The sequence below is a fragment of the Bombina bombina genome, chromosome 6, assembly GCF_027579735.1.
Source record: "Bombina bombina isolate aBomBom1 chromosome 6, aBomBom1.pri, whole genome shotgun sequence".
Taxonomy (NCBI): domain Eukaryota; kingdom Metazoa; phylum Chordata; class Amphibia; order Anura; family Bombinatoridae; genus Bombina; species Bombina bombina.
Genome location: NC_069504.1, coordinates 449,708,613 through 449,852,791, shown reverse-complemented (window position 1 = coordinate 449,852,791; position 144,179 = coordinate 449,708,613). Strand labels below are relative to the sequence as shown.

Below are 144,179 nucleotides of genomic sequence, written 5' to 3'. Positions count from 1 at the left end.
TGTAATTATTTTAACTAGGTAGCTATTAAATAGTTATTAACTATTTAATAGCTATTGTACCTAGTTAAAATAAATACAAAGCTGCCTGTTAAATGAATATAAATACTAAAATAGCTACAATGTAACTATTAGTTATATTTTCGCTATATTAGGGTTTATTTTATAGGAAAGTATTTAATTTTAAATAGGAATAATTTATTTAATTATAGTAAATTTAGTTGGTTTTATTTAAATAATATTTAAGTTAGGGGGGTGTTAGGGTTAGGCTTAGACTTAGGTTTAGGGGTTAATAACTTTATTATAGTAGCCACGAAGTTGGGGGCGGGAGATTAGAGGTTAATAATTGTAGGTAGGTGGCGGCGATGTTAGGGACAGCAGATTAGGGGTTCATAGCTATAATGTGGGTTGCGGCGGTGTCCGGAGTGGCAGATTAGGGGTTAATAATATACTGTAGGTGTCAGCGATAGTGGGGGGGTGGCAGATTAGGGGTTAATAAGTGCAAGGTTAGGGGTGTTTATACTTGGGGTTCATGTTAGGGTGTTAGGTGTTAGGTGTAGACTTAGAGAGTGTTTCCCCATAGGAAACAATGGGGCTGCGTTAGGAGCTGAACGCTGCTTTTTTGCAGGTGTTAGGTTTTTTGCACTTACCGCTACCGTAAGCAACGCTGGTATTGAGGGTTGAAGTGGAGCTAAATTTGCTCAACGCTCATGTCACAAATATCTCAGGATTCAGCTCCTAAGGAGTTAACTTTGTGCAGCTTGCACTCAAAACAGTTATTTGTTTTCAAGAAGAATTGTGTTTGTATTTTCTTTGAAGTGCCAGAACCCTCTAACTAGCCACCAAATGCTAGTGTGTATGCATTGAGTCATAAAATCACTGAAGCTCTTAGTCACAGAGATACACAGGATAAAGTTTATGGCTTAAGCTGTCAATAAAATGCATGATGCAAAACAGGCCCTTCATTACAAAAACTGACCAGGTCACTGACAGGACATTGGTATATTATGTACATATGTGGGTTAAAAGTGTTATAACCTTAACGGCAGGTAAATATTACAACCTTACGCATATTTGATATCAAACTGGTTCTCCCAATAAAACTAAGAGGTTCTAAATATGTAAATATAGAAATTTCTTACCTAGCAGGAATGATAATGGATTGTATAAATTCAGGCAAGAAATTTAGTCTATTGAAGTTTGTAAAGACAGTGGGGTTTCTTAGCCCGCCCAGGAGGGTGTGGTTAAGCAACATGATCTCTGAGAAGTAGGTTTAAGAATCTTATTTTTTAACAATAAGATTGTCATTCTTACAAGGGGAGCTGCTGTACAGAAGTAAGGAGCCATCATTTTCTTGCCATTCCCCTGGCGCAGATCTTGAAGCTAGTAAAGTATTCAATTCTGTTTTTCTCCTTTTTATTTTAAAACACTGTTTGCGTGTGTAATTTTATTTGTAACAACTTTTTATTATTAATGCATTGTGCATAATATTTTTGGCATAATAAATAATTCCTTTATTAAGTTTGGCCTTTGTCTAATAATTGAACCACTTTACTGAAAGAGACTGGAATATTAGAACTGTATAATTTTAGGTTATTTTCTGCTAAATTGTATTTCTAGAGTTAATGTGTAAAGTCTGGGGTTTTCCTTAAGATTTTCCCTTTAATAAATTTTAAGTGGTGGCAGCATTTGAGCTATAGGTGACAGAAAAGGGGACTGAAAACCCTTTCTGTGCCAAATAAGTGACTAATGTAGGGTTGGATAACCTTGGTTCGTCACAAATTGGTGGGCAGCGGTGTAGATAATTTTTTTCATTATTAGATTTTAGTGCTTGTGGATTTGCTAGTGTGGAAATCCCGGTACTAAAAGAGATTGTTTCTTACAATTTCCAAAGGCTAAAACTCAGTGCATTATATAGTGACACATTGCAAACAGTCCCCTTCCCTATTCTCTGTTGTTCTTTTCTATTTTATTTTTGCTATGGAGGCATACGAGCAGCGATCTAAAGAGGCACTTATACTCCTATGCCAGGAGCGGGGTATTCCAACACGTTTAAAGAACAAAGATTTACTAATACAAGCTCTTGTTGAATATGATAACAGCCAAATCACACCAGTTGAGGTCTCAGGAGAGATGTCTGCAGCTGGGGGCAGAGATTCATCAGAATCTGGGGATCCCTTGGACTGTTATTTGCAAACTGTTCTTAAACATATGGGCTCAGTGGATGCAAGTTTGCGCATGGAACTGATTACAAAGTTTTATGAAAGACAGGCTGCTGAACGACAAGCTGCTGTGGCTGAGAGACAGGCGTCTCTGGCAGCTGAGAGAGAGGCTCTGGCAGCTGAGAGAGAGGCTCTGGCAGCTGAAAGAGAGGCTGCTGAACGACAGGCAGAGAGAGAGTATCAGCTACAGCTTGCACGGTTGGAGAGAGGGATGGTCTCACCTGTTGTTAGTGAACCTAGAGACCCCCCTGCTCCCAGAGTGCGTGCAGAGAACTTTCCCACCCTGGAGAAAGATGGAGATGTGGATGTATTCCTGCGTAGCTTTGAGAAAGTTTGCAGACAGTTCCGGTTGCCAAGGGAGCAGTGGGCCAAGTACCTTGCCCCTGGCCTGAAGGGTCCTGCACTGGAGGCGTTTGCTGAACTACCCCCAGAGTTTGATCAGGACTATGATTCCATTAAAGCTGCCATGCAGAGGAGATACAATCTTACTCCTGAAGTTTACCGAAATAAATTCCGTTCCCTGCAGAAAGATGTGTCAGAGAGCTATATTACAGCTGTTGGAAACTTGAGGACAGCCTTTAAACAGTGGGTCAGAGGATTAAAAGTTGCCACTATGGAGGAGCTGGAAGATTTGATTGTGAAGGAGCAATTTATGCAGCTGTGCCCAGCCGGAGTTCAAGAATGGGTTTTAGATCGGAAGCCCATAACAGCATTGGAAGCTGGCGAGCTGGCTGATTTTTACACAGCTAACAGGTCTCCAGAGAATGGGAGGAAATCCTTTTCTAAGGGGGGATCCACCTGTAAAGGAGCTGCTGCATGACCCCCCTTCACAAAGCCTGCTGTGCCTTTATCCAGTGTGTCTGCTCCCTCTGGGAAAGGAGGGGCGAGTGCTGCATCTGGGCAGGGGGATACCCGCAGATGTTTTATTTGCAACAAAGTGGGTCACATCAGCTCCACTTGCCCAGAGAGGATTAACTTGGGGCAATCAGATGGAGGGAGTAATCCCTCAGAAGTACCAGCATCTGTTTTGTTTGTTACCTGTCCAGAGGAAAACAACCATGAGAACCTGCAACCTGTGACTGTTGGAGATAAGGTAACCCTAGGGCTAAGGGACACAGGTGCAGAAGTGACTATGGTGCATCCAAAGCTAGTGAACTCTGAGAACATTATCCCTGGAAAGACTCTAGCAGTTAAAGGGATTGCGGGAATGAAACTTGCAGTGCCTATGGCACGTATATATCTTGATTGGGGAGTGGGGAGAGGTTTAAGAAATGTGGGGGTATCTGAAAATATTCCTAATGATGTTTTACTGGGTACTGATTTGGGTAGATTGTTATCTCTTTATGTGCCTGACAATGCTACATGTGACCTAGTGACATTAGTTGCAGACCCTTATGTGAAAAGGGCTGTGTGTAAAAATGCTCAGAGACATTATGACCAGGAGGGAGGACAGAGTGCATGTGTGCGCAGGGCTGTGCCTGAACTGGGGGTGTCTGTGCTGAGAGGTGAATCTGTGAGAGAAGAGACTGACTGGGGAGAACGACAGACAGACGGTGTGTGTCTCCCTGTACTTAAACCAGCAGTATCGGCAGAATTACCGTTAGCTGTTGGGGGAGAAAGGCAGATAGACTGTGTGGGTCTGTCTGTGCCGGAACCAAGTTTAGCTGTACGGGAAGAGCTTGTCTGTGAGAGAAGGCAGATGAGGGGTGCGTGTCTGTCTGTGATTGAATCAGTGTATTCTATAGAAGGAGGTGAGATTGACGGGGGAGAGAATGACTGGGTGACTGGGCCGCTGGATGATGTGTGCCAGTCTCTGCCAGGGACAATTCTGTACCCTGTGAAAAGACACAATAGTTGGGATAAATGGCAGAAGGAAGATGTGTGCTTGTCTGCACCAGTGTCAAAAGGATACCAGATTCTGTGTGATTATGCAAAGTGGCAGACTGACTGTGAGAGAGAGCAGGGGGGCAAACTAGCCCACTCTAGGACAGAAGCAGCAAAGCCACAGATTTCAGACTGTGTGGGGGAGGAGGGTACAGGATACTCTTTGAGGGACCCCCAGAGTGAGTGTGAAAGATTGTGGGTGACAGAGACCCCAGTAACCTCAGCTGTGACCTATAAACAGACTGCACAGGCTAGGGGACAGAGACTGACACAGACTTCAGGCACAGGGGGGAGGAGTACAGAGAAGTGTATTTACACAGCCCCACTGTCAGAATACTTTTGAGATTAGCCTCTGAATTTAGAATATAGCAGTTAGATAGAATATTATACATATGGGTATGTAATACAAAGTTGGTAACTGGGTCGCCTAAGTGACCAACTGTGTGTGTTAATATTGCCCAAGTAACTTATATCACATATATATATTTGGTTTGTATGTGATGAGAGTTTAGCAGGCATTCATAGGAGTTACAGCACATATGATGTATAATTGTAGCGTGGAGAGCGGTACAGCTATTTGACAAAATGTAGTATGGCTTATAATAGCAAACACCACTAATAACAGAGTTAGCGTTATTTACCTAAGAAGGCATAAACTTGTACAGTTCACTCTCATACAACCTGATCCCAGAGTGTAGCATGGAGAAGTTACTGCAGTCGGCAATAGCTGATGACGTCAGCCGAATACACCGTGTGATGCGGGTGAGACAAGGTAGGAGCTGCGTCGCACACAGTGTAGATGTGACAGGCAGCAGATGCGGCAGAGATTAGGAAGTTCGTTAGTGAGACGTAACTCGACCTCCGGTATAAGCTTGCTGAGGAACAGCAAGTAGGCAAGGGAATTTCTGAGCTAGTATGGATTTTACTAGCAGACAGGAAAAATTAACCAAGCAATGATGAGTGGAAGAGGATGTGCTTAAATACCACTGGTGAAGAGTGGAAGATGAATCCTTAAAGGGACAGAGGAAGTAAATCCTGACAGAGCCCCCCCCCAAGGAAACCACTGCGAGGTTTCATGGCACTGGTCTATCTGGGTTACGACGATGGAACAGGGAGACCAGACGTGGAGCCATGACATTAGTCGCAGGCTCCCAAGAATCTTCAGAGGCATCATAACCCTGCCAGTGAACCAAATATTCAAGTCGTCCATTCCTCATACGAGAGTCAACTATGCTCTGCACCTCATACTCTGGATCATCTAATAGGTCGTAAGAGGCTAGAACATCAGACGTGGAGCTGGTAGAAGAATCACAAGGCTTGATGAGTGACACATGAAAAGTCGGGTGGATTCTATAGGAGTCCGGTAATTTCAAAGTGACCGTGACAGGATTGGGCATGGCCAATATCTGAAATGGACCAACAAAAAGTCTAGCAAGTTTCTTTGATGGAACACAAAGCTTGAGGTTTTTTGTAGATAACCAAACCATTTGTCCAATGCGATAGGTGGGCTGTTGTCGATGGCGGAGATCGTACTGTCTCTTGTGAGATGCCTGGGCATGCTTTATGTTGTCTTTTATGATCGTAAAAGCTTTCGAAATGTCATTAATAGTGTCATTCACTAAGGGGCAGGCCGATTCAACTCTGGGTAGCATATGACTTCTGGGATGCAATCCGTTATTAATGTAAAATGGACTATACTTAGTAGAAGCATTGGGGGTGTTATTGTACGTGAACTCTGCGAGAGGTAAGAAAGTGCACCAAGACTCTTGTTGTTGTGAACAATAACACCTGAGATATTGTTCCAACCACTGGTTGGTTCTTTCCGTTTGCCCATTACATTGGGGGTGATATGAGGTAGTTAATTTTCGGTCTATACGTAAAGCAATACAGAGTTCTTTCCAAAATCTTGAGGTAAACTGTGTACCCCTGTCGGAGAGTACACTGGTAGGTATGCCATGTAGTCGGATTATCTCTCTGATGAATAACTGAGCTGTAGTCAATGCAGTGGGTACAGAGGGGGTCGGAATGAAATGTGCCATTTTAGAGAACATATCAACTACGACCATGATACATGTATGAGACGATGATTTGGGGAGATCTACTATGAAGTCGAGACTTACATCAGTCCAAGGGATATTTGGAACTGGATAAGGTTGTAGTAGACCCACGGGTTTCAAATGGGAAGGTTTGGAACTGGAACAAATGTCACATTTGGAGATGTAATTTCTTACATAGGAACCCATGGAGGGCCACCAGTAAGATCGTTTGAGAATTGAATACGTCTTATGGAACCCAAGATGTCCAGCTAGTGGAGAATCATGTACTGTTTCAAGGAAGCGGGTTCTGAGATCTGTAGGTATATATAGTAATTGGTTGTGATAAAACAAACCATCAGGAGCCAGATAGAGGGATGTGGTTGGTTTAGAAGAGTCATTAGCTTGTGAAGTCCTGAGATCTACAGGTATAGTTGTGAGAGAGGCCAATACATTCTCCTTTGGAATGATGGTAGAAGGAGTATTATCAATGTCTGGTCGTTGATATAGACGGGAAAGGGCATCAGCTTTGCCATTCTTGGATCCCGGCCTGTATGTTATGATGTATTGGAAGCGTGAGAAATAGAGGCTCCATCTGAGTTGCCTTGCTGACAGAGTCCTGTTGGTTTGGAGATATTGTAAGTTCTTATGATCTGTCAGGATGACGATAGGGAAAACTGATCCCTCGAGGAGATGACGCCAATGGTCAAAAGAAGCTTTTATAGCGAGCAACTCCTTCTCTCCTACTGGATAATTGAGTTCTGCTGTTGTTAATACCCTTGAAAAAAATGCTACAGGGTGTATGGGTTCTGTAAAAGACTTCCTCTGTGAAAGAATTGCCCCCAAGGCAAAATCAGAAGCATCGACCTCTAAAATAAATTGTGAATTAGTATCAGGGAACTGAAGGATAGGTGCAGTGGTAAAACGATCCTTTAAGGTATCAAATGCCTGTTGAGTAAGTGGGGTCCAATCAAATTTATTTTGTAACTTTGTTAAATCAGATAAAGGTTTCGACAATGAGGCGAATTTATGGATAAATTTGCGGTAAAAATTGGCGAACCCGAGAAATCTTTGTATGTCCTTCCTATTTTTTGGGATAGGCCATTGCTTAATGCAAGAAACCTTGGTTTCTTCCATCTTAATACCTGTGGGGGTGATGAGGTATCCCAGGAATGATACTTGGGTAACATGAAACAAACACTTTTCAAGTTTAGCATACAAACTATGTGTACGTAAGCGGGTGAGGACAGTTGTAACATGTTGTATATGTTCTTCGAGATTTTGTGAGAATATGAGTATATCATCTAAATACACCACGATGTATACATCTAATATGTCACGGAAAATATCGTTAATGAAATTTTGAAATGTAGCCGGTGCGTTACACAAACCGAAAGGCATAACAGTATACTCAAACAACCCGTAACGGGTTCTAAATGCTGTTAGCCATTCGTCACCGGCACGGATTCTAATGAGGTTATAGGCCCCTCTTAGGTCCAATTTGGTGAAGACCTGAGCACCACGTAACCTCTCAATTAATTCGGGGATTAAAGGTAATGGGTACCTATTCTTATTTGTTTTCTTATTGAGTTCCCTATAGTCTATGATAGGCCTGAGTGATCCATCCTTATTCTTTACAAAGAAAATACCAGCACCTGCTGGCGAAGTGGAGGGTCTAATAAAACCCTTATCCAGATTTTCCTGTAAATAAGTTTTTAGATGATCTAACTCTGGTTTGGATAAGGGGTATATGTGGCCATATGGTATACTGGAGCCTGGGAGTAGATCTATAGGGCAATCGTATGCTCTGTGTGGAGGTAATGATAATGAGTCTTTCTTACTGAACACATCTCTGAAATTATCATAACATAAAAGGAGTTTAGGATCTGTAAGCACTGCGATGTGTTGTGGTGAAAAACAGTTGTTAGTACAATAAATGGAATTAAGAGCGACAGAAAAATCTTTCCAATGGAGTGTAGGTTGGTGGGTCTTTAGCCAAGACATACCTAAAATGATAGGGAAAATAGGTGAGGTAATCACATTAAATGTTATGATTTCTGTATGACCTGTATCAGTAACCATAAGTAAAGGTGTCGTTTGTTGTCTCACAGGACCTGAGGAGAGAGGTGAACCATCAACAACGTTAAAAGAAAGTGGAACAGGTTTTAATTCAACTGGAATTTTATTGGCTCTCACATACTCTAAATCGACAAAATTACCACATGCACCAGTATCGATTAAGGCTTCAGTTTTGACTGAGTGTCGATGCCACTGTAACGAGAGAGGTAGAAAAAAATAAGTGTTGGTTTTTTCTTTTACATTATGATTATATATATTTCTTCTAAATGTACCAGTCTTTTGTTTTAACAGTAATGGGCATGCCTTGACATCATGATCTCTGGCTGCGCAATAGCTACAGAGACCCAGAAGGCGTCTTCTGTTTTTTTCTTGCTGAGTCAAAGGTCCCTTGATCGCTCCTATCTCCATTGGGACCTCGTGATCCTGTTGTTTTAGCATGGTGGTAGGTGGCGGTCTTTTTAAGGTACCTGAGTAGCCAGTTCTCTCGTGGCGGCGTTCCCTGATCCGTCTATCGATGGTAATGCTTAAGGTGTATAATTCCTCCAGTGTAGGAGGTATGCCAATCCTAGACAACTCATCCTTTATGTCATCTGACAACCCAATTCGGAAATGGTTCTTGAGGGACGGCTCATTCCATTGAGAGTCCCTAGCATGTATCTTGAACTGTGCTATATAGTCCACTACAGGTTGCTTATTTTGTTTTAGGGCTCTAATGGACGCTTCAGCTGAGCTTTGCTTGAAAGGATCGTCATACAGGGATGACATCTCTTTTAAAAAATCATCTAATGAGTTAAGGATTGGATCTTGTGTTTCATAATATGTGTCAGCCCATGCACGGGGCTCAGCCCTGAGAAACGATATAATAGTCAAGACCTTTAATCTATCTGTTCTGTAAGTGGTTGGTTTAAGTTCAAAAAGCAGAAGGCATGAGTTTTTGAACTCCCTGAACTGGGTTCTGTTTCCTGAGAATTTCTCAGGGAGGCTGATCTGTGGTTCAGGCAGCTGCATATTAGAATTAGGTTTACTGTTGTATAAATCTCTGAGACATGTTTTTACTGTCTCATTATCACTCTGCAAATCTCTGATACTTTGTGTGAGACTATCAATGCGCTGTGAAATATTAGTGAACTGATCTGCTATTTCCTCAGAAGACATTTTTATGGCTTGGTTAATATGTCAGAATACTTTTGAGATTAGCCTCTGAATTTAGAATATAGCAGTTAGATAGAATATTATACATATGGGTATGTAACACAAAGTTGGTAACTGGGTCGCCTAAGTGACCAACTGTGTGTGTTAATATTGCCCAAGTAACTTATATCACATATATATATTTGGTTTGTATGTGATGAGAGTTTAGCGGGCATTCATAGGAGTTACAGCACATATGATGTATAATTGTAGCGTGGAGAGCGGTACAGCTATTTGACAAAATGTAGTATGGCTTATAATAGCAAACACCACTAATAACAGAGTTAGCGTTATTTACCTAAGAAGGCATAAACTTGTACAGTTCACTCTCATACAACCTGATCCCAGAGTGTAGCGTGGAGAAGTTACTGCAGTCGGCAATAGCTGATGACGTCAGCCGAATACACCGTGTGATGCGGGTGAGACAAGGTAGGAGCTGCGTCGCACACAGTGTAGATGTGACAGGCAGCAGATGCGGCAGAGATTAGGAAGTTCGTTAGTGAGACGTAACTCGACCTCCGGTATAAGCTTGCTGAGGAACAGCAAGTAGGCAAGGGAATTTCTGAGCTAGTATGGATTTTACTAGCAGACAGGAAAAATTAACCAAGCAATGATGAGTGGAAGAGGAGGTGCTTAAATACCACTGGTGAAGAGTGGAAGATGAATCCTTAAAGGGACAGAGGAAGTAAATCCTGACACCCACAGTGCCATTCAGCAAATACACTGATAGATGTGCAGCATCAGTGTCCCCAGCAGTTAGAACCCACAGTGAGGAGAAGGGGGGCAGTTAGTCAACCCCCTACCAACCATAACAGAGTGCAGGAGTACAGGAATTCTACTCCAGTGGGAGGGCAAGAGCCTATGGTAGTTAAGCAGCAACTGACAGCACACAATATGCTTAGAGAGCACACCATAGGTAGCAAGACACTAGGTTTCACAGGCACCTCTGTAACAGGGGATGATGTGTTGTTCAGGGATAAGATGCCAACCTTATTGGGGGAGGTACCTGCAAAACCCAGAGATGCCATATTCACACAAAAACAGTTTCAGGAGTTTACTGCCAGAGAGGGAGTGTGTGAGATGGTCCATAATGTTCTTGTACTCACGCCCATGAGACAGAACAAACTAGAGGCTGCATGGGAGGGGCCCTGCAATATATTCAATCGGTTGGGTAGAGCAACTAGTGTGCCACTTTTAAAAGGAGGGCATCCTGCTGCCAAAACTGCTAGGTGCAATCTGACTGGCAATGGTGTTCTCACCGCAAGGGGAAGCTCCTTTTGATACGCATCGGGAGTGGCTCGTAGCCACCCCCTTTTGCGTCTCTTATTGGGGGAGGTGTCACAAATATCTCAGGATTCAGCTCCTAAGGAGTTAACTTTGTGCAGCTTGCACTCAAAACAGTTATTTGTTTTCAAGAAGAATTGTGTTTGTATTTTCTTTGAAGTGCCAGAACCCTCTAACTAGCCACCAAATGCTAGTGTGTATGCATTGAGTCATAAAATCACTGAAGCTCTTAGTCACAGAGATACACAGGATAAAGTTTATGGCTTAAGCTGTCAATAAAATGCATGATGAAAAACAGGCCCTTCATTACAAAAACTGACCAGGTCACTGACAGGACATTGGTATATTATGTACATATGTGGGTTAAAAGTGTTATAACCTTAACGGCAGGTAAATATGACAACCTATGGCATATTTGATATCAAACTGGTTCTCCCAATAAAACTAAGAGGTTCTAAATATGTAAATATAGAAATTTCTTACCTAGCAGGAATGATAATGGATTGTATAAATTCAGGCAAGAAATTTAGTCTATTGAAGTTTGTAAAGACAGTGGGGTTTCTTAGCCCGCCCAGGAGGGTGTGGTTAAGCAACATGATCTCTGAGAAGTAGGTTTAAGAATCTTATTTTTTAACAATAAGATTGTCATTCTTACAAGGGGAGCTGCTGTACAGAAGTAAGAAGCCATCATTTTCTTGCCATTCCCCTGGCGCAGATCTTGAAGCTAGTAAAGTATTCAATTCTGTTTTTCTCCTTTTTATTTTAAAACACTGTTTGCGTGTGTAATTTTATTTGTAACAACTTTTTATTATTAATGCATTGTGCATAATATTTTTGGCATAATAAATAATTCCTTTATTAAGTTTGGCCTTTGTCTAATAATTGAACCACTTTACTGAAAGAGACTGGAATATTAGAACTGTATAATTTTAGGTTATTTTCTGCTAAATTGTATTTCTAGAGTTAATGTGTAAAGTCTGGGGTTTTCCTTAAGATTTTCCCTTTAATAAATTTTAAGTGGTGGCAGCATTTGAGCTATAGGTGACAGAAAAGGTGACTGAAAACCCTTTCTGTGCCAAATAAGTGACTGGTGCAGGGTTGGATAACCTTGGTTCGTCACAGCTCACTTTTCTGAGGCTAACGCAGCCATTCAGACAACTCGTAAAACCAGCGTTGGCGTAAGGGTGCACTGGAAAAAAAAGCCTTGTCTTTACCGACAAAACTCTAAATCTAGCTGAATGTACAGGGAGTGCAGAATTATTAGGCAAATGAGTATTTTGACCACATCATCCTCTTTATGCATGTTGTCTTACTCCAAGCTGTATAGGCTCGAAAGCCTACTACCAATTAAGCATATTAGGTAATGTGCATCTCTGTAATGAGAAGGGGTGTGGTCTAATGACATCAATACCCTATATCAGGTGTGCATAATTATTAGGCAACTTCCTTTCCTTTGGCAAAATGGGTCAAAAGAAGGACTTGACAGGCTCAGAAAAGTCAAAAATAGTGAGATATCTTGCAGAGGGATGCAGCACTCTTAAAATTGCAAAGCTTCTGAAGCGTGATCATCGAACAATCAAGCGTTTCATTCAAAATAGTCAACAGGGTCGCAAGAAGCGTGTGGAAAAACCAAGGCGCAAAATAACTGCCCATGAACTGAGAAAAGTCAAGCGTGCAGCTGCCAAGATGCCACTTGCCACCAGTTTGGCCATATTTCAGAGCTGCAACATCACTGGAGTGCCCAAAAGCACAAGGTGTGCAATACTCAGAGACATGGCCAAGGTAAGAAAGGCTGAAAGACGACCACCACTGAACAAGACACACAAGCTGAAACGTCAAGACTGGGCCAAGAAATATCTGAAGACTGATTTTTCTAAGTTTTTATGGACTGATGAAATGAGAGTTAGTCTTGATGGGCCAGATGGATGGGCCCGTGGCTGGATTGGTAAAGGGCAGAGAGCTCCAGTCCGACTCAGACGCCAGCAAGGTGGAGGTGGAGTACTGGTTTGGGCTGGTATCATCAAAGATGAGCTTGTGGGGCCTTTTCGGGTTGAGGATGGAGTCAAGCTCAACTCCCAGTCCTACTGCCAGTTTCTGGAAGACACCTTCTTCAAGCAGTGGTACAGGAAGAAGTCTGCATCCTTCAAGAAAAACATGATTTTCATGCAGGACAATGCTCCATCACACGCGTCCAAGTACTCCACAGCGTGGCTGGCAAGAAAGGGTATAAAAGAAGAAAATCTAATGACATGGCCTCCTTGTTCACCTGATCTGAACCCCATTGAGAACCTGTGGTCCATCATCAAATGTGAGATTTACAAGGAGGGAAAACGGTACACCTCTCTGAACAGTGTCTGGGAGGCTGTGGTTGCTGCTGCACGCAATGTTGATGGTGAACAGATCAAAACACTGACAGAATCCATGGATGGCAGGCTTTTGAGTGTCCTTGCAAAGAAAGGTGGCTATATTGGTCACTGATTTGTTTTTGTTTTGTTTTTGAATGTCAGAAATGTATATTTGTGAATGTTGAGATGTTATATTGGTTTCACTGGTAAAAATAAATAATTGAAATGGGTATATATTTGTTTTTTGTTAAGTTGCCTAATAATTATGCACAGTAATAGTCACCTGCACACACAGATATCCCCCTAAAATAGCTATAACTAAAAACAAACTAAAAACTACTTCCAAAACTATTCAGCTTTGATATTAATGAGTTTTTTGGGTTCATTGAGAACATGGTTGTTGTTCAATAATAAAATTAATCCTCAAAAATACAACTTGCCTAATAATTCTGCACTCCCTGTATAATAATTGATACTAACATAGACAACGATCAGGATATTACTAGATTTTTCCTCAAATGGTCAGAGTTTATAAAAACACTCCCCTCTAATGAAACTGAATTTTTAATATATCCTTTTCGAAATTCTGATCTAGTCTTGCTTGGGATATGGTAAATTGATTTCCTTTTCTCTCTTTTCTTCCTTTTCTTTCTCTTCCCTCTCTCCCTCCCACCCCACCCCCCTTTTTTTTTTCTTTTTTTCTTTTTTTTTTTTCTTTCTCTGTTTCTTTCTTTCTTTCTTTTTTTTTTTTTCTTGATAAAATATAAAATCCTAACAATGTGTTCTTGCTAAAGTTAACAATGGGGAAAAGTATATATTTGACTCCTTGCTATATGAAGTATCTTTTTTTTTTTTGTACCCCATACAGAGAATAAATTTGTTTTGCATATTCTGGTATGCATTGTTAGCTGTAAATAAACAATTTTTTTTTATACAATTTAAAAAAAAAAATGGCATGCTCTATCTGAATAATGAAAGTTTAATTTTGATTGAGTGTCCCTTTAACTACATCAAGTGATATCTGTTGTTTGTTATGGTTAAACACACATCAAAGTATTCTTACTTTTCCAGCAATGTATTTTTGGTCATTGGGTTTGTTGAGTGGTTAGAAAGCTTGCACAGTCTCCAGGTGTCATTTTTTTTATAGCATCTAATTTTCAATTCGGACACTAACTTACAGTTTCATTCTATGACAGTAGCAATGATCACTGTTAAATATAAACTTCAATGTAGGTGTATTAAGAGATAAATCTGTTAGACTAGATGTTTGATCATATAAGCATAGAGTTTAATTTGTTTAATTGTTTATATTTTTGCTAATTTAAGAATAAAATATGGCTTAGAGATATTGGGCTCCATTTTTCAAGCAGCAGATGCTATTTCAGAGGTCCATTGTTTCAGGTTCGCTTGAAACGAAATTTAAGAAACAATAGTCGTAAAATACAATCGGGATGATTGGCAGCCCCTGTTAGCGGCAAATTTGCTGCCAGTAAGCAGAGAGCAGCATTGCACAAGCATTTCTGGTGAAATGCTTGTGCAATGATAAATGCGATGTCCAGCGGGCATGATTCGCTATAGTAAATCCTGTCCTCTTGTCGTTAGATGAATCAAACCCATCGTCTCATCTAAAATATAAAATTACTGTGTAGTAAGTGTTCACTTTACAATCAAATAGCACAAATCTCTGTACATATTACACAAACCATGTATGGCTATAATAGCATTAGAGAAAGTAGTTTGATGCCAGTTTTCTCTTAATCTTTCAGTTTTCAGTTTCGTTTCATTTTAACTACATTTTATTTCATGTGGGTTGAAAAATCAAGCCAAACTAATTTGTTTTCATTGTCTAACCCCGCATAGCAGACAGTTGACATTTACGATATATCTTGGAAACATAAAGGTTATAAGTAGCTATATTATGATAACTGTTGTGTAATATTTGCAAGTCTGATATGTTACTTTTAACAAACAAAATTATAGAGCATATATATATATATATATATATATATATATTTATACGTTGATTGGAGTAGCCGTGTTAGTGTAGAGATTTAGATATCAAAATAACAAGAGTACTGCATTGAGCAATGATACTTTTTTATTGGACTAACTATACATTTATAAGTAATACTGACCAATTTGATGGAATTTACAGATTATATCTTAAAACATAGGATGGCTAAAAAGACAAAAAGTGTTACAGAGGTCTGAATGCAGGGGGAGGAGGGGGTGGCGTAAAAATCGTGATGGGGGTTTAGAAGACAGAGGCAGACAGTGTCAGTAAAGGATAACAGACAGGGGAAATATATGGTTATATAGAAAGCATATACTGACATAAAGTTATATATCAACAGAGAATCAATATGTATAAAGATGTGAAATTAGCTATACAGGGGAATATAAGATAGTCAAAAAAGGAGAAAGGAAATAAAGGAAAAAGGGGAATAATAATAATGACAAAAGTGTGGACATAGGCTTACCTGCGTACCTATGCATAGAGAGTGTGGAATATACAGTGTAATTGACTACAGTATATGAAAGTACATTACAAAAAAAATGATAATGAGTTAAGAAACCAGAGCCCACATTTAGCCCAGAATTTAGCAAGTTGAAGAGCATTATGAATTTCATTTCAAAGGTTTTTCTTTCCATGGTGTTTTTAAAATTGCCTCTGAGAATCTTGATTTTGAGGTTTTGGATGGAGTGCTCAGTTTGGGTGAAATGGGGACCAACAGGGGTACAGTATTTTGTTTCACAGTGGTGTTTAAATAAGTGTCTGAGGTCTATTTATGAAGCAGCGGATGCTGCTTCCAGCCCTCTACGCTTCAGTTCCGATTGAAGCGGAAGTTAGGAAGCAGCGGTCCTAAGACCGCTGCTCCTTAAAGGGACACTGAACCCAAATTTTTTCTTTTGTAATTCAGAAAGAGTATGCCATTTTAAGCAACTTTCTAATTTACTCCTATTATCAATTTTTCTTCGTTCTCTTGCTATCATTATTTGAAAAAGAAGGCATCTAAGCTTTTTTAGGGTTTCAGTACTCTGGACAGCACTTTTTTATTGGTGGATGAATTTATCCACCAATCAGCAAGGACAACCCAGGTTGTTCACCAAAAATGGGCCGGCATCTAAACTTACATTCTTGCATTTCAAATAAAGATACCAAGAGAATGAAGAAAATTTGATAATAGGAGTAAATTAGAAAGTTGCTTAAAACTTCATGCTCAATCTGAATCACGAAAGAAAAATTTCGGGTACAGTGTCCCTTTAACTCGTCCGCCACCTCTGAGGTGGCGGACAGCAATCAGCCCGATCGAATACAATTGGGTGGATTGACACGCCCTGCTAGCGGCTGGTGCAATGATAAATGCCGACAGCATATGCTATCGGCATTTATCGATGTGTGGCGGACATGATTCGCTGTCCGCACCTACATAAATAGACCCCTCTGTGTAAGTTCATCTGAAGGAGCAGTTTTTGACTTGTTTATCCAATATAACATCCCACATCACATGCAGTGCAATGTATCATGTATACCACATTTGCAGATATACATGAATATGCCCCTTTAATGTTATAGGATTTACTCTTGTGATTGGCTGTGCTGCTTTCACAAATGAGTTGACATAGTTTGCAGAGAGCTTTGTTGCAGTGCTTGGTTCCATTCTCAGTATTATTTTTTTATCAAGGGCTAGCTTTCTGTGGACCAGTCTCTGTTTAGGTTGGGTGATTGTCTGAGTGCCAGGATAGGGGGTTTTGGAAAGATTTTTTTGAGTGTGGGATCCTCTAAGAGTAGTGGCTGTAAGTCTTTTATGATTTTTCGTATTCCTTCTACAGCAGGGTTATATTTGACTACTAGTGGGATACACAATATGTTTTTCTTCTCCCTGTATTGTAGCAAGTGTTCACATGGGGTATTGTGGGCAGAGTTAATTTGTTTGTTTATAACCCTTGTTTTGTAACCTTTTTCTCTGAATGATTGGGACAGTGTGATGAGGTGTTTGTCACAGTCCTTGGTGTTTGAGCAAATTCTGTGATATCTGGTGGCCTGACTGTAGATTATGGATTTTTTATGTGATTGGGATGGGAGCTGGAGTTGTGGAGGTAGCTGCATCTATATGTTGGTTTCCTGTATACAGATGAGTGTAAATTTCCATTTGTGATGGAGATTGTTGTATCTAGGAAGCTGACACAGTCTCTAGAAAAGTCAATTTTAAGCTTGATTGATGCATGAAATAGATTAAATGATTTATGAAAATGTTCTATGTTTTTTCTCCTGTTCATATGATGAATATAACATCTATGTAGCGAAAGTATTTGAAGGGTTTGTGAGGGTGAGTAGCTAGGAATCTCTGTTCTAAGTCAGCCATGAAGAGGTTTGCATACTGTGGTGCCATTTTGGTGCCCATGGCTGTTCCCATGGTTTGTAAATAGATGGAGTTATTTAAGATGAAATAATTGTGGGTGAGTATAAGTTCTGTAAGTTTACTGACTGTAGAAGCAGTATATGTCTGGTTAGAGCTGTCTGAGGAAATAAAATTTAAGCAGCCATCAATACCACTCAGACAACCACCCAACCTAAAACAGAAACTGGTCCATAGAAAACTACCCCTTGATAAAAAAAATGGAATCAAGCACTGCAACAAAGCTCTCTGCAGACTATGTCAATACATGTGAAAGCAACACAATAAACTGCACAATAGTAAATCCTATAACATTAAAGGGGCATATTCATGTATATCTGCAAATGTGGTATACATGATACATTGTACTGCATGTGAAGTGGGATGTTATATTGGAGAAACAAGCCAAAAACTGCACCTGGACTCAATGTGGACTCTGGTTTCTTAACCCATTATCAATTTTTTTTGTAATATACTTTCATGTACTGTAGTCAATTACATTGTATATTCCATACTCTCTATGCATAGGTACGCAGGTAAGCCTATGTCCACACTTTTGTCATTATTATTATTCCCCTTTTTTTCTTTCTTTCCTTTCTCTTTTTTTGACTATCTTATATACCCCTGTATACTTAATTTCCCATCTTTATACATATTGATTCTATGTTGATATATAACTTTATGACAGTATATGCTTTGTGTATAACCATATACTGTATTTCCGCTGTATGTTATCCTTTACTGGCACTGTCTTCCTCTGTCTCCTTAACCCCAACATGATTTTTACGACACCCCCTCCTCCCCCTGCATTCAGACCTCTGTAACAATTTCTGTCTTTTTAGCCATCCTATGTTTTAAGATATAATCTGTAAATGCCATCAAATTGGTCAGTATTGCTTCAGACTTGAAAAAGGAAGACATTCTTCCGAAATCTTGATATTTTTTTAAATGTATAGTTAGTCCAATAAAAAAGTATCATTGCTCAATGCAATACTCTTGTTATTTTGATATACAGTATATACAGATACGGGGTAAAGAAAATGCTTGTTTCTGGGGTGTCCTACAGGGTGTTTGAGGGTCCCTTATACTTGCATTAAACAGAGTGCACCTCTTATCTGCAAATAGCTATCCTCTTGTTTATATGTCCTTGGGAGTGTGTTTCTTGGTTTTAGTATATATCTTACAAAATGATTAACTGATTATTTATTTGATATTTGTTTAATATGTATTTATTGTTTGTTTATCTCATTGCTTTAAAAATCTTTGACAAAGTATTTTGTTTTATATGAAAACATTGAAATTAAAATAAAATGATAAAAAAATATTTAGATAGTTTAAAACATTCTCACGGAATTGACAAGGGAAAGAGAACTGAAAGTATGAGCAGAGGGATGAATATAGCAATTGCAGGGTCATTGTTAATAGGTTAGTACTCAGGGCAAGTGGATAGCCACTGTGGTACATACAACTGGTGTTCCAAAGTGATATCCCAAAGTATTACTTTATATCTGAAATAATCTTAGAGGCAAACTGCTGCCTGTCTTTAAGGATTCATTTTACCTTCAATGTTATCTGTGGAACAGTTTAAATCAGGTAAGTATGTTAAAATATATTTAATTAAAAAGTTGTTAAACCTCTTACAATTGATAATTGAAGTTAACCCTACGTGAAAATATTAATATTTTACATTCCAATGTTCTTCACATATCAGAATATGTACAGTTTATTCATAAATACATATTTCTACATACAGTATATCTGATGGTATTTTAGTACAATATATACCTATTATACACACACACACATATATATATATATACAGGTGGCCCTCGTTTTACAACGGTTCAATTTACACCGTTTCAGAATAACAACCTTTTTTTCCAGTCATGTGACTGCTATTGAAAAGCATTGAGAAGCAGTGCATTTATTAAAATAGCCAGTAGGCGTAGCTTTCCGCTTGTGTTGCAGCAAAGCCAAGCAAGCTGAAATTAATCAGTTTAACCAGACCTGAGCTATCGAGCAGATTTCAAAGGAACAAGATCTTCCTGTTTATAAATCAGTCCAGATTGGAATGCATAGAAAGAACTATTTGCAGAAAAATGCAAGTGAAGTCTGTGTTGTGTGATTATTTTATTAGGTTTATAATGCTGTTTAGCATTTAAAGTCTTCATTTTAAAGCTTTAAAATGAATGTATTAGGTGTTACTTATGACAATTTTGAGAGGGGCCTGGAACCTATCTCCCTCACTTCCCATTGACTTAAATTATAAACTGGGTTTCGATTTACAACCATTCCTTCTGGAACCTAACCCCGGCGTAAACTGAGGGCTACCTGTATATATATATATATATATATATATATATATATATACTGTATATATATATATACTGTATATATATATATATATATATATATATATATATACTGTATATATATATATATATACGTATATATACATGATTATATATAGGTATAGATATAGACAGATATATACAGGAATATCTATAAATACTTAGAACATATTCTGCTATGTGCAGAACATTGGAATTTGCAAGATTTATAGTAAATACGCAGTATAACACTTTACTAAATATAAATATTGCATAAATATATTTTTACATGTTTTCATCTACTTAACTGCAAAGTATCTTCTAGGTTTAGTAAGTTAGAACCTGTTGCTCTAGATTTTCTTTCATAACATTTTTTTCTTAATCTCCTACGCAGTTGTTTTGTGCTTTCCCAGAGTCTTATCTAGACGCAGATGTTTTGTTGTCATTGCTGACAACAAACTGACAACTTGTGGGGTAACTGAAACAATGTCTATTGGTTGTTTTTTGTTTTTTTATTTCTTAAAAGAGTAAATCAACAGAGGCCTTACTGTTTTGTTTATTTTAAGTGTCACATAAATGTCCTCAAAATAAAATGCATGCCTTTGTTTAAATGAATTCCATAAATCAATTATGAAAATGATCAGAATCTCACCTGTGTGTTAGGTACCTGATCTTTACATTTAAACCCAACCAAAAATATTCTTATTAGTCTGGGTGGGGGGAGAGGACTTTTCTCTTGTCATTTTTCAGTTTCTAATTCAAGACATTTCAAGACCTTTTTTTTAAAACACATTTTGGCCATTTTTTGCTCAACATAATTTGGCTATTTGTGTTTTTTATTTAAAAAAAAAAAAATCTGTTACCTTTTTGCAAGCTTAGTACACAGAGATAATTTATTATTGTAATTCTGCAGTGTCTAGCAACAGTTCTACCTCTAATTTACCATCTGAGCATGTTACAGTGACCTATCATTAAGCTCTGATGGCCAACTACCAAATTTCCCAGCACTCCTTATACATTGCCTCATGTGTACTAGACATAAAGGCACAGGGACACATGGTGTCCCCTATATAATGCAAGGACTGCCAGACTGCTTCATTCTGAATAAGTACTGTAGATTCCTAGATGCTCATGAGGTTGACAAGGGGCCTTGTGAAGATGAGATCATTTTTAAAATGCATTGCTCTTCGCTTAACCTCTATTTTCCACAGATTTGTTAGTGGGTGTTCTTGCCATTAACATCTATTGTTACGTGAAGTGCCCAATAAATAAAATCTCACACATGGAGCAAGAACGTCTTGCTTAGTGGAAAAAAAAATTACAAGACTCTTACATGTATTATTTGCATGTCTGTTTTACCATGAAAAAGTAGTCTTGCTGTACGGAAGGTGTCTCTGAGGCCTCTGAGTCATGAACAAGGGGCTGATATGATATGATATGGGAGTTCTGGGCTGCTCTGGGGATGTGGACCTACACTAACTCTAAACATGGAATTCATAAAGTCTCTTTTGCCTTTGAAAAGTATGTTGAATTGCTGTCATGTTTTGCTATTACAAAGCTGTAAAAATTATACAGAGAATCAGTAAAGAACTGACGAAAGGGTACAAATATAGCACTCATGAACGTGTAGGGATTGGGTGAAAGATTATGTATTAAAAAGTAACCTTTATTAGATCATGTAAAAACAGGGGTTTAACACACATTTTAAAATCCACTTTTGTCTACTACCATGCAGCCAGAAGATATAAGTACTGGCCTTAAGGAACAATACAACCTTGTTAGGATTAGTATTGAGTCTATTATGATGATGACTAGCTACGATTACCTATGTGGGTACTTGTGATACAACTCGAGTAATTATACATAATCTAAGTCATCTGATATACGATATTAACCAGGTGACTCAAAGTACACGATGTATAGAATTGTATAAATTGAATATGGTACAAAAAAGGAGAGTCGTGCTTTCACTTATAGTTTGAAGTAAGTAGATGTCAGGAAAAGCCTGACTGATTACCTTGTTAGTACCGAATATGATAATCTATTGGTGGTTTGGGAAAAGCCCAAATCCGATACGTTATTATTACCGTTGGTGGGTTGAAATATTGTGGTCAGCCAATATCAAAGTAGGAAAAACCTATCTTCATTACCTTGTTATTACCGTAATAATTGAAATAAGTATGAATTAGGAAAAAACCTAACTTCTATACCTTGTTATTACCATAAATTGATTGGGATAGTGAGTAATCTTGAGCAAGACCAATATTATAGTTAGGAAATACCTAACTGTTTTACCTATTAATACCGTTGTGAGTACCCAGTGTTAAGGTTAGGAAAAGCCTAACCACTATACCTCATTAATACCGTTATGAATACCCAGTATCAAGGTTAGGAAAAGCCTGACCACTGCACCTCATTAATACCGTTATAAGTATCTTAACATATATTAAGAAATAGTAAAGAGCCCAGCTGGTCAGACTTATTCTATAGCGTAGCGTCACTAAAATAATTTGGATGATGCGCGGACATGCACATCAACGAAAGCATAAGATTGACAGCATTCTCAACCAATAGCAACAAGCTAACAAAAAGGAAAGTTAACAACGGAACCCGAATGATGGACAGAGCCTTAAACCAATGAGAGCACAATGACAACATAATATTGACAGCACTTAGAGCCAATCATAACGATAAGATATCGAACAATGTTTATAATCATAATATGAATATATTTGAGGATAATGATTATACTGAGGTAAAATAGGATTATCCCATAAATATACACATAAGACAGGTAACGATATAATAAATATATTTAATACTTTAACATCGCAATTCATTACGGCAAATAGACCAATCAGAGTCTATCATCAGCATACACCCACCTTCTCCACCAATCAATGATGCAGAAAAAACCAAGCCTTTCATCAGCAGCCAATCGGTTTACAAACAAGGGTATTTAAACCTCACGAAGACAGAGTGAGACTGCCCTTTGATACAGCCACCAAGGCGAAACGCGCCAGTGGCATTCCCCCCTTCCCTTCTTGTTGTTTTTATTAATTTTTGCTCTACTACCTAATATAGAATGACTACCTAACATCGCTAAATAGATTAACTGCTTTGGCGGTCCGAAATTATTTTAGTGACGCTACGCTATAGATTAAGACTGACCAGCTGGGCTCTTTACTATTTCTTAATATATGTTAAGATACTTATAACGGTATTAATGAGGTGCAGTGGTCAGGCTTTTCCTAACCTTGATACTGGGTATTCATAACGGTATTAATGAGGTATAGTGGTTAGGCTTTTCCTAACCTTAACACTGGGTACTCACAACGGTATTAATAGGTAAAACAGGTATTTCCTAACTATAATATTGGTCTTGCTCAAGATTACTCACTATCCTAATCACTTTATGGTAATAACAAGGTATAGAAGTTAGGTTTTTTCCTAATTCATACTTATTTCAATTATTACGGTAATAACAAGGTAATGAAGATAGGTTTTTCCTACTTTGATATTGGCTGACCACAATATTTCAGCCCACCAACGGTAATAATAAGGTATCGGATTTGGGCTTTTCCCAAACCACCAATAGATTATCATATTCGGTACTAACAAGGTAATCAGTCAGGCTTTTCCTGACATCTACTTACTTCACACCATAAGTGAAAGCACCACTCTCCTTTTTTGTACCATATTCAATTTATACAATTCTATACATTGTGTACTTTGAGTCACCTGGTTAATATCGTATATCAGATGACTTAGATTATGTATAATTACTCGAGTTGTATCACAAGTACCCACATAGGTAATCGTAGCTAGTCATCATCATAATAGACTCAATACTAATCCTAACAAGGTTGTATTGTTCCTTAAGGCCAGTACTTATATCTTCTGACTGCATGGTAGTAGACAAAAGTGGATTTTAAAATGTGTGTTAAACCCCTGTTTTTACATGATCTAATAAAGGTTACTTTTTAATACATAATCTTTCATCCAATCCCTACACGTTCATGAGTTCTATATTTGTACCCTTTCGTCAGTTCTTTACTGATTCTCTGTATAGTTTACAAGTAGGTACAAGCACCAACCCCTAATAGATTGTTACTATTTGAATATATCAAAACTTAACATACCCATTACTTTGGGTTAAAGGGGAACGTTCAGTATACTTTATTAATTTCTGAGTAGTGCCATTGTTTCTTCTATATAAACAAAATACATTATATCTAGTCCATACTAGATTTCCTCAATTGAGCACACTCCTCTTTCTTCTATTCTACTTTGAAGAAAGCAGTAAATATTTAAAAACGTATCATGACTACATTAGATCAGGATTTGGCTGCCAGACAGCAAAAAAGAATGAAAGACTTAAATGCAGTATTTAATACACCTACGGGAATTTGTAATGAAACACCTGATATGAACAATATATTAAGGGAATTACATAAATCACTGTACAAGCAGTCCAAAGTATGGTGGAATCACCATTTCTTTAAACGCTATATTGCAAATAATCTGATTCCACGTGGACTACGTGTTCAATTGTTTCCAGCTTTTCAGTTTAAAGATAAAAATTTAATCACTGAATGGGAAGAGTGCTCACAAAAATTGATGTCTATTTTAGTTAAACATGATAAATCAGAGGTAGCAAGGTTCCAAACTGAGATAGATGAATATAAATCTAAATTAACAGAATTTGAGCACCTGGAAGTTTTTCAGAAATTATATCAACAATATCAAAAAGAACTTGATAAATTAGAGGAAGAGATAACCAAAACCAAAGGCCAAAAATTACATAGGGATAAAACTGACTTTGCCAATCACAAAGTATACAGATGGAGACAAAAGGGTTTCTTCAAAAACAACAAAACATCTAATAATATTATACAAACTGACATATCTGACACAGATGGGGAGGAATCTGATGTAATAACCTCTGACAACAATGATACTCCAGTTTTAAACCCAAGTACAAACATTCCACCACGTACCCACTCTAGTTTTTTAGGTCCCAGTTCAGGATCAGAAACAGACACACCAAGGGCAAAAAGGAAACCCCAGGAACACAACAGAAGGGAAACCAGGGGTGCCAAACAGAGGAAAAGAACAGTGAGCCCGTTCTCCCATATCAGATTGAACAACTAAATACAATCAATCTTTCTGATCATGTTTTATCTGAACACCATTCGTCTGTTTTAGTCAAGGGATTATCTTTTTGTCCTAACAATAAATTAGATAAATTCTCACTAACAAAAGACATTCATCTGTTTTTCAGAAAATTAATGCTCAAAAATATTCACTGTATGAGAAATAACCCTGACAACACAGAATGGTCCAGTGATGAAGTACAAAGCCTAAAGGACTTAGAAGAACTTTTAAAAGAAAGTGATGATACACAAACCAATGCAAAGTGGCGTGATTTAATCAAGAACAAATCACAATACATACCCAATATCTCACAATTTCATAATATACAAACCTTTAACCAAATAGTCTGTAATGAGATTAACTCACTCACTATTCGAAATATAGGTACAAATTTTTCATTACAAGAACATCAAGCACTTAAGGAAATCGAAAGTTGGGATGATGTATTAATAAAAGGTTCTGACAAGGGTGGAAACATTGTCATTTGGCCGGTAGAACAATATCTATATGAGGCTAATAAACAATTGAATGACGTTAATTGTTACAAGAAACTAATATTCAATCCATCAGCATCATATAAAAGACAATACGATACTATAATTGAAATAGCTAAAGACAATCCTATCATAAATAATAAAGAATTTAAATTCTTACAAGTCAAAAATCCAAGAATCTCTACACTATACCTAATCCCCAAAATACACAAGGATATCAAGAATCCCCCAGGCCGACCCATCATCTCGGGCAATGGGTGTCTGACAGAAAAAGCAAGTATATACGTTGACAAAAGATTGAGATGTTTTGTAGAAGAATTACCCACTTATGTCAGATACACAACAGAGGTGCTTGAACGCCTAGAAGGTATTCAAGTAGCCAGAGAAACGTGGCTAATTACTGCCAACGTTGAATCCCTATATACAAGCATTAAACACGATTTTGGCATAAAAGCAGTGAAGCATTTTCTGGATCTGGACTCCTCTGAATCTCATGAACATAAGCTCTTCATTCTGGAGTTAGTAAAATTTATATTAAATCATACCTTCTTCGTATTCAATGACCGTTACTATTTACAAACACGCGGAACCGATATGGGCACGGCTTGTGCACCAACATATGCTAACTTAATTTTAAGGATAGTGGGAGAAGGAGATCGTTTTCTCAGATGATAACGCCATCTACATGGAACAAATACCGTTATGGATTCGCTACATTGACGATATTCTTTTTATTTGGGAAGGATCCAAATTAGATCTGGATAAATTCCTAGATATACTCAACCATAATAACATAAATGTCAAGTTAACATATGTGTGTAGCCAATCAGAAGTAAACTTTCTTGATTTAACCCTTTAAGGACACAGCTTTCAGTTTGCTCAATTGTTTTACGACGGAAAAATTCCGTCATATGTCCTTAAGAGGTTAAAAATAATAAAAGAAGGAAACGGTAATATAACAACTGATCTCTTTTGTAAACAAACTGCTACCAATTCCATTCTACATCACAGCAGTGCTCATACCAAAAGTACCCTTAGATCTCTACCAATAGGTGAATTTCTCAGAATACGAAGAAACTGCTCGTCTGAATCAATCTTCAAAATAAGAGCAAAAGAACTGGAAAATAGATTGAAGGCAAGAGGGTACAGTAATAGGAGCCTGAAAAAAGCAAAATACAGAGCCCTGCATACTCCTAGGCAAGATCTCCTGTTTCCTAAACCCAAGAGAATGGACAATCAAACACAATTAATAACAACTTTTAACTCCTTTAACAACATATCTTGTGATCCTATGCCTCTCTCAGTTGGAGTACCGCAAGGCTCTGTCTTGGGTCCCTTGCTTTTCTCTCTTTATACATCCTGCCTTGGAAAACTTATAGCCTCCTTTGGATTCCAGTACCACCTATATGCTGATGATACCCAAATCTATCTTTCCTCTCCTGATATCTCTCTCTCTTTACTCAACCAGATTTCTGACTGCCTCTCTGCAATTTTCTCTTGGATGTCTTCACACTACCTCCAACTCAATCTGTCCAAAACTGAGCTGCTTCTTATTCCCCCCTCTTCGAGACATCCGACACCTGACATTTCTCTGATGGTTGGAGACTCTATTCTCAACACCTCACCCCAGGTCCGCTGCCTTGGGGTCACACTAGACTCAGAACTCACATTCAACCCACATATACAAATGCTTACCAAATCCTGCCGTTCACACCTACGCAACATTTCCAGAATTCGTCCCTTCCTTACTCAAAATACTACAAAAATACTTATTCATTCCCTCATCCTGTCACACATTGATTATTGCAATCTACTCTTAAATGGCCTTCCAAAACACCGCCTCTCCTCCCTCCAATCTATTATGAATGCTTCTGCTAGACTCATCCACCTAAGTCGACGATCTACATCAGCTGCTCCGCTCTGCCACTCTCTACACTGGCTCCCCATACACTCCAGAATACAATTTAAAGTATTAGCCCTAACCTACAAAGCACTCAACAGTCTAACTCCCAACTATATTTCCTCTCTCATCGTGAAATACTCCCCATCCCGTCCTCTTCGATCAACCTCTGACCTACGTCTCTACACTCCTGTTATCTCTACATCCCACTCCCGCCTCCAAGACTTCGCACGTGCTGCTCCTGTCCTCTGGAACTCTCTACCCCGCTCCATCAGACTGTCTCCAACCTTGTATAGCTTCAGAAGATCCTTGAAAACCCACCTATTCAGAGAGGCTTACCATCTCTCCTCCATCCCGCATCTGAACCAAGCTAATACATGTACATGAACTGCCTAACTCACTGCTGCAAATACAACCGATGTAACAAGCTACCCCAACCTTATGTCTCTGCACCCTAAACCTATAGACTGTGAGCTCTCCGGAGCAGGGCCCTCTTCCTCCTGTGCTAGATTTGTTTAGTCTTGTTATGTTTTGTATTGTATCACAAATCTTTGTCATTGTATACCCCTATCATTGTACCCAGCGCTACGGAATTTGGCGGCGCTATACAAATAAATGATAATAATAATAATAATAACTCACAAATTAAGGATGTAACACACATCATACAAAAATCATGGCACATCCTCAAAAATGATCCTGATCTAAATGAGAGTCTTGGAGACAGAATATCTATATGTTATCGTAGGTATAGGAACTTGAAGGATAGATTAGTACAAAGTCACTTTGTAAAAAAGAAAGCAAAAATTACTTATCCTGGTAATTACCCATGCCGAAATTGTACTTATTGTCCCAATACTTTTCAGATTAATCAAATTCAAGACAAATTCGGAAAGACACTGTGATATACCTTTAAGGTATATCCCGCCTTTAACAGGTAACTCCCTATTTATAGCACATTTGGGTCAGGCATTCCTTGTCTGGAAATTGCTGTTACTAGAGTGATTTTGTTTTCTCTAGTTAAATATTGCTACTTGACTTTTTACTCTCGTAATATATTCTCATTATTGGACTGTTACTTTCTCCTTGGTTTTCGTTATCAATTATCATTAGTTGTAACAAACTTTTCAGCTTTCACAACCTGTCTGTTCTTACGGACTTAACTTGCTTTTTGGATCACGAAGCCGCCGGAACTACTTACCGCAATCCGGAAGCCGCACTCACACTGAAGACGCCGACCGGACCGGTCGTCAGGTACAAGTTCTCTCTGTTAAAAAACGCTGCATATAACTTTATCCTGATTCTATGTTACTTACCTCAGGAATCTAATATCATCATCTCAACGTTTGCCTAAATACCTGACGAAAGGATATGTGAATGGACTTGTATATATTTTAAGGTTGTATGTGTGAGTGCGTGAAGAGGATACATATTTAACAGAAGTTATATCTCGTCTGAAGTTAATTCATTAATCACCTGTGTGATCATATCTCATCTGATCTGTACTTTATCATTACTTGTCTTATTAATTATTGATGCACTTATATTATCTAATCTGGAAAGACAATTCAGATTAAGACTCTGCGCTTATATCTATAACAGTAACTCTCACTACTGACTAGTCAGGTTATCAAGACCATATTGCTTGACTATATTCAGGAAAAGAGGTACAAACTTAATATTTTCACTGCAACAATATCTGCTACAGCAGATCATCACAGACACATTTAATAAAACATCATATTGCATGCAGTACAACAAGCGTAATATATGTACTACAATGCAGCTGTAAGCTGAACTATGTAGGAATTACTTCACGCCCGCTCAAGAAAAGAGTGGGTGAACATATGTGCAACATCAGAAATGCCGAATCTGATCTGAGAAAAGGCAAGAAAATCACACAAATAGCTAACCACTTCCTTTTAAAACACAGTTCAAATACTGATGTTTTGTCTTTTTTTGGCCTAGAAAAAGTATCATTAGGCATCAGAGGTGGAGACTTGGAAGATGCATTACTTCAGGCAGAATGCAAATGGATCTATTTGCTAAATTCTGTTAATCCACATGGTTTAAATGAAAACAACAAATACTACGTATTTTTACCCAAATAATTGACAAATACGTACATCTAAATGATATGAAAATCATGTGATAACATCCCTTATAAACACCCTATAGGTTAAAGTTTATAACCTATATATATATTTATAACTATACCAAATATATTCAATGATTATTAATATTTATTATTCTATCTCAGCTTAGGCTGTAACAGATACTTGCGAAAAATAAACCCTCTCTCGATTCCACTCGTATGCCTCCTGGCATACCCATCAATAGAGCATATTCAAATATTTATAGTAACGTCAAAACCATCAAATCTAGGGAATATAGACATCAACATAAATTCCATCTCTATTTATTGTCATCAAAATTATTTTACTAAATTACCACTATCATCGCAATCACTTTCAATCACACTTTCACATCCACAAACACTTATCACTCCTTATCTTATCACAATTGGTACCTACACCCTGAAGAATAGTTATCACCTTCTATATTGCTTCATTAGTCACACTATTATCCAGTCCGCTCCAATTATATCCTATATATTCCAGATTTCAACATTTAGCACATTTAATGTCACACCCAATTCAGTTCACCATATCACACTATACAGATATTCACACACAAGCACATTATAATTCATTTATTTTATTTTATTTCATTTTATTTTACACCCCCAAAGTTGATTTAGTTTGAACCTCACCATCACTTATAAATGTTATTTATTTAAATCAATCGTTATATTTCATTCACTATAAGGTATATTATACACTAGATTGATATATGCACAAATCATCAGCCACATCTGATTTATATGTAATAAATATTTAATAAATTCATAATCCCTAAAGGTTTAATTCAGTCACACATCTCCTTGTTTTAGTTAATATTCATAATTATAAAAGAAAATAATATTGGCATATAATATCCGTTCCAATGTAGATTGAACAGGCGAGCTGTCACAACAAATAATTGAATGCAAAAGACATGATAGCCTATAATAAAATAACATGTAACAACTTGGTTCCCATTCATCATAACAAATTGAGGATAATGCAGGGAACCAATTACAAAATAAGTTCACTAATCCCCAGTGACGGACAGCCTCAAGAGCCAGTAGTTACGATCGCATATCAAGAACCTAGCAACCAAAATGAGGATGACGCGCGGACATGCACATCAACGAAAGCATAAGATTGACACTATTCTCAACCAATAGCAACAAGCTAACAAAAAGGAAAGTTAACAACGGAACCCAAATGATGGACAGAGCCTTAAACCAATGAGAGCATAACCTTGATACTGGGTATTCATAACGGTATTAATGAGGTATAGTGGTTAGGCTTTTCCTAACCTTAACACTGGGTACTCACAACGGTATTAATAGGTAAAACAGTTAGGTATTTCCTAACTATAATATTGGTCTTGCTCAAGATTACTCACTATCCTAATCACTTTATGGTAATAACAAGGTATAGAAGTTAGGTTTTTTCCTAATTCATACTTATTTCAATTATTACGGTAATAACAAGGTAATGAAGATAGGTTTTTCCTACTTTGATATTGGCTGACCACAATATTTCAACTCACCAACGGTAATAATAAGGTATCGGATTTGGGCTTTTCCCAAACCACCAATAGATTATCATATTCGGTACTAACAAGGTAATCAGTCAGGCTTTTCCTGACATCTACTTACTTCAAACTATAAGTGAAAGCACCACTCTCCTTTTTTGTACCATATTCAGTACGTATATCTTCTGGCTGCATGGTAGTAGACAAAAGTGGATTTTAAAATGTGTGTTAAACCCCTGTTTTTTACATGATCTAATAAAGGTTACTTTTTAATACATAATCTTTCATCCAATCCCTACACGTTCATGAGTGCTATATTTGTACCCTTTAGTCAGTTCTTTACTGATTCTCTGTATAGTTTACAAGTAGGTATAAGCACCAACCCCTAATAGATTGTTACTATTTGAATATATCAAAACTTAACAAACCCATTACTTTGGGTTAAAGGGGAACGTTCAGTATACTTTATTAATTTCTGAGTAGTGCCATTATTTCTTCTCTATAAACAAAGCTGTAAAAATTGTCATTTGTTTTTCTTTTGCTTTAAGTTTCCATTTTTGCATATTTTACTGTGAACTGTTTTATCAAGCAAGGGTTTTTCCATTTTGATTTGTTTGTTTTGTGCTGTTTTGAACATGTTTTTGTGATGTCGCTGTCCTTCACAGTGGAGCTTGTTCTATTAACTGTTAAGATACATGATGTTTCATTAATTATAATGAAGAGTCACTCACAACTCATGGATGCGACAAGGGGCAGGTACAAATATCTTTACATTTTGCAATTTTCCAGGTGCGATACTGCACCCATGTTTTTCTGAAGGATTTTAGCTTCATATATGAATTTTAATGAATCTGGACCAATGTCTACAGATGATAACAGAGTGTTTGCCAGGTCCTGTCCTGCTTCCAAGTTGCTGTTCCCTTCCTTTCTGACTAAGCGATTATCCCCTCCTGCTTCCAAGTTGCTGAGACAGCCCATCCTGATTAAAAGCATGTCCTGTTTTCAAGTTTCTGACTCTGACTTTGAGATTTCTGCATCCACTTTGTTAGGGCAGTCTTTTCCAGCATGTGAGATTAATACATTTTGATCAGCTTCCAAATTGCTGTCCTGGTGCATTCCTGATTAAGAAATTAAGTCAGTCCAAATCTCCTAAAGGATATATACACACACACACACACACTCACCTCATCTGTATTTCACCTATAGAACAGTTTATTGAAAACCTGTCTAAAGGGCTCATTCCCCTATCATCAATTCCTGCTTCATTTGGTTACTTTTTTTGGAAACATAAAGGATGGCTGTCTGAGGCCCTACATCACCTAAAGGGGCTTGATAACTAGGGTTACCATATTGCCGCTTTAAAAAGGGACACATATGGAAAATACTTATGTCAGGACTGTTTGAAGAAATGTTTTGAGTAATGTTCCATTATAAGAACGCTGACAAGGGCGAAACTAAAGGGGGTGCAGGGGTCGCGACTGCTACTGGGCCCATCCTCTTAGAGGGCCCGCAGCCACTGTTACCTAAGCTGTGTTCTTACTACCATCATTCTATTCAGACCAGCTATATGCAAAATGATGCATAATATATTTGAACTTATTTATAATATGAATATGACACATGCTATATACTTGTAAATTATACAGGATCATTATGCAACTCAAAAGCAGTTCTCTTTTGAGTATTTGTGTATAAATAGTCAGAATCATTATAAACAGCAGTGTGACCATTCCCAGGATATAGGTGCTCAGTGTTTTATAATGATTTAAACAAAAAAAGTAAATTTTTAATTTTTTTTGGGGGGGGGGGGCCTTGATGTATTCTTGCACCGGGGCCCTGGAATTCCTAGTTACGCCTCTGAACGCTGACATGTGTATTTTTCATACCACTTTAAGAAAATATTATGATAATCTATAACAATACAGAAGAGAGCTTTGGCCATCAATTAGTGTCCTGCTCCGTCCTCTTAACCTGATGGCCCTGCCTTTCTATGACACTTTGTCATGATCCTTATAAGTTTGCTATTTTGGATTCTATAATGGACAAAAATATTAAAACGCAGTGGTTAAAAATATTAAGTAAAATCAAACAGTTTGTCAACACATGTTACTGAGTTTGAAACTTATATGGATTAGACATAAGCAATCAATTAAGGAGCAGATCAGGTACAACTAATCTGTTATGGAATATTGATAAACACTTGAGCTTGCTAAAGTGCCTCATTCTAAAGGCAAGTTCATGCTCAAAATTCATTGACCATTGCTTCACCTATATTTTCCACAGTTTCTGTAGTGTTTCTCTCTTTATCACCAGATAAGAAATAAGAAACAGTCAACATAGAGTCATTCATATGTATGGTGCATCAGGAACACTGTAATTAGTCCATATATAAAGATAGACATTATTTGCATGAGAACCACTATTAGTATCATATACTTCACAGAGGTACTGCAGCAGCTTCAAAATCGAAACAGTCTCTCTTAGGCCCTGATATTCAAAACCTCTCTACTCAGGTGAGATATTCTAAAATGATCCTCCGGCACTGTGATATCCCTAGTGAAATTTTCAAAAGGCAGATTTTGCTTTACTTCTCCAAGGGGCATTTGCTGCATTTCTGTATGTGAAGGAGAGACAAGCCCAGTGCAATATAACACTGCATGACATGATAGTTCTACTGCATTTACATTTTGTGCTTTCTATTTTATATCACTTACTTTACACTTCAGATTAAATTTTATTACATTTAAACTTTCTATTTTGTATTTTATTAGAGAGATGAGAGGTGCCTTCCATAGAAAGTAATTGGAGGTAGGCATTTTTCAAGTCAATCTTTGTGAATTGCCAAAGGTGCAAAGATATCCTTCTCTTTAACACCACTTCTCTGTCCTTAAAGTGAAAGTCAAACCTAGGGTTTTTTAAATGCTAGGATTGACTATTGAAACAAATAAAGGGGACTTTCATTTATGAAGTATAAGATACTTCATGTAGAAAGCTCCTTTATTTGTTTCAACCGATCACCGGCCTGAGCTGCTAAGGAAGCCCACGTCAAATCGCTCTTTTCGTTGAGAGGTGACTTTTTTTACCTCTTAGCCAATAGCCATTCGGTAAATCTTGCTTGGCGCCCTTGGGAGTCAGATTTACTGCACGGCTATTTGCTAAGAGGTTAAAATGTCACCTCTTAGCAAAAAAATGTTTTGCTGTGGGCTTCATTATCAGCTAAGAACGGCAATCGGTTGAAACAAATAAAGGAGCTTTCTACATGAAGTATCTTATACTTCATGAATGAAAGTCCCCTTTATTTGTTTCAATAGTCAATCCTAGCATTTCAAAAACGCTAGGATTGACTTTCACTTTAACTGTGCCCAATTGACAATCAAACACTGATGCAAATTTGTGTTTCAGCTCTCTTACCCAGTTAGAGTGACAAGAAACTGCCTGTACAACATGACATGGTCTGCTGAGTACTTTTGGCATTCCTAGGTGGACCCCCAACTAGCAAGTCATTAAGGGGTAAAATAGCTGAGTACTGTTGTAACTGTGCATGAACAAATGCTCAACCTATTGGCTTTATTAATTCAGTTGATTAGGTCTGTAATCACATCTTAATAGTGGTAATAGGTACAAACAGGTGTAGTTTCTTCCAGTTATGCCAGCTAATAATGGACACAGCAGCTCCTGTGTCTAGGTCCATCATAATTTATTTTCCTTGTACTTTAACGGCCACAGTAAAAGCAGCTTGAATTTACTTTTGTGATATTTTTTTTTTAAATAGACATAAAACACTATGAAATGGTAATATGAAATGATAAATCTTATATATATAAAAAAAAGTTTGCAATATACTTTGATTATTTTTTTGTCCCCTTTTCCTGTAATTCTATTCTGAAATTGTGAGCTTTTCAGTTCCTGCAGAACAGTGTTATATTTCACACAGCCAATGGCTGCACAATTAATTGGCTGACCTATTTATTTCTGTCCCTAATTGGCCACAGCAAAGAAGGTAACCTAAGTTACAACATGACAGCTTCCATTGTTTTATATAAACTAAAACTTTGCACATATTTTGTCATTATTTAAACAGCTAATAAAAATTTAAAAAATACATCTGCATGTTTTTCTCAAAGTAATCTTTTCTTCAAAATGTCTCATGCTATCTAGCATTTATTTGGTGCTAGATTACAAGTGGTACGATAATTTATCGAGCACCTGCAAACGGGCAAACTTACCCCCTGCGTTGTCTGACGACATAAGAACAAGGCTCACATTGGAGCATATGGAAGCACACTTTCGTGAATGGAATTCTTCCTAGCAATGTGAAAGCAAGGTCACATTCGCATTGGGCTCAACTTGTAATATCAGCACACATTAGCGTGCGCTGGTATTACTCAGAGGAGCGCTAATATTGCTTTCTCAAAAGCGATATTTAGTGCTCCACTTGTAATCTGGCCCTTAGTGTTCAATGTCCCTTAAAGATTGTGAATCGAAATATGAACATCAGAGTCCCTGAAGACTCTTGTACTTGAACTCGGTAATTCTTTTTCTCTTGCCCTTTCCTAGCTTCTTAGGATTGTCTTGGATTCCTCTACAAACATTTTGCAAATTACCTTATTTACCACATGAATAACATTTTGCCTCCCTGAATCTGCAAGTTGTGATGTATGGTGATGTAGTGCCACAGCGATGGCAATGTATTACATTGTTCCCCCTTAATTTTAAGTTTACATGACTGCGGCCATTGGTGAGTACCTTTTTCAAATTACATGCTTCAGTGTGAAATCTATTTATAGTGCAGCAAATCAGCATGCTTTGAGTGCTGTGGGAAGATAGTACTTGACAATTTGCTAAGAGCAATAACAGGCAGAAATGGATTCTCCTTGTTTTTGATGTCTTTTTAAAAACTTAAACCTTTAAGCAATTCTAAGAGGTTGCAGTTGATAATGTGCAGTAATTAATGTAACTAACTGTGGCCTAGATTTGGAGTTTGGCGTTAGCCGTGAAAACCAGCGTTAGAGGCTCCTAACGCTGGTTTTAGGCTAACTCCGGTATTTGGAGTCACTCAAAATAGGGTCTAACGCTCACTTTTCAGCCGCGACTTTTCCATACCGCAGATCCCCTTACGTCAATTGCGTATCCTATCTTTTCAATGGGATCTTTCTAACTCCGGTATTTAGAGTCGTGTCTGAAGTGAGCGTTAGACATCTAACGACAAAACTCCAGCCGCAGGAAAAAAGTCAGTAGTTAAGAGCTTTCTGGGCTAACGCCGGTTCATAAAGCTCTTAACTACTGTACTGTAAAGTACACTAACACCCATAAACTACCTATGTACCCCTAAACTGAGGCCCCCCCACATCGCCGCCACTCGATTAAATTTTTTTAACCCCTAATCTGCCAACCGCCACCTACGTTATACTTATGTACCCCTAATCTGCTGCCCCTAACACCGCCGACCCCTATATTATATTTATTAACCCCTAATCTGCCCCCCACAACGTCGCCTCCACCTGCCTACACTTATTAACCCCAAATCTGCCGAGCGGACCTGAGCGCTACTATAATAAAGTTATTAACCCCTAATCCGCCTCACTAACCCTATAATAAATAGTATTAACCCCTAATCTGCCCTCCCTAACATCGCCAACACCTAACTTCAATTATTAACCCCTAATCTGCCGACCGGAGCTCACCGCTATTCTAATAAATGTATTACCCCCTAAAGCTAAGTCTAACCCTAACACTAACACCCCCCTAAGTTAAATATAATTTTAATCTAACGAAATTAATTAACTCTTATTAAATAAATTATTCCTATTTAAAGCTAAATACTTACCTGTAAAATAAACCCTAATATAGCTACAATATAACGAATAATTACATTGTAGCTATTTTAGGATTAATATTTATTTTACAGGCAACTTTGTAATTATTTTAACCAGGTACAATAGCTATTTAATAGTTAAGAACTATTTAATAGCTAAAATAGTTAAAATAATTACAAATTTACCTGTAAAATAAATCCTAACCTAAGTTACAATTAAACCTAACACTACACTATCAATAAATTAATTAAATAAAATACCTATAATTATCTACAATTAAACCTACCACTACACTATCAATAAATAAATTAAATACAATACCTACAAATAACTACAATGAAATAAACTATCTAAAGTACAAAAAATAAAAAAGAACTAAGTTACAAAAAATAAAAAAATATTTACAAACATAAGAAAAATATTACAACAATTTTAAACTAATTACACCTACTCTAAGCCCCCTAATAAAATAACAAAGACCCCCAAAATAACAAAATGCCCTACCCTATTCTAAATTACTACATTTCAAAGCTCTTTTACCTTACCAGCCCTGAACAGGGCCCTTTGCGGGGCATGCCCCAAGAAATTCAGCTCTTTTGCCTGTAAAAAAAACATACAATACCCCCCCAACATTACAACCCACCACCCACATACCCCTAATCTAACCCAAACCCCCCTTAAATAAACCTAACACTAAGCCCCTGAAGATCTTCCTACCTTGTCTTCACCCTACCAGGTTCACCGATCCGTCCTGAAGAGCTCCTCCGATGTCCTGATCCAAGCCCAAGCGGGGGGCTGAAGAGGTCCATGATCCGGCTGAAGTCTTCATCCAAGCGGGAGCTGAAGAGGTCCATGATCCGGATGAAGTCTTCATCCAAGCGGGAGCTGAAGAGGTCCATGATCCGGATGAAGTCTTCTATCAACGGCATCTTCAATCTTCTTTCTTCCGGATCCATCTTGCAGACCTCCGACGCGGAACATCCTCTTCTCCCGACGCCTACTAGCCGAATGACGGTTCCTTTAAGGGATGTCATCCAAGATGGCGTCCCTCGAATTCCTATTGGCTGATAGGATTCTATCAGCCAATCGGAATTAAGGTAGGAATATTCTGATTGGCTGATGGAATCAGCCAATCAGAATCAAGATCAATCCGAATCAGAATCAAGATCAATCAATGCAAGCTCAATCTGATTGGCTGATCGAATCAGCCAATCGGATTGAACTTGATTCTGATTGGCTGATTCCATCAGCCAATCAGAATATTCCTACCTTAATTCCGATTGGCTGATAGAATCCTATCGAATTCGAGGGACGCCATCTTGGATGACGTCCCTTAAAGGAACCGTCATTCGGCTAGTAGGCGTCGGGAGAAGAGGATGTTCCGCGTCGGAGGTCTGCAAGATGGATCCGGAAGAAAGAAGATTGAAGATGCCGTTGATAGAAGACTTCATCCGGATCATGGACCTCTTCAGCTCCCGCTTGGATGAAGACTTCATCCGGATCATGGACCTCTTCAGCTCCCGCTTGGATGAAGACTTCAGCCGGATCATGGACCTCTTCAGCCCCCCGCTTGGGCTTGGATCAGGACATCGGAGGAGCTCTTCAGGACGGATCGGTGAACCTGGTAGGGTGAAGGCAAGGTAGGAAGATCTTCAGGGGCTTAGTGTTAGGTTTATTTAAGGGGGGTTTGGGTTAGATTAGGGGTATGTGGGTGGTGGGTTGTAATGTTGGGGGGGGGGATTGTATGTTTTTTTTTTTACAGGCAAAAGAGCTGAATTTCTTGGGGCATGCCCCGCAAAGGGCCCTGTTCAGGGCTGGTAAGGTAAAAGAGCTTTGAAATGTAGTAATTTAGAATAGGGTAGGGCATTTTGTTATTTTGGGGGTCTTTGTTATTTTATTAGGGGGCTTAGAGTAGGTGTAATTAGTTTAAAATTGTTGTAATATTTTTCTTATGTTTGTAAATATTTTTTTATTTTTTGTAACTTAGTTCTTTTTTATTTTTTGTACTTTAGATAGTTTATTTCATTGTAGTTATTTGTAGGTATTGTATTTAATTTATTTATTGATAGTGTAGTGGTAGGTTTAATTGTAGATAATTATAGGTATTTTATTTAATTAATTTATTGATAGTGTAGTGTTAGGTTTAATTGTAACTTAGGTTAGGATTTATTTTTCAGGTAATTTTGTTATTATTTTAACTAGGTAACTATTAAATAGTTAGGGTTAGGGTTAGGGTTAACTATTTAATAGCTATTGTACCTGGTTAAAATAATTACAAAGTTGCCTGTAAAATAAATATTAATCCTAAAATAGCTACAATGTAATTATAATTTATATTGTAGCTATATTAGGATTTATTTTACAGGTAAGTATTTAGCTTTAAATAGGAATAATTTATTTAATAAGAGTTAATTAATTTCGTTAGATTAAAATTATATTTAATTTAGGGGGGTGTTAGTGTTAGGGTTAGACTTAGCTTTAGGGGTTAATACATTTATTATAGTAGCGGTGAGCTCCGGTCGGCAGATTAGGGGTTAATAATTGAAGATAGGTGTCGGCGATGTTAGGGAGGGCAGATTAGGGGTTAATACTATTTATTATAGGGTTAGTGATGCGGATTAGGGGTTAATAACTTTATTATAGTAGTGCTCAGGTCCGCTCGGCAGATTAGGGGTTAATAAGTGTAGGCAGGTGGAGGCGACGTTGAGGGGGGCAGATTAGGGGTTAATAAATATAATATAGGGGTCGGCGGTGTTAGGGGCAGCAGATTAGGGGTACATAAGGATAATGTAAGTAGCGGCGGTTTACGGAGCGGCAGATTAGGGGTTAAAAATAATATGCAGGGGTCAGCGATAGCGGGGGCGGCAGATTAGGGGTTAATAAGTGTAAGGCTAGGGGTGTTTAGACTCGGGGTACATGTTAGGGTGTTAGGTGCAGACGTAGGAAGTATTTCCCCATAGCAAACAATGGGGCTGCGTTAGGAGCTGAACGCGGCTTTTTTGCAGGTGTTAGGTTTTTTTTCAGCACAAACAGCCCCATTGTTTCCTATGGGGGAATCGTGCACGAGCACGTTTTTGAGGCTGGCCGCTTGCGTAAGCAACTCTGGTATCGAGAGTTGAAGCTGCGTTAAAAATGCTCTACGCTCCTTTTTTGGAGCCTAACGCAGCCTTTTTGTGGACTCTCAATACAAGAGTTATTTTTATGGTGCGGCCAGAAAAAAGCCAGCGTTAGCTACGCGGGTCGTTACCGACAAAACTCTAAATCTAGGCCTGTGAGCGCTATAGGGAAATTAATGAACGCAACAAAAGTTGCGTTATTTAATTCCCTATAGCGCTGCCATTACAAGTTTTGAAAAACACGGCTTGCGCGTGCGATATGGAGATTTTAAGCTCCATACCGCACCCAAAACAAGCGGTGTTTTGACGTGCTCGTGCACACTTTCCCCATAGACATTAATCGGGAGTGCTGGCAAAAAAAAGTCTAACACCTGCGATCGCGGAAACAAAAGCTCCGTAACACAGCCCCATTGATGTCTATGTGGAAAAAGAAAATACAGTTTAAACCTAACACCCTATAACATAAACCCTGAGTCTAAACACCCCTATTCTGCTGCCCCTGACATCACCGACGCCTGCCTACAGTTATCAACCCCTAATCTACCGCTTCTGATATTGCCGCCACCTAAATAAAAATTTTAACCCCTAATCTGCCGCTCCCGATATCGCCACCACTATACTAAAGTTATTAACCCCTATTCAGCCGCACCCCAACATCGCCGCAACTATATTAAAGGGACAGTCTACACCAGAATTTTTATTGTTTTAAAAGATAGATAATCCATTTATTAACCATTCCCCAGTTTTGCATAACCAACACAGTTATAATAATATACTTTTAACCTCTGTGATTATCTTGTATCTAAGCCTCTGCAAACTGCCCCTTTATTTCAGTTCTTTTGACAGACTTACAGTTTAGCCAATCACTGCCTGCTCCCAGATAACTTCACGTGCACGAGCACAGTGTTATCTATATGAAATACGTGAACTAACACCCTCTAGTGGTGAAAAACCGTTCAACTGCATTCTGAAAAGAGGTGGCCTTCAAGGTCTAAGAAATTAGCATATGAACCTCCTAGATTAAGCTTTCAACTAAGAATACCAAGAGAACAAAGCAAAATTTGTGCTAACAGTAAATTGGAAAATTGTTTAAAATTACATGCTCTATCTGAATCATGAAAGTTTATTTTGGGCTAGACTGTCCCTTTAAAGTTATTAACCCCTATTCCGCCAGTCCCCTACATCGCCACAACTAAATAAAGTTATTAACCCCTAAACCTCTGGCCTCCCACATCACTACCACTAAATAAAGCTATAAACCCCTAAACCGCCAGCCCCCCACATCGCAACAACCTAAATTAAACTATATTAACCCCTAAACCTAACCCTAACGTAACCCTATCCCTAATCCTAACCCTAACCCTAAACCTAACCTTAACACCCCCTAACTTTAACATAATGAAATTAGATATAAATTAAATTTACAATTATTAACTAAATAATTCCTATTTAAAACTAAATTCTTACCTGTGAACTAAAACCTAAGGTAGCTACAATATAACTAATAGTTACATTGTAGCTAGCTTAGGTTTTATTTTTATTTCACAAGTAGACTAGTTAGTATATAGTTATTAACTATTTACTAACTACCTAGTTAAAATAAATACAAACTTACCTGTGAAATAAAACCTAACCTGCCTTACACTAAAACCTAACATTACAAAAATTAAAAAACTTACCATTACAAAAAAAAACAAACGAAATTATCTCAAAAAATAAAGATTATTCCTATTCTAATACCATTTAAAAAAAACACCCCAAAATAAAAAAGCCTAATCTAGAATAAACTACCAAGGTACCTTAAAAAAACACCCCCTAACACTATACAAACCCCCACCCCCCAAACTACCAAGGGCCCTTAAAAGGGCCTTTTGGGTGGCCCTTAAAAGGGCCTTTTGTAGGGCATTGTTAAACAGCTCTTTTGCTAAAAAAAAATAATACAAACCCCACCTAACACTATACAAACTAGGTATGCACCGAAATGAAAATTCTGGACCGAAACCGATTCCGAAAATTCAGGATGCCCCTGGCCGAAAACCGAAAACGAAAATGTTTTTTTTTTCTTTTTTTAACTACAGTGTGTGTGTGTAACTGAGAGAGCTTGTAGGCGGAAAAGCTCCAACAAATGGGCGTGGTCACTTGTAACGTAGGGTGTGATCTGTAGTAAAACTGGTGGAGCTCTACAAGGGAGAGCGTGGTTATAGCCAGACAACAATACGAGGTAGACATGTGTTTTGTTTTTGGGTGTAGTTATCCGTGCGATGGGCATGGCTGCACCTGATCGTCTCATCTTATCTCCGCCTAGTTCCTGCTTAGGGTCTCACACTGACCCTTCAGATTATATGTCCGGAGCCCCAAATGGAGTCTGCCTATCACCAGGACCACCGGACTTAGCTACGACCTTACGTGCAAGGTGGTTATAGAAAGTTACTGTGCTTTTTTGTATACACTGTCCGGTGGGTGCTAATTTGTACCAACTGTGTGCGAGCTTTGGGCTTATGCATTTATAGTGTGCACGCATATTTGCTTCAGGCGAATAGAATGTCTCCGCACAAGAGGCTGATGTATGGGCACTGTATATAAGATTATACATATTCACTGTGTGTGCTTAGGGCTGTGTCTGATAATATCAAGTGTTTATAAACATGTTACTTATCCTCCATTGAATACTGTATTCAGAACTTTGGTTTACTTCTAAAAAAAAAAAAAGGGCACTGCTGGTTTCAAATATCATCATGTCATGGTACTTATGTTTGTGCTCTGTGTATAATGCCAGTGCTGTGCTGCTCACCTTATGCTAAGGATAGACATGTAACTCAATAGAACAGGGGAGGGCTGTACATTTTTAGCCATTTTGGTCCTCTTTGGGCCGTAATTGGAGTTGCACATTTTTGGCGGCCCAAATTTTGGTGCATCGCTAGTATTATTCTTTATTTAGTTCTGTGTAACAGAATCAGATTTAACCGTTTTTTGGGGGTTTTTTTACCAATTATCCAAATAAAGTATAGTCCTAGAAAAGTATTATTATATGCAAAACAGTAAGTCAAGTAATGAACTCAAACAGCAGCACTAGGCTGGCATCAAATTTGAAATATGCTACACAATAATTTTACAGAAAATAAAAGGCAAAAAACCCGAAAACCGAAATAACAAAGAATGCCATTTTCGGTCGAAACTTTCTGCGGCCGAAATTTCGGTGCATCCCTAATACAAACCCCCACCCCCCAAACTACCAAGGGCCCTTAAAAGGGCTTTTTGGGGGCCCTTAAAAGCGCCTTTTGTAGGGCATTGCCCTGAGTTGAACAGCTCTTTTGCTAAATAAAATAATACAAATACCCCCTAACACTATACAAACCCCCTCCCCCCAAACTAACAAGGGCCCTTAAAAGGGCCTTTTGTAGGGCTTAGCCCTAAGTTAACCCCTTAATGACCGGACCATTTTTCAATTTTCTTACCCTTAATGACAATGGCTATTTTTACATTTCTGCAGTGTTTGCGTTTAGCTGTAATTTTCCTCTTACTCGTTTACTGTACCCACACATATTATATACCGTTTTTCTCGCCATTCAATGGACTTTCTAAAGATACCATTATTTTCATCATATCTTATAATTTACTAAAAAAAATGATAAAATATGAGGAAAAAATGGAAAAAAACACACTTTTTCTAACTTTGACCCCCAAAATCTGTTACACATCTACAATCACCAAAAAACACTCATGCTAAATAGTTTATAAATTTTGTCCTGAGTTTAGAAATACCCAATGTTTGCACGTTCTTTGCTTTTTTTGCAATTTATGGGGCAATAAATACAAGTAGCACTTTACTATTTCCAAACCACTTTTTTTCAAAATTAGCGCTAGTTACTTTGGAACCCTGATATCTGTCAGGAATCCCTGAATATCCCTTGACATGTATATATTTTGTTTTAGAAGACATCCCAAAGTATTGATCTAGGCCCATTTTGGTATATTTCATGCCACCATTTCACCGCCAAATGCGATAAAAAAAAAAAAAAGTTAACTTTTTCACAAATTTTGTCACAAACTTTAGGTTTCCCACTGAAATTATTTATAAACAGCTTCTGCAATTATGGCACAAATGGTTGTAAATTCTTCTCTGGGATCCCCTTTTTCAGAAATAACAGACTTATATGGCTTTGTGGTTGTGTTTTGGTAATTAGAAGGCCGCTAAATGCCGCTGCGCACCACACGTGTTTTATGTCCAGGAGTGAAGGGGTTAATTAGGGAGCTTGTAGGGAGCTTGTAGTGTTAATTTTAGCTTTAGTGTAGTGTAGTAGACAACCCCAAGTATTGATCTAGGCCCATTTTGGTATATTTTATGCCACCATTTCACCGCCAAATGCGAGCAAATAAAAAAAAAACTTTACATTTTTCACAATTTTAGGTTTCTCACTGAAATTATTTACAAACAGCTTGTGTTATTATGGCAGAAATTGTTGTAAAAGCTTCTCTGGGATCCCCTTTGTTCAGAAATAGCAGACTTATATGGCTTTGGCGTTGCTTTTTGGTAATTAGAAGGCCGCTAAATGCTGCTGCGCACCACACGTGAATTATGCCCAGCAGTGAAGGGGTTAAATTAGGTAGCTTGTAAGGAGCTTGCAGGGTTAATTTTAGAGATCAGCCTCCCACCTGACACACCCCACCCCCTGATCCCTCCCAAACAGCTCTCTTCCCTCCCCCACCCCACAATTGTTCCCGCCATCTTAAGTACTGGCAGAAAGTCTGCCAGTACTAAATAAAAGAGTTTTTTTTTTTTTTTAAATAAAAATAATAAAATATTTTAGTTGTGATGAACCCCTTCCTTAGCACCAACCTCCCTGATCCCCCCCTCCAGCTCTCTAACCCTCTCCCCTACCTAATTACCGCCATCTTGGGTACTGGCAGCTGTCTGCCAGTACCCAGTTTGGCCCCACAAACCAAAGTATTTTAATTTTATTTTTAACTTTTATTTTTATTTTTAATTATTTCTGTAGTGTAGCAGCCCCTCCACAATACCCCCACCCCCTCCCCCTCCCAGATCCTTTTATATGGAAAAAAAAATTTTTTAACTTTTTTTCCCCCTTCCTAACTTCATTGGTGTCAGTGTGGCTAATGCGTGCACGTGCACGCGTGTCCACGTGCACACGCGTCCACGTGCACGCCCTCGTGCACGCACGCGCATCGTGCACGCGCGCGCATCGTGCACGCGCGCACACGCTCCCTCCTCCCACCCGGTCAAACAGCACCATCGGCACCATCACTACCGGTGCAGAGAGGGCCACAGAGTGGCTCTCTCTGCATCGGAAGCTTGTAAAGGGGTATTGCAGGATGCCTCCATATCGAGGCATCACTGCAATACCCTCAGAGCTGCTGGAAGTGGTTGTGATCACTTCCAGCACTCTGTTAGACAACTGACGTACCAGGTACGTCTATTGTCATTAACTGCTTGTTAATGCATGACGTACCTGGTACGTCAGTTGTCATTAAGGGGTTAAACAGCTCTTTTGCTAAAAAAAAAAATACCCCCTAAAAATATACATTACACAGAATAACAAACAAATTATCAAAAATAAACAAATTATTCCTACCCAAAAAACACCCCAAAATAAAAAACCTAATCCAGAATAAACTACCAATGGCCCTTAAAAGGGCCTTTTGTAGGGAATTGTCCTAAAGATAGCAGCTCTTTTAGCCAAAAAAAATTACAAAGACCCACTAACATTACAAACCCCCACCCCCCCAAACCCACAAAATAAAATAAAAACTATCGAAAAAACCTAAGCTACCCATTGCCCTCAAAAGGGCATTTGTATGGTCATTGTCCTTAAAAGGGCATTTAGCTCTTTCACTGCCCAGACCGTAACTAAAAAATAAAACCCACCCAATAAACCCTTAAAAAAGATGCCGTCTGGATGAAGATTGAAAAGGCTGCCTGGATGAAGACTTCTCGCCGCTTGGATCAGGACTTCGCCACCGGGATGAAGATTGAAGAGGCTGTCTGGATGAAGACTTCTCGCCGTCCGGATGAGGACTTCAATGCCGAGATGAAGTCATCATCCAGACAAAAACTGTAAGTGTATCATCAGCAGGGTAGTGTTAGACTTTTTTAAGGGTTTATTGGGTGGGTTTTATTTTTTAGTTTAGGGTCTGGGCAGTAAAAGAGCTAAATGCCCTTTTAAGGGCAATGCCCATACAAATGCCCTTTTCAGGGCAATAGGTAGCTTAGGTTTTTTTAGAATTAGGTTTTTTATTTTGGGGGGTTGGTTGGGTGGTGGGTTTTACTGTTGGGGGGTCTTTGTGTTATTTTTACAGGTAAAAGAGCTGATATCTTTGGGACAATGCCCCAAAAAAGGCTCTTTTAAGGGCCATTGGTAGTTTATTGTAGGCTAGGGGTTTTTTTTTATTTTGGGTGGGCTTTTTTATTTTGATAGGGATATTAGATTTGGTGTAATTCTTTTTATTTTGGATAATTTCGTTTTTTATTTTTTGTAATTTAGTGTTTGTTTTTTGTAACAGTATTTTCTTGGTTTTCTAATTAGATACTTTATCATTTTTAGAGTAGTATTAGGATTTTTTTAATGTGTAGTTTAGTTTTATTTAATTGGTAGTTAGTTTAATTTTATTTTAATAATTATGTTAGTTTAATTTTTAGTTTAAACTTTTTAATTTGACAGGTAAGTTTTAATTTAATTTAAACTAGGGAAATTGTAATTTAAATATAAAGTTAGGGGGGTGTTAGGTTTAGGGGTTACTAGTTTAAATTAGTTTATTGCGAATTGTGGGGGGCTTTCGGTTTAGGGGTTAATAGTTTACCTTAGTATATTTCGTTGTGGGGGCTTTCGGTTTAGGGGTTGATAGGTTTATTATAGTGGCGGCAGTGTAGGGCTTAATAACTTTAGTATAGTGGGGGCGATGTGGGTGGACGGCAGATTACGGGTTGATAATATTTAAATAGTGTTTGCGATGTGGAAGGGCGGCAGTTTAGGGGTTAATCAGTTTATTATAGTGGTGACAATGTTGGAGAGTGGCGGAATAGGGGTTAATAGTTTTTTTTAGTGGCGGCGATGTCAGGAGCGGCAGATTACGGGTTAAAAACTTTAAAATAGTGTTTGCGATGCGGGAGGGCCTCGGTTTAGGGGTTAATAGGTAGTGTATGGGTGTTAGTTAGGCTGACCATATTGCCGCTTTAAAAAGGGACACATATGAAAAATACATATGTCAGGGCGGTTTTCAGGGCTGTTTAAAGAAATGGTTTTGTATAAGAACCCTCACATATGTATTTTTCATATGTGTTCCTTCTTAAAGCGGCAATATGGTCAGCCTAGTGTTAGTGTACTTTTCAACACTTTAGCTATGCGTTTTATGCTACAGATTTGTAGCGTAAAACTCATAACTACTGCTCTCAGATGGCGGTACGGATCTTGTGGTTTTAGGCTGTAAAGCTCGCTTTTTAGCCTCACCGCAAAACTTGTAATACCGGCGCTATGGGAATCCCATGAAAAAACGTCATTTTTAGGAGTGCGGTACTGACGTTGCGTTACAGACTAAAAGGCTTGCGGTACAGCTATACCGATAAGACTTGTAATGGCTGTGGTGCAGTTTTAACGCTGAAAATACCATATTTTCAGCGTTAAAAGACAAACGCACAAACTTGTAATCTAGGTGTGTGACAGGGACATGGAAGCAGATTTATCTGGATGCAGAAGGTCACGTAGAATATCATAAGTTCCCACACCAATGGCTGTCAGGAATTCAGTCTTCTGCTTATTTTACATCATTAGCAGTCAGGTATTGTTCCAAGCATTCATACCTTGAGATCCATGAATCAGTGTCTGGATCAAGGTCTCGTAATGTTGCCGCTGTAGTGTTTCTCTCTTTAGTTAGGAATAAGTTAGGAATAAGAAATGGTTTTATTTATAAGCAGATAACTTATACAACATAGAGTCCTTCATAGGTATGGTACATCCGGAATACTGTAATAAGTCCATATATAAAGATAGACATAACATGCATTAAAGAGACTTGAAACCCACATTTTTTCTTTCACGATTCAGATAGAACATATAATTTTAAACAACTTTCAATTTAGTTATATTATCTAATTTGCTTCATTATTTAGGTATCCTTTGTTGAAAAGCATAGCTAGGAAGGTTCAGCACCTGGGTGCTTTTTGCTGATTGGTGGCTGCATATATAAAAAGTGCAGCCCCCAATCAGCAAATAGGACCGTGCTGCTGCCCCTACCTAGCCATGCTATGCTGTTTGTTAGTATCTATTTTGGGAGCTTGGAATATTTCAACAGGATCGCTCGGCATAGCAGCGGATCCCTTGGAATATTTTGCCACTTATAGTACATTTAGAAAATAATATAAGTACAAAGTTCTTTTGGTGCAATAATAATAATACAATAAAAAGTGGGAAAAAAAGTGTAAGGATATATGAGATCCACGTGGTATTTCCAATTCAGTAAATTAAGTGATGTCTTGCCTCAAATAAAACAAAAATAAGAATACATAGTGAAGTAAGTTATAACAAGTGATGATTCACATTGGGGTCCTGCCAAGGGGTTACTCACACTTTTAAGAGCCACCCAGGCTCTGGAGTAGAAGCAAACCTGGTTTATACCACCAGGTACCCAGTATAACTCCAATCGCAGACCACTGCTTTGAACAATAACATTTATTTTAAAAACATATAAAAATGTATAAAAAGCCACAAATTTACCACCATATACAAAGTCACTCGGGTATCTGTCCACCTAAGCTTGTAAGTGGGTGTGAGATCACAACACCCTTTTTGGATGGATGCGGATAGCGTGCAGGTCTTGCTACGCTCAAAACCGCTGTGTTAGTGATACCCACGATACCTGTCCTGGTGACTGATAATAGAGACGAGGCTGTGACCTTCTGACGTACGTTTCACCGTAGATGTACGGCTTCCTTGAAAGGGACGTCACAGCCACGTCCTTATTATCGGTCACCAGGATAGGTATCGTGTGTATCACTAACACATCTGTTTTGAGAGTAGCGAGACTTTAACGCTATCCGCATCAATACAAAAAGGGTGTTGGGATCTCGCACCCACAAGCTTATACAAGCTTATATGGACAGATACCTTTGTATACAGTGGTAAATTTGTGGCTTTTTAAACATTTTTATATGGTTTTAAAATAATTGTTATTGTTCAAAGCAGTGGTCTGTGATTGGAGTTATACTGGGTATCTGGCAGTATAAAACTAGGTGTGCGTCTACTCCAGAGCCTGGGTGGCTCTTAAAAGTGTGAGTAATCCCTTGGCAGGACCCCGTGTGAATCATCACTTGTTATAACTTACTTCACTATGTATTCTTGCTTATAGTACATTTGATGATCGGAGCCTCAGGCCCCAATGATTGAAAGTGCTGCGAGGCTGCAATATATTTAAAAGGAATCTGAAGTGATGTTGAGAATGCCGGTAAAATATTCAAAAGTGCCGACATTACTCTTTTAAGGTAATAACCCCTACACTACCTACAGCTATACTGCCAATACCCCAAACCTATTAATCCCTATACTGCCCAAAAAACAATGCAAACTACCCCTACACTGCTTAACCCATATACTGCCAATAGCCCCCCCGCAATAACCCCTACACTACTTAACCCCTATACCGTCAATAGCCAACCACAATAACCCCTACACTACTTAACCTCTATACTGCCAATACAACATAACCTATTAACCTCTATACTGCGACAACCCCCCAATGGAAACTACCCCTACACTACTTAACTACCTAACTCCTAACCTCCCCCATGTCTTAGCTAACACCCCCTAAGTTACAAAAAATAACAAACGCTAAATTTACAAAAAATAACAAAACCTAACATTACAGAAAAAAAACAACAATGCAAAAAATAAAAAATACACAGTTATACCTATACTAAAACTAAGGCCCCTTTAAAAAAACACACACCAAAATAAAAAACACTAAACTAACACTAAAAGTTACTATAACAATAGCCCTTATAAGGCCTTTTTGTAGGGCACTGCCCTAAAGTGACAAAGCTCTTTTTCAACTAAAAACTACAACCCCATTCTACAATAAAATTAACACACCCCCCCCCAAAAAAAAAGCCTAATCTAGGCAGATTGCAGACATTACATAGGTGTAGGCGTTCTCTGTGAGAGAGCCAGGCATTGCTGGGGGAGTATAGGGAAGACATGACGTAGGTGTAGGCGGTATTAGGGAGTTAGTTGGGCGTTTCATGGGAGTATAGCTAAGACATGACGTAGGTGTAGGCGGTACTAGGGAATTAGCTGGGCGTTCCGGGGGAGTATTGCTAGAGCTTGACGTAGGTGTAGGCTTTCTGTTGGAGTTTGCTGGACGTTCCAAGTGTAGTAACCTTTACTTTGATTGGGATACATCGCCAGCAGTGCAGTATATTCCAATCTCTGAAGTACAGTGCTGACTAGGGTGTTAGCCATGTTTGTCTCGCCACATTTTCAGTGGTGAGACTTTACAGTGTTAGGTAGTGTAGGTGTAGTTACAGTTAGGACACGCAGGCATTATTTGAAGTGTTCCGATACAGAAACCATGTTTTTCTGTCTGTGCTGTGTATGAACACTTTAAATACACCCCCCGCCCAGATAGGGCCGACAAGTGGAGATTTCAGCAATGTTTCGCTGACATAGCACTCCCCATTATATTCTATGGGAGACATGTCGCCACATGCCTACACTTTACGGGTCTGCCCTTTTTTTCCAATTCTTTTGTTATTAGGAATCACATGGATACACAATATCAATACTATTGAACCTTGAACAAAAGGCACACATAAAGTCAATCATGATACACAAAGAAGGTTATCAACTTATGACAGTCAATGCATATGTGACCATTTTCACAGGTGAGGTATAGTTCGTTGATATAATACATTTAGACCTTGAACAATAGGCACATATAGGCTCAATCATGATGCATAAAGAAAGTTAACAACTTATGATAGTCCATGAGTGTGTGGTCAATTCCAAAGGTGAAGTACAGTTCATTGATAAAATATAGTTGGACCTTGAACAATAGGCACATATATAACCAAGTTTGGTGCATAAAGAAGGTTAATAACTTATGACAGTCTATGAATATGTGACCAATTCCAAAGGTTAGGTACAGTTCGTTAATGGTGTACTGTGTATTGGGTCCATGTGATCACCTAAACTCACCCTTTCTTTTTCTCTTTTTCTAATCCAACATCAAATAACAAATAAATAATAAAATAACACAAAAGAACTAATAAAACAAGTTAAGCGGATATGAGCCATTTCTCTGTTTAACCATCAACTAGAATTAAAGTAGAGCCAAGATTTGCAATACTCAGTCGTCATAGAGGGAAGGGGGTCTCTCTCTGCTCCTTCCCCCTCTAGCAAAAAAAGCAATGTTTGTGAGATTAACATTCAATCAGTATCTCCTCCCAACCAGTGGATTGTGAAGTATTACGGTGCTCAGGTTCAGAGACACTCCAAGCTCCTCTAAGGGAGGCCTCCAGTATCACCTCATGCTGCAAAAAAGGTCTCAGTACATGCTGCTGTAAAGTGGGGGAGAGTGTAATAATGAAACACTGCCATTTTTTTAAATAATGTTCATAATCTACGATTTACATCTAGTTTAGTATCTAATTGTTCCATAAAGAGCTGTTTAAGTAGTCTCTGTTTAAACTGAGCTAAGGAGGGCGACTTGTTAGAGATCCAGAGGGCCAAAATACACTGACAGGCTAGTAAAGTACATATGGTAAGTATGGGGTGAATGGTGTTGTTTTGTCCATCCCACACAAACAGGTATATTGTCTTTAAGTCAACGATGATGTCAACCTTGAATGTAATTTTGATCCAGTACTGCAGCTGGCACAAAACATGTTTAACTTAAGGACAGTAAAAGAAATAGTGGTTGAGTGTGGGCTTGGGTAGGCAACATTTACTGCATTTGTCTGGACATGTACGGTTCCAGTGTGCCAGACGTGCCGGAGTAATGTAGTCACCATTAAGTATTCTATTCTGCATCTCTCTGTGGAAGACTGCTAAACTAGCCATCTTCGTTCTAACTAAAACTGTTTTTAATATCTTCGATAGTGATGTCATCCATGCCCTCTCCGCGCAACCTAGTCAGAATGTTGCCCATAGTGTTATCTGAGGTACAGTCGATCAATAGTTGGTAGATTGGAGATAGGGAGAAATGACCCAACCCAAAAGCCATGTGTGTAATAGCAAAGGGAGAGAGTTCCCAGAAGCGAGGGTTTTTAGAGATTAATGTATTTATGTAGTTCCTGCTTTGTAGATATGCGTAAAAGTGTGTGTTGGGCAAGCCAAATTTATTTTTTAGATCTTGAAATGTTCTGACCGTGTGTGACAGTGGATCCAGGAGCACCCCTATGGAGTTAATACCCGCTGAGCTCCAAGCTTGGAAAGGAGCTGTTTCATTCCCAGCAGGGAAGTCTTTATTCCCTATAAGTGGTATGAACTTGGGGGAGGGGGATTCCCTGCCAAGATATTTAAGAGTCGACCACCATGCCTTCAATACATCTGTGTACATTAAATTATTTTTAATCTCTGGTGGCAGTTCCCTAAGTGGGATATAGGGGAGGTAAGCTAAAGAATGAGGAGCTACCAATGCCTCCTCCAATGATGGGATTGTGAAATGTGCAGTGTGAAGTTGCCAATTGAGAGTTAGACGAGTCAGTGCTGCCCAATTATACAACTTGAGGTTTGGGAGTGCCTAGCCTCCCTTAAGATAGGGTTGTTGTAATTTAGTAGTAGCTATACGAGTTTTCTTCCCCCTCCAGATGAAAAGTTGGATTACTGTGTTTATAAGTGATAGGTCCACTTTGGTGAGAAGGAAGGGTAGCATTAATAATGGATACAATAGTTTAAGCAAAATTGACATTTTTACAAGGTTAATGATTATCCAAGCACTTAATTCTGTTTGTAACTGATTGCACTGCTTTGTAATATTGAGTTCATAAATTTTGTAAGGGTTACGATGTAGCTCAATTCCCATATAGGTCAAGGTGTTAGGTTGCACAACAAAGGGGTAGTGAGATTTATCATATTTGTGATCTGTTAACCAAAATATTTCAGATTTGCTCATATTTATTTTGTATCCCGAGAAATCTCTGAAAATATTTAGTACATCTATAATCTGTGGGATGTATAATGAGGAGTTTGTAATAAAAATGAGCATGCTGTCAGCATACAAGGCCATGTGTATAGTGTAGTCATTAAGGGGCATCGCCAGGTAAGTTTGTTTCAGTTTGATGGCAAGCGGTTCTAAGGCCAGATCAAATAGAATGGGAGACAGTGGACATCCCTGATGAGTAGGTATTTAAAAGGCATATGGAGCGGTATGATTCTGGAAGGGCGTGATCTTTCCCAGGCTTAGGAATTAGGCTAATATGGGCTGATACAAATGATTTAGAGGGGGTCCCATCAACAATGAGATACCCTAGAGAGGACAGGGGATATCTGAGGGGAAAGAAGTCTGAAAAATTCTATTGGAAGGATTGGGATTTTCCCCAATGACAGGGATTTAATGGTAAACTGAATCTCCTCTGTGGATACTGGGGCATTTAAGGCCTCTACTTGGTCTGTTGTGAGAGGGAGTACCAGATGTTTTGATGTGAGTCTGGTAAAATTGGTTGTTGTTTAGAATATAAGTGTGTATTATAACTTGGTAAGCAATGTGCCAATTCCGAGGATGTTTTGTTAGTTTTTCCTCCATATATAAGCGCAGCTATGTCCTTTTTGGTGGATTAAGTTTTCACTATAGTGGCCAGGAGCGTACCCAATTTATTACCAAAACGGTAGAATTTCCTTGCTGACTTGAGCAGGCCAGCAGCCGTTTTTTCTCTAACAAAGGCATCTAATTCAGTTTTAGCCATAATATAAGTATCATATGAGGAACGCGATTTGTGGGTGCAGTAGTCTAAATAGGCTTGGCACAGTGTAGTAGCAAAATAAAAACTAGAACCAGAGTCAATCTGGGATGACTCCTTTCTTGAATAAACCATGGTGTATTATCATATGTAATTTCTTTAAGACAAGTGTTGGTGAATATCAAGTGTCTACTTAATAGGTGATTGTAGGGTGATAGTAGCATGACAGATGGATAACATTTAAACAGGAATAACTCTACAAGGATCCGTAACATAATAAGTACTAAAACTAATACAACTGTAGAACAATAGTTAAAAAGTCTAACCAGTAACGGGGGCTGGTATTGCCCGTTTTGGAGCCATTTGTCAAGGTCAAACCCAAATAATATAAATAAACTCAACATTTGCATTTTCCAGTTTGCATTGAAGTACATAGCCATAAATACTAAGGCCTCTAGTTATCAAGCCGTAAAACGCAAATACGCTGGAATTCCGCAGCGTATTTGTGGAGAGGCTGATTTGCCTTAGTTATCAAAGGCTAGAGACCGGCAAAAGTAGAATAAAGTGACGTAAGCTACGATCCGCCGGTCTCAGTCCGACACAGATCGATTCTTACGTCACTACAGATGTTCCGAACGCAAGTTCGGCACAATCTGACTACTTTTGGTAGTTATCAAATAACTAGCAGGTACGCTCGGCACTATTCCGGCCCAGCGTACCTGGTTTTCAATCAGCCGCCCTGGAGGTGGCAGATCCCATAGGAATCAATGGGAGTCTGACAGCAGCGAAAGCTCATGTTCGCTGCTGCCCGATATCCCATTGATTTCTATGGGAGATGTCTGCACCTAACACCCTAACATGTTCCCCGAGTCTAAACACCCCTGATCTGCCCCCCCCTACACCGCCACCACCTAAATAAATTTATTACCCCCTAAACCACCACTCCCGGACCCCACCGCCACTATAATAAACTTATTAACCTCTAAACCGCCGCTCCTGGACCCCGCCGCAGCACTAATAAATATATAAACCCCTAAACCGCCACTCCCGGACCCCGCCGCCACCTATATTAAACTTATTAACCCCTAAACCTAAGTCTAACACTAACACCCCCCTAACTTAAATATTATTTTAATAAATCTAAATACATATTACTATTATTAACTAAATTATTCCTATTTAAAACTAAATACTTACCTGTAAAATAAACCCTAAGATAGCTACAATATAACTAATAATTATATTGTAGCTATTTTAGGATTTATTTTTATTTTACAGGCAACTTTGTATTTATTTTAACTAGGTAGAATAGTTATGAAATAGTTATTAACTATTTAATAGCTACCTAGCTAAAATAAATACAAAATTAGCTGTAAAATAAATCCTAACCTAAGTTACAATTACACCTAACACTACACTATCATTAAATATATTAAATTAATTAACTACAATTACCTCAAATTAAATACAATTAAATAAACTAAACTATAGTACAAAAAAAAACACTAAATTACAGAAAATAAAAAAATTTACAAGAATTTTAAACTAATTACACCTAATAAGCACCCTAATAAAATAAAAAAGCCCCCCAAAAAAATAAAATGCCCTACCCTATACTAAATTACAAAGTAATCAGCTCTTTTACCTGTAAAAAAAAATACAACCCCCCCAACATTAAAACCCACCACCCACATACCCCTACTCTTGAAGATCACCCTACCTTTAGCCGTCTTCACCCAGCCGGGCTGAACTCTTCATCCAAGTGGGGCAGAAGAGGTCCTCCATCCAGTAGAAGTCTTCATCCAAGCGGTGTCTTCTATCTTCAATCATCCGGAGCAGAGCCGTCTTCCATCCAGCCGACGCGGAGCCATCTTCTTCCAACGACGTCCTAACACCGAATGAAGGTACCTTTAAGGGACTTCATTCAAGATGGCGTCCCTCGAATTCCGATTGGCTGATAGGATTCTATCAGACAATCGGAATTAAGGTAGGAAAAATCCGATTGGCTGATTCAGTCAGCCAATCGGATTGAAGTTCAATCCGATTGGCTGATCCAATCAGCTAATCGGATTGAACTTGCATTCTATTGGCTGATCGGAACTGTTCCGATCAGCCAATAGAATGCGAGCTCAATCTGATTGGCTGATTGGATCAGCCAATCGGATTGAACTTGAATCTGATTGGCTGATTCCATCAGCCAATCAGAATATTCCTACCTTAATTCCGATTGGCTGATAGAATCCTATCAGCGAATCGGAATTCGAGGGACGCCATCTTGGTTGACGTCATTTAAAGGAACCGTCATTCGGCGAGTAGGTGTCGCTTGAAGAGGATGTTCCGCGTCAGCTTGGAAGAAGATGGCTCCGCTCCGCTCCGGAAGAAAGAAGATTGAAGATGCGGCTTGATAGAAGACTTCATCCCGATGATGAACTTCCAACTTCAGCCCGATGATGGAGTTCTTCAGCCGCCGCTTGGATCAGGACTTCGGACCCTCTTCTGGACCGATCCGTGAACCCGGTGAGGTGAAGACAAGGTAGGGAGATCTTCAGGGGCTTAGTGTTAGGTTTATTTAAGGGGGGTTTGGGTTAGATTAGGGGTATGTGGGTGGTGGGTTGTAATGTTGGGGGGGGGGTATTGTATGTGTTTATTTTACAGGCAAAAGAGCTGAATTCTTTGGGGCATGCCCCGCAAAGGGCCCTTTTCAGGGCTGGTAAGGTAAAAGAGCTTTGAACTTTTTTAATTTAGAATAGGGTAGGGCATTTTTTTATTTTGGGGGTCTTTGTTATTTTATTAGGGGGCTTAGAGTAGGTGTAATTAGTTTAAAATTGTTGTAATATTTTTCTAATGTTTGTAAATATTTTTTTATTTTTTGTAACTTAGTTCTTTTTTATTTTTTGTACTTTAGTTAGTTTATTTAATTGTATTTATTTGTAGGTATTTTATTTAATTAATTTATTGATTGTGTAGTGTTAGGTTTAATTGTAGATAATTGTAGGTATTTTATTTAATTAATTTATTGATAGTGTAGTATTAGGTTTAATTGTAACTTAGGTTAGGATTTATTTTACAGGTAATTTTGTAATTATTTTAACTATTTTAGCTATTAAATAGTTATTAACTATTTAATAGCTATTGTACCTGGTTAAAATAAATACAAAGTTGACTGTAAAATAAATATTAATCCTAAAATAGCTGTAATATAATTATAATTTATATTGTAGCTATATTAGGGTTTATTTTACAGGTAAGTATTTAGCTTTAAATAGGAATAATTTATTTAATAAGAGTTAATTTATTTTGTTAGATTTAAATTATATTTAACTTAGGGGGGTGTTAGTGTTAGGGTTAGACTTAGCTTTAGGGGTTAATCCATTTATTACAGTAGCGGCGAGATTCGGTCGGCAGATTAGGGGTTAATAATTGAAGTTAGGTGTCGGCGATGTTAGGGAGGGCAGATTAGGGGTTAATACTATTTATTATAGGGTTATTGAGGCGGGAGTGAGGCGGATTAGGGGTTAATAACTTTATTATAGTAGCGGTGCTGTCCGCTCGGCAGATTAGGGGTTAATAAGTGTAGGCAGGTGGAGGCGATGTTGTGGGGGGCAGATTAGGGGTTAATAAATATAATATAGGGGTCGGCGGTGTTAGGGGCAGCAGATTAGGGGTACACAGAGATAATGTAGGTAGCGGCGGTTTACGGAGTGGCAGATTAGGGGTTAAAAAAATATGCAGGGGTCAGCGATAGCGGGGGCGGCAGATTAGGGGTTAATAAGTGTAAGGTTAGGGGTGTTTAGACTCGGGGTACATGTTAGAGTGTTAGGTGCAGACGTAGGAAGTGTTTCCCCATAGACAACAATGGGGCTGCGTTAAGAGCTGAACGCTGCTTTTTTGCAGGTGTTAGGTTTTTTTTTTCAGCTCAAAATGCCCCATTGTTTTCTATGGGGATATCGTGCACGAGCACGTTTTTGAAGCTGGCCGCGTCCGTAAGCACCGCTGGTATCGAGAGTTGCAGTGGCGTTAAATTATGCTCTACGCTCCCTTTTTGGAGCCTAACGCACTGAAAACCCAGCCATTCTGTGAACTCTAAATACCAGCGGTATTTAAAAGGTGCAGCCAGAAAAAAGCACGCGTAGCTAACGCACCCCTTTGGCCGCAAAACTCTAAATCTAGGCGTTAGTGGGTTTTTTTGTACTATAGTTTAGTTTATTTAATTGTATTTAATTTTAGGTAATTGTAGTTAATTAATTTTATTAATTTAATGATAGTGTGGTGTTAGGTGTAATTGTAACTTAGGTTACGATTTATTTTACAGGTAATTTTGTATTTATTTTAGCTAGGTAGCTATTAAATAGTTATTAACTATTTAATAACTATTCTACCTAGTTAAAATAAATACAAAGTTGCCTGTAAAATAAAAATAAATCCTAAAATAGCTACAATATAGTTATTAAGTATATTGTAGCTATCTTATTGTTTATTTTACAGGTAAGTATTTAGTTTTAAATAGGAATAATTTAGTTAATAATAGTAAGTTTTATTTAGATTTATTAAAATAATATTAAAGTTAGGGGGGTGTTAGTGTTAGTGTTAGACTTAGGTTTAGGGGTTAATAAGTTTAATATAGGTGGCGGCAGGGTCCGGGAGCGGCGGTTTAGGGGTTAAACATTTAATTTAGTTGCGGCGGGGTCCGGGAGCGACAGTTTAGGGGTTAATGAGTTTAATGTAGGTGGCGGCGGTGTAGTGGGGGGCAGGATAGGGGTTAATAAATGTAATGTAGGTGGTGGTGGGCTCCGGGTGCGGCAGTTTAGGGGTTAAACAATTTATTTAGCTGCGGTGGGGTCCGGGATCCGCAGGATAGGGGTTAATAAATTTAATATAGGTGGCGGCGGTATAGGGGGCGGCAGATTAGGGGTTAATAGGTATAATGTAGGTGGCGGCGGGGTCCCGGAGTGGTGGTTTAGGGGTTAATATATTTATTAGAGTTGCGGTGGGCTCAGGGAGCGGCGGTTTAGGGGGTAATAACTTTATTTAGGTGCGGGGGGCTCTGGGAGCGGCGGTATAGGGGGTAAAACAGTATAGTTTAGTGTGGGTGCTTAGTGACAGGCTAGCAAGAAAGCTGCAAAGAAGCCGATGAGCAGCGAGATCGATGACTGTCAGTTAACAACAGTCTGCTGCTCATTGCCCCGTACTTCGTGCGTAGTTTCTTGACAGCTTTCTTGATAACTTTGGCAAACATATTCAGGTCCGCGGCGGCGATGGTAGGCGAGCTTAGGTGAGCGTATTGGGCCGGCGAATGCAGGTAAGTAGACGGCTTGATACATAGAGGCCTAAGTATCAAAGGCATATTTACATGATCAGCAATATGAATGTCCTTCAACCAGCCTCTTGCTGTCACTCTGTTGACAGGTAGATTTCCACAGCCTGAGGGGAGTGGAAGAATTTGGGACCATAAGCAGTCTGTAGCCAAAGTTTTGCAGGAAATAATAAAGCCACCTGTCGTCCCTGTTCATAGAGACGTGAGCATATTGGGGTGAAATCTTTGTGTTGTCTAGAAACTTCAGAGGAAAAGTCCTGAAATAACAGCAGTCTACTGCCTTCATATATCAAATATTTCTTCAACCTGTAGGCTCTAAAAATCTTCAGCTTCTCTTGAAAGTTAAGGCACTTGAAAATGACTTGTCTTGGTCTTTCTTTGCTGTTTTCCATATTGCGTTCGGGGGCCTACTCTGTGCGCCCTCTCTACATCCATGGGCAAGATGTCTTGGGGGATGCCCAAAAGTTTTGAGAAAACTAGGGCAGTGAATGCCAGAAGATCTTTACCTTTGATTTTTTTCAGCAAGTAATTCTGAGTGAAGTGAGCGCCTATGAGTAAGGCTGAGGTGGATGATTGATATAGAGCAGTATTTATTACTACAAATATTAGATGTACAATAGAAATACAATAGAAACAATATAAAATGTTTGTTTAAAAAGTCATAGATCCATGAGTGGCAAAGGATGAAATGTGCACATATAATTAAAAAAACGTAAATATTTAAAATGCATAAGAACAGCAGTGTGAATCACATAAATACTTAGAATTCCATAAAAACAGCTGTATAAATCCCATGAATTCTGAAATGCATAAATACAGTCAGATCGATACTGTAAAATGGATAAATAAATACATAAATAAAGGTGTCCCAATATTAGTGTCCAATAAAGTCTGTGTGAGATGATTCTATTTGATGAGTGTGTCCAAATATGAAAAAAAATATGTGAAAAATCAGAAAAAACATTAAAAAAAATATGTGATAAATGGCAAAAAAATTTAAAAAAAAATGCCAAAAAATATATCCAAAAGAATTCAAAATACTGACAAAAAAGCAAAGATGTAAAAATATAGATGTGTGAAAAAAATAGAAAAAAAGGGGGGGGTAATGTGAAGTTTACCAAAGTGTTGGGGTGAACTTCTAGTGTCTTCTTGTTAGTGAAATCCGATCTTATAGATCAGGTATATCCTAGGAAATCCTGTGTAGAACAAAAAAAACAATAGTGCAGAACAGATAGAACACCTTATTAAGGTATCAGAAATGTGCTTACCAGCAGTACGTCGATGCGTTTCAGCGTACCCCCTTTTTTTTCTTTTTTTTTCTCACATCTATATTTTTACATCTTTGCTTTTTTTGTCAGTATTTTGAATTCTTTTGGATATATTTTTTGGGTTTTTTTTAAGTTTTTTGCCATTTATCACATATTTTTTTACGTTTTTTCTGATTTTTCACATCATTTTTATTCATATTTGAACACACTCATCAAATAGAATCATCTCTCACAGACTTTATTGGACACTCATATTGGGACACCTTTATTTATTTATTTATTTATCCATTTTACAGTATCGATCTGACTGTATTTATGCGTTTCAGAATTCATGTGATTTATACAGCTGTTTTTATGGATATTTATGTGATTCACACTGCTGTTCTTATGCATTTTAAACATTTACGTTTTTTTAATTATATGTGCACATTTATCTACATTTCATCCTTTGCCACTCATGGATCTATGACTTTTTAAACAAACATTTTATATTGTTTCTATTGTATTTATATTGTACATCTAATATTTGTAGTAATAAATACTGCTCTATATCAATCATCCACCTCAGCCTTACTCATAGGCGCTCACTTCACTCAGAATTACTATTGATTTTCATTAGGTCTACTAGGAGACCATCTGAAGGGAGCCATAGGTGTATCCATCTGCGCTAGGTCTACTACTACTAACATACATTTTTTCAGCAAGGCCCACTATGTGCAGATTATTACGATGGCTGTGATTCTCAAGATCCTCTACACGTTCTTGTAGGATCTTATTATGGCATAGCAATTGTTGTAGTGAGTTAATGGGTTAAGGGCAAAGGTGCCCTAAAAGAGGTGCACTAATATAATAGAACCAGAATCACAGAGTGGGAATCCCAGCAACAAATGGCAGCACTCTTGGAGGTGTAGACGGAGAGATAATCCTGGGAAAACAGATAGAGAGGCACCACATAGAGCAAGAAGTCGCCCGCCAGACTCACTACCACGCCAGCAGCGCCAGTCACGTGGGGAGAGATCACCAATATGGATGCAGGAAAAATTAAAGTTCACACACTCAATTGGTTTTTGTAGTATGCAAAAAATTTAGCTATACCAGCTACGAGAGCTAAATCTTTCATGGGGTCGGTATGTATGCTCAGCTCCCTTCTCCAAGGATACTGAGCAATGCTAATAAGAATGTCTTCTTTAGCGAGAGAAAGGTTTAGCAGCCCCTTAAAAGCAGCCTCTCAACCACAGTCCGAAGTTGTCTTATCCAAACCTTTTAAGTTTGGGTAGCTCAGGGCGTAGATATCTCCTCTCCCTTTGTCTCTGCTCCCTCACTCCAGGCCCCTTGTTGTTGCCGGTTGTATTGCAGGCTTGGAAGAGTTAGGGCGTTATAAGACCTTGTCACAATAGCAATGTAAGTGTGTCACCTATAAATGGGCACCGCTAGGGACAGGGACGCGAGAGCAACCGGTAGAAAAAGAGGTAGAGAATTCAAAGATGTGCCTCAATGCTGTTAGAATATAGGGTTAAGTATTCTGATCGCCCTCAAACAGTCCATATTATTTATAAAAAGATCTAAATTGGCACTTAGTTGCAGCCGTCTCCCAAATAATGCCCAACCGTTTGGGCCTCTCACACAGAAGGGGAGTTTAACATATAATTTGTGTCCACTTTACTCACAGTCCTGAGGCAGGTTTATGCTGATGCAGCACTATGTCTCGTTACTGTCTGTCTGTACACACCATGCCTTCTTACTCCAGCAAAATGGCACGGATGGAGTGAAGTAGTCAGCTTTGTTTTTGGGTTCCAGAGGCAAGGGCCGATGATAATACTCTTCACACTAGGATGAGTGGTTAGCTCATTGTAAACATACAGCGCCCAACAAGCTTGGGTTGTGGGGAAGAGATGGGGTCGATTTTTAAGGCTTTATTCCTCCTTAGAGACAACGGAGCTCTTCACAGTACCTCCATCTTCTAGTCCCGCCTACATAAAGTCAGGTCTGCCTTTATATATCGACAGACTGTTGAATATAGGGGCCACAGTCCTAAGTGTCAACTGAAGTTATAGGGACACTGAACCCAATTTTTTTTTTCTTTCGTGATTCATATAGAGCCTGCAATTTTAAGCAACTTTCTAATTTACTCTAATTATCAATTTTTCTTTGTTCTTTTGTTATCTTTATTTGAAAAAGAAGGCATCTAAGCTAAGAAGCTGGACACCACTTGTTTATTGGTTGGTGATTTATCCACCAATCAGCAAGAACAACCCAGGTTGTTCACCAAAAATGGGCCGGCATCTAAACTTACATTCTTGCTTTTCACATAAAGATACCAAGAGAATGAAGAAAAAATTATAATAGGAGTAAATTAGAAAGTTGCTTAAAATTGCATGCTCTATCTGAATCACGAAAGAAAAAAATTGGGTTCAGTGTCCCTTTACACTCCATGTAATTGTCAGTACACAACTGCTGCTGATGTGATTTACCTTTTTACAGTTATGCTCTACAGTTATACATGTTAAGGTTCATATCCCCAGCATGCTGCCTGCCAGACCTTCCTGCTGCTAGTTGGCACTGCATCTACACATCCACTAGCAGTGTAAGACAATACAGTTTTGTTAGTGGGCGTCCCTGCAATTAAGATCTATAGTTGCATTAGATGCCCAATACATGACATCTCACTCAACAAATGTAAACCTCTAGCAAAGCAGAAACATAATAAATACAACAATACTTTGGAAACATGTTATTCTAAAATAATCACATATCTGTTTTGTTATAATAAAGTAATCTCTCTGGGTAGGACAAAAAGGTGTCTTGGTGATCTTGCAGATGTGAGAGAGGGACTGACCATGTGCATCCAGGGCATTCTAGAGGCATGGTTGTTTTTTTTTATACCTACACTTAGGCCTATACACAGAATTCATAAAACCTCTATTGCCCTTGTGAAGTCTTTGGGACCGATTTATCAATGTCTGTCCATCATGATACGCTGTAGCGTATCATGTCCAACAGACATCGCTGAATGCCGACAGCATACGCTGTTGGCATTTAACATTGCACAAGCAGTTCTAGTGAACTGCTTGTGCAATGCCGCCCCCTGCAGATTCACGCAAATTGTCCGCTAGCAGGAGGTGTCAATCATCCCGATTGTATAGGATCGGGCGGATTGCAGACCGCTGCCTGGATCAGTTAAGGAGCAGCAGTTTTAAGACCGCTGCTTCATAACTGCTGTTTCCGGCGAGCCTGAAGTCTCACGCGAAAACAGGGGCATCAGGGGCCATTGGGTTTTTATCTGTGAGATGTACACATTCATATTTATATTTCACAAATCTAGGCTAAGACTTGTAAACTGTCCTTTTGTTAGCAGACTCAAATAATCGGTCCTTTTTAATAGCTTCAAATCTGTAGCAACAAAAAATCCTAGATACAGTTTCTGAAAGTGCTGCTGTCTTTACTTTTTGCTTACAGAGGAAATTCTCCATCAGTTATCTGTTCAATTGCTGAGAACATATAAATAGTCTCAAAAAGCCTGCTACTCATAATTCCTTTGATCAGAACATATTAGAAATATAAAAGGTTTTACGGCTGCTTCGATTATCATATCACAAAGCAGGAAGCCATCAAACCCAACTGAATGCATTAGTCTTTTTCATCTAAAACCATTTGTACTCAAAAGCATTTTTAATTATTTTGGGGCATTAATAATATACCAATGTCTAATTTCGCCATGGGTTTTTAAAACTAGCTATTTTTTAAACCTAGTAACAGCTCTGTTATTTAAACTTAAATCCCTTGCAGGCAGATTGTTAGAAATGAAATAATGCATTTGAATTGTAAAATGAATGTCCCCCGAGATGCTTTGTCCCTTGAAAATGTTTGGTTATAAATAATGTACCTAAAATCTACCCAGAATTATAGTTCAATTACTTTAAAGGAATAGTCTAGTCAAAATTAAACTTTTATTATTCAGATAGTGCAGGCAATTGTAAGCAATTTTCTAATTTACTACTATTATAATTTTCTCTTCTTTCTCTTAGTATCTTTATTTGAATGTAAGCTTATAGCCGGCCCATTTTTGGTTCAGCACCTTGGTAGCGCTTGCTGATTGGTGGCTACCTTTAGACACCAATCAGAAAGTGCTACCCAGGTGCTGCACCAAGAATGGGCCGGATCCTATGCTTTACATTTTTGCTTTTTCAAATAAAGATACTAAGAGAATAAAGAAAAATTGATATAGGAGTAAATAAGAAAGTTGCTTAAAATTGCCTACTCTAAAATGAAAGACACACAGAAGACCAATATTGAATCATCTCTATTATAGACACCTACCCTGTTGCCCTCCTATCACAGACACTCAAACCTGTAGTTGTGTAGTTGTCATATTGTTTTGAAAATCACAATTTGTATTGAGATATGTACTAAGATTATACTGTGAAAATACAAAATAAATAAATAAAAATGTTTCAACAAAATTGCCTGCTCTATCTGAATAATGAAAGTTTAATTTTGACTAGACTATCCCTTTAAAGGGACAGTATACACCAATTGTCATATAACTGCATGTAACAGACACTACTATAAAGAATAATATGGACAGATACTGATATAAAAATCCAGTATAAAACCGTTTAAAAGCTTACTTGGAAGCCACCAGTTTATCACTGTTCATAAGGGGCGAGATTACATACGCGGCGCAGGCTTCAGCGTAATTGCTGAAACCCGCGTCACCCGTAATTTCCCCTCACACATTGAGAAATCACATATATGGCATCAGCAGTTCATAAAGTGCCGTAAGTTGGATAAACTAGCGATGTCCAGAAATGTGCGTAAATACAAATTTCTGGAGTCGCCACTGACTTACGACACTTTAGAAAAAAAAAAAGTTAAATCTCCTGTAAAAGTCTAACACACCTCCAAAAAATAAACCCGACACGTCAAAACCCCTATATCCGCCATCACCCCATATCAGAACTAATAATAAATTTATTAACTCCTAATCCGCCATTAACCCACATCGCAATGAGCCTAATAAATATATTAACCCCTAATCCGCCATTAACCCACATTGCAATAAACCTAATAAATTTATTAATCCCTAATCCACCATTAACACACAATGCAACAAACCTAATAAAACTATTATCCCCTAATCCGCCAAACCCACACGACGCAATAATCCTAATAAATCTATTAACCCCTTATCCGCCAAACCCCCACAACGTAAATAACTAGCACCTAGATTACAAGTTTTGCGCTAAACAAGGTGCGAAATGAACGCAACAAAAGTTGCGTTATTTCACTCTCTATAGCGCTGCCATTACGAGTTTCTGAAAAGCCTCCTTGTGCGTGCGATATGGTGGGGTTAAGCTCCATACCAAGGGCTTCTTTGACGTGCTCGTGCACGCTTTACCCCATAGGCATCAATGGGGAGAGAGTGTTAGTAAAAAAACTAACACCTGAAGTGCGGAATGCCAAACGCCGTAACGCAACCCCATTGATGTCTATGCGGAAAAAATGTTACGTTTAAACCTAATACCCTAACATAAACCCCAAGTCTAAACATCCCTAATCTGCTGCCCCCGACATCGCTGACACCTAAATAAAGTTATTAACCCCTAATCTACCGCTACTGACATTGCCGCCACTAATAAAAGTTATTAACCCCTATTCCGCCACTCCCCGAAATCGCCGCCACTATAATAAAGTTATTAACCCCTAATCTGCCTCCCCCGATATCGCTGCAACTAATAAAAGCTATTAACTCCTATTCCGCCGCTCCCCGACATCGCTGCCACTAAATAAAGTTATTAACCCCTAAACCTCCGGCCTCCCACATCTCCGCCACTAAATAAACCTATTAACCCCTAAACCGCCAGCCTCCCCACATTGCAAAACACTAAATTAAACTATTAACCCCTAAGCCTAACACCCCCTAACTTTAAATTAAAATTACAATATAACTATTTAAATAAATAAAAACTTACCTGTGAAATAAAAATAAACCTACCATTAAACTATAAATAAACCTAACATAACTATTCTAATAAAATAAAAAAATACTACCAATTAAAATATCTAAATTACAAATTTAAAAAACCTAACACTTCGAAAAAAATTAAAAAATCTAAATTAAAACTAAAAAAAACAAATACTACGAAAAATTTAAGTAATCTAAGTTTATCAAAAATAATAAACACTAGAATCACTAAAAAATAAAATACACTAAGAAGACCTCGCCGCCTGGATGGAGATGGATGTCCTGACTTTAGAAACCGTGAGTAGATCTTCTGGGGTTAGTGTTAGGTTTTTGTTTTTTTGGGTGGGTTTCTTTTTAAGATTTGATTAGGGTTTGGGCTTTGAAAAGGAGCTAAATGTCTTTTTATGGGCAATGCAAAAGAGCTAAATGCCCTTTTAAGGGCAATGCCCATACAAATGCCCCTTTAGGGGCAATGGGTAGCTTAGGTTTTTTTTTAGAGTTAGGTTTTTTATTTTGGGGGGTTGGTTTGGTGGTGCGTTTTTACTGTTGAGGGGGACTTTGTATATTTTTACAGGTTAAAGAACTAATTTCTTTAGGGCAATGCCCTACAAAAGGCCCTTTTTGCGTTACAGTCTAAAATGCTTGCAGTACAGCTGTACCGACATGACTCCCAATAATGCCTTCCTGCTTTTACGCTGAAATTGCCATTTTTTCAGCGTTAAAAGCCGCAAGGCAAAACTCGTAATCTAGGTGTAATTAAATTACTAAACCCCCTAACCGAATACTTCCTAAATTAACCCCAATTACCTAAATTAAAAAATACTGTTATAATTAAAATAAAAAAGCTAACATTACTTAAAAATAAAAAAAACTAAGATTAACCCTTTAGTGACCACAGCACTTTTCAAGTTTCTTACCGTTTGGGACCAGGGCTATTTTTACATTTCTGCAGTGTTTGTGTTTAGTTGTAATTTTCCTCTTACTCATTTACTGTACCCACACATATTATACACCGTTTGTCTCACCATTAAATGGACTTTCTAAATATACCATTATTTTCATCATATCTTATAATTTACTATAAAAACATTATAAAATATGATGAAAAAATTGAAAAAAACACACTTTTTCTAACTTTGACCCTCAAAATCTGTTACACATCTACAACCAGCAAAAAAAAAACATGCTAAATAGTTTCTAAATTTTGTCCTGAGTTTAGAAATATCCAATGTTTACATGTACTTTGCTTTTTTTGCAAGTTATAGGGCAATAAATACAAGTAGCACTTTGCTATTTCCAAACCATTTTTTTTTTTTTTCAAAAATATGATAGTTACATTGTATCACTGATATCTGTCAGGAATCCCTGAATATCCCTTGACGTGTATATCTTTTTTTTTAGTAGACAACCCAAAGTATTGAGCTAGGCCCATTTTGTTATATTTAATGCCACCATTTCACCGCCAAATGCGATCAAATAAAAAAAAATAGTTAACTTTTTCACAAACTAGAGATCAGCCTCCCACCTGACATATCCCACCCTCTGATCCCTCCTTGACAGGATCAGGGGGTGTAAAAGAGCTGAATGCCCTTTTAAGGGCAATGCCCATACAAATGCCCCTTTCAGGGCAATGGGTAGTTTAGGATTTTTTAGTGTTAGGTTTTTTATTTGGGGGGCTTTACTGTTAGAGGGGGACTTAGTATTTTGTAAGGTAAAATAGCTGTTTAATTTAGGGCAATGCCCTACAAAAGGCCCTTTTAAGGGATATTGGTAGTTTAGTATTAGATTAGGGGATGTTATTATTTTGGGGGGCTTTTTTATTTTCATAGGGATAATGTTTAATATTTTTATTTTTGATAATTCGGTTTATTATTTTATGTAATATTAGACTTTTTTATTTTTTGTAATCTTAGATTACTTTAATCTCAGGTTTTTTTTATTTTTAAGCTTTTTTGTTTTAATTGTAAATTAGTCTTTTTTAATTTAGGTAATTGGGTTAATTTAGGGGGTGTTTAATTAGGGGCCTTAGTAATTTAATTAGTTATTTTCATTGTGGGGGTTAGGCGAATTAGGGGTTAATAGATTTATTAGGTTTATCACATTTTCAGCGCAAGGCTTGCTGCGCCTGCCTATGTGTGGCGAGGGGAAAATAGAGTTAACTGTCTCCATTTTCACCACGTAAATCCTTGCGCTGAATATGTGATACCGATTTGTGACGCGGTTCTATGTTAGCTTATAGGAGTAAAAATTATGTGCGATGGGTGAATTATATGCACCGCATTTATATGTGGCGTCGTATATGTGATACTAAAACCGCATAAAACCAGCGTCACCGGCTTTTGGGGGAGACGCTGCATATGTAATCTTGCCCAAGGTTATCAGGAATACCCACAGAAAGTGGCTAAATACCAGACACCCCCCCCCCTTCCCCACGCATATGAAAAGACCCTTTACACAAACAGGAGGAATACATCAGTATTCTCTTAAAACTTTGGGGCTTGGTTAGGAGTCTGAAAATCAGAGCAATGTTATTTAAAAATAAGCAAAACTATACATTTAAAAAAAAAACTGTATAGGATATATAAATAGATCATCTACAAAACACTAAACACTAAAAAAAATCTAGTGTATAATGTCCCTTAAAGGGTTTCCCTTGTTGATCCAATTTCAAATGAGGGGTCATGTGCCCCTACAGATAGCAGGTAATTATAATAGATTGTAAAGGAATGTTAAAGAAACATTAAAGTTATTTTATCAATGATATATAAATCTAGTAAACCTTACTATATAGCAGGGATTTTTGAGAAAAACTTTAATTAAATGTACTTAAATTAAGCTAAGCAGTATGGTTGTAACACAGTGCCATAGTGCCAGGTTAATAGATCTGAGATTGCGGTAAGGATTGAAGCGTAAAAAGGCGATTATGCTAGCGCAATCACGATTTCGGTCAACTTGTAATATCAGTTGGAATGAAAATTGCTTGTGAAAAGGCAATTGAGCTAGCACAAAACCTTTTGCACCTTACTTGTAATCTAGCCCTATGTTTTGAAAGTTTCTGTGTTACTTTAACAAATTACGATTATATTTTGTATATTTCTGTGTGTCTTTTATGCAAAATAAATCAGACAGTTTCAGAAAGTGGGAGGGACAGGGGAGTTCCCTTGGCTAAACAGGGGAGTTCCCAGGGTATGTCTGAATCTTTCTCACAATTCTCTTGATAAGCCATTTACACTGGCAGGTCTCACTAATTTTCTTTGCCAGCTATATGCAGGTGAAGTACTTCAAAAATCACAATACACTTATTTAACTGACAGAAAAGTAATGCATACTAAACTAGACGCAAATGCAAGTTAAAGGGACAGTCTAGTCCAAAATAAACTTTCATGATTCAGATAGAGAATGTAATTTTAAATAATTTTCCAATTTACTTTTATCACCAATTTTGCTTTGTTCTTTGGTATTCTTAGTTGAAAGCTAAACCTTGGAGGTTCATATGCTAATTTCTAAACCCTTGAAGGCCACCTCTTCTCTTAGGGCATTTTGACAGGTTTTTCACCACTAGAGGGTGTTAGTTCATGTGTGTCATAAAGATTACACTCTGCTCATGCATGTAGAGTTCAGGTGAGCCAGCTCTGATTGGCTAAAATGGTTGTCTGTCAAAAGAACTAAAATATGCTGGCAGTTTGCAGAGGCTTAGATACAAGGTAATCACAGAGGTAAAAAGTGTATTTATATAACTGTGTTGGTTGTGCAAAACTAGGGAATGGGTAATAAAGGGATTATCTATCTTTTTAAACAATAAAAATTCTAGTGTAGACTGTCCCTTTAAGTTGTAGTGAAAACATTTCAGTTTAATTAGTTTTTTCTGCAAACTGAGAATTCATATTTATATAGCCTTTTTAGAATATTGTGAGGGATCTCACATTTCTAGAGGATAATTGTATATGATCTCATCCAAGCAGAAAGCTTTAGATCATCAGGCCCTTATAACGCTTGGGGTTCAACCTCAATTTATAGATTTTCCATATATCTCACTTAGGTAATCAGGTTAACCAATAAGAATTGTGAATAGACAGGCTAACATAAAATTGACCTTCCCACTCTTCTGATTGTAACTTGCAATCTCCAGCATGCATTTTTATATGCAACAGTGGGCATTTCATTTGAACATTATGGGTATTAAAAAAAATGGATCCCCAAGGCAATAATTAATTAGTAGTTATATAAAAAATGATATTTTAAGTGACGTATTAAGGGCTTTATTTAAACTATTTTGTAATTCTAAACACTTTACTGCACCGAATGTGTATTGTCACCTTGTAAAACAATACCATTTTTTTTAGCCTAGAAAGGAACAGCAACAAACTGCATGAACCAAATACTTTAGATAATGGGATACTGTAGAAAAAAGTGCAGACATTCTGTTTGATCACTGTCCAATTATCTGACAACTTAAACCTGAAATAAAAGGCAGCTGCATTCATATGATGCTTGTACGCAATAAAATGTACCAGAAACATAGGATTAATATAGATCTTCCCAAATAAACCAATACAAATATTTACTGGAAATCTGGCTGAACAAATCTAACCTGATGATCGAACCAGAGCAGTTTAATTGACTTTGATCCTTATCCAAATACTAACTAAATACTAGCTACTTTGACTTCTTTTATTCAGAGTTTATCCATCCATTTTATTTTAAATGAGCCTTTTTTGGGTTTAAAATCAAAAGCTGAATCAAGTTTGTTCTTTATATCTAAAAGGCACTGTAACAAGTAGTAACAGTGTTGGCTGTAACAGAAAAATCATTAAGGAAAATATTTTTTTATGATCCATATATTTAGACTTTTTGAGTGATTTTGCCACACAGGTATACCTTGTAAATATCACGCATTTCTTGAGTAAAATGATGATGGTCCACAGTCCTCCATAACATATGGGATATACTTCCTGCTACTAGGAGGAGGTCAAGAACCATATCAGAGCTTAAAATCCCTCCCACCTTCCATCTCTCTCTAGTTTTGTTCTTAGCCTCGTAGGAGATGGTTGAGAATAGAGGTTGTTCCAGCTATTTGCTTATGGATTATAAAGTGGGAACTCAGATCTATTTGAGACCCAGAGTCCCTAAGGAGTATCATTTACAAAGAAAATAGAAGAGAAACTTTACAGCAGCTGAATTATACAGGGACACAAGAATACCCTGTTATGTGCACAGCATTTCCCTAACGGGACTTCAGCCATAACTACCCTCAGGCATTGTGGGAACGCGTCCCTAGCCTCCCCCTGATGGACTCAGGTATTTCCTACTGAAGTTTTTTGCAGTTCTCCATACCTGCACTGGATGGGCTCTCTACTGGATACTGCTGAAGCTGCATTGACATTGACATGCCTGGTAAGCCAGTGGAGGGGTGCTGTGTAAGGTAAGTGACTTAACACAGCACACATACAGTCCAGAGGCTATTTGTAGGTACTCTGACACAGGTACATCATAATAGATCAAGAGAAAAAAGTCCAGCTATCCAAATAAGTAAAACTAAGTCTTTATTTAATCCATTAAAAGATGAGGAAATACAGCAAACAGCAAATTTCTGAAGGTGTAGAGGACGCAGCACTGTATGGCTTACATGTTTCGGATAAACTCCGTATTCAGCTATGACTACGGAGTTTATCCGAAACATGTAAGCCATACAGTGCTGCGCCTATCCTACTTGCTGCTGTCAACTTTGGAGCACCTGTAGAGCTGGAACCATTTACATACCTTGGAGCTGCGGGACAGCAGCGTTTATTGCAGTGAGGTGGAGTCTCACTCTGGCTCAGACGGAGGACACCCAGTGACGTAATGTCGGATAGATCCGGATGAATGGCGGAGGAATCTCGCTACGGAGCGGTCTAAGAGCACGGACGCCAGCAATCTGCGGGGACAAGTTGAGGCAAGTGGTTTTCCATTAGGTCTCGTCCCGGATTGGATGCATAGCGTCAGAGTGTGCCAGCCCTATAATACGGGGGAATCTCTCCCTGCCTCAATACACGGAGTTCACGGCTTTTACATTCTCCCACATTGGTGAGTCATTTTCCATTACGGCTGGGTTCTTGTTTGGGACTGTTTTTTTCTTTAAGGCTGCACAGGTTTTTGTTCTTTGCAGAGATTACTCTGTTTGCTAATATTTTATCATCATAGTTGCATGCTTTTTGTGATACTGGGTTTCTCTTTCTCTGCAACAGGTACATCATAGCCAGGAGACTTAACCTGCTCCCCTCATCACACTATTTTTTCTCCCTATCAGGTCCCTAAATGTTTCATCATCATTGGGAACACTATCAGGGAAGCCTCTGACACTTTGCAGCTCCCTGGCAGCTGCTAGGCCCCTTTTGGGGGCACTTTAGGTGTATGGCTTTTTAAGAAGACCGGCATTTGCTTAGTGCAATATGCAGTTTGATAGAGAAGGCTCTGGTTAGGCTGGGGACCAGTGTTTTATAGTCTTTATGGGGGTTTTATGCTTGGTCCACTATCGTTTATTTAAAATGGAACCAAAAGTGTTTTAACTTTTTAAAACACTCTTCCCCCTCAGTGTTCAAGGATTTTTCTCTCTCAATATGGAGCCTCTGCAACTAGATTCTCTAATACTGCAATTGGGACCAGTTTTTATACCTATTTCCAGTGCCTGCCAGTCCCAAGAAAGGGGGTGAGTACCATACAGGAGCTGCCAGGGGGTACTCATGGGCTATATGATATATATAGGGGCTGTAGTAGTTACTGCACTTAAAGATAATTGAAGTGTCTGAGGGAGTGTAAAAATAGTGTAGAAGACTCTCTACAAGGCATTGTCTGTACTAATACTTATATACAGTGTCTTTACATAATGTATTAAAGGTTAAATCTGGAATAAAATGCCTCTGTCCCCACTGATATCTCTAATGAGGAGTCAGTTTTCTGATATCCTATCTACATATATATGTTTATTTAATAAATATGTTCCAGTATGCCAGGTCACTCAAATCTGTGAGAATTGTATACCTAATATTTTGTACAGTATAAATATCAGCAGTAACAGTCCTACTTTCCTGAAGCGGCTGTCCACAAAATAAGTAAGTGTAAGCATAAATCTGGGGAGTTAACTTACACCTAGATTACAAGTTTTGCGTTAGAGGCTGTGCGGTGCTAACGAGCAGTTTTCCCTCACCGCTCACTTACCTACAGCGCTGGTATTACGGGTTTTTAGAAACCTGTCGTTAAAAGACATGAAGTGAGCGTTGAGCAAAATTTTGCTCATTACCGCACTCCAATACCAGAGCTGCTTAAGTCATCAGTGAGCTGGAGTAACGTGCTCGTGCACGATTTCCCCATAGGAATCAACGGGGAGAGCCGGCTGAAAAAAAGTCTAACACCTGCCAAAAAGCAGCGTAAAACTCCCTAACGCAGCCTCATTGATTCCTATGGGGAAATAAAAGTTATGTCTACACCTAACACCCTAACATGAACCCCGAGTCTAAACAACCCTAATCTTACCCCTAATCTGCCGCCCCCGACATCGCCGACACCTACATTATATTATTAACCCCTAATCTGCCGCTCCGGACAACGCCGCCACCTACATTATAGTTATGAACCCCTAATCTGCTGCCCCCAATGTCGCCGCCACCTACCTACATTTATTAACCCCTAATCTGCCGCCCCCAACGTCGCCGTCACTATACTAAATGTATTAACCCCTAATCCTAAATCTAACCCTAAGCCTAACACCCCCTAACTTAAATAGAATTACAATAAATCTAAATAAAATTACTATAATTAACTACATTATTCCTATTTAAAACTAAATACTTATCTATAAAATAAACCCTAAGATAGCTACAATATAACTAATAGTTACATTGTAGCTATCTTAGGGTTTATTTTTATTTTACAGGCGTTTGTATTTAATTTAACTATGTAGAATAGTTATTAAATAGTTATTAACTATTTAATAACTACCTAGCTAAAATAAATACAAAAGTACCTGTAAAATAAAACCTAACCTAAGTTACACTAACACCTAACACTATACTAAAATTAAATAAATTACCTAAATTAAATACAATTACCTAAATTAAATTAAATTAGCTAAAGTACAAAAAAACACTAAATTACAGAAAAAAAAAATAAATTACAGAAATTTAAACTAATTACACCTAATCTAATAGCCCTATTAAAATAAAAAGCCCCCCCAAAATAACCCCCCCCCCCCCTAGCCTAAACTAAACTACCAATAGCCCTTAAAAGGGCCTTTTGCGGGGCATTGCCCCAAAGTAATCAGCTCTTTTACCTGTAAAAAAATACAAACAACCCCCCAACAGTAAAACCCACCACCCACACAACCAACCCCCAAATAAAATACTAGCTAAAAAAACCTAAGCTCCCCATTGCCCTGAAAAGGGCATTTGGATGGGCATTGCCCTTAAAAGGGCAGTTAGCTCTTTTGCTGCTTAAAGTCCCTAACCTAAAAATAAAACCCACCCAATACACCCTTAAAAAAACCTAACACTAACCCCCTGAAGATCGACTTACCGTGAGACGTCTTCATCCATCTATTAGTTATATTGTAGCTAGCTTAGGGTTTATTTTACAGGTAAGTATTTAGTTTTAAATAAGAATAATTTAGTTAATGATAGGAATTTTTATTTAGATTTCTTTTAATTCTTTTAATTATTTTTAAGTTAGGTGGTGTTAGGTTTAGGGTTAGACTTTAGGGGTTAATACATTTAGTATAGTGGCGGCGACGTTGGGGGCGGCAGATTAGGGGTTAATAAATGTAGGTAGATTGCGCCGATGTTAGGGACGGCAGATTAGGGGTTAATAATATTTAACTAGTGTTTGCGAGGCAGGAGTGCGGCGGTTTAGGGGTTAATATATTTATTATAGTGGCGGCAATGTACGGTTCGCCCGATTAGGGCTTAAAATTTTTCTTTTAGTGTTTGTGATGCGGGAGGGCCTCGGTTTAGCGGTTAATATGTAGTTTATGGGTGTTAGTGCACTTTTTAGCACTTTAGTTAAGAGTTTTATGCTACGGCTTTGTAGTGTAAAACTCTTAACTACTGACTTTAAAATGCGGTACCAATCTTGACAGGAGAGGGTCTACAGCTCACTTTTTGGCAGACTCGTAATACCGGCGCTATGCAAGTCCCATTGAATAAAGAGGATACGCAAATTACGTAAGTGGATTTGCGGTATTTCCATGTCTGGCCAAAAAAGTGAGTGGTACACCTGTACCTGCCAGACTCTTAATACCAGCGGGCGTTAAAAAGCAGAGTTAGGACCGGCTAACGCTGCTTTTAAGCCTAACGCAAAACTTGTAATCTAGCCGTTAGTCTCCTGAGGTTAATATGCTAAATATTTCTTATGCTGATAACCTATAGGTTCAGATTTGATAACATCCTATATGTAGGTGTTTTTTTGCAAGGACCTTTAGGCAGCTGTACACCACAACACATTCTGTGATCTACAGTGTACCCAATTTACTATAATATGTGTAATTTTATATGGTACTGAACATAATGACATATGGTGCTATTACCATTTATTTTAACTATCTGCACTATTAATACTTATTCATAAGTCAATTAAGCATTGTACTCCCACCATGGCCAGGGGATGTAAACTTTTCATGCTTTGGAATATTATTTGCAGTATTTGCATTAAGCAGTTTTTTTGTACACTATTGGGATATACAAATTGCTAAGAGTTGTTTATGTGTATTGCATGTCCAGCAGCACAAATAATAATTTTTATATATATCAAACTTCTATCTCTGTAGATATGCAAGGCATTACATATCCTATACTATTAGTCTACTTAATTCTATAGTATATACCCTCTAGGGATATACCTTCCATGCATTGTACTCAGCAGGTTTATTTCTTAATACAGTTCTGCAGGATTAATCTGTATTTTAATACAACAGTGACGATACTTTAGAGATAAGATCTATTGGTATTTCTTTTCTATATATGTTATGTGTCATTTATATCTATGCACATAGATTCTATCATGCTGATATTGAACATTGATCATGAATATTTTCATTTACAGTGGAGATCCTTTAGAGATTAGGTCTATTGGTATCACTTTTATGCCTACTGTAAGGGTCATTTCTATGTATGCACATCTGTTTGTCATGCAGGCACTAAGCATTAATCATGAATATTTTCATGGATCATGTACAGTGTGTATTTACTTTCCAAAGACTTACGCAGTGTCTGCTTATCTGGACATGGATTTACAAGTATCTAATGTGTATCTGTTAATCTGTATGGGCTGCTCCTTTACTTCGTAAGGCTACATGGCAATATAAATATGTGCAAATGTATACCACTGCTACTACTTATATCATGTAAGGATTCAATAAGCTTTGCATAGGTTTATATGTTGGATCCATCAGCAAAAATAGTTTGGATATCAGGACTGATTCTCTTTGTCCTTCAAGAGATTGAGAGTTTTGTTCTCTTTGAAGCAGAGTCCTCCTTATGACCATCGGGCCTATCTCATGTTGCCAAAGATCCTTCTGAGGCGGGAGCTTTTATATAAGGATTTGGAGTATAGGGGAATAAATTAATCGCAATTCCTGTGTAACCTCAGGGTCAAGAGTTTTTTACCCCAATCGGTTCTTTGACTAAAGGGATTTACAGTCCTGTTCCAGATTAACATCCCTAAACATGTTGGTCAGGATTCCCACTGGTATAATGCGAACATTCCTCACTGTTTTTTTGCCCTCCATCCAAAGGGTCAATTTATGGATAGTATTGACCTCTAGGTTCTTCGCTGCACATCAGGGTATGCATATATATATATATATATATATATATATTTATGCAAACATATATAAATATTACACACACATTATATATATATAGTTTAGAGGAGCAGGTATTGAAATACTGACCAGTTGAGTCGGCGGGTGCTCAGATGGTGGTCTGCCTGTTGACGCGAACATTTACATGCTCTCCTCTTTAGCTCATGTGGACACTGCCTTTTATCATCACTATGATGGAGTAGTGACATACTTGGAACTGACCGGTCTCTCTGTGCATGCACTGTTGCTATTTAAAATAGAGACATTTCTCTCAATCACTGGAATATAACTGCCTGTGGTGCACCACATTATTTTGAGTAGCCGTCTTTAGTCTTTATAGTGAGGGGTCCAGCTTTGTTTGTTTTGGTTTTTATTGTTCACATTTTTGTGGTATATATTTATGATGCTATAAAATTCTGTTGATTTAACTATCCCATGTCCTATTAGTGATTTTTTATATTAGTATGTGTGTAGAACCCTAGTCTTTTGAATGTACCTTCTTGTGGTACATTCACTTTTCTCTTTTGACTCAGGATATAGATATAGATATAGATATATATATATATATATATATATATATATATATATATATATATACACACACACACAGGGCCGGATTTCCCATTAGGCACAGTAGGCATGTGCCTACAGGCGCCTTGCAGTGAGGGGCGCCTGCCTGTCAATAATAAAAAAAAAAAAAAAAAAAAAAAAAATTTTTTTTTTTTTTTTTTTTTTTTTTTTTTTATGAGGGCATTTATTTTAGTAAGAATTGTGCTGCCAGGTGCCTACAAAGTCGAGTGTTTCATTGGGAATATGTTACAGCAGTTGAGGGAGCCATGAAGGAGAGAGGGGCAAAGATTAAAACTAAACCCCTCCCATTGAATTTCTAAATTCTAATTTTAAACACATTTGTTGACCCCTGGATTACATATAATCTACAACATTCCATGTTTTCCTTTGAGAGCAACATCATATGATATTTATATTTCAGAACAAAATAAATGTAACATCTGTGTGTGTTTGTACCAAAAATATCAGAGTTTACAAGATTTTTTTCCCTACATTTTATATTTTCTTCCACTGGCTGTACAGGTTGTTGATGGTGATGAGCTTGCATGCTGCTAGTTTTAATATTGCTATTGTTTACACAAAACTGTGTTTGACTCCAACAAAATGTTAAGCACATAGTCAAAGTCATCTCCAGAAAAGCAATACACTAATGGCTTGTCAATAAACATGTCCTATGAGCCCATCTGGGTCTGCACAGATGTGTATTGCTGTCTCAGAACTGACATTGACTATGTGTTTAACTCTTTTGCAAGAGGCTAACACACTTCTCTGCAAGCACTAGTGCAATAATAAAATGCCCAGCAAACTGTCACATTTGATGTCCCTTTAAATAGGGTTTTCTTTAGAATATTTTGCATTAAAAGTTTAACATGATTTGTTTTTGTTATACATAATAGAAATTGTATGGCCATTTGAGTCAAGTGAATATTGATTTTTGGTGTAGCTTCCATTACAACAAATATTGCAATTGGTGTGTGTATTTGTGTATCTCCATAAAAGGGAAAATGTAATTTTACATCTAATATTTATTTTTAGTTGTCCTAAATAATAATAAAAAAAAGTCCTCATTTTTTCCACTTTTTTCTAGGGGGGGTGGGGGGGGTGGAGGGGGCGCTTCAGGTTTTTGTGCCTACAGGCACCTGAGATGTAAATCCGGCCCTGCACACACAGGGCAAATTTCAACCCCTAAACTACTAGCCAGCCCAAAATGTTACTTGCCACTTTTGATCCCACCCACACCAAGCCTAGTAACCCCTCCTCTTAATATTGTTTTTGTTTTATACCATAAATTAAATAATGCTACATACAGTAATACATTAACAAAATAGCTGCATAGCAGTTAGCAACTAGGGTTCTGGGGAAGACAGCAGCTGAACAGAAAAAGGAAGTTGTTGAACTGAGAGAAAGCAGAGAGCGTTTACATTAATGTGAGGTCATAGCAGACCTGAAAAAAATGTTTTATAACTATCATCTCTCATCTACCTTTCTCCACTCCCTCCTCTTTTCAATCTCTCTTTTTACCCCCTCCCTTCTTTCTCAGGCTATGGGGCCGATTTATTATTGGTCTGTCCGGATCATGTCCGACAGACATCGACGAATGCCGACAGCATACGCTGTCGGCATTTATCATTGCACAAGAAGTTCTTGTGAACTGCTTGTGCAATGCTGCCCACTGCAGATTCGCAGCCAATCGGGCACTAGCAGGGGGTGTCAATCAGCCTCAGAGCAGGCGGACCAGTTATGGAGCAGCGGTCAATATCCAGCAGACAGGTTTAGGAATCAGGCAATAGAGTAGTCAGGCAAGCAAGGGGTAAATATCCAGCAGACAGGTTTAGGAGTCAGGCAATAGAGTAGTCAGGCAAGCAAGGGGTCAATATCCAGCAGACAGGTTTAGAAAATAGCAGTTACTCACAAAGCCACAATCAGGAATGAAGACTGACAAACGAGCCCCAAGGAAAAACTCCCACCGGAATTAAAAGCCAGAGACGAGAGGAGGCTGTGACAAAAAGGAGGAGTGTCCGGAAGACCACGTCACGTTACTAGGCAACGTGACGTGGTCAGAGCACAGAGGAGATCCGGGAGCCGCGGCAACACAGCGATGAATGGATCGTGACAACAGTACATGTTGACATTCATGGTTCCCTTAATGAACTGTGCTCCCCAGTGCTGGCAGCACTCATGCAGGCCCAGACCATGACACTCCCACCACCATGCTTGATTGTAGGCAAGACACACTTGTCTTTGTACTCCTCACCTGGTTGCCGCCACACACGCTTGACACCATCTTAACCAAATAAGATTATCTTGGTCTCATCGGACCACAGGACATGGTTCCAGAAATACATGTCCTTAGTCTGCTTGTCTTTTTTTTCTTTTTTTTTTTTTTTTAAATAATTTTTTATTGAGATTTCAAATACAAACAGCAGCAAAAACAAACTTTTGTCCATTTACATTAACATAAGTTACACATAGTATATGTAAGTTGACATGGTATGTAATAAGCTTTACAAGGCGTTTGTGAAACTGAGACGTAGGGATCTGTAAGAACTCATTTGCAGAAACGTTTACATATGTAGAATTATAAATGACACCTTTGTTGAACAGCCAAATAAGCGAATGGACTAGATTTAGTGAAATCTCTTTTCTTTTTTAACTTTAACACATAAATTCAACCATCCCTAAAGCTAAGGAACAAGTACAGGATTTGATATATAGCGTGGGATGTAATGGATTCTGTGCTATAAAGTAGGATGAGATATAAACTCCCCTAGAAATGTCTGTGAACCATAGGGCAGCCTTCTAACTATCAAATGGGGGCACCTCCAGGTTTTATTCTGCTTTCTGTGGTCATAAGGGAGGCCCCTGACAAGTATTTTTAGTAATGGGGGCTTAGATGGTAAGCTTTGGTGATCAGACCTGCTGATCCGGGTAGAAGGGAAGGAACACAGGCTATGGCATTGTGTAAAAGAGAATGAGAACTAGGGGAGTGGTAAAGGTACGGTATAAGCGAGAGAAACCGCATAGTTAGTTCTCCTATTGCTAGGGGACTCATTACATGTGGGGGGGAGGAGAAGGAGGGTATAGATTGGTCGTGAGGAGTTGCAAGTATAAGAAAGCGCACAAACCAGTCCTGCCGCTAAGGTAGCTTAAGCCCATCTTGAGATTAAATTTATCAGTGTAACATATACCTAGAAGGGAAGAAATATGCTGTGCTTCATCTGTGTACATATAGATAAAATTATAATAGGTAGATTCTCGAGAGAGACTATAGGGCTGGAGTTTCCATAAACCAGGGTAGTGTTACCTCAGTGTGAAAAAACTATGATGTTTATCTCTACAACATTCAATACTAATTTTCTATTCCTATATGAGTATATTAGACCTGCTAGCAGGGTACGGGCCCTATACCCCACAGCAGGAGCCTATTCTAAACAATGCGAGAGCTCTAGTTTAAAGGGCAGCACTCATGACTTTTAGGCAGACAACGGTTCACTAAGCAAACTATAACTCCTAAAATTGTGATTATAACAATAGGGTAATAGTTAAGAGTCTTGAGTGCACATGGATAAGTAAAGTACAGGAGAATCTAATCTAATTCTAAGTCTATACACTCTACGATATAGGTAACTAAATAGCTAAGGCAGAAATTCTGCATGAAGGTAATACTCCAGAGCCTCTACATAAGACCTTGATAGTGCAGAAGATAAAGGGTGGTGTTAATATTAACATGATAGAGCTGTGTGCAGATTAGGTTCGCGAGAACTAACTAAATGGGAGGTGTAAGAGTATATTCAGCATGAGGAGTAGAGCAGTCATAAAAGTTAGCAGCCAAACTCTTTGCCATTGTCATGTTAGGGAGAAAATTAACCATTTAAAAAAACAATATGGAACATTAGAGTCCTATGTACTTATAGCGGCAGCTCCACAAGTCTAAATCATAATCATAACAAAGTCTCTTAGGTGTAATAGCGCCGTAGTAAGATAGATTCCTGCCATGTCTGACCCATCACATAGTGTATTTCCAGGAACTTGTGGTTATAATAGACAAACATAACGTTAAGTTTAACTATCACAAAGCATGCTAAACAGTTGGTAAGGCAAGGTATTTATATGAATAATGGTACTTCCCAAGTTAACTAAGAATAAAACATAGATCGTACTCTAATACATGAGCACTACGTTAAGCTGAACTGTGACAAAGCATGTTAAACCTTTGATTGAGCACGCTATTATTGTGAATACTTGCACTTTCCAAACTAATTTTAACAGAAAAGCATAGGTTATACGAGAGCAATACTGAAGCGTTCACGGAAAAATTACTGTATGGAGCACACAGCAGTAAACTGGGTGAATAGGGAAAGCATAGACACAAACTAGTCTGTAAAGATGTGCCAAAAGGCTGCACTCCTTGCTCTTATTGACAGCCCGTAGGTATTGACTGGATTAGCCTATGCCTCCACGGAGGCCACATGGAGCATACTGCGTTGGCTGCAAAAACTCCAGCATTGACCGCCAACCCGTAATGCAATCACTGCTCAATATAAGGCCCACTGGGAAGCTGTCGCATTTACGGTCCTGTGCTCTTCGGCCGTTTATCGGCAGTACCCTGGAGCGGTATAAAGTGTAAGTCAGCTTCTCCTTATTAACCTGTAGCTCTGTCATCTGTGCGGTGATCTGGGTATTATTGTCGGTCAGCAAAGTGGTGTTTAGGGCATCTGACTTACGGTCATTAGGAATTGGCAAACTGATCCGCACTTCATGAGAGACAGAGTATGATCCTGAGTCTTTAGTCTCCTTCGTGGAAGCTGAGATGAAAGAGCCCGTTTGCCTTGGTAGGTGATCATTCGTCTCTTGCGGCTCTCCTGCACGGCAAAGAACAGGGTGTAATATGGATGACTCCTCTGTGCGCAGTTTGCGGGTAGGTGTGGGAGGATTCAGTGGTAAGTGGAGTACAGATCTGAGTTCGTTCACATACTGGAGGAACTGCTGCTTGGTTAGCCTTAGGATTGGTAAGTCCCATGCTGCCGCGGTCTCCATATTGCGTTGCAATAGCGTTCTAAGATTAATGCCTGTCTCATTAGCGGTCCTGCTCCAAATTGTTCCCTCGACAGCTGAGAGGGCAGTGTGCTTTTCCACAATCTATTTCCTCGACAGTTAGGCTGGATTACGACTCAATACCCATGTGTTAAAGATGATGGTCGCTTCCATATTGATTAGGTTGTAGGCCTATGATCCAGATGGTAGAGTCTGTTCATCAGGAGGGTATTCTACTCCCTCACTGCAAACACCGATATCACAAGGGCTCCTGTGTTACAAAAGATTGTGTTATTTTGGAAATCTGAACGGTCAAAAGTATTATTTTTCAAAAAGTTTAGCCGGAGCTACTGTAAGATGCGACCGTTCAGTTCCATAGTTGGCTCCTCCCCCCTAGTCTGCTTGTCTTCAGCAAACTGTTTGCGGACTTTCTTGTGCATCATCTTTAGAAAAGGCTTCCTTCTGGAATGACAGCCATGCAGACCAATTTAATGCAGTGTGTGGCGTATGGTCTGAGCACTGACAGGCTGACCCCCCACCCCTTCAACCTCTGCAGCAATGCTGGCAGCACTCATACGTCTATTTCCCAAAGACAACCTCTGGATATGACGCTGAGCATGTGCACTCAACTTCTTTGGTCAACCATGGCGAGGCCTGTTTTGAGTGGAACCTGTCCTGTGAAACCGCTGTATGGTCTTGCCCACCGTGCTGCAGCTCAGTTTCAGGGTCTTGGCAATCTTCTTATAGCCTAGGCCATCTTTATGTAGAGCAACAATTCTTTTTTTTCAGATCCTCAGAGAGTTCTTTGCCATGAGGTGCCATGTTGAACTTCCAGTAACCAGTATGAGAGAGTGTGAGAGCGATAACACTAAATTTAACACACCTGCTCCCCATTCACACCTGAGACCTTGTAACACCAACAAGTCACATGACACCGGGGAGGGAAAATGGCTAGTTGGGCCCAATTTGGACATTTCCACTTAGAGGTGTACTCACTTTAGTTGCCAATGGTTTAGACATTAATGGCTGTGTGTTGAGTTATTTTGAGGGGACAGCAAATTGTTATACAGGCTGTACACTCACTACTTTACATTGTAGCAAAGTGTCATTTCTTCCACATTGTCACAAGATTCAGTATATTTTTATAGAAGAAAAATATATATACATAGCAGAGCTGTATGAGAATACTATGTGTAAAGAAGGGGAATACAGCACTCAGTACAAAATACTCCTAATTGATCTGATATGCAGATTAAAGGCTGAAACATTAGTATCCAGACACAAAAAACATCTGACACACCTCGGTTAACTCAAAAAGCCATGATATTTATTCCTTATAGAAACAAAGCTAGCATGCAATTGTCATAGCACATGTGGGGCCCCACTGAAGTGGATAAATAGACCACAGTATGTATATGTATACAGATTACCGTATGACATTATAAAATAACAGAGATACATAGATACAAAGGTTAGCGGATAATGTCAACAAATAGTGACTGAGAACACTGAAAGATATATCAATCTTATTATGCAAAGTCCTGATGAAAAGACTTGATGTAGTATATTGCTTAGAGTCTCTAAGTCACTGATAAGGCATTAAACACTGCTGGTCGAAACTGACATTATCGAGGTAAGAGCGTCCTCAAATATCATTTCGCCTGATATCTCCAATCTCAGCAATTTTCAACTCGTTATCCTTGAGCAGCACATGTAATTGTAACAAATGCATACTACCTTGTTTGTTGCAGCGTGATCCGGGTATGCTGGGCAAAGAGGCATTCAGGTAAGTGGACCGGGATTCCTCCTCTGACGTCCTTTCACTCCCAACAGGTAACGGTCTGTATCTTTGCTCCAGAGAACACAGGTCAGACTTGAAACTCCGTATGTCGGTAAGCTGATTTCTTACGCCTCTGCCACAGAAACTTTTCCGGCTCCTTTCGAAAATGCACCCGCCAATCTTTACAGGTGCATCTACTGCTGCTTCAATATGATTAGGTCGACGCGCGTTTCGCCCCACAATGCTGTGCGGTCGGGGCCTCGTCAGGACTGTCAATCAGGAATAGAACTTGCTGCTTTTATTGAGTGCTCACCTGCCAGTATAGAGAGGTGTGTTTATACCAGCCAATCGTCTTTGTTAAAGGTGTGACACCTAGTTTTAAGAAAAGCTGTTCGTTTACCCTTCTACTTCACTTTAATATTTACCTATAAAAAACATCAACAGGCACAGGGTTGATATAGATAAAAGTACAGTGTGATATATCTCTGGCGGTTAAGCAAGGTTAGTAGCAAGTTAGGAAGGAAACAAAAAATCACGGCATTTAGAAGAAAACCGAAGTGTGCAGAGCTTGAAACAAACTATGTCAAAAGAACACACAAAGTGAAACTAATTATTTTCCTGTGTATCTAGACAAAAGGTCTAGAGTAAATTAATGATTAGACTATACAAAGTATTAGAAAAATAATAGCGACTTGTTCGCATTATGCCTTAATTTAAGGAGTACCATTGTTACCACTTATAGTACTTAAATCCTATGGATTGGCTGAGATGCAGCTTGTAAGCTAAGGAAATTCCTTTCCACCTTGATTATTCCATAGATATTATTTATATAAATGGTAAAGATTGTAAGTAAAATAGTATGAAAAAGTAATTATGTATTTAGCTATATAATACTATCTGTATTCGCTAGGAAAACTATTTTAGTTTAAGAAGGATCCATATTCTATTCTCTCATTCAGGCCAAGAGGGGACACTGTCTGAAGCACATATGTCCATCTTGCTTCTTTTTTAAGAAGACATGCATTATTATCCCCACCTCTACCATTCATGATTCCCTGATCAATTGCTACGAACTTTAAGGAGGAAGTATTACTATTGTGGACATCTTTGAAATGTCGTGCTACACTAGTGTCTCTCTCATAAAGGATATCATCCCGGTGCTCCTGTATCCTGTCCTTGAACATGTGTTTGGTTTTACCTACATAGAACAGGGGACAGGAGAAGCTCAGGAGATATACCACACCAACGGTGTTACAATTAGAGAAGCATCTAATGTCAAAATTTTCCCAGTATTTGCTGAAAATGTTTTACATTTGCGCATATAGGGACAGTATACGCAATGTCCACAGGGAAAGTTACCTTTTACTTGTTGGTGTCTATTCAACCAACATTTATCTGGTTCTGACCTCACAAATCTACTTTTGACTAGCTTATCCTTTAAGTTAGGAGATTTCTTTGCAGTCAAAAGAGGTTTGCTTCCAACTTTTTTTTACAATTTTGTCATCAAGGGAAAGTAAATGCCAGTTGTGTGACAAAATCTCTCTTATATTTTGCCATTGGCAGTTGTAAGTGGTTATGAATCTAATATAGTTTTCATTCTTAACATTTTTCCTGCAATACAGCAGATCATTTCGCTTAAGTTTTCTTACTTTGTTTAAAGTCGATTTTATCAAATTATGTGAATATCCTCTATCTAGAAAATTTTTACACATAATCTCTGCATGGTATTCAAATTTCATTTTTGAGGAACAATTCCTCTTTAGTCTTAGCAATTGGCCATAGGGGATTCCATTCTTTAGGGACTCTGGGGGACCACTAGATGCCTCCAATAGGCTGTTAGTTGCCGTACTTTTACGATGGTTTTCAGTAGAAATGCTCAAGCCTTCTTTTTAATGCAAATATCAAGGAACGGAAGCTCCTTTTCACTATATGCATATGTCAGTAAAATATTACGGTTGTTAATGTTAAGTGAATTGACAAATTCTTGTAGGCAGGCCAGGGGGCCATCCCAAAACATCACGCTATCGTCCACATATCTAATCCAAAGGGACACATAGGAGCTGAACACATCCTCAAACTGCTCAAATATGTCCAACTCCCATGCTCCCAAATGCAGACATGCATATGTGGGTGCACATACCGCTCCCATTGCTGTCCCCCTGACCTGCCTATAAATAGAACCATCAAATTCAAAAACATTATTCTCAAGAATAAACCTTAATAGGTCTATTACAAAGGTTGTATGTTGGTCACTTCCAGAACCCCTGGTTTTCAAAAAGTGTTCACTGGCTTTAATTCCTGCCTCATGCGGAATTGATGAGTAGAGGCTCTCTACATCAAAGGATACAAGGATTGTATTGGGGGAGACAGTTACATAGTCCAATTTGCGCAAAAGATCTGGGGTATCCTTTACGTAAGAAGGAAGGGAAAGAAGAAATGGTCTTAGGAAAAAATCCACATATTGTCCGATATGTTCACTGATGCCCCCTATCCCTGACACAATTGGTCTCCCAGGTGGATGGGATTTATTCTTGTGAATCTTCGGGATAATGTAAAAGGTGGGCATCACTGGACAAACCGGATTCATGAATTTAAACTCATCTAAAGAAATCAACCCTTCCATTTTTGCACTTTGTAAAATTTGATAGAGTTTTGATTTCATCAAAATCAATGGATTTCTCTGAAGTCTTTCATATTGGGTCTTATCTAAAAGTTGCCTTTTTGCCTCATTTAAGTAGTGTTTCATCTAAAAGGACTAAATTTCCTCCCTTATCGGCCGGCTTGTAAATAATTCCCTTAGCTGTCATGAGTTCCTTAAGGGCATTCCTTTCCTTGAAGGATAAATTATCAACCCAAATCCAATCATCAGGTAATTGCTCAATTTCTTGTTCAACAGATTTTACAAATAGTGAAATAGCAGGAACCTGTGCAATTGAAGGCATGAATGTGGATTTCGGTTTTAGCTTGGTTCTAAAAATTTTATCACTTTCACGGAATGTAGTACGTCCCTCACTGTCAGCTAAGAGTGATGTTAACGCCTTTTGTGCTTCATTTTCTTTTTTACTTTCTGAAAATTGATGAAGGGTATAGTGTAACACAAGCTTTCTGGCGAACATGTGTAAGTCTTTAATGAGATCAAACTTATTTAACTTATTTGTGGGGCAAAATGAAAGGCCTTTTCTAAGCACTTGGATATGGGTTAAATTGAGGTTAAAGGAGGACAAATTTATGATCTGCAGTTCATCATTAGCAGGGGCAGGATTTAATAGCCCTGATAGGGTCTTCTCCGTGGTCTTCCCCTGTTTCTTGATCTCTGTCTCACAGTGTCCCCTCTCCCTCTCTGCTCTCGCTGTGGATATCTCCTCCCTAATTGGGTCGTTTGTGCCTCTCCTCCTCTTCCTCCTCCCTCGTCTCCTCCTATATTGCCTTGTCCCAAATTCTGGGTGCCTGTAGCTCCATCGTTTTTTGAAATCCTGTCATCCGTATCTAAGTCCGACATATCTGTTCCTGAATCATAGGAACCCTTGTCGAACTTATATACATAGACTTTTTTATTTTGGTAATCCTCTTGGTCACGATGTAATTTTCTACATTTTCTTATTTTAATTTCTGCTTGCAATCTAGATATATGTGTTTTGGTTTCTTCATTTAATTTATCAAAATTGGGATCATGATCAAACTTGTTGACTATCTGTAATGCTTCTTCAACTTCTTCCTTAATTTTATTCAATCTTTTATCATTTCTTTTAATTAGCATCTCAATCATTCCTAATGCACACACTGAAAGTTTCTCATTCCATTCTTCAATGAACTCTAAACCTCCCTCTTCCTCTCTGGCATTAAAGCCTGGGTCAAGAAACAACCTTAAGCCCCTTGGGACAATTTTTTTCTCCACGTAATTTGTTAAACTTGAATTTTCAGCTCTAACCTTAACCTGTAGAAAACGATGGAGCTACAGACACCCAGAATTTGGGACAAGGCAATATAGGAGGAGACGAGGGGGGAGGAAGAGGAGGAGAGGCACAAACGACCCAATTAGGGAGGAGATATCCACAGCGAGAGCAGAGAGGGAGAGGGAACACTGTGAGACAGAGATCAAGAAACAGGGGAAGACCACGGAGAAGACCCTATCAGGGCTATTAAATCCTGCCCCTGCTAATGATGAACTGCAGATCATAAATTTGTCCTCCTTTAACCTCAATTTAACCCATATCCAAGTGCTTAGAAAAGGCCTTTCATTTTGCCCCACAAATAAGTTAAATAAGTTTGATCTCATTAAAGACTTACACATGTTCGCCAGAAAGCTTGTGTTACACTATACCCTTCATCAATTTTCAGAAAGTAAAAAAGAAAATGAAGCACAAAAGGCGTTAACATCACTCTTAGCTGACAGTGAGGGACGTACTACATTCCGTGAAAGTGATAAAATTTTTAGAACCAAGCTAAAACCAAAATCCACATTCATGCCTTCAATTGCACAGGTTCCTGCTATTTCACTATTTGTAAAATCTGTTGAACAAGAAATTGAGCAATTACCTGATGATTGGATTTGGGTTGATAATTTATCCTTCAAGGAAAGGAATGCCCTTAAGGAACTCATGACAGCTAAGGGAATTATTTACAAGCCGGCCGATAAGGGAGGAAATTTAGTCCTTTTAGATGAAACTTACTACTTAAATGAGACAAAAAGTCAACTTTTAGATAAGACCCAATATGAAAGACTTCAGAGAAATCCATTGATTTTGATGAAATCAAAACTCTATCACATTTTACAAAGTGCAAAAATGGAAGGGTTGATTTCTTTAGATGAGTTTAAATTCATGAATCCGGTTTGTCCAGTGATGCCCACCTTTTACATTATCCCGAAGATTCACAAGAATAAATCCCATCCACCTGGGAGACCAATTGTGTCGGGGATAGGGGGCATCAGTGAACATATCGGACAATATGTGGATTTTTTTCCTAAGACCATTTCTTCTTTCCCTTCCTTCTTACGTAAAGGATACCCCAGATCTTTTGCGCAAATTGGACGATGTAACTGTCTCCCCCAATACAATCCTTGTATCCCTTGATGTAGAGAGCCTCTACTCATCAATTCCGCATGAGGCAGGAATTAAAGCCAGTGAACACTTTTTGAAAACCAGGGGTTCTGGAAGTGACCAACATACAACCTTTGTAATAGACCTATTAAGGTTTATTCTTGAGAATAATGTTTTTGAATTTGATGGTTCTATTTATAGGCAGGTCAGGGGGACAGCAATGGGAGCGGTATGTGCACCCACATATGCATGTCTGCATTTGGAAGCATGGGAGTTGGACATATTTGAGCAGTTTGAGGATGTGTTCAGCTCCTATGTGTCCCTTTGGATTAGATATGTGGACGATAGCGTGATGTTTTGGGATGGCCCCCTGGCCTGCCTACAAGAATTTGTCAATTCACTTAACATTAACAACCGTAATATTTTACTGACATATGCATATAGTGAAAAGGAGCTTCCGTTCCTTGATATTTGCATTAAAAAAGAAGGCTTGAGCATTTCTACTGAAAACCATCATAAAAGTACGGCAACTAACAGCCTATTGGAGGCATCTAGTGGTCACCCAGAGTCCCTAAAGAAAGGAATCCCCTATGGCCAATTGCTAAGACTAAAGAGGAATTGTTCCTCAAAAATGAAATTTGAATACCATGCAGAGATTATGTGTAAACATTTTCTAGATAGAGGATATTCACATAATTTGATAAAATCGACTTTAAACAAAGTAAGAAAACTTAAGCGAAATGATCTGCTGTATTGCAGGAAAAATGTTAAGAATGAAAACTATATTAGATTCATAACCACTTACAACTGCCAATGGCAAAATATAAGAGAGATTTTGTCACACAACTGGCATTTACTTTCCCTTGATGACAAAATTGTAAAAAAAGTTGGAAGCAAACCTCTTTTGACTGCAAAGAAATCTCCTAACTTAAAGGATAAGCTAGTCAAAAGTAGATTTGTGAGGTCAGAACCAGATAAATGTTGGTTGAATAGACACCAACAAGTAAAAGGTAACTTTCCCTGTGGACATTGCGTATACTGTCCCTATATGCGCAAATGTAAAACATTTTCAGCAAATACTGGGAAACATTTTGACATTAGATGCTTCTCTAATTGTAACACCGTTGGTGTGGTATATCTCCTGAGCTGCTCCTGTCCCCTGTTCTATGCAGGTAAAACCAAACGCATGTTCAAGGACAGGATACAGGAGCACCGGGATGATATCCTTTATGAGAGAGACACTAGTGTAGCACGACATTTCAAAGATGTCCACAATAGTAATACTTCCTCCTTAAAGTTCGTAGCAATTGATCAGGGAATCATGAATGGTAGAGGTGGGGATAATAATGCATGTCTTCTTAAAAAAGAAGCAAGATGGACATATGTGCTTCAGACAGTGTCCCCTCTTGGCCTGAATGAGAGAATAGAATATGGATCCTTCTTAAACTAAAATAGTTTTCCTAGCGAATACAGATAGTATTATATAGCTAAATACATAATTACTTCTTCATACTATTTTACTTACAATCTTTACCATTTATATAAATAATATCTATGGAATAATCAAGGTGGAAAGGAATTTCCTTAGCTTACAAGCTGCATCTCAGCCAATCCATAGGATTTAAGTACTATAAGTGGTAACAATGGAACTCCTTAAATTAAGGCATAATGCGAACAAGTAGCTATTATTTTTCTAATACTTTGTATAGTCTAATCATTAATTTACTCTAGACCTTTTGTCTAGATACACAGGAAAATAATTAGTTTCACTTTGTGTGTTCTTTTGACATAGTTTGCTTCAAGCTCTGCACACTTCGGTTTTGTTCTAAATGCCGTGATTTTTTGTTTCCTTCCTAACTTGCTACTAACCTTGCTTAACCACCAGAGATATATCACACTGTACTTTTATCTATATCAACCCTGTGCCTGTTGATGTTTTTTATAGGTAAATATTAAAGTGAAGTAGAAGGGTAAACGAACAGCTTTTCTTAAAACTAGGTGTCACACCTTTAACAAAGATGATTGGCTGGTATAAACACACCTCTCTATACTGGCAGGTGAGCACTCAATAAAAGCAGCAAGTTCCATTCCTGATTGACAGTCCTGACGAGGCCCCGACCGCACAGCATTGTGGGGCGAAACGCGTGTCGACCTAATCATATTGAAGCAGCAGTAGATGCACCTGTAAAGATTGGCGGGTGCATTTTCGAAAGGAGCCGGAAAAGTTTCTGTGGCAGAGGCGTAAGAAATCAGCTTACCGACATACGGAGTTTCAAGTCTGACCTGTGTTCTCTGGAGCAAAGATACAGACCTTTACCTGTTGGGAGTGAAAGGACGTCAGAGGAGGAATCCCGGTCCACTTACCTGAATGCCTCTTTGCCCAGCATACCCGGATCACGCTGCAACAAACAAGGTCGTATGCATTTGTTACAATTACATGTGCTGCTCAAGGATAACGAGTTGAAAATTGCTGAGATTGGAGATATCAGGCGAAATGTCAGTTTCGACCAGCAGTGTTTAATGCCTTATCAGTGACTTAGAGACACTAAGCAATATACTACATCAAGTCTTTTCATCAGGACTTTGCATAATAAGATTGATATATCTTTCAGTGTTCTCAGTCACTATTTGTTGACATTATCCGCTAACCTTTGTATCTATGTATCTCTGTTATTTTATAATGTCCTACGGTAATCTGTATACATATACATACTGTGGTCTATTTATCCACTTCAGTGGGGCCCCACATGTGCTATGACAATTGCACGCTAGCTTTGTTTCTATAAGGAATAAATATCATGGCTTTTTGAGTTAACCGAGGTGTGTCAGATGTTTTTTGTGTCTGGATACTAATGTTTCAGCCTTTAATCTGCATATCAGATCAATTAGGAGTATTTTGTACTGAGTGCTGTATTCCCCTTCTTTACACATAGTATTCTCATACAGCTCTGCTATGTATATATATTTTTCTTCTATAAAAATATACTGAATCTATACAATTTATTTTGGGGTCTGCACCAGGCCTATGTTCAGCTAAACACTGGCTAGGTATAAAATTCTATTAGTTTTTTCAAATTTATAAACACTATTTACTAGGTGTTTTTGAAAAGTATAGTTTCTCTCCCTATTGCTATTTTTAGTTCTAATATATATATATATATATATATATATATATATATATATATATATATGTATATATATATATATATATATATATACACAAAAGCAAAAAGGTCCCAGGTTAAGTGGTGCTCAGTCTCTAGGTAGTCACAAACGAATATTGTTAATCAACAATGCTGGTAAGGAGGGGCAAGCGTGATTGCAGGCATAACCATGGAGTAGCAGTTAAGCAATAGCGCCAAACAATCTATGTCTCAGGTATGGATACCCCATAAAAGGCAGGCAAAATTTAATATCTGGAATCCCATAGGGTAAAGGACTCACCCACAACATGTGCCGCTTCCCGCAGCACAGATGTCGGATAGAACCTGTTCCTGGTCCAAAGTGCTACGTCTACCTCTTAATAACAGGAACCATGCTCTGGGATCCAAAACAACAGAGCGTCTCCTATAAGGTGCTTGCCACCACTGTCTGCATACAGCTTCAGTGTCAGCATGCCGGTCCAGCCCCCCTCTTACGTGTGACTGCCATATCAGCAAATTAATAGGAAGGAAAGTCGATCTGTTCCCAATCATATACGAAGGTGTTTGGCGTTTTAGGGAAAGGGTTCCAAAACGTAGATTGAAGTAAATAGCCAGCACAAACTCTTTAAAGTCTTCAAACCTTTATTTGACACATGTTAAAAAGCTACAAACAGCTTCAGGCAGAGAACCTGTCTGAAATGTTTTGGGATGTGGCCTTAATCATAGATACAGTGTAATTTAAAAATACATAAAAATATATACCTCGAGCTGTCGCTCTATTGGGTAACCACCAATCATGTGACTAGAGGTGTGTACACCTAACATTAACCCCTACCTGTCTATATTTACAAAACTAAACAATGCAAATGAATATCATTATTTAATCCCTTAACTCCAGGTATATATCATTACTAGTCCATCTTGTAAAAGGATTTGCCATAGTGTTCTAGTTTTTACAAATCACAGTATCAGTCATTGAACCTCTACTGTACTGTAGTCTGCCAGGTCTCAGTATGACTGATGGTCTCAGTATGACTATGGTTCAATAACTGATACTGTGATTTGTAAAAACTAGAACACTATGGCAAATCCTTTCACAAGATGGACTAGTAATGTGACTTGGCAACACTGGAACACAGTGGCATACCTTGTGATTTGATAGACAGGAATACAGATAAGATTCAAATTACTGTGTGAATAGTTGTGAATAGTTGTTTTTCTTTAAACAGAGACTTACCATACACTTTGATAAATAATACAATGTGGGAATCAATAAGTCCTGGGAACTGCTGCAGGAGGGGAGCACAGGAAACAGGTACGCTGCAAATAGGATCCGCTCACATAATGAGCCAGCGTTTTTGTTCCTGTGTGAAAAAGTGGCCAGAGTTTTAGGAGCATTGCGCATGCGCGAAAAACGGTTATGAGTAACTTAGAACAATTACAGGGGACACGATGTAATGATGTCACGGATGATGAAAAAGGGGCGGAGCTACACTGACATTTTAAAACGGCAGCAGGGGGAAAAGTAAGTGATTTAACTTGAAAGCGGATTATCGTTAAAAACTGGCATATATTTAGAAAAAACAATCTAGGGCAACTTTATAGATATATGTTAAAACTATTTTTGTGTTGACTGTCCCTTTAAACACCAAATGAATGCTATATAGAATGATGCATTCAAAGAAAAGATTAGTCTGAGAAAAACATCTAGATGTATATTTGTATTTATTTTAACTAGGTACAATAGTTATTAAATAGTTAATAACTATTTAATAACTACCTAGATAAAATAATTACAAAATTACCTGTAAAATAAATCCTAACCTAAATTACAAATACACCTAACACTACACTATCAAAAAATTAATGAAATAAATTAACTACAATGATCTAAAATAAAATACAATTAAATAAACTAAACTATATTACAAAAACAAACAAACACTAAATTACAAAAAATAAAAAAATATTAGAAGAAGTTTAATCTAATTACACCTAATCTAAGCCCCCTAATAAAATAAAAAAGCCCCCCAAAATAATAAAATTCCCTACCCTAAACTAAATTACAAATAGCCCTTAAAAGGGCCTTTTGCGGGGCATTGCTCCAAAGTAATCAGCTCTTTTACCAGCCCTTAAAAGGGCTTTTTGCGGGGCATTGCCCCAAAGTAATCAGCTCTTTTACCTGTAAAATAAATAAATACAATACCCCCCCCCCACATTACAACCCACAACCCCCATACCTCTACTCTAAAACCCACCTGATCCCCCCTTAAATAAACCTAACACTACCCCCTTGAAGATCACCCTACCTTGAGCCGTCTTCACCCAGCCAGGCCGAACTCTTCATCCGATCCGGACACAAGTGGTCCTCCAGCCGGGCAGAAGTCTTCATCCGATCGGGGCAGAAGAGGTCCTCCATCCAGCAGAAGTCTTCATCCAAGCGGCATCTTCTATCTTCATCCTTCCGGCGATGAGCGGCTCCATCTTGAAGACCTCCGGCGCGGAACATCCTCCTCGGCCGACGACTACCCAACGAATGACTGGTCCTTTAAATGACGTCATCCAAGATGGCGTCCCTCGAATTCCGATTGGCTGATAGGATCCTATCCACATACACACAAACACACACACAAACACACACAAACACACACACAAACACACACACAAACACATACACACAAAACACACACACACAAACACACACACACAAACACACACAAACACGCACACACAATGGGAGCATGATTTCAGCTAAGGCTCCTAGTTTTTTTACATAACCAGTAGTAAAGTTACTGGAATTTTTAGTATAGGTGGGGATACAACAGGCAAAATCATCTATTTCAAATGACAAAGGGGTCTATTCAACAAAGGTCTGTCGGACCTGATCCGACAGAGCGGATCATGTCCGACAGACCTCGCTGAATGCGGAGAGCAATACGCTCTCCGTATTCAGCATTGCACCAGCAGCTCTTGCAGCTCCAAAACCTCTGGAGGGCCAAGTTTGAGGATGTCTGGTCTAAAGGGATCATTTGCATTAACCCTCACTGCACATGGCGAGGCTGCAGTATTGAACACTCAGCTACTAGCGGAGAACCCTTACATCACTCAGTGAAGTGTAATAAAAGGCCTCTTTGCTTGACCACATTCAAAAAATGATTCAATCACTTTAGAATATTTGACATGCACTTTCAATTTGCAATGCGGATACCTTTATAACAGATCGATATTATGATGAGCTTTAGAACACTTGGCCCCTAGAAAGGCTAAAGAGTAGCAATGCACTACTGGGAACTAGCTTCTGATTGGTGGCTGCACTTATATGCCTCTTGTCATGGACTCACCCCATGTGATCAGCTAGCTCCCAATATGCTCCCAATATGCTGCTTCAACAAAGGATACCAGGAGAATGGAGAAAATGTGAAGTTAATTGGAATTTTTTTTTAATTGTATGCTATGTCTGAAATCGGAATCATACGCAAAAAATATTTTTATGTTTCTTCAAGAAACTGTCTAGAAAATTCATTACATGGTGATAAGTGACCAAAGATTAAAGGGACATGAAACCCAATTTTTTTTTTCTTTCACAATTTAGAAAGAGCATTCGATTTTAAACAACTTTCTAATTTACTTTAATTATCTAATTTGCTTCATTCTCTTGATATACTTTGCTGAAAAGCATATCTAGATAGGCTCAGTAGCTGCTGATTGGTGGCTGCACATAGATGCCTCGTGTGATTGGATATCTAAAGAATGAAGCAAATTAGATAATAGAAGTAAATTGAAATGTTGTTTAAAATTGTATTCTCTACCAGAATCAAGAAGGAAAATGTTTGGGTTTAATGTCCCTTTAGCAAAATAGCTGACTGTGAAGCAAGACATACACAGAGGGAGCAACATGTGGCTTGGATTTAAACAGTTACAGTCTTTATTGCATGACACAACTGTAACATAAGCACATCTTATTTCCAGCAAACCATGGCGCTGTACCTTTAAATCCTCCAGGCAAGTCTATTACTTTAGCACACTTGAAGCTGAAACTGCAGAAAGTAAAATACAGCCCGTTTCCTCTCCTCTTTTAATCCCCAGCACAGGTGTGTCTCATAGACTGCCAGAGAGTTAACTCCTTCATTGCTAACTACTTCAAACATAAGTGCTAAGCGAGTAATTCCCATCTCACATCCTCTCGCCCTTCTCTTCCCATCACTTTGCCATTCTTTGACTCTATCACTCTCTTTCTGTATCCCCCTATCAATATACCTGTCTTATCCTCACTAGCAATCTCACTCCCTCTCATCTTCTCACTCAACCTCTAATTCACTAATACTGTAACTGAAAAAAGTTTTTGTGTAATTAAAAAGTGTGTGTATTGCTTATTGTTTGTTTGCTGAACACAGGTACATATGTATGCCCAGTGTGTGTAAAATTAATATTTCCCTGTAAGAGAAAAAGAGAAGAAAAGAAAAGAAGTTTATACAGTAAAATTCATTTTTTTCTCATTTCTTTAGCCGCCACCTGGTGGCCAGATGTTATTACTGCAATGTAGTACCCTCAGAGGAAATTTGGGTTAGCTAATTTTTATCATCAGCTGTAAGGATAATATCTGATTTGGTTGTGATAAGACAGGGTAAGTGAGCCAGCAGAAATGACTGTGACAAACTCTTGACAGTTAGCGCATATAGGATATGCCATGTTACAGAGAAAGATATCTAGCTCTAATATTTATCTATAAAAAAGGTAAAAAATAAAATGCAATAAATTACTACAGCTACTATTAAACTAATATTTCATATTAAAAGACAATTGTTTGAGGGATCTTACTCTGACTTGCGTTGGATGCAATATTAACTTATTCTATAAATCTCTAGATAAAAAAAAAAAAAAAACTAAAAATAAACAGATATTTATCTGAAATAAAAATATTGTTTGAATAAATATATGAATACATCCAAAGGGATTAGCAGGCACTCACTGCTGAATAATTAAAACTACTGGTAAAGAAATTATAAACACAATCACCTCTAAATGGGACGTCCTGTGCTTTGGTCCAAACTAGACATGTGCATCCCGTTTCATCACAAATGCAACTTCATGACAAAACAGGGATATTCGTTTCTTTTCATTAAGCTAATATCCAAACGAATGCGCCTGAAATTTAAAGAAAACAAATAAATACTGACAAAATGTGTCAGTAATCATTTGTTTCCTTTAAAAAGTTAAATACTTACCTTTAGTGAGCTGGAGAGCTGTGCTATCTCGGTCCTCTTCACAGAGCCCTAGCCACACTAATAGGAAGCTTAGCGCAGCGGCTCCCAGGGCCTGCGCTAAAGGAGAAGGTCTTTTATCGCATGCCCTGGGGGCCACCCGGCTAGGCCTCCTATTAGCACAGCCGGGGCTCTGTGAAGAAGAGGACTGGACCAGCACGGATCTCCAGCTCACTAAAGGTCAGTATAAAGCCACAGCTGAACTTTTTCACCTGTAGCTTTGGAACATTTACATTCATTTAACAAAAACAAATGTAAATGTTCTATGAATAGTCAGTATTCATTTCATTGAAACAAAACAAATACTGAATAGTGCAGCCATGACGATTTGGGGAAATTTATTTAGTTAGCTGAACCAGATTTTTCATGGTTGTCTAGTCCAAACTGTAGCTTATTGGTTCTTAATTATGGCCCCATTCCTATTCATTAAAGGGACATTGTACTCAGGGCCGGCTCAAGCTATTGTGCTGTCTGGGCCGAGAATGAAATGACGCCCCCTGTAATGTGTTCCCAGTAGTCCATTTTACCTGCTGGAGTGTACAGTACTTAATTGTTTGCAAACAGTACATTTTCCCTTGTGTGAATAACAAACATTTTATCTGTAGAAAAGCTATATAAAGAGTAGACAATAGCACTGAGCAATCTCCCAGTGGAGAGCACAAGGCAGAGAGATTTTGCATGTGAAATAGCTGCTTATGTTTATTTAACACCCCACCCCCCACCCCCAACCATAATTTCAATGCCTAACATAAATACTTTCAGGCTCAGCCCAATGTTATGGGCATGTCCTAGGTGACAGTTTTAATGGGAGAAAAAAACAGCTATTGCAAATACAGAAATAAACACAAAGGAATAATTTGCCATACATTTAATATGCTGCAGTAGGTATGACAAGTAATTTGGAGCTCATTAAATGGAAACTAATTTTATTGTACTGTGTCCCTTTAAAGTTGAGTTTGCAAGTTATGATTATAATTAGCAAGTCTGCCATTTGAATTAGTTAAAGGGTTAAAAATTGTTGCACATACTAATTAGCAAGTCTGCCATTTGAATTAGTTAAAGGGTTAGAAATTGTTGCACATACAGTATGTACTTAAATAAAATACTTTATTAGAAGTAATATTGTGTATGTAATCAAATAAAACTATTTGCATTTAAAAACAAAGCTACTACATCCCTTTTTTATAAAGTTTAAATTATCCTAAATGGAGCTGTAACGGCCGCCCATAAAAGGAAGCAGAGCATATGTAAATGCAGCTACCGCCCCCCATCCAATGGCAAAGCGGCTGCACTTGTTAATTTTAATATGCAAATGATGTAATTTTTGTCCCCATCGCATGCCCACCACAGGCAGAAAGGCTCAAATGTGTTTGTATCAGATTTTTAATCTGCATAATGCCTTGCTCGCTGACTATGGGAATTTTGCATACTTACCTTTATCAAATTGAAGTTCCTCTGTTGCTGCTCCTTCTGTGCACCTTGAAATTTCTGTGCTGTGGGGCTTTACCCCCTCCGCCATTAACGTCATGATCCACGTCTCCACCCTGCATCAGGCACCTGGATAGTGACACGCCGATAGAGAGAGGAGCGAGGGGGCTGTATATGCGCATGCGTCAGTCATTAGACACTTATTTTGCGCATGTGCACCTTGAAATTTCTGCGCTGTGGGGCTTTACTCCCTCTGCCGGCAACGTCATGATCCACGTCTCCACTCTGCATCAGGTACCTGGATAGTGACACGCCGATAGAGAGAGGAGCGAGGGGGCTGTATATGCACATGCGTCAGTCGTTAGACACTTATTTTGCGCATGTGGACCGCCATGATGTTTCTACCTAGGTAGAACATCATTACAGGTTGAACATAATGAGTATTATTATGGGTTTGGCGAAAATAGAAATTTGTATGAGAGATAACAAGAAAACAAAAAGAAATGTTTAATAGGTAATAATTGCCAACCTTTATAACATATAAAGTGGATTTAAATGAGATTTAAACATTTTTTGGGTTTACTATCCCTTTAAGTACAAATATGATAGGAACGTGTTTATTGTATCATATCGTATGTATATCATATGTAAAATTGTTCTCTGTTGGATTCATGCATTGTCTTATTTTTCCCATAAATGTACTGGGGGTGGTAACACACTGTGAAGATACTTGAAGAAATAACTGAGGACTTTGTTGAATAAGCCAATGTTCTCCACACATTAAAAGTAATTACTGAAGAAGTGATACTGAAGAGCTAGTTGAGAATATCTTATGCTTTCTTGGAGTTGGTAGAGACTCCTAGAGTTCTTCAGGTAACTTCATCTTCCTATTTCTTCAAGAACAGGATATGAATAAAGTTATTCCAAGCATTAATTAACCATATGCATTGGAAGGAAATATGTGTAGACTCGAAAGTCTTACATGCTCTTATTTGTTATCAAAATTTACTATCAATATGATTATCATTTATTTATAAAACGTGCGGTTGCAGCATCTCATGGGCGATCCAGCACCACAAGGACTTTGAAGAAACATCTGCAGCTTCATAAATGTTTTTCTGTGTTTGTACCTACACCTACTTTATTTATACATATTATATCTTGTGTTTTTGAGTATCTAAGTGGTGCCACTTTCTCATTCTCTTTGATCCCATGAGGTAAAGAAAATAAATATATTAATATCATATTCAATGTCTGGGTTCAACACATCTTTTTTCATGTTTGTTTTGTATCTATATCCACTGCCAAACTTGGCTTACGCTCTGCTGCATAACAATCTTCCACAATATTTTGAGCTTATTTATGACATATGGCGCAGACACAGACAGAAATGTTGAGACAGATGTTTTTGTTTCCAATACCTATACATATCCCCCAATGTGTTTGGCTTAAGCTGATTATAATCATAAGGGCAGTCTATCTTCAACATAATAGTCCCTTTGGAACACTCAGCTTCACTGGAGAATGTTTCTAATTACTCGTTAAAGCCCTGTTATTAAATTAGGCTTTTGTAAGGTTATAATAATGATCACAATATATTTGCAAGGGAGCAGTTTTAAACCTAAGAGATTCCCTGTTTTCCTGAATTTATATGTATCGCTAATCTTTTTTGGGCCTTCCATACTCTCACATAATAAACTGAAAACTTGGGACTTTCAAATGCAAAAACTTGGGTTCTATTCCAGACTGTAAGATGAGCTATTCGAAAAAGTTTATGCAGTGATACACACCATTTTTAGATTCAGACCCTTTCCCATCTTTAAGAAAATATGTTACTCTGATGGCTTTCAAATGGCTTAGAAAACTCAATATTTTGCATTGCAATAGATAATTTCAAATAGCTTAAAAAACTCAATAGATGCTTTGAGGCCTATGTATCAAAGGTCTTGCGGACCTGATCCGACATTGCAATACGCTCTCCGTGTTCAGCATTGCACCAGCAGCTCTTGTGCCCCCTGCAGACTTGCGGCCAATCGGCCGCCAGCAGGGAGGTGTCAATCAACCCGATCGTACTCGATCGGGTTGAATTGTGGCGATTCCTGTCCGCCTGCTCAGAGCAGCGGTCTTTAGGTCTGCTTCATAACTGCTGTTTCTGGCGAGTCTGCAGGCTCACCAGAAACACAGGCCCTAAAGCTCAATACGGAGCTTGAGAAATGGGCCTCTTTGTATTGTGCTCATTTTACATTTTAACAAACATTCAGCTAAATCACAAGTAATGCGCGCTATAGGGATATTAACAAACGCAAAAAAGTTTCTTTATTTAACCCTCTATAGCGCAGCCATTACAAGTTTTGAAACAGCCGGCGTGTGCGTGCGATATGGTGGTTTTAAGCTCCATGCCGCACACAATTCAAGTTTTGACGAACTCGTGCACGCTTTTCCCATAGACATCAATGGGAGAGCGGGTCAGAAAAAAGCCTAACACCAGCGATCGCTGAATAAAAAGCTCCGTAACGCAGCCCCATTGATGTCTAGTTTAAACCTAACACCCTAACATAGCCCCCGAGTCTAAACACCCCTAATCTGCTGCCCCCGACATCGCCGACACCTAAATAATGTTATTAACCCCCAATCTGCCTAACACCCCCTAACTTTAACATAAATAAAATAGAGCTAAATTAAAGTTACTATTATTTACTAAATAATACCTATTTAAAACTAAATACATACTTACCTGAGAAATAAAACCTAAGCTAGCTACAATATAACTAATAGTTATATTGTAGCTAGCTCAGGTTTTATTTTTATTTCACAGGTAAGTTTGTATGTATTTTAACTAGGTAGACTAGTTAGTAAATAGTTATTAACTATTTACTAACTACCTAGTTAAAATAAACACAAACTTACCTGTGAAATAAAACCTAAGCTGCCTTATACTAAAACCTAACATTACAAAAAAAAAAAAAAAAAATAACAAACACTAAAATTACAAAAAATAAAAAAACTACCATTACAAATAATAACAAACGAAATTATCTAAAACAATAAAAATAATTTCTATTCTAATACCCTTTAAAAAAAAAATACCCACCCCAAAATAAAAAAGCCTAATCTAGAAATTTAGGGCCTTTTGTAGGGTATTGCCCTAAGGTTAACAGCTCTTTTGCTACAAAACAAAACAAACACCCCTTAACAGTATACAACCCCCCACCCCCTAAAACCCACAAAATAAAAATAAAGTAAATCCTAATCTACCCATTACCCTGAAAAGGGCATTTGTATGGGCATTGCCCTTAAAAGGGCATATAGCTCTTTTTCCTGCCCTTAAAAAGGGCATTCAGCTCTTTTATAAAATGCCCAAGCCCTAATCTAAAAATAAAAACTCACCCAAAACGAAAAAAATACATTACACAAAATAACAAATTATAAAAAATAATAAAAATTATTCTTATTCTAATACCCATTTAAAAAAAAAACACCCCAAAATAAAAAACCTAATCTAGAATAAACTATCAATAGCCCTTAAAAGGACCTTTTGTAGGGCATTTCCCTAAGTTAAACAGCTCTTTTACCTGAAAAAAAATACAAAGACCCACTAACATTACAAACCCCCCCAATCCAAAAATAAAAAAACTATCTAAAAAAACTAAGCTACCCATTGCTCTCAAAAGGGCATTTGTATGGCCATTGGCCTTAAAAGGGCATTTAACTCTTTCGCATTGCCCTTAAAAGGGCATTTAGCTTGTTTATGAAAAGCCCAAACCCTAAACTTGAACGATCTTCAGCCAGGCGGTGAAGTCCTCACTTAGGCGGCGAGAAGTCTTCATTCAGACGGCCTCTTCTATCTTCATCTAGGCGGCGAAGTCCTCATCCAGGCGGCCTCTTCTATCTTCATCCAGGTGGTGAAGCCCTCATCCAGGCGGCGAGAAGTCTTTATCCAGACGGCCTCTTCTATCTTCATCGAGGTGGCATCTTCTATCTTCATCCCGGCCGCGCGGATCGGGTCCATCCTGAAGATATCCGGCGCGGAGCATCCTCTTCATACGGACGCCGCCATACACTGAATCTTCAATGCAAGGTACGCGACTCAAAATGGCGTCCCTTGCATTCCTACTGGCTGATTTGATTTTGGAAATTCAAATCAGCCAATGGGATGAGAGCTACTGAAATCCTATTGGCTGTTCAAAACTGCCAATAGGATGAGAGCTTATGAAATTCTTTTGGCAGGTGGATTTTTTCACCACCCTGCCATTTTCGGAATCCACCAGGATGCAGCGAAGGCAGAAGGAGCATTACAGAAAAAAATCGCCTGCAATAAGTATTAAAACCTAACTGTTCGGTATAAGTAATAAAAAAAAAACTAACCGCCCGTACCAACTATTAAGAAAAAAATAAACTAACTGCCCGCAGAAAGTATTAAGAAGAAAAAAAATTAAAAATACCCAATAAAATTATTAACTCCTATATCCGCCAACCACAACATCGCAAACTACCTAATACATCTATTAACCCCTAAGCCGCCAACCCCCCACAACACATTAAACCTAATTTACCTATTAAATCCTAAACCGCCAACCCCCACAACGCAAAAAACAAATTTAATGACTAAGCCCCCCTAACCTGACACCCCCTAAGTTAACCCCTTAATTACATTAAAAAAATACTACATTACAATTAAAATAAAAATTAAAAAAATTACATACATTAATCTAAAATTACAGAAAATAAAAAAGGCTAATATTACAAAAAATAATAAACAACACTATCCAAAATAAAAAAATTAAACCTAATCCCTATGAAAATAAAAAATCCCCCCCCCAAATAAAAACACCCCCTAATCTAAGAATCAACTACCAATACCCCTTAGAAGGGCTTTTTGGTCTTCCCAGATGTGATGGTCTTCCCAGATGTGCATGTAGCGAAGGCAGCGTAGAGCAGAGGTCTGGAGCAGTCTTCCCAGATGTGGCGATCGTCCGCTGCACACTGAAGATTGAATTCAAGGTACCCCATATTTATTGGGGTACCTTGCATTCCTATTGGCTGAAATTTTCAAAATCAGCCAATAGGATGAGAGCTACTGAAATCTTATTGGCTGATTTGAACAGCCAATAGGATTTCCATAGCTCTAATTCTATAGTGGTAACACACTGTGAAGATACTTGAAGAAATAACTGAGGACTTTGTTGAATAAGCCAATGTTCTCCACACATTAAAAGTAATTACTGAAGAAGTGATACTGAAGAGCTAGTTGAGAATATCTTATGCTTTCTTGGAGTTGGTAGAGACTCCTAGAGTTCTTCAGGTAACTTCATCTTCCTATTTCTTCAAGAACAGGATATGAATAAAGTTATTCCAAGCATTAATTAACCATATGCATTGGAAGGAAATATGTGTAGACTCGAAAGTCTTACATGCTCTTATTTGTTATCAAAATTTACTATCAATATGATTATCATTTATTTATAAAACGTGCGGTTGCAGCATCTCATGGGCGATCCAGCACCACAAGGACTTTGAAGAAACATCTGCAGCTTCATAAATGTTTTTCTGTGTTTGTACCTACACCTACTTTATTTATACATATTATATCTTGTGTTTTTGAGTATCTAAGTGGTGCCACTTTCTCATTCTCTTTGATCCCATGAGGTAAAGAAAATAAATATATTAATATCATATTCAATGTCTGGGTTCAACACATCTTTTTTCATGTTTGTTTTGTATCTATATCCACTGCCAAACTTGGCTTACTCTCTGCTGCATAACAATCTTCCACAATATTTTGAGCTTATTTATGACATATGGCGCAGACACAGACAGAAATGTTGAGACAGATGTTTTTGTTTCCAATACCTATACATATCCCCCAATGTGTTTGGCTTAAGCTGATTATAATCATAAGGGCAGTCTATCTTCAACATAATAGTCCCTTTGGAACACTCAGCTTCACTGGAGAATGTTTCTAATTACTCGTTAAAGCCCTGTTATTAAATTAGGCTTTTGTAAGGTTATAATAATGATCACAATATATTTGCAAGGGAGCAGTTTTAAACCTAAGAGATTCCCTGTTTTCCTGAATTTATATGTATCGCTAATCTTTTTTGGGCCCTTCCATACTCTCACATAATAAACTGAAAACTTGGGACTTTCAAATGCAAAAACTTGGGTTCTATTCCAGACTGTAAGATGAGCTATTCGAAAAAGTTTATGCAGTGATACACACCATTTTTAGATTCAGACCCTTTCCCATCTTTAAGAAAATATGTTACTCTGATGGCTTTCAAATGGCTTAGAAAACTCAATATTTTGCATTGCAATAGATAATTTCAAATAGCTTAAAAAACTCAATAGATGCTTTGAGGCCTATGTATCAAAGGTCTTGCGGACCTGATCCGACATTGCAATACGCTCTCCGTGTTCAGCATTGCACCAGCAGCTCTTGTGCCCCCTGCAGACTTGCGGCCAATCGGCCGCCAGCAGGGAGGTGTCAATCAACCCGATCGTACTCGATCGGGTTGAATTGTGGCGATTCCTGTCCGCCTGCTCAGAGCAGCGGTCTTTAGGTCTGCTTCATAACTGCTGTTTCTGGCGAGTCTGCAGGCTCACCAGAAACACAGGCCCTAAAGCTCAATACGGAGCTTGAGAAATGGGCCTCTTTGTATTGTGCTCATTTTACATTTTAACAAACATTCAGCTAAATCACAAGTAATGCGCGCTATAGGGATATTAACAAACGCAAAAAAGTTTCTTTATTTAACCCTCTATAGCGCAGCCATTACAAGTTTTGAAACAGCCGGCGTGTGCGTGCGATATGGTGGTTTTAAGCTCCATGCCGCACACAATTCAAGTTTTGACGAACTCGTGCACGCTTTTCCCATAGACATCAATGGGAGAGCGGGTCAGAAAAAAGCCTAACACCAGCGATCGCTGAATAAAAAGCTCCGTAACGCAGCCCCATTGATGTCTAGTTTAAACCTAACACCCTAACATAGCCCCCGAGTCTAAACACCCCTAATCTGCTGCCCCCGACATCGCCGACACCTAAATAATGTTATTAACCCCCAATCTGCCTAACACCCCCTAACTTTAACATAAATAAAATAGAGCTAAATTAAAGTTACTATTATTTACTAAATAATACCTATTTAAAACTAAATACATACTTACCTGAGAAATAAAACCTAAGCTAGCTACAATATAACTAATAGTTATATTGTAGCTAGCTCAGGTTTTATTTTTATTTCACAGGTAAGTTTGTATGTATTTTAACTAGGTAGACTAGTTAGTAAATAGTTATTAACTATTTACTAACTACCTAGTTAAAATAAACACAAACTTACCTGTGAAATAAAACCTAAGCTGCCTTATACTAAAACCTAACATTACAAAAAAAAAAAAAATAACAAACACTAAAATTACAAAAAATAAAAAAACTACCATTACAAATAATAACAAACGAAATTATCTAAAACAATAAAAATAATTTCTATTCTAATACCCTTTAAAAAAAAAATACCCACCCCAAAATAAAAAAGCCTAATCTAGAAATTTAGGGCCTTTTGTAGGGTATTGCCCTAAGGTTAACAGCTCTTTTGCTACAAAACAAAACAAACACCCCTTAACAGTATACAACCCCCCACCCCCTAAAACCCACAAAATAAAAATAAAGTAAATCCTAATCTACCCATTACCCTGAAAAGGGCATTTGTATGGGCATTGCCCTTAAAAGGGCATATAGCTCTTTTTCCTGCCCTTAAAAAGGGCATTCAGCTCTTTTATAAAATGCCCAAGCCCTAATCTAAAAATAAAAACTCACCCAAAACGAAAAAAATACATTACACAAAATAACAAATTATAAAAAATAATAAAAATTATTCTTATTCTAATACCCATTTAAAAAAAAAACACCCCAAAATAAAAAACCTAATCTAGAATAAACTATCAATAGCCCTTAAAAGGACCTTTTGTAGGGCATTTCCCTAAGTTAAACAGCTCTTTTACCTGAAAAAAAATACAAAGACCCACTAACATTACAAACCCCCCCAATCCAAAAATAAAAAAACTATCTAAAAAAACTAAGCTACCCATTGCTCTCAAAAGGGCATTTGTATGGCCATTGGCCTTAAAAGGGCATTTAACTCTTTCGCATTGCCCTTAAAAGGGCATTTAGCTTGTTTATGAAAAGCCCAAACCCTAAACTTGAACGATCTTCAGCCAGGCGGTGAAGTCCTCACTTAGGCGGCGAGAAGTCTTCATTCAGACGGCCTCTTCTATCTTCATCTAGGCGGCGAAGTCCTCATCCAGGCGGCCTCTTCTATCTTCATCCAGGTGGTGAAGCCCTCATCCAGGCGGCGAGAAGTCTTTATCCAGACGGCCTCTTCTATCTTCATCGAGGTGGCATCTTCTATCTTCATCCCGGCCGCGCGGATCGGGTCCATCCTGAAGATATCCGGCGCGGAGCATCCTCTTCATACGGACGCCGCCATACACTGAATCTTCAATGCAAGGTACGCGACTCAAAATGGCGTCCCTTGCATTCCTACTGGCTGATTTGATTTTGGAAATTCAAATCAGCCAATGGGATGAGAGCTACTGAAATCCTATTGGCTGTTCAAAACTGCCAATAGGATGAGAGCTTATGAAATTCTTTTGGCAGGTGGATTTTTTCACCACCCTGCCATTTTCGGAATCCACCAGGATGCAGCGAAGGCAGAAGGAGCATTACAGAAAAAAATCGCCTGCAATAAGTATTAAAACCTAACTGTTCGGTATAAGTAATAAAAAAAAAAACTAACCGCCCGTACCAACTATTAAGAAAAAAATAAACTAACTGCCCGCAGAAAGTATTAAGAAGAAAAAAAATTAAAAATACCCAATAAAATTATTAACTCCTATATCCGCCAACCACAACATCGCAAACTACCTAATACATCTATTAACCCCTAAGCCGCCAACCCCCCACAACACATTAAACCTAATTTACCTATTAAATCCTAAACCGCCAACCCCCACAACGCAAAAAACAAATTTAATGACTAAGCCCCCTAACCTGACACCCCCTAAGTTAACCCCTTAATTACATTAAAAAAATACTACATTACAATTAAAATAAAAATTAAAAAAATTACATACATTAATCTAAAATTACAGAAAATAAAAAAGGCTAATATTACAAAAAATAATAAACAACACTATCCAAAATAAAAAAATTAAACCTAATCCCTATGAAAATAAAAAATCCCCCCCCCAAATAAAAACACCCCCTAATCTAAGAATCAACTACCAATACCCCTTAGAAGGGCTTTTTGGTCTTCCCAGATGTGATGGTCTTCCCAGATGTGCATGTAGCGAAGGCAGCGTAGAGCAGAGGTCTGGAGCAGTCTTCCCAGATGTGGCGATCGTCCGCTGCACACTGAAGATTGAATTCAAGGTACCCCATATTTATTGGGGTACCTTGCATTCCTATTGGCTGAAATTTTCAAAATCAGCCAATAGGATGAGAGCTACTGAAATCTTATTGGCTGATTTGAACAGCCAATAGGATTTCCATAGCTCTAATTCTATAGGCTTTTTTAAAAAATTCAGCCAATAGGAATGCAAGTCTAAAGGCTCGCCAGAAACACAGGCCCTCAAGCTCCATACAGAGCTTGATAGATAGGCCCCATAGACTGCCCTCTGGGCAGGCTTATCAACTAGTCATCAATAATAATGAATACATTTTTGCATGAGGTCCTGGGTCTATTAACCTATTGCCAGCAATCACTGCAGCGACAAAGATAAAAACATATATACAGTAGTTACCTCATAAAGGACTAGATTATTACAAGTTAAGCGTTAAAAGTTATCGCTTGCACGCTAACCCGATGCACACAAAAAGCCAACTTACAATATTGTGCACGTGTTAACCTATTCCCCGATAGAAATCAATGTAGCATACAAAGTGGAAAAAACTATTACCCTACTCTCACGCTACCCTGAGCACATATTCTCAAGTGCGCTAACCCAACATGAAAATATGTATATTTTACATTCCAGTGTTTTTCACATAGCAGAATATCTTCTATTTATTTATAAATACATATTTCTACATATATCTGATGATATTTTGGTACAATATATATCTATACCTATATATATATACACATACACACAATTATATATAGTTATAGACATATACAAATATATATAGGAATATACATTTATAAATATACAGAGCACATTCTGCTATGTGCAGAACACATAGGAATGTGAAATCTATACAGTAAATACATAGTTAAAACCTTTATTAATTACTGGTCAATAAGCCTGCCCAGAGGGCAGTCTAATTTTTTTTTAAACTACAGATGTAGAAACAACCTATTTTGTAACTCTTTTTTTATATAAATATTTAAGCTACAGGTGTAGCAATACTATAATTTTAATAGACTACTGTTTTAAATATATCAAAAATATTTTCTATATAATAAACTACAGATATAGTAACACTCTATTTGGACAAACTACTGTCCTAAATAAATACATTTCTCCTCTTTAAATTATGTCTACTTTAAGTATATTTCTTTATATACAACATTTTTAGTAACACAGGTATCACTTCCGGTTATTAATTTCCCTTGTTCTTGTCCGTCTATGACCTTAACTTTTACCTCTACAGAGATTTTTTTTTTTTTTAAAAAATAAGCTTTATTTTGACAGAAGATTCCACATGCCAAACAATACAAAACATAAGCAACAGAGACAAAAATAAACATCTGCAATAAGTAATGTACATTGGTTTGTCTTTTGCGGAAAATAAGTGTAAAAGGCATAGTCCTCTCCCGTCAGTTTGAAATAGCATGTAGTCCAAGAGTTCTGAGCTTGTTTCGGCGAGCGAAATTGCTCGTTGTGAGGGTATAGGTTTGTTGTGAGACAAATAATTCTTTATGAACTTAGTGAACTTTATGAACTTTACAACAGGTTATAAAATATTGCATATCAATAAATGCTCAGCATACTTAACACATACTGCTGAGGCGATAACGTTACCTGGTGTGAGTGCTTAGAGAAACAGAACTTTAAGAACAGAATTGAAGAGAGAAGGAATATAGGAATAAAAAGAGGGGAAAAAAGATAAGGGGGAGAAAGAAAGAGAAAAAAAAAGGGGGGGGCTGGGGAAGGGAATTTAGGATGGGGAGGTCTGAGGGGTGTTATAGCCGGACTATGATGTGTATTTGGGTGGATTATGTGTTAGAATTCCTTGCCTGCTCAAGTCAACTCCATCATCTCATGGGTGGCCAGTTTCCCAATTTTTAAGTAGTGATATCGCTCCAACTTGAGGAGGTCTGCCACTTTAGCCTTCCATTCCTGAATGCTTGGAGTTTGCGTTTTTTTCCAATAAGCTGGTATTAAACCCTTCGCACCATTCAGCATCAACAGAAGGAGTAAGTACTTGTCCTCACCAGTTATTTTGGGTAAGTCATGGTAAATCAAGTATGTTGGTTTAGGTGGGATGATCATCTTGAGGATATTACTCATTGCTCCCAGCACCCCTTCCCAGAAGGGCAGTATGTGTGGGCAAGTCCACCAGATATGAAGCAGGGTCCCCTCTTCTCCACAGCCCCTCCAGCACTCCCCGGTAGTGTGTGGGTATATTTTACTAAGTCTATGTGGCGTCCATCTACAGAGCTTTTTAACCGTGAAAAAGCTACATATAACTGTCCATGGCTAAAAACTGGCTCTGGCAAATAGATGCCAACTCTTTCTAAAGTTTGTCCCTGAGCTTTATTAATGGTCATAGCGAATGCTAATTTAACTGGGAATTGTCTTCTTCATAATACAAAAGCAAGTTCTGTATTACTTGGGGCTGTCTATTCATGGAATGAAAACATTTTGCCCTTCAGCTGTACCTGTTAATACTTGTGCAATAATTAAATTTTCACGCAATGCTTTCACAACCAATCTGGTGTCATTACAAAGACCTCTTTTGGTGTTAAGATTACGCAAAAGCAAAACTGGGTAATTATCCCTATCTTCCTGTGATTCATCATCAATGGAATCTGTACTTAAGTAAGTAGAAGTTTCACCTTCCAACAAACTCAGAACTTCCTCATTGATTTTATCAACATCACTATTTTTTGGACATAAAATGGTCATTTTTTTAAAACTTAAAAGCATCAGAATCTTTTATCTCTTCACCAAAAATCTCCTTTACAATGGAGTCTTTGCAGATCATTTGGGATGGAATTTCAAAACTGTCTTCATGAAAACCATGCTCGTTTGTCAGTAGTCTATCTCCAAGCTTTAAAAGCCAAGAGCTAAACTCTGAATCAACAGATCTTACATTATTAGTCAGCTTCAAAAGTGTAAACTTATGCAAGATTGAATTACATTTTATGCTGGCTTCAACTATATCTGATCTACTTCCGTGTGGAACAACAGGAAGAGTTTGTCTGAAATCACCTCAGAGCAGAATAGTTTTGCCTCCAAAAGGTTTGTTGTTATTCATCAACTCTTGAAGGAGTTTGTTGACACATCAGAGTGCATCACTGGAAGACATGGTTGATTCATCCCAAATAATAATTTTTGCACTACGGATCATTTGCTCATCATTAGGAGTTTGCCTCATGGAAGAGGTTGAAGTATTCAACAAATGAACTGGCAACCTAAACTGCGAGTGATATGTTCGTCCACCTTCAAGCAAATTTTCCGCAATACCTTTTGAAGCAACTGGTAATGCTACCTCACTATTTCCTCTAAATGTCCTCAACTAAGTCTTGTATAGGTAAATTTTATCACTACCATCAAGCAAATAACCATCAAGGAAATAACACCTTTGGGTTAAACTGTCATTTTCCGATGCAGCAATGATTTCTTCAAAACTTTCTCTTTGAAGGTCATTAAAACATGCCTTCATTTGAGCTTCAATATAACTTTCAAAAGAAGCATCATAGAGATCTCCGGGATTTTCAGGTAAATTGCATGGAGGATTTGGAAAACCAAAATCTTGACAATTTTTTCCATGAACAATTCAAATATTCTGAATATCTCTAAGTGCATAATTTAAACAATTTTGACACTCTGGTGTGTGACTTAGATGTCTTGAAAAGTCTTCAAAAAATTTTTCTTTGTACTTTTCAAAAAGCTCTTTAGCATTTGGTGGAGATGCTAAAGCACAAATATGAGCAAAAAGCTCTCTAAGCAGTCGAGGCATCATTTCACTTGCAGCTTCATGAAGAGTTAAATCCCAAGATTGATCATCTTCAAAAAGACGTTTTTAAACTGCTTCTTTAAATGTGTGAAATTGAACACCATCAACTGTTCGAATATCTTCAAAAGAAGTTGCTCCTTTAACATGAAGTAAAAGCAAGCGTAAACAAAATCGCTCAACATCTGAAATTAAACTTACGGCGTACATACGACCAATAGTGTTATTTGCTCGATCTTGTACTCTTTTTTTTCCATGTTGTTGTCTTTTGATGGAAAACAAAATGCTGAGGTGTATCAGTGTAAAGATATGCATGAGCTGACAAATCTTCTTTGTTTAATGTAAACCAAGCAGTCAAAGTTGTGTCTCTATAATGTGTTCTTTCTACTGCAGTTTCAATATTGTCTTCAGTAAAATATACTGACTGTTCTCCAGGAAGGTGAACTTGTAATCGCACAATCGTATGCGATTGATGGTGCATATGAAAGCCAAAAAGCCGCCATGCTGCTTCTGGAGCCCTAACATATCTAGAATCCATAAATGAAGCTATCTCATCATGAATAAGTGTTTCATGTTCTTTAATAGCAATATTTGCACAGTCATGCCCTTTATAAATATATTTAAATATGTACTTTACACTTTTTATAGAAGCACAGCTTTCAATATTAATATGGCAGTTGTATTTTAATGCCAATTTTTTACCATTTATTTCAATTGAAATACTTTTTTTACTTCTCTTGTGGATAACCATCTACATTGATTAAAGTTTCTTCTTGGAAAGATTTTGGAAATTGCTTATAGCAAACCCCATCAACCATACATGGAGATCTTAGATTATGCTCCACACAGGGCCCATGTATCATGTGTTTGGTAACAATTGCATGTAACCGTGGATTGACTTCAATGTCAGGTATTGCAGCACAAATAAAGCTATCAATTACTTGTGCATTTTTATACTTATCTTGTGCACATAATATAAGCAAAATATGTGCATGAGGTAATCCACTTTTTAAAAATTCAATTACATGAACTTTGGCAGCTGGTCAGGTCAAATCAGGTCAAAATTCAACTGCTTTACCTTCTTTCAGATTTAAAACAATTTTGGGTTACATGTCATAGTTATAAAAAAAAATCAGGCTTCCCATACTTTCTTACAATAGCCATGGCATCTTGGTAATTCTGTACCATGTTTCTGGGACTACCTTGGAATGTAGATGGAAGTATAACTGCTTTGCCTGGAAGTAAGCCCTTCTCTGCAGCTAAACATTGAAGATGGTCCATGAGATCTGTAAACCTTTCAACCCTTAATTTTGACTGATATTGTCTTACATAATTTAAACAATTACCTTCTGTTTTAACACATGCATCTACAAAGCACTGCTTAGTCAATTTGCCAGCACTCAGAAATGGGTTAAACTTGTGACGGATGGAAAGTATATATCCATAAAATTGCATTAATGTGACCCTTTCTCTTGGCTTTGCTAAGGATTGAGTTCTTATATTTCTAACAATAGTAGGGTGGTAATTAAGTTTCATTTTAGGTGACCAACTTTGATTCCCAAAAGGGAAAAGAAGTGGATACAACATTGGCTCCAAATTTGGATCTAAAATACTTATCCTCACTGGGGGGTTTTTATTGTTAGGACTTCGACAATGAATAATAAGATCTCGCTCAAGAGGAGGTTCACCATCTGCATTTTGGAAAATAATAGCTACCTCATTACACCGAGGAGCATTATATCTACATTGATTGTTTTTGCGATTTTGTACTATTGACATGGTCACAGTTGCAGGTATAACACCATTTCGAGATGCATATTCTAAACATTCCTGTTCTACTTCATACAACATTTGACATGTTTCAAAAAGCTCTTTAGCATTTGGTGGCGATGTTGAAACACAAATATGAGCAAAAAGCTCTCTAAGCAGTTGAGGCATCATTTCACTTGCAGCTTCATGAAGAGTTAAATCCCAAGATTGATCATCTTCAAAAAGACAATGTTTTTGAGCTGCTTCTTTAAAGGGACAGTCTACACCAGATTTTTTATTGTTTTAAAAGATAGATAATCCCTTTATTACCTATTCCCCAGTTTTGCATAACCAACACAGTTATATTAATATACTTTTAACCTCTGTGATTATCTTGTATCTAAGCCTCTGCAAACTGCCCCTTTATTTCAGTTCTTTTGACAGACTTGTAGTTTAGCCAATCAGTGCCTGCTCCCAGATAACTTCACGTGCACAAGCACAGTGTTATCTATATGAAATACATGAACTAACACCCTCTAGTGGTGAAAAACTGTTACAATGCATTCTGAAAAGAGGTGGCCTTCAAGGTCTAAGAAATTAGCATATGAACCTCCCAGGTTAAGCTTTCAACTAAGAATACCAAGAGAACAAAGCAAAATTGGTGATAAAAGTAAATTGGAAAATTGTTTAAAATTACATGCTCTATCTAAATCATAAAAGTTTATTTTGGCCTAGACTGTCCCTTTAAATGTGTGAAATAGAACACCATCACCTGTACGAATATCTTCAAAAGAAGTTGCTCCTTTAACATGAAGTAAAAGCAAGCGGAAGCAAAATCTCTCAACATCTGAAATTAAACTTACGGAGTACATACGACCAATAGTGTTATTTGCTCGATCTAGTACTCTTTTTTTTTCCATGTTGTTGTCTTTTGATGGAAAACAAAATGCTGAGGTATATCAGTGTAAAGATATGCACGAGCTGACAAATCTTCCTTGTTTAATTTAAACCAAGCAGTCAAAGTTATGTCTCTAAGGGAAAAGAAGTGAATACAACATTGGCTCCAAATTTGGATCTAAAATACTTATCCTTTCTGGGGTTTTTCATTGTTAGGACTTCGACAATGAATAATAAGATCTAGCTCAAGATGAGGTTCACCATCTGCATTTTGGAAAATAACAGCTACCTCACGCCAAGGAGCATTATATCTACGTTGATCGTTTTTGCGATCTTGTACTATTGACATGGTCACAGTTGCAGGTGTAACACCATTTCGAGATGCACCTTCTAAACATTCCTGTTCTACTTCATACAACATTTGACATGCTTCAGCAAAAGAAGTGTTTAAAGCCATAAAAGAACTCCACTCAGTCATTAATTCAGGATGGCAATCAGTCATTAATTCAGGATGGCAATTTGTATTTTCAACAATCATAAGGCGCTGATGTGCAGCCTCATCTGGATAAAGAATATATAGTTGTGCAAACTATCTATTATCCTCATTGGAAGGATGAAGTAATCCAGTTCTGTGATATATTTGTACATTAATTCTAAAACAGTAAGGGCTATAACCGGGAGGAAGAGCAATATTCACCACCATTGAAGCAAATGCTAATGAATTATTAAAAGATCTAATATTTTTGTAAAAATGTTTTGAATGTTTATGACTTCCTGTCATTAAACTTTCTGTTAAAGGAGCAACTTTAATAGCTTCAATATTTATTTTTCCTTTGCTGCATCATTGACTAAATAGTTTGTATGATGGCTGCTCTTTTGCAAAATGTACAGCATCACAGTTGGTGCATATAACATTTAGCTCTCCACAGTTATGATGATCTAATAAATCTGGGTCAAGAAAGGGAATATTTATTGAAAATACTTAAAAAATAGGGACAGCATGCCACCTGTACAAAAATGGAAAGGGGAAAGTGAAACACACAGGCTTACATGTTTCGGCAGATTGCTGTATTCATAGCTAATGAATCATCATATCTCGCAAGGGCTGCAATGTGTTGAGTGCGTTTTGCCAAATTTGTACGATGGGGTTTAACATAACCTTTTATGTTCCCTTTCTGTATAGCTTATACTAAGCTGATTTTGTGTTTCTGATTGTTCATTTTATGAACGTGCTTTTCTATGAGCAGAAGCATTTTTTTTTTGTTCTTTATGTCTCTGATTTTCTGTCATTTGCTCTCTCTTTTCTTTTCTGAACTGCTTTTGCTTCCCTTAAATGGGCCCTTTCTTCATCAGTTTTTTTATTTTTATTTATTCTCTCTCTCTCATTTCGTCTCTTTTTTGCATCAGATTGTTGTTCTAAAGATAACTTTCTTTTAGAGGGCATGTTTTCTTAAAATCATTGTTCATTTTATATATATATATATATATATATATACATATATATATATATATATATAAATATGACGGGGAGGAAGTCCCTGAAAACGTTACATTAAAGATTTTTTCTTCACTAAAAAGACCTGAGAGTGCATCCGTTTTTCCAGGAGTATCCATTGCATGTTTGCACCAAGGCAGATGTCCTAAGGAGGGTAACACTATATTGTGAACGGTATATTATATATATATATATATATATATATATATACATATATATATATATATATATATATATATATATATATATATATTGAACCTACAGCAGTAGCAAAACCCTGACTTTTATATATATATATATATATATATATATATATATATATAAAAGAACTTGAAAAAGGAGGGCACTCTCAGAATTTGTGTAATTTGCATGTTAGCAATTCCAGTTAATTTATTGTTTTTGATAACAACATTTATAAGTCATAGGTCGACGTTTCGGCTTGCGTAGAAGCCTTCATCAAGATAAGTGAAAAACATTAATCGGCATACAGAGTCGCATTCAACAGCACCAGAAGAATCGAAAACAATAAATTAACTGGAATTGCTAACATGCAAATTACACAAATACTGAGAGTGCCCTCCTTTTTCAAGTTCTTATCTACATTTCTTTCGAGGATTGCACCCAGAACTATCTACCAAAGCTGGAGTGCTGGAACACGTGCTAATTGGATCTATATATATATATATATATATATATATATATATATACATATATATATATATATATATATATAAAACCAACCGGTATACTGACAACCTTATCTGGATGAACTGTTGTCCTAAATATATGCCAAATATATAAAAAGATAATAAGGCTACAGATGTAGCAATAATATTTATTTTTGTTATAATGTTTCAGATATAGCAAAACTTTCTTATCCAACGCTCCTTTTATATATAAAATGTATTGTGAAAACTGCTTTAATCTATATATAAATATTTCTACAGGTGTAGTGACAGCCTTTTTTATGTTCAACTGTCCTATATATATAATAAATATACCAGTTTAGCCAAACCCTCACCTAGATTATGAGTTTTGCGTTAGGAGGGGTGCGGTGCTAACGAGCAGTTTTCCCTCACTGCTCACTTGCAGACAGCGCTGGTATTACGGGTTTTTACAAACCCAGCATTAATCACAAAAAAAGTGAGCGAAGAGCAAAATTTTGCTCCACATCTCACCTCAATACCAGCGCTGATTACGGTAGCGGTGAGCAGGTAAAACGTGCTCGTGCACAATTTCCCCATAGGAATCAATGGGGGAGAGCAGCGTTCAGCTTCTAACGCAGCTTTCTATGGGGAAAATACATTTATGTCTACACCTAACACCCTAACATGAACCCCGAGTCTAAACACCCCTAATCTTATACTTATTAACCCCTAACCTGATGCCCCCGACATTGCCGACACCTACATTATATTATTAACCCCTAATCTGCTGCTCCGGACACCGCCGCCACCTACATTATACTTATGAACCCCTAATCTGCTGCCCCTAACATCGCCGAACCCTACATTATATTTATTAACCCCTAATCTGCCGCCCCAATGACTCCACAACCTAACTACATTTATTAACCCCTAATCTGCCGCCCCCAATGTCGCCGCCACTATATTAAATGTTTAACCCTAAACCTAACCCCCCAACTGAAATATAATTTTAATAAATCTAAATAAAATTACTATCATTAACTAAATTATTCCTATTTAAAACTAAATACTTACCTGTAAAATAAACCCTAAGATAGCTACAAAATAACTTATAGTTACATTGTATCTATCTTAGGGTTTATTTTTATTTTACAGGCAACTTTGCATTTATTTTAACTAGGTACAATAGTTATTAAATAGTTATTAAATATTTAATAACTACCTAGTTAAAATAAACCAGTACAATCGCCCACCCTGAGGAAGCCCCGTCTATCATTTGGCATTGTGGGTGAAACGATCAGGATCGAAGGCATTGGATCACGTATGCACATGTGACCAACCAGGAAGTAAGCACGCAGTCCTACCACGCTGCAGTCTCAGCGTGTAGCATTCAACTGGCTCAGCAAACTGTTTCATGGGACTCAATTACAAGGCAGTATTTCAGGAGGCAACCGGTAACAAACAGCGGACCTCAATTGTGGACACCTCCAGAATCAGATAAGTGCATGCTTACGACTTAACATAGGAATATAGCTGCTTTCACATGCAATATGTGGGGTTAGCCTGGACTGACTCCCACTGCTCATTTGGCTTGTTTGCTGTTTTCATACAACATCTTTAGCAATAAGACGTACTATGCTTTACTAACACGCATGCAGCTTTGGCAGCACTTATCCCATTTTGCATACCTTGGACTTATACTAAGTTTGGCTGAAAACAATACCGCTATATGTGGAAAATCATCCTGGTGTGATTTGATTGTTTTCTTCAGCAATACACTCTTGTGAGAATTTTATCTCAATATATGCAGGCATTTCTATGTAAACTGCTGTGTCTCTATGTAACTGCTGTACTGAGGCAATTCATTATGGAGGATGTATTACTATGTTCCACTATCTATCTTATTGCTAATAACCATTGCAATAGCTATTCTTCATACTTGTATGTAATTCTTTGCAATTGTTGCTATACTGCCATTATTGTTGTTCCTGAAATCTTTACAAAGCACCTATCACTACTTAGATCCCTAAAAATTTACCTGTCCGGTAATTATCCCTTGTATTGACTTGGGTACCGTGTACAGCTTGGGTGTAGCAGTGTACTAGGTGTCTTTGGATTGTATTTTTGCCAATATTATGATTATGATGTGCACATCTTCAGGGTTTTAATTGGCCACATGTACTATATTGTTTGTTCAACATACTTTATTTTGTGTTGCTAACATATACCCGAGGCCAGCGCACAACTGGCCTATTGCTATGTTTGGACAGTTAGGATTTACTTCTTTCTGTGCTATTAATAAACTATTTTTTGTTCTCTGTGATTGTACTGGTCAGAGAGTCATTCCATTTGTTTAATTTAGCTACACTTTTGAGCTAATTTTATAAAAAAGAGTGCTTGATTCCCTATCTATACAGGGCCTTAGGAAATTTTTGATGGTCCTTGTTCTCCTCTTGTAGTTTGTTGAAGAATAGATTTTTATAGGGTCTGCACCACATTAAAATTATAATCTAACATAACAATGTTTTCTAAATTTTGATAATTTTTTCCATGGAAAAAGACATATTTATAGTAGCCATTTGTCCTATACCCTTTTTGGTTTATATATATATATATATATATATATATATATATATATATATATATATATATATATATATATATATTGGAGCACATTGATGGCCCATATATCTTGCTTGTTTAATGGTTTTATTTTCCTCAATGGATGCCTCTCTTATCTCTTTAATTTGTGAACTTTCCCTGTGTTTTTTGCCTGTATGACCCCTAGCTCATATGTCTACCCCCTCCATTAACTTTTTTTTGCAGGCCAATCTAACACTAATATATCTCTCTCCCCCAGCTGAATTATAAAGTATATTTGCCACAGTCTTTAACCCCTTAATGACAACTGACGTACCAGGTACGTCCTGCAAAAACTAGCAGTTAGTGACAATGGACGTACGTAGCTTCCAGCAGCTCTCAGGGTATTGCAGTGATGCCTCGATATGGAGGCATCCTGCAATACCTTTTAACAAGCCTCCGATGCAGAGAGAGCCACTCTGTGGCCCTCTCTGCACCGGTAACAATGGTGCTGTGTTCCGGGGGGAAGGGAAGCAAGGAGGCGGCAGCGTGCGGGCGCGCGTGTGCACGTGGGGGCGAGCGTGCACGTGGGGCGCGCGCGTGTGCACGTGGGGGAGCGCGCGCATATTAGCCACTGACACCAATGAAAGAAAAAAAAAGTTCAAAACATTAACATTAACATTAAAAAAAATATATATAAAAGGATCTGGGGGGGTTGGGGGTATTGAGGGGGGGGCTGCTACACTACAGAAAAGTTTATAAATATTTTTGGGGGCAAAAGTTTATAAATATTTTTGGGGGCAAATTGGGTACTGGCAGACAGCTGCCAGTACCCAAGATGGCGGCAATTAAGTAGCAGGGAGGGTTATAGAGCTGTTTGGTGGGGGATCAGGGAGGTTGGGGGCTAAGGCAGGGCTCCATTACAGCAGAATACATTTTTAAAAAAAAATAAAATAAAAAAAACTCCTTTTATTTAGTACTGGCAGACTTTCTGCCAGTACTTAAGATGGCGGGGACAATTGTGGGGTGGGGGAGGGAAGAGAGCTGTTTGGGAGGGATCAGAGGGTGGGATGTGTCAGGTGGGAGGCTGATCTCTACACTAAAGCTAAAATTAACCCTGCCAGCGCCCTACAAGCTACCTAATTAACTCCTTCACTGCTGGGCATAATTCACGTGTTGTGCGCAGCAGCATTTAGCGGCCTTCTAATTAACAAAAAGCAACGCCAAAGCCATATATGTCTGCTATTTCTGAACAAAGGGGATCCCAGAGAAGCTTTTACAACCATTTGTGCCATAATTACACAAACTATTTGTAAATAATTTCAGTGAGAAACCTAAAATTGTGAAAAATGTAAAGGTTTTTTTTATTTGCTCGCATTTGGTGGTGAAATGGTGGCATGAAATATACCAAAATTGGCCTAGATCAATACTTGGAGTTGTCTACTACACTAAACTAAAGCTAAAATTAACCCTACAAGCTCCCTACATGCTCCCTAATTAACCCCTTCACTGCTGGGCATAAAACACGTGTGGTGCGCAGCGGCATTTAGCGGCCTTCTAATTACCAAAAAGCAACCCCAAAGCCATATAAGTCTGCTATTTCTGAACAAAGGCGATCCCAGAGAAGCATTTACAACCATTTGTGCCATAATTGCAGAAGCTGTTTGTAAATAATTTCAGTGGGAAACCTAAAGTTTGTGACAAAATGTGTGAAAAAGTGAACATTTTTTTTAATTTGATCGCATTTGGCGGTGAAACGGTGGCATGAAATATACCAAAATGGGCCTAGATCAATACTTTGGGATGTCTTCTAAAAAAAAATATATACATGTCAATGGATATTCAGGTATTCCTGACAGATATCAGTGTTCCAATGTAACTAGCGCTAATTTTGAAAAAAAAGTGGTTTAGAAATAGCAAAGTGCTACTTGTATTTATGGCCCTATAACTTACAAAAAAAGCAAAGAACATGTAAACATTGGGTATTTCTAAACTCAGGACAAAATTTGGAAACTATTTAGCATGGGTGTTTTTTAGTGGTTGTAGATGTGTAACAGATTTTGGGGGTCAAAGTTAGAAAAAGTGTGTTTTTTCCATTTTTTCCTCATATTTTATAAAAAAATTTATAGTAAATTATAAGATATAATGAAAATAATGGTATATTTAGAAAGTCCATTTAATGGCGAGAAAAACGGTATATAATATGTGTGGGTACAGTAAATGAGTAAGAGGAAAATTACAGCTGAACACAAACACCACAGAAATGTAAAAATAGCCATTGTCATTAAGGGTAAGAAAATTGAAAAATGTTCCGGTCATTAAGGGGTTAAAGAACATTCATAGACCATACTCTGCTGACACAGCCTTCTGCTAAAGGTAGCCTTTGGAAGATAGTTACCCTCCCACCCTGCCCCTCACTCCACCCACCCCAGGTTCATTCCCCCATTTATAGATAGTCTCTCACACAACTTTCATTCTCCAAAACTGATAGCTGCAAACACTGATCAGCACATCCTTCCATTCACTTAACCCTTTAGAATACATACCCTCTCTCCCTACAAATAGCTATATATCCCACATCGATAGTGTGTATATATATATATATATATATATATATATATATATTTCTTTTTTATATTGTACTATTTTTGTTTTATTTTCATCTACACACCTCATAGCACTAACATGTATCAAAATATGACCATACTGATATTCGTGACAACCCTTTTCTCACTCCAATTTTGTTCACTTTACTGCCATAAGCACTGACCTCAAACTGGAAAACAAATTATCATACACCATGGCCTGCTCTGTTGCTGTTACTTATCTGCTGAGTGCTGATGGAGAGTTATAAAAAATAACCCTCCTACCCCCACCTCACAAAATTATAAAGTATGCCATTCACTATATTGCCAAACAAAAAATATGTCCAAATTCCTATTCCTTATCTTACTTACCCTTGCAAATGATGTAGAGTCTAACCCTGGTCCCCCAGCAAATTCCATTCCTAGCCTTCCAACTAAAAAAGGCCTCTCCTTTGTGCACTGTAATATCCGCAGCTTACTACAAAAAATCGATGCACTGCAAGCTTGGTGTTTACAATACAAGCCAAAAATCATTGTGATCTCTGAATCGTGGCTAACCGCAAAAATACCTGACTCTGCCATTGCAATACATGGGTATTTATTCCATAGAAATGACAGAGAAAAGAGAGGAGGCGGCATTGTAATTTATGTTGACAATTCCACAAAGTTCACCCCATACAAAAATCTAGCTCTCCTGCCACCTTTGATTTCCTTTCTGGCAAAATTGAGATCCCTTGCAGTAAATCAATCATTGTTGCAGGAATCTACCGCCCACCTAGCTCCCCTGTGCATTCCATTTCAGACATAGCACAACTCCTTAGTGAATCCATAGCTCAAAACCCAAAAAGTGAAATTTTGTTTTTTGGAGATTTTAACATTGATTGGCTGAATCCAAAAAATAACAGTTGTCGATCGTTGTTTAAATCTTTGCAGCTAACGCAATTAATCTCCTCCCCAACTCGCATAAACATCAAAAGCCATAATCATACCCTGCTCCACTGGATTCTCTCCACTTCTCCCGACCGAATCCAGGAGGCAGGTGTTCTCCCTAACAATTTCAGTGACCACTGCTTAGTGTACTGCGTGCGCAAAATAAAGGCTACTAAATCCTCTCCCAAGGTTAAAATCACCAGGTCCTTCAAAAAATGTAATATTCAATCATTTCTAAATGACATCAAGAACCTCCCCTGGCACAGATTAAACCTAATCCCAGATCTAGACTCTGCAGTTAAATTATTTCAGTCTGAACTCCTACAAGTTTGGAATTTACATGCTTTGCTGCGTAAGGTGAGATTAAAAGGAGCACACTTGAATTTGATCACAGCTGACCTCATTCAAATGTACCAATTTCGGGATTCATTGTGGTCAAAGTTCAAGCATACTGGCTCTATGAATGATCACTGTGTATATAGACAATGGCGGAATATATGCACTAAACAAACAAAATTGGCTAAGGCCCAATATTTCTGTGAAAATCTGAACAATAACATATCTAACCCTAGAAAGTTTTGGAAACTCATAAATAACTTACAAAATCCACCAATCCACTCCCAACCCTCCACTGTCAATGTGGATAACCAAAACCTGCAACTCCCCTTAGAAGTAGCAAATGCCTTTAACAATTATTTTGTCGGATGCTCCACCACCCTGATTGACAAACTAATAAATGGCACGCATCCTGAAGCTACAAATGTAGATCAGGCCCCACTAAAACAGCAAAGACCCAATATAGAGAAGTTCAGTTTTAGACCTGTACCCATCAATGTCGTTAAGAAACACCTTAATAATCTAAAAATGAAAAACCAGTCTGGACCTGATCAAATCCCAGCAATGCTGTTGAAGCTCAGTGCGCCGGCAATTGCTAAGCCTGTCACAACCCTAATTAACGAATCCTTGGTGTCTAGATACATACCTAAACTCTGAAAAACTGCAAGAGTAGTGCCTATTCATAAAAGTGGGGAGTTAACCTTGGTTTCTAACTATCGCCCTATATCATTGCTCCCAGTATTGTCAAAAATCTTAGAAAAATGCGTCCATACGCAATTATGCAAGTATTACCAACCTTCTAACTATCTGACCCCTGATCAATCAGGTTTTCGACCGAATCACTCCACTACAACTGCCCTCCTAAAAATTTGCAACGACATCCAAACTGGCATGGAACAAGGAGACCTAACTGGAGCTATTTTCCTTGATTTTTCTAAGGCTTTTGACACAGTGGACCATGACATAGTACTGCTCAAACTAAAAATCTCTGGTATTGCTGATCGTCCGTTAACCTGGTCTAGATCATATGTATCGGATCGATCACAATATGTCTCTGTTTCTAACAGTGACTCCCTCTCCCAGTCACGTGTGGTGTTCCCCAAGGTTCCATTCTCGGCCCCCTACTATTCACATTATTTATAAATGATTTGCCTTATGTCTGCAAATCCTCAACTGTACACATGTACGCAGACGGCACGGTAATCTATGCAAACAAATCTTATCTGCCGCAGCTTGAAGCAGTGCTCCAAGACCAGTTCACAGAGGTAGAAAAGTGGATCTCAAAAAACAAACTCTTCCTAAACACTGACAAAACTGTCATCTGTCATCTGTCACTGTGATCTTTGGAACTGGGCCTAAATTACACAAATTACAGAATTCCCATCTACGCATCAAAACAAAATCCAATTGCACGCTTACCGCAGTCCACTCTTTCAAATACTTGAGTATGTTCTTAGACCCTAATCTATCTTTTGGCCTCCACATTGAAAAACTTGCATCTAAACTTTATCCAAAATTAGGTGCCCTGTACAGAAACAAATCTTGCCTCAGCCCTACAGTAAAGGAAAAGATTGTACAGCAAATGCTGATGCCTATCATGGATTATGGGGACGTAGTATACGCACCTGCACCACAAACTCACCTTAATAAACTTAATACATTGTATAACTCGTTCTGCCGCTTTGTGCTACTATGTAACTACAAGACCCACCATTGTGACATGCTAAAAGAACTAAACTGGTTGACGCTGGAATCCAGACGCACCCTCCATCTTTCCTGCCTTGTGTTTAAGTGCCTTTCTGAAAAGCTCCCACCCTACCTGAGCAGAATGCTCTCCCCGGCTATTCCCACCTCCTATAACCTCCGATCCAGTACCAGCACATTATTTATCTTGCCTCAATACAAAAAGAAAGCAGCTCGATCCTCCTTTTCCTACCGAGCGCCACAGTTATGGAATGACCTCCCGCACACTTTCAAACCTTCCCCAAGCCTAATATCCTTTAAGAGATGGTTGATTATATATTTCTTACCTGTTCTATGTAAATTTTTTGCATCTATTGTGTATTATTATTGTTTTTGAATTTTATTGTATTTGTACCCTATTGTATCAATGCAATGTTTTGGGGACCCAGGACATACTTGAAAACGAGAGAAATCTCAATGTATCCTTCCTGGTAAAATATTAAATATATATACTGTATATAACCTACAGATGTAACCAAACCCTTATTTGAATGGACTTCTGTCCTAAATATATTGAAAATATGACATTTCTAATAAAACAACAGAATATATAATAAAGCTACCAAAGTATCAAAAATTTATTGAATCCATCTGGAAGAAGATCTTCTCCGCTGGACTTCAGAACCTGTGAGTATCTATTTGGGGCTTTAGTATTAGGTTTCTTTTTATGTTTTGTTTTTTTTTTTAACTTAGGTTTTTTTTTGGGCACTTTTAAGGGCAGTGCAAAAGAGTTAAATACCCTTATAAGGGCAATGCCCATACAAATGCCCTTTTCAGGGCAATGGGTAGTTTAGGTTTTTTTTTAGTGTTAGATTTTTTATTTTGGGGGGTTTGGTGGTGGGGTTTTAACTGTTAGGGGGTCTTAGTATGTTTAATTCTTAAAATAGCTGTTTAACTTAGGACAATGCCTACAAAAAGCCTTTTTAAGGGCTATTGTTAGTTTAGCATTAGATTAGGGGGTGTTTTTATTTTGGGCAGGCTTTTTTATTTTCATAGGGATTAGGTTTAATTTTTTTAAACTTTGGTAATTTGTTTTTTTTATTTTCTGTAATGTTAGCCGTTTTTATTTTTTGTAATCGTAGCTTTTTTTGTTGTTGTAAACTTAGATATTTTTAATTTTGTAAGTAATGTAGTTGTTTATTATTTTAAGTGATTAAGGGGTTAATTTAAGAATTGTTATGTTAGGGGATTTAATATTTAAGCTATTTATTTGCGTTGTGGGGTTGGCGGTGTAGGAGTTAATAGTTAAATTAGATTACTGCATTAGTGGTGGATGGCGGTTTAGGGGTTAATAGATTTAGTTAGTAGTTTGCAATGTTAGGGTTGATAGATTTAGGGGTAAATATTTTTATTTGCTTTGTAGGGTTGGCGGTATAGGAGTTAATAATTAAATTAGTTGACTGCGTTGGTGGCGGATGGCGGTTTAGGGGTTAATAATTTTTTAATATTTATTTTTATTAAAATTTAGTGTGGGCGATAAGGTTTTTTTTTAATACTTGATGCGGCCGTTTGTTGTTTTTTTTTTCAAAAAAATGACTGCAGGTAATTAGGGGTTTCTTTTAATACTTGATGCGGGCGGTTATTTTTTTTTAAAAAAAAACTTCTTGCGGGCGATTAGGTTTTTTTTGTAATACTTGCTGAGGGCGGTTAGTTTTTTTTTTTTTAATACTTGATGCGGGCAGTTAGTTTTTGCTTTTGTAATGCTCCGTTTGCCTTTGTTACAAAACCATTGAAAAAAAAAAAATAATCGCCCGCATCAAGTAGTAAAAAAATAAATACTTGATGTGGGCTTTGCAATTTAATTAGTTATTTGCGTTGTGGTGGGTTGGCGGTTTAGGAGTTAATAGCTTAATTAGGTTGATTGCGTTGTGGGGGGTTGGCGGTTTAGGGGTTAATATACTTTATTAGGTAGTTTGTGATGTGGGTGAATGGCGGATTAGGGGTTAATAGTTTAATTAGGGATATTTTGCAATGTGAGGGTTCGGTGGATTAGGGGTTAATATACTTTATTAGGTAGTTTGCAATGTGGGTGAATGGCGGATTAGGGTGAATAGTTTAATTAGGCATATTGCGATGTGGGGGATTGGCATATTAGGGGTTGATATACTTTATTAGTTATTGCGGTGGGGGATTGCGGTTGACAGGTAGATATTGCGAATGTGTTAGGTGTTAGTTTATATTTTCCGTGAGTTACGGTGCTCACATTTTCAGCGTAAGGCTTGCTGCGCCTGCCTATGTGTGGCAAGGTGAAAATGGAGTCAAATTTTGCTGCGTAAGTCCTTGCGCTGAATATGTGATACCAACTTGCGACGCGGTTCTATAATAACTTATGGGAGTAAAATGAGTGGGCGACGGGTGAAATATACATGCCGCTTTTATATGCGGCGTCATATATGTGATAGCAAAACCGGACTAAACACCGGCGTCGACGGCTTTTACGGGCGACGCCGCATATGTAATCTCATCCACAGTAGTCTAGGTTCGATAGTCTATTATAACCAGAGAGACAGCTAATATTATACACTGAGACACTGTTTATATCAGAGCATGAGTTCCAATTAATTTCCAATGATCACAGACACCATGCAGTTCTGATCTTCTAATTAAGAAATAGCAGGGAGCAAGATGTATATATACACATAAACACATACATTTTTATTTATTTATTTTATTATTTATCTTTTAGTGTGTCTGTGTCTCTCTCCGTTTTCTTTTTTTTTTCTTCTTAAAGGAACACTCTATTGCACAAGGGTAGGCAACCTACAGCACTCCAGATGTTATGGGCTACATCTCCCATAATGCTCTTACCGCTGGCAAAGCATCAGGAGAGATGTCCTCCACAACATCTGGAGTGCACAACGTTGCCTACCCCTGAGCTAGTGTTACAAAATGCAAATTTATATTTTAATATATATATATATATATATATATATATATACATATATACGTATACAGTACATATAATCTGCACCATAAGAAATAGGCAGAGCTAAATTATGCTAACTATGTGGGTTTGGCAAAGTGGGCGGAACTTTAGGGCAGGGGGTGTGGTAAACATTTTCATGCAGGTAATTGATAGCTGCAAAGTGTCCCTGGAAATGTTTTTCAAATCTTGGCAACTATGGTATGTATGTATCTCTATGTTAAAGTGTTTTGCCTGCCTTTTTTTTCACCTGAGATCACATCTTTGAGCCTTTGGGGCCCATTTATCAAGCTCCGTATGGAGCTTGAGGGCCCGTGTTTCTGGCGAGCCCGCAGACTAGCCAGAAACAGCAGTTATGAAGCAGCGGTCTAAAGAACGCTGCTCCATAAACCTGTCCGCCTGCTCTGAGCAGGCGGACACACATCGCCAAAAATCAATCCGATCAAGTACGATCCGGTTGATTGACACCCCCTGCTGTCGGCCGATTGGCCGCAAATATGCAGGGGATGGCGTTGCACCAGCAGCTCACAAGAACTGCTGGTGCAATTCTCAATATGGAGAGCGTATTGCTCTCCGCATTCAGCGAGGTCTGGCAGACCTGATCCGCACTGTTGGATCAGGTCCACCAGACCTTTGATAAATATCCTCCTTTATAACTTTTTGTGCAATATATTTTTTACTTAATTTTTATTATAGTGTGTTATTATGATATTAGCTGTACCTTTAAATGTAATTTTGAGGTGTTTTGTGCAACTTTTTATTTGAGCTTAACAGTTAACCAGAGTTCTGAGGTTGCGCTAATCTAAGGCGCGTTAACTTTAATTGCTCTCAAGCGATCACATTTACTTTAAACTTGTAATACGCATGCTACTTCCAATGTGTGCAAACAGGCGCGATAAGCCCTATATCCCTCGCATGCAAATGATAGTGCACCACTCATAATCTAGCCCAAAATGTCTCCTACTTGTGAAATGTTCAATACTGTCTACGCAAGTCCTTAACATATCTGCATATATTATTCACAGCAGCCCCAGGTTCAACATATTATTATATTTAAGGAAGAGAACAAGCAACAGATATACTAAACATCAAGGGTAGCAGCTGCAAAAAAAACAAAGAGACATAGAATGAGGCTCATAAATAATAACTAGTTGTAATAGTCCCATCACAGATATTTAGAATAAGTCCAATAAGTAGATGTGTATCCAAGTAGCTGAGACTTAATCAATTCAGTAGTTATACATTTGTGTGATAGTTCACCGCTAGCTCCAAATCTTTAATAATGGAGAATAACATGGTGAAATTACAGTCCAGGGACAGTCACAGAAAAACCAGAACAATTCCTCACTAGGTCGTTGGACAGAATGTGAAGATAAATTCCAAATTCACTCACCCAAGATGAGTAGCTGGATTGAAGAGCAGGGAAGCTTGTATCGCTATCATGCTAATCCAGTGTTCACGCTGTGAGCTTGGTACTTCCGGTATCACGTGACCGTCCTGTGGCCATTCAAGAGCTGATCCGGTACACTGGTCAAAAGACTCCTCCCAATGATGAAATGCCTTTATCCCAGAAGCAAAGGATATGTCCGGAATCAAAATTAAAGATTCTATGTTTCTTGCGTCATGTGACCGCCCTGTGGCCAATCGGCTGCTGGCTTGAAACGTCAGTATGTTCCTCCCAGTATTAACCCAACTGGTGCAAGCTGTATTTAACAGTATAGGAACCTGATAGTGCAGCCTTAAAAATCCGTAGATTATGCTATATACTTGGTAAACCTCAGCATTCAAGCTGGATAACGAAAAAATGTGCAGTAATATAGCAAATGCAGGCAGGCCTTGAGTAGCACATAGATGTAATAATGCACATTGCAACACTGTACCTTAATGTCCCAAAACATGATGATGTAACGTGAGCCCAAGGGTATGAGGCTGTAGTAGGTAGTAGACACCCCAATGTCCACTGTACAAATGGCTAAATATAAAGAAGATTCCAACAGACAGCCATGTGGAAATCAAATAGTAGATAGCTTTATTCCAGGTTAAAACAACAGGACATGCTGTTAAAATTTCAGTACATAGTCTGACCGGTTTCGATCTCCGTGACCGTAATCATAGACTAATACCTAACATGTGTAACATTTCTTTAAATGACATGTAGCATCTCCTGATTGGCTAAAAACAAAACAATGTGAAATTTAACTCCATGTATTCCAACACAACCTAAAATCACTTAAGTATTAAGAATAGATCTAGTAATGTATAGTAGAAAAATCATCACATTTATAAACCTTTATATTTATAGATTAAGGACCGTATATGTAGTGTAAACTAATTGGACATTTAAATAGATAGAATACATTAAATACTTTCCTGTCTGCCATGGTAAACTTAACCAATTTAGCAAACAGATACTAATGTCTTTCTATATGTCCACACTTAGTACAAAAACATCATTCAAGAAGAATTTAAATGTCATGACTCAGTTAATATGGAGATAATAACCTAGGGTCACAACATATCCTAGTTAACTCAGTAAATATCTAATACATAACAATGGTATATTAAAATTATTTAAAAATCTGTCAATCAAGGTCAAATATTACTCTCGAAACGTACATTAAGATTAAGCAAAATTATAACGATCATGAACAGAATAAGTTAAATTGTATCATAATATATGTATATCCTAAATATGTAGAAGTGATAAGGACATAGTGAAACAGAATGACATAAAAAAGTTTTTAAATAAGGTAAATAAATTCCTAGTTCATAGGGATCAAATGTTAAGAAATCATCTCTGCCAGAAATTAATAATGTCGAATTCAGAGTTGAAGCCAAGAGGCAACAAACTCTGTAATTTAAATATCCAATATGGCCATGACATTTAAATTCTTCTTGTGGTTGATGCTTAGGAATGATGTTTTTGTACTAAGTGTGGACATATAGAAAGACATTAGTATCTGTTTGCTAAATTGGTTAAGTTTACCATGGCAGACAGGAAAGTATTTAATCTATTCTATCTATTTAAATGTCCAATTTTGTTTACACTACATATACGGTCCTTAATCTATAAATATAAAGGTTTATAAATGTGATGATTTTTCTACTATATATTACTTGATCTATTCTTAATACTTAAGTGATTTTAGGTTGCGTTGGAATACATGGAGTTAAATTTCACATTGTTTTGTTTTTAGCCAATCAGGAGATGCTACAAGTCATTTAAAGAAATGTTACACATGTTAGGTATTAGTCTATGATTACGGTCAGAGAGACCGAAACCGGTCAGACTATGTTCTGAAATTTTAACAGCATTTTCTGTTGTTTTAACCTGGAATAAAGCTATCTACTATTTGATTTCCACATGGCTGTCTGTTGGAATCTTCTTTATATTTAGCCATATTATTATATTATATGTACATTTCTGGATGTGTAACATCTATATAAACTAGGGTGTTTTGTGGTTTCCTGCTATACAGATGCTGAATAGTAAATAATTTAACCCTTGCTTGCTTTTTTTGGTAATTGCTTTAATGTTATTCTTCCAACTCTTCCTATGCCAATTATGTGCTTGAGAGTAAGAAAGGTGATTAGAAATGTGATGCTTTAACCTACATTAAAGTGCTATAACAGTACATAAAGAAAATGTTCTAATATGTTACAGTAATTTTATTATTGCATTATTACTTGTGTTCAACCTCTGCAAAGTAATTAAACACATAATTAAAGTCAGTTACAGATCAGCAATGCACTGCTGGGGGCTAGATAAACACATCTGGTGAGCCAATGACAAAAAAACAAATGTGTGTAGCCACCAATCAACAGCTAGCTCTCAGTAGTGCATTGCTGCTGCTGAGGATTAATATATATATATATTCTTTTTAACAAAATTACCCGAGAGAACAAAGTAGTAGTGAATTTAAAAATTACCTTCTATATCTGACTCATGAAAGTTTAATTTAATCTTTCCTGTCCCTATGGCTAAATTACACTACTAGAATTTTATATGCTCGTTTTAGGGGTCAATCTGAGTTGGTGTTTTTTCAAATGTTGGCCACTATGGGATATTATATGTTTTCCTTGAAACATGAAACTGTAGGTTTTGAAAATGTTTGGAGGGGTTTAAACTGAAAAAAAATCTGAAGCACAAATAAGACAATGAGCATAAGAAGGAACTACCCATTAGTCAATGAGCAATAACTTTTTAATTCTGTTTTCTCAATCAGTAAATACTCTAATTAAGTAAATACATTGCTTAATTCCTCCAGTCAGGGGCGTATTTTGGCCTAGGCCAACAAGGTCCGTGCCTAGGGTGGCAAATTTTGGGGGGTGGCACTCTTACACCCTCTCTAGTCTGTAGCTGAATGGGGCTTACGCTCTAGCTCCTTTAGCAAAAAGGCAATAATGCAGGATGCCACTTGTGCCTTAAGATTTAGCCCTGGCACCCTGGTTTGAAGCCCCCCAGAAACTACCGCCAGCCAGTAACACATAATATTTTTAGCCTGGTGCGGCTGGTTTACTGCATCTGCGTGAGTGTGGACAACGGCGCTGGATGACTGTCATGTCTCTGAGTACGATGAGGAGGTCTCCGAGGTGGGTAAACCTGACACAGTGAGTCAGTCAACGGTAAGTGCAAGCAGGATGGAGGCTGGTGCTCACTCATCTTAGACTTAAATCCCGGTCCTGTGGTCACTGTGCACTGACTGTGCAGCTAAAAACTAACAATCGGATGATCCATCCAGCCGCCACAGTCGCTGTCCTATGAGCAGTACTAGTAGTTGAACTTTGTGCACTGTAGGGTTTGAAGCCATCCGGCCGGGTCACGTTGCTCATGCGACTGACTTCACTCACTGCCGGCACCCTCTTTGACTGGGAGAGTAGATTGAGGTCATGGCGCAGTGAGATATCCCATTTTTCTTCTCTCTCCACTTTCCATCCTCTTTCTTCCCCTGACCCCTTCACACAGTTATTAGCAGTAAAACGATGGATGTTTACAAAATCAGAGTGGAAAGTTATTCTTCCTCCAAAAGCTTATTAGTGGTCTGTGGTACATAATATATACACAGTGTCAGTGTAATAATATTGGTATCTTCAAAAAAAAAATGCAATGAACATGTACTGTATAATTATAATGTATTACCTTTTTTATTATATTGCACAACCCACATCCTCTAGACATCCATGTATGGTCTGATATCTGTTTAATCTGACATATATATATTTTATATATATATATATATATATATATATATAATATATATATATAAAATATATATATAAAATATATATAAATATATATATATATATATATATATATATATATATATATATATATATATATATATATATATATATAGAGAGAGAGAGAGAGAGAGATAATTTGAGGAAATGGTAATAGCACTCCTGGTAAAGCTGAGAGGCCCAAAATAGCCCACGGTGGCCTGGGTGCACTCCAAGTGGAGATATAGAGCAGTTAAAGAAGGACACAAGACCCTGTGAGTGACTCCTTCTTTAACTGCTTTATATATATATATATATATATATATATATATATGTATTATACCCTGACCAAAAAATATTTAATGGTTAAAAAAGACCTAAAACCTGGTGGGGGGGGGGCAGCAGAGTTTTTAGTGCCTAGGGCAGCACAAAACCTAAATACGCCCCTGCCTCCAGTTTATACTTATTGTAACGTGAGGAATTAAGCAATGTAACTATCTAAATGTAGTATCTTTACTAGTGACAAAACACTACATGCAAATGCCATTTACAGTATGTGGATAGGGTGATACACCCAGTAAAAGAACGGATTAGAGGTCTCCTGGACAAGATGGACCTGTACTATGACATCTGGAAACATGGGTCGGAAATTTTTCCTGATTAAACACGATAACCCCCCCCCCCCCCCGTCTTTTTCTTTTTATCTCTGGCCTTCTCATTCCTCCTCACCTCATGAAAGTCCCAAGTTACCCTCTGCGATGGTTAAGCCTATCATTGAACTAGGAGTAGTTGTTAGCTCTCTTTGAAGAACCAGCAAACAATCTGTACATCTTGAGAACTCTAAAGCGACAATAGGATATAATTTACTATCAAAAACCATACCCCAAATGGGACAATATACATAATACCACAATGTTGTTTTACCCAGTGTCACTATCGTGGGTGAAAAAGAATCCATATGGAGTAATTCTCTTCTCCACATATAGTAAACGAAGTAACAAAACAGGCACAAGACGTTACCTAACCCCTTAACCTATACACTCTTGGACATACTGTAACCATGATTTCTTATGCTGCTGACTTTGTATTGCTGTCTTCACATGGCTTGTGTTTGTATTTCTATATGCTCAATTACCTTAATAAAAAATCTTTGATTTAAAAAAAAAAAAAAAAACTGATAAGAGACAATTGCATAATCAACATACACATAAAAAAGATGCAATAACACTTTCAAATAAGCATTAGTACTTCCATTTTCCCTGACCGCTGTATCATGTGACAGTCATCAGCCTATCACATATATACTGTGCACTTTTGCTCATGCTCAGTAGAAGCTGGTGCCTCAGAAAGTGTGCATATTAAAATATTGTGCACATGTTGATAATGGAAGTAAATTAGAAAGTTTTTTTTATTGAATGTTCTAACAATCCTAAAAATGTAATTTTGACTTTAGAACCCCTTTAATGTATCCACAAGGGTCTCATTTAAATTTTATTTGAACAATAATCCTCTGTACCTGCATGAACAGGCTAGTAGATGTTTTTCTATGATATAAATCTAAATGCTCTTGTTTTTATCATGCAAATAGACTGTGTATCCTAGATACTTTGGACTGCACATATGTTGTATTTGCAAACTGACCTATAGGTGGCAGTATGAGTTTTTTCTAGCATAAACATGATTTTTTTTTTCTAACTACCTTGGACTTCAGTGCTATATAGCATTTAGATTGAATTCTATTTCTTGCTTTCTTATTAGTACTAATAGCAAATAGTAATAGCAAACTGTTCACATTACAGCAAGGTAATGCATATTTTGATGTCACGTTTTTTTACTTTTAAATTAAACTTGAACAAATAAAGTTAAAGTGTATTTATTTTATTTATTTTATTATGTATTTTATTTATTTTATAACACATAACTGTTTAATTACATGTGGAAAGCTGCTGTTTACCTGTTTGATTTTTCTGTCATGTTGGTTTCATGTCTTTTTTACTTTTGTACAAGAATGGAATATGCAGAAGAATTAAGGGTGCGCCTATAAAAAGTCAGCTATACAGGTACAGTTAACATATAGATTTATTAATTAATAAAGTTTATTAGTGTCAAGATAAAGGAAGACACTAAGACAAACAATGAGCTTAAAAAATGAAATGCTACTTAAAGGGACAGTCTAGTCAAAATTAAACTTTCATGATTCAGACAGGGCATGTCATTTTAAACAACTTAAAGGGACACTAAACCCCAAAAAATTATTTCATGATTCAGGTAGAAAATACAATTTTAAATAACTTTCCAAATTACTTCTATTATCTCATTTGCTTCATTCTTTAGATATCCTTTGTTGAAGAAATAGCAATGCACATGGGTGAGCCAATCACATGAGGCCTCTATGTGCATCTACCAATCAGCAGCTACTGAGCATATCTAGATATGCTTTTCATCAAAGCATATTAAGAGAATGAAGCAAATTAGATAATATAAGTAAATTCAAAAGTTGTTTAAAATGGCATGCTCTTGCGGGGAAGAGGGCATACAAGATCTTGCTATTATTTCTATTGATGCAGAAAAGGCATTTGATTCAATTATCCATGAGCATATATATTCTTCACTTAAACATTTTGGTATTAAGGGTAAATTTACTGATTTCATAGTGAATCTCTACACCTTATCTGCTACAAGATTGGTAATTAACAATAATCTTTCTCCCTCTATCCCTATAGGTAGAGGGACGCATCAAGGCTGCCCTCTTTCCCCGCTTCTCTTCAATATTGCTATTGAACCTCTGGCAATTAAAATAAGACAATCTCTCGATGGTATTAGAATTCATAAGCATGAAATTAAAATTGGGCTCTATGCAGACGATCTGCTCGTCTATATGACAAATACTAAACTAAATATCCCAAAACTCTTTTATATAATGGATTATTTTGGTTCCTTTTCGGGATACAAAGTTAATTACACGAAATCTGAAATATTCTGGATCAGAAATACTGAGAACTCGGTTACAAATATACCACTGGTTACACAGTGTTCCCTAAGCTGATAGATTAATGGAGCTTCAGATTTTCGAGAGTCGGAAGGGGAGGAGCTAGCAGCAACATGGATGCTAGCACGCTGCTCTAATCTAAAGGGCATTATCCAACACCCCAAGCCTGCGCTTATCCTTGGCCGGGAAAGATACTACCTGACCTGGCCTGGATATTCCTCTTGCAGATGCCGGCTCCCTAATGGCAGACTGACTCAGGAGCAGAGTCAATACGCCTGGAGGCGTTCTTGCACATAACTACCCGGTCGAAAGACAGAATTTCTCAGAACTCGCTACAAAGCCAAAGAAAGGGAAACGGAGTTGCTGAGTCGGGGCAGAGACCACGGAGGTATCCGAGATCGGCGGCCCCTATACTCACTACGACCAGTATTCCCAGTGTCCAGAAGTCAGGAGCTGAGAGGCGAAGATGCTGTGGCTGAGGCCGGGTGCGGCTCCACGCTGGAGGTCCGGATCTGCATAGACGCCAAACCGGAAACAGACGAACGTCAAACGGAGGCTTGGCGGTGAGAGGACGCTGAGGCCAAGCTGCAAGCGCAACCAACTCTATGGCAGGAAGTGTTACAGCCAGGAAGCAGGCCTGAGAACCGGAGCGGCAGAGAAGAAAGGAGACTCGAATAGAACGGGCAGCAGGTGCCGGGTCTTTCCTGCTACAGTCCGGTAAGATCTCCCGTTTACTCCCTCCTGTTGGGCCCGGTTAAGACTTATTTGCCCAGCTTGCATTTGGCTTGGTTAAGTGGATATAGCGGTGTTAAAAAGGCCGCATCCTTACTGCAAAGCAAAGGACACCCAATACCTAATAGAGAGTATCAGTATAACTTTCTTTTCTTGGCTAACAACAAAGATACTCAGGTTTGGGTGGGACTAATACCCAGATGTACTGAACTTTGAAACTGGACTACCATATACTGGTTTTTGGGGACATAGAATAGTATTTCTTCTATCTAAGAGAGGTGCCGCTGATTCCAAACCTGGTTAATACAATGAGGCCTTGTTGAACTATAAAGGGTCTGTGGACAGTTGAAAAAGGTCATATACACCCTTAAGAATCAGTTTCTACCAACTTATATAAGTGTCTTTAAGGGCTTTTGGTATCCAAAAGATAGTCAAGGAATCAAAGTTAAAGGTCTTAGAAACAAGGGGTAATTGTAATTCCTGTAAAGAATGTTTATCTATTCCAAAGGTTATCCTGGAAGGCTTTTTGTTACCATAGAAAGATATTATAAAAGTGAATCCCTTAGGTAAATGACCCACAGTACTATAATTAGACAACTGTTTTCTGTGTATTTACTTCTTATCTAAGAACCTAGATCTAATAGCTAAACAGCTAGGAAACTTGTTATGTTAAGGGTGTTGAATTTCTTCCCTCTGTATAGAGTGCTTAGCAGGGGTTTAGACTAAAAACAGTATTGTTGTTATTGTTCCTATAGAGAAAAGAGACATATATTCTAACAAATTTTGGTTTATAGGCTTAAATACCTGGATGTAAGCAAGGTATTCTCTGGGCCAGCTATAGTCTAGGCTGGTTTTTTTGGTCTTTTTCTCTCCTTTTCTTTTTTTTTTTTGGGGTCTGTTTTTTTCTCTATTATAAATTGCCTGGTTCCACGATGTAGCAAGCAAAGAAATTGCTAGATAAATTGTTTACTCTGCTTACCCTCTTTACTCAGAACAACAGACTGAGATTGCTACAAGTTCTAGGAGGTGGTATTCACACACACTCATTTATTTTCTCTGTGGAGCACACTTTTTGTGCTCCCAGTACCAAAGAAAAGTAGAGGGCACGGCGCCCACAAAAAGTGCCTCACGTTACGTATAATATAGATTAAGTTTAGATCACTGTTTGTTGTTGCTTTACTGGTTTTGCACGATCGCACTTGAAAGAACACTTTTTTTTCACAGGAAGGAGCGGTCTCAATAGGACCCCTCTCTTTCCTCTGATTATCACATTCACTGCACAATCGGTCCCACTTTAGTGGACAGGTTAGACCTGATTTTTGTTGTTTTCTTTTCACTCACACTGTTTTCTTTTTGTAAGCTTAATTAGTCTATCTTAAGTAAGGATGGAGTAATTTTACTGATTAAGATCCAAGAGCAAGATAGAATAATAACTTTCAAATATAGCTAGATTAGGACCTTGGACCTTCTTTTTTTTTATAAATTCACTCACTACATGGAAAGATTTATCTCACACACTAAAAACACCTCCCCCATTATGCCAACTAAAGCAAGAGGTAAACTCAAATCAAATGAGGGTAGTTCATAGCCACTCAATCAGAATGACATAGGAGCGAGTGGTCCAGATAACGCTCTCCTCATTCAACAGATTTCAGAACTAGTGATGCCTCAATTCGAGGCCTTAAAATCTGAAATCGTAACTGTTACAAATGAAATTAAACAGTTCTCTAATCGTATGAATGAGGTAGAGTCCAGAGTATCTGACATAGAAGACAGACTTACATCACAAGACCAGATGGTTAATTCACATGAGGTTAAACTCTCTGTGATTCAAGCTAAAGTTGAGGAACTAGAGGACAGGGCAAGGCGAAACAACCTGAGGGTCGTGGGACTTCCGGAAACCGCGGAATACCACGACTTGATAAATTTTGCAGCCATGCAACTTCCAAAACTTGTAGGAAGTAATATAGAGAATGTCAGGATTCCAATAGAGAGAGCCCACAGGCTAGGCCAGCCTAGAAGCAATTTAGAGGGACAGTCTAGACCCAGACCGGTCATTATTAAGTTCTTGAACTTTCAAGACAAATTTCACATCCTTAGATTATACCGCAAGAACAATAATATAATGGTTGGCCCCAACAAAATATTACTATTCCAAGACTTTTCAATGGAGACCCAAACTAAACGTAGGGAAATGGCTCCATATTGCTCTCAATTGATCAAAGCTAATCTTAAAGCGAGATTAGTCTACCCTGCTAAGATAATACTAGAAAAAGATGGTAAGACTTATAGTTTCACAAAACCCGAAGAAATTAAGTCATTCTGTCATAGTATAGGAGTATAATTAAGGTAACTATGGAACGAGAATCAGGCCCAATAGGGAATGAATGGTGGTCCCAATTTTGATGGTGATAAACCTGATAAATGCAGTTTGTTCTGTGAAAGAAATTTTAATAATTGCAGAAGGGCGGAAGGATGAAGGAGCGATGATGTTCGTGGTGAGGGAGAGGGGGACCCCTTATTTTTTTTCTTTCCCTCCCCCCCCCCCTTTTTTTTTTTTTTTCTCTTCCCCCCTAGCCTCTGGTAGTCTAAATGGTTAATTTAAGGCTGGTATCTTGGAATATTGGAGGAATCTCATCCCCGAGTAAAAGAAAGTCGGTTATTAGACACTTAGGACTGCAGAATCCTGATATAGCTTTTATTCAGGAGACCCATATCAAACCAAAAGAGGCTATTAAACTTAAAACCAAATGGGTTGGGGAGGTCCTGTATACACTATATGACAAATCTAACAGAGGTCTTGCTATTTTAATACATAAGAAATTAGATTATCAAATTAAAAACGTAGTAACTGACCCAAATGGCCGATATCAAATTGTAGAGATAGAAGTAAGAGGCTCCAATTTTATTTTCTGTAACGTATATGGCCCCAATGTTGTGGATAAAAATTTTGGGGAAGATTTGAGATTAAAACTGTTTCTATACTCTGGGAAGAATTTAATAGTTATCGGGGACTTTAATATGGCCTTTTCCCAGGTTCTGGATAGATCGAAAACTAGGATGGTGATAAGGAAAGCCAGGGGAACAGATATTCTCCACGGGTTCACTAAAAGCTTGGTTTTACAAGATATTTGGAGGGTTCAGAACCCAGATTGTCGAGAGTACACCTGTGCCTCTTGGGCACATGCTTCATTTTCAAGGATAGATTATTTTTTAGTTTCAAAGCATATGTCAAAAATGAAGATGCGGGCAGAAATTCAAGATATCGTGATATCTGATCATGCTATTATCACCCTAGAGATAGGATTAGCCGGAAAAGTATCGATAGGAAATAAAAAAAATTTCCCCCAATATCTTTATAATAACCCACATTTTAAAAAATGGATTCAAAAGAGGTGGTACCAATTTATGACTGACAACCAAGAATACTTGGATAAGCCAGAAATCTTCTGGGAAACTGCGAAAGCAGTTTTTAGAGGAGAGATCAAGGCATATATAATAAGAATGAGGGCGATTTGGGGGAAAAGGAAGGAGCAATTAGCAAAAACCTTAAGTAACAATTATAGGAGATATCTGATGGTTTCCTCGCCTGAGCACTGGCAAAAATATAAAGATAGCAAAACTAGTTATGATCTCTTTTTGAAACAACATTCCATATCAGAGGATTTGAAGTTGAAGGCACTATATTCTGGGGTTCATGGAGTCTCAGCTAAATATCTTGCAAGGATTGTTAGCATTAGACAGCAGAAAAACTATATAGTAGCAGTTAAACATAGGCATAGTAGATTGACGGATCCCTCCAAAATAAGAGAAGCCTTCTTCCAGACCTATCAAGAATTATATGCACAGAAACAGATTAATCCTATTGCTAAACAACAATTTTGGCAAAGAATACCATTGCCTCAAATCAAGAAAGAGGACCTCCAAGAGCTTAATAAACCTTTTACTGCTGAGGAGATCATAAAGGCTATCCAGAACTTAAAATTAGGGAAAACTCCAGGGCCTGACTCCCTACCGGCAGAATTTTATAAATTACTCTCAGATCAGATTCCGACGGTTCTCGGTAAGCTATTTAATTATTACTTTACTGGGAATAAACCTCAGTCTAGGCTGTTTGCAGCTTCCAATATTGTTCTAATTCCCAAAAAAGGTAAGGATTTGGAGCTAACTACATCATACAGGCCTATCTCGCTGTTGAACCAGGACTACAAGCTTATGACATATATTCTGGCTAGCAGATTGAAATCCCCTCTAGATGCTTTGGTCCACTTTGATCAGACGGGCTTTATGACGGGTAGGAATCCCGTTAAAAACCTCAGGAAAGTTCAACTAGTCCTAGATTATTTTTGGAATAAAACAGAAAGACAAAGGCCCTCGCCTAAACCAGACCTCGCCATACTTACAATCGACGCCGAAAAGGCGTTCGACTCGATTATATGGGATCATATGTTAACGGCATTAGGGAAATTTGGTATAATTGGCCCCTTTCAACACTTTATTACACAACTTTATAAGGGACCAACTTCCTCGCTTATAGTGAATGGGGAATTGACTGAGGAAATTACGCTGGGGCGGGGCACTCGTCAGGGGTGCCCTTTGTCCCCATTTCTCTTTAACCTATCTCTTGAACCTTTTGCAATTCTTTTGAGAAGAGAAATGGAGGGTATTCAGTTAGGAGGACAGAAGTTAGTTCTGTCTTTGTTCGCAGATGATCTTCTGCTTTTCCTTAGCAATTCAAACACATCTATCCCCCGATTGTTGGACTTATGTAACCTCTTTAGCTCCTTTTCAGGCTATAAGATCAATTATGAAAAATCAGAAATTATGTGGATACGTAAACCTACAACCCCCTGTAAACATCCATTTTTAGAAACTTCTCAGATAACGTACTTAGGAATCACATTGAGTAGGGACCCCAATAGGTGGTATGATTTGAATCTTAAACAGTGCATCAAGGGCTTGGCTCTGAAACTACAGAGCTGGGGTAATCTCCCCCTATCACTCAGTGCTCGTATTATGTTAATTAAAGTGGTGCTTTTTCCTAAGCTTCTATACTTTCTGCAGAATCTACCGCTTCTGCTATATAAGAAAGACCTAGTTACCCTAAATAGGATATTCAATCAGTTTATATGGCAGGGCAAGAAGCCACGAATTTCACTACACAAATTAACACTTCCTAAAGCCCTAGGAGGTATGGCGTGCCCCAACATAAAAATATACAATTACTCTGCATTAGCAAAATTTGCTCTCGATTGGATTACTGAAAAAGATCTAAGCTCATTTTATGTTATTGAATCTGCACTGATAAAACCGTATACTCTAAAGTCGATTCTCCATCATGTGGCAAATAGACTTCCGGATCAAGTATATCAAATGATTACCTTTAAGTATATTGTCCATGCATGGCAGAGAATTTGCAAGGAATTGGGAGTAGATTTTAGGAAATCTGAATTTTTACCTTTAGTTGGGAATCCGAGTTTCCCAATAGCTTGTGAGCCCTCGGTCTTTGATCTCTGGGCCAGAAAGGGAGTGAAATATTTAATACAGATCTGCGAAAGTAATAACCTGAGACTTCGCTCATTTGAGAACATAGCCTATCAATTCCATCTCCCAAGGTCCAGTTTCTTTGCATATCTACAGATCAGGCACTGGGTGGAGAAATTGAGATTAGATACAGGACCGGGGATAGACAGTAAAAACTTGAAGAGTATAATCTCTCAATATAGTGCGGGGGTCAATACGATCTCTCAAATATATCAAGCAGTCCTAAAGGAGGGCGGTCTGAAAAATCTTGTAGAAATTTCAACAAAATGGGCAAAAGAAAAACTAAAAATAGAACCGGAGGATATAGCACAAAGCATCTCATTGGTAGCTAGGGCAACTTTTATGCATACATGGAAAGAGTCCCATATAAAATTAGTAAGTAGGGCATATCTCACTCCAGCTAGGCTGGCTAAATGGAGCTGGGAAAAGAGGAAATGCCCTAAATGTAGTAAAGAGTTTACAGACTACACACATTCCTTTTGGGATTGTCCCAAAGTAGCCCAATTCTGGCAGAAATTGAATTTTTGGGCCTCTAAGATAATGAGGACTAGGGTTAAACTGACGCTACACCAGGTATTGTTTCTATGTAAACATACGATTAACCTACCTAATAATAAACTCATCAACCTATTCGTCTTGACGGCCCGAAATTTAATTCTAAGAAACTGGAGGAGCTTCAAACCACTTAAATTTACTGAGTTTTTGAAAGAAGTTCAGCATCAAATGGTGTTGGAGCAATACAATACAAGATCTATCAACCCAAAACAAGTCTCTAGATTTTTTAGTAAATGGAAAATATTTATTATCTCACTTCCTATAGACATACAAAACCATGTAGTGCGATACTTTAATTCTTCCCCTTGGTTTCAACAGCAAATAGATCGAGGTCGATTCCCCAGAATATGGTCATACGAGGAATAGGGGACTGGTGGGATGTATTAGCTCTCTTTATCCCTTTTTTCCCTTCCTTTTTTTTTTTTTCCCCCCTCCTTTCCTTCCCCCCTCTTCCCTCCCACTTAAAATTGATAACTTTTATCCCTCAGCACAGGTCTGGATCAATTAATTAAAAGGAAGCCATAATAAGGATCTGATATCTCCTGAGAATCAGATTATAGTGAGGGAGATATATCCAATAGATATAAGTCCGGATATAGTTAGTTTAAGGAATGATTACCCTAAGAATGATTTAAGTTAAGGTCTAGC

General features: G+C 38.0%; 1 long non-coding RNA gene across 1 annotated transcript; it reads right to left on the bottom strand.

Annotated features, from left to right (window-relative positions):
* Positions 1–31,396: 31,396 nt before the first annotated feature.
* Positions 31,397–99,574, bottom strand: LOC128665114 (uncharacterized). Its single transcript, XR_008402998.1, has 2 exons — positions 99,433–99,574; positions 31,397–32,079 (listed from the first exon to the last, which is right to left on the bottom strand). It is a non-coding gene; the product is annotated as an uncharacterized LOC128665114 (long non-coding RNA).
* Between the last annotated feature and the right edge of the window lie 44,605 nt (positions 99,575–144,179).